At 39.2% G+C, this 144,179-nt stretch overlaps 1 protein-coding gene across 1 annotated transcript; it reads right to left on the minus strand.

Moving 5' to 3' along the window:
* Positions 1 to 8,391: 8,391 nt before the first annotated feature.
* Positions 8,392 to 116,528, minus strand: LOC124802320 (cullin-4A). The gene is made up of 14 exons (XM_047263142.1): positions 115,999 to 116,528; positions 85,661 to 85,834; positions 85,376 to 85,565; positions 75,741 to 75,929; positions 75,423 to 75,569; positions 75,093 to 75,279; positions 67,099 to 67,291; positions 46,254 to 46,390; positions 44,715 to 44,879; positions 42,524 to 42,751; positions 42,336 to 42,443; positions 34,650 to 34,820; positions 11,455 to 11,607; positions 8,392 to 9,146 (listed from the first exon to the last, which is right to left on the minus strand). Exons 1-14 carry the CDS (start codon positions 116,276 to 116,278, stop codon positions 9,051 to 9,053), a joined length of 2,418 nt encoding a protein of 805 aa, XP_047119098.1. The 5' UTR covers positions 116,279 to 116,528; the 3' UTR covers positions 8,392 to 9,050.
* Between the last annotated feature and the right edge of the window lie 27,651 nt (positions 116,529 to 144,179).

The following is a 144,179-nucleotide window of genomic DNA, read 5'->3' on the forward strand; positions in this document are numbered from 1 at the left end:
GAAAAATTACACAAGACATGTAAGCTAAGGAGAAACAACAAAATACTGTAAGAAATGTCAAATAATTTCCTTTGCAGGGTAAATAATCATAAAGGATAACAGAATAAACTAATGTCTATGAATTTAAACAAAGTATGGAAATATCTGCGGACAGATTGTAATGACCAAATATATCAGTGGCCACCAAGCTACGTAATGTGATTGGTTTAAAGTTTTTTTCTTTCAGTGACCGGTGCATCATCACAGTGCAGAGGAAAAGAATTATGTCAGGAGTAGCAGGTACCAAATGAAGAAACGGACCGCTCCTTGAGTAAACAATTTAGTCATAAGGATATTTATACAAAGGTCATAAGGCAATGAGAAATAAAAATATGCATTGTTGCAATATATCTTCGTGACATTTACCGGTACCTATTGGCTACAGAGTACACGTAAACATTTAAGCATGTGATTTTACAAAAATCAATTGATTTTTATCATGTCACATGAAAACTTAAATAATGACATTTCCAGATATTCAAGAAAGATGAGTCTACGACGGTTAAAACATCATATTTCACACTAAGCTACACCTGAATTGAAGTAAACAGCACTAGCACAGGAAGAAACAGCACGATATTACATGAATGATTAGTCAGTACACATTATTTCCATGAAATAAAAGTTCCTTGGCAACTAGTCCATGACTGTACGAGTATCATTTCCTCATAAATCCTTGAACCAGTAGATGAGTATTGCCTTTCTTCCCTCCCAAACGAAGGGGGTGGTGCCAAGCGTAGTTAGGCCAGCAATGCGTACTGTTTTAGTCCTATTTCCAATGGTATTCTCCCTCCTCTACCTAAGGAAGAAATGGGCTCCCATATGCGATAAAAGCCTATTTATAAAATGAAGCATCATATGCTTGCATTGTATCATAATAACGTGTATGTAATTAATTTGTATATGTGATGTGAACGAGGATAAGTTAGAACAAACAAACAAACAAACTGTATTAACAGAACCCAGTTATTGAAAATTTTATGACATTTTGAAACTTAAGAAATTTATGTTCATTGTATAAGCAATGGATGGAATGTCAGCCATAGGTAGAAGCTGTATTGATGTAACTCAATCCTTGTATGAATTTGCATTGGAAACCAAAATCCATGTGGAGAAATGAACTTTAAAGACAAGCAATTCATACAATGTTTTGGATGGCTATATGTGTCTTTCAACAAGTGGATGATCAAGTGTGGTGACATTAACATGCGTGTACAGCGAAATAATTTCTGAATATCATGGCTCACAACGCTTGATACATTAATAAGTGAACTATAGTTGTTTGACCCAGTACTTACCTCGTCGATGGATGCCGTTGGCCAGGGTTCTCTCTGCTGAAAATGCGAGTATGATGGTTAATGATGATGCCCGGGCCATAAAAAGGGAGATCTTCTGCCACAGCATCGGATTTTGAACAATAAGCACACACCCACTGCACCCTGAATGAAGACATATGCCACGGCAATTCTTTAATATGTGGTACTCAGGTGAAATATGAAATCAACACTAAGAAAAGGAGTGCATGCACGTGTGATGGTAGGAACTAACATGTTGACCTTTAGCGACTGGTTCTTAGCCGCCAAATCTGCCAGAGCGCAAGTGCGAAACCCTGCAGCGAGGCCGAAGCAAACTGAGCATTATTGTCCATGTGCTATATTCAAATATGTAATGGACTATCATATTATGTATATGATCTTTTAATTTCTTGTAGAACTCTAACATACAAGGGTTAGGTGACATATCCATTCCATTAACACTTTCGCTGTGGCATCGGTGCAGGCGCGCAATTCTCCAGTGCGGGCCGGGAACACTCTGAAATGGCAGGTACTGCTCGGAGCCAACGCTCCTAAGCACACCTGAGCTACAGGCTGAATGTCAGGACCCTGTGAGATCTCTAGGATCATGTTCTATACTAACTTAATGATGACACCTTAGATGTTTTACTTAAAATAAGCTTCGACTGAATTGTGGTCATGTTTTAAAGTCTGTTTGCTGTCTTACACCTATAGAGGTCACAGGTGTCATTCAAATGTTCGTGATTTGTTGATAATGCAACAAAAAATACAATTCAAACAAGCAACAAATCCACCGTATTCAGGAAAAATTTGGATTCCAAAACGCAAATTCTAATGAAGGAAAAAAAGGAAAATGGATTCATTTGAAATAATATCTACTTCAAATGCACATTTTTAAGACTGACTGATAGAGGTCGTCAATTTAGTAGTGGAACTGTCACGAAACAGAATCGAAAGCTGTGCTTCCAAGCTATCATCACTCTGCAATTCTTCTGCAGCCTCTAAACGACAATCTCCTTGGTATGCCTCATCCTCACTACACAGGAAATCACTGTCGTTTAGTACACTAAGTAACTGTTCTTCTGTCAATTTAACACTTTTCCTGCTCCTTTTCACATTGGAAGGACCAGGTGTCGGTTCACTAGCCGACATTACGAACAATATATGCTTGATAACTGACCACACAAAACAAAAGTTTACGCGCTTTGATGGTAGCTTAGACACTGCAACTAGACTGAGTAATCCGACAATGAGCACGGACGCTTATAAGCGTCAGCCGCACTGGCTCGTGGCTTGTTGTGACGCTCATAAGCGTCAGCCGCAGTGAAAGTGTTAAATAAAAGAGAAGTCATCAAATAAAGTGCATCGACCCCTATCAGCAAATGTAAACATGTACAATCAAAGAACACTGTATGTCTCCATACCATGTCAACGTACAGTGTGGGGGCAATTGTGTAGGTACACAGTGAAAAACCCTCCAGATACAGTAAAGTTAAAATTTATTAGAAACAAAAATGTAACACCGATCGATCAAAAGTATTGGCAAAGACGTTAATTATTAATGCACAGACAAACGAAAAAAAGAAACCCCCTTTAGGAGATAATTTTACTCAGGCCACTGTAAATTGTCACATATCCAATGTGTAACCTACCAAGCTGTTAACAGTTTAGTTTTTTGCATGTTCTGTGGATACTTTTAGCTACAACTCACCATGATGTCTCAGTAGATTTACAAGAAAGATGCACTTTTGCTGTGAGAACAGGTGCTTGCTGGCCGTTTACACAACTGATTTTTTTTATCTTACACTACATCATAGTTTCATTAAGGTAAGCGACCCTCAGAGGTACTATTTTCTAAGAAATTCTGCTATGTAGTAACAGTCATCAATTAGAAATTATTTCAGCTTTTAAAAAAACTATTTGCCGGCATCTTTAGTTCACACGGAAGGTGCTCAAATAATTTCATGACTGCATACTTTTCTCCTTTCTTTGCAACAGCTGAGTTGTGGCTAGCAAAGGTGATTTTTATTCCTAGTGTTATATTTATGAATGCTGTGTTATTTTCAGGTTTGCCTCATTCTTCACAAATAAGTTCATAATACAGCACATGTATTGTGAGGCTGTTATTATGCCCAATTTTTTAAACAGTTGCATGCAAGACATTTCGTGATGCACACTGTATATTCATGCAACATGATCATGAGCAATGAATACTTTGTGTCTATAGCTGCAATAGCCTTGGAGAAAAAATCCATACAACATCAGTGCCTAAGTGCTCAAAGTAAGCTAATTTTCTAATGCTTTCATCAACAAAATCAGCTATTACACATACAAGAAATATTGCTGAACTCTAGTGTTTGAGAATCTATAATACGTGATATCCAATTCAAGTTTTGATCAATTTGCACACCAAGGAACTTTGAAAAATCCGTATTGGGTAGGGGGGATGCAAATGAAAATGAAACAGATGGTAAACGTAAACTATTACTTTTCTTAAAAAGAGAGAGAGGTCTCCATTGTTGTTAATACATTTATCCCAAGGTGAGACAAGGCTGCCAACATTATCCCAAGGTGAGACAAGGCTGCCAACACATTCATGAAGAAATGCTGGTGGTTGCCTACAGAGCTGTAATCAAAGGCAAATTCTTCATCCGAAGCAAACTGAGGCATGAATGTCTTTCTTCAGGGCTTCAAAAATATGTGGAGAGATCAGGACCATATGGAGGGTGAGTAAGGGCCTTCCAGTTACATTTCTGTATAATACTCTAAACAACCTTGGCACATGTGGGCAGGCGAAGGTTGTTTTGACTCTGATGCAAAAGTTTTGTTGGGAACCCCTTACAAATTTTCCATGCAGCCCCAATCTCCCCTAATACGATGTCTGTAGTTTTGGTGCCCTGAGGAAAGGTATTCATGGCTGTCCATTTGCTTCAAATAAAGAGGTGCATGCCTGGGTACAATCATGGTTCTGTAGGCAACACAAAATTTTTCCACGAAGGCACTGATTGTCTTGTCTCACAGTGGAATAAATGTATTAACAGTTTTGGTGATTAGTTTTGAAATAATCAGCAGTTTACTAACTTTTTCCACCTGTCTTGTTTTCATTTGACTCTCATTTATGTATTTCCTTTCCCCCTTGTTGTATTGTTATTGATGATATATCTCACCTTGTACAAAACTGAATGAACTCTTTTCTAAGTTAATTGACTGACCAGTTACAGAGAATCAATGAATATTTGCATGCCCTGAAATTGGTGAAGGTCCTATACCTACTGGAGACCAAGTTCTTTGCGAGGCGGACATGTATAGTGCACAAAATGTATTTTACTATTTGTGTAGGTACAAATTTTTCAAGGCAATAGAGAGTTAAGGATGGGTGCGAGAGCTAGTAATTCCCATTATGAAGGAGATAGGCAGAACCTTAAGTGAGACAAAGTGGTCTTGAATACTGTGAATATTACAAGTGAGATAAATGTTGATGTGAGAGAAAAACTGGAGATCTGTAAGTGCAACGTGCAGACTACTAATTAAGGAATTCAAGGGAAAGACAGAAATAAGAAGTCATCAGAGAAGCTGCATTGGATTTAAATTACTCAAGTGTTCAAGATTGCAATGGCATGCAAGTGATATATTAATTAATGGCGTTGGGTAGACCGCTCGTCTGGTGCAAGTCTTTCGATTTGACGCCACTTCGGTGACTTGCGTGTCTATGGGGATGAAATAATGATGATAATGACGACGACGATGATGATGATGATTAGGACAACACAACACCCAGTCCCTGAGCGGAGAAAATCTCCGACCCAGCTGGGAATCGAACCCGGGCGCTTAGGATTGACACTGTCGCGCTGACCACTCAGCTACCGTAGGCGGACATGCAAGTGATGAGAAACAGTAACTGACCTACAAAGTGTCGTATAAATATTAGTAATTTTCAGCATGAGATCTCTGGAATTGCACGAACACAAGTGAAATAGTAATGCAAAGTAGCGACTAGTGCAAGTGCTACCTGCAGCATTATTAGTTTTTAGCTGTTGTCTTAATAAAGAGTGATCACAACTACAAGTGTCATCATCAAAAAATACAAACCATGTGCATCCAACCAACCGTGAAATTAAATTTTAATCAGGCTGTGTTAAAACTGAAACACAGACATAGGGTTGGTACAAGACATATGACCACAGCACTTAACCTTCCCTTGTCCATCTGCAACTATTTCACTCCCAACCAAATTGAATTTGGACTGCTACTCATGGTCAAAATATCATGAGAGGTGGTGGAAACTTTACAAGTGCAGCTCATCTGAACAAGTTACCACTGGGAATACAGAACATCAGTCAATATAACGCACTTAGACTTTATCACAGCAAAATCCATTCAGCTCTCAAAAGTCTGGAACCAAGTCTACAGTACATTAGTTATATTCTATAGGACACCATGGACAGGAATCTCTGGGATGTAAAAAGAAGTCGAAGTTGTATACCTTATTGAATAGCAATACACTGTAAGAACTTAGTTATGAAAAATATAATCATCAGCCAGTTTGTATGCACTGACAGACTTCTTTATATTCTACATTTATATGCACCCAAATCTTTTCTTATCTCTTGGAATCAATCACAGAACTTGGCCCATCTATGCCGCCTTTCATTTCAATCTGTCAATCATTACATCTGCCATTACAGTTCATTCCCTGATGCATATGTTTGTTTTCCTGTCTCTGTTAGTAATTCCAAACTTCTCCCTCAACTGCTCATTCAGCATTCCTCAGTTTTTAAACAGTTCCCACAGTAAAAGTCCAAATCACATATCATATATAAAAACTGGCAGTACATACAGATTGTAAACTTTTATTTTGCATCCAAAGCTTAGTTTTGTAAACTCTCTTTACTTTCACTATAATGAAAATCAATTGTAGTTGGGCACAACATTTAGCCAAGTGAACTGATGGTAGATCTACATCTACATCTAGATGGATACTCTGCAAGCCACCTTAAAGTACATAGTGGTGGGTTCCCTGTATCACTACTTGTCACTTCCTTTCCTGCTCCACTCGTAAATAGAGCGAGGAAAAAACAACTGTCAGAATGCTTCCATATGAGCCCTAATTTCTCATACCTTACCTTTGTGGTCCTTATGCATGACATATGTTGACGGCAACAGAATCATTTGGCATTCAGTTTCAAGTGCCGGTTCTCTAAATTTTCACAATAGTGTTTCCCAAAAAGAATGCCACCTTCCCTCCAGGCATTCCCATTTGAGTTCCCCAAGCACCTCTGTAACACTTATGTTTTGTTCGAACCTACCAGTAACAAATCTAGTAGCCCTCCTCTGAACTGCTTTGATGTCTTGCTTCAATCTGACCTGGTATGGATCTCAAACACTCGAGGAGTACTCCAGAATAAGTCACACCAGCGGCCTTCGTGCGGTCTCCTTTACAGGTGAACCACTCTTTCCTAAAATTCCCCCAATAAACTGAAGTCAACCATTTGACTTCCCTACCACAGTTTTCACATGATGTTCCACCTCTTATCGCTTAGCGACGATATGCTCAGATATTTAAATGACTTGACTGTGTCAAGCTGGAAACTAGTAATACTGTACTCAAACATTTAATCATCCACATTGACTTACATTTTTCCACATTTACGGCTAGCTGCCATTCATCACACCAAATGGAAATTTTGTCCAAGTCGTCTTGAATCTTCCTACAGTCACTCAACTTTGACAACTTACAGTACACCACAGCATCATCAACAAACAACTACAGACTGCCGCCCATCCTGCCTGCCAAATCATTTATGTATATAGAGAACAGTGGTACTATCACAGTTCCCTGAGGCACTCCTGATATTACTCTTGTCTCTGATGAACACTCACTATTGAGGACAACATACTGGGTTCCATTATTTAAGAAGTCTTCGAACCACTCACATATCTGCCTGAACTTATTCCATATGCTCATACCTTCATTGACAGCCTGCAATGGGGGTACCATGACAAATGCTTTCCAGAAATATAGAAATATGGAATCTGCCTTTTGCCCAACATCTACAGTTCTCAGTATATAATGTGAGAAAAGGGCAAGCCAAGTTTCGAATGAGCGATGCTTTCTAAAACCACATTGATTCGTGCATATAAGCTTCTTAGCCTCAAGAAAGTTTACTGTACTCAAACTAAGAATGTGTTCAAGGATTCTGCAGCAAACAGGAGTTCGGGATATTTGTCTGTAATTTTGCGGGTCCATTCTTTTACCTGCACTTTTTTCCAGTTGCATGAGACTTTGTGCTGGGTGAGAGATTTATGATAAATGCAAGCTAGGTAAGGTGCCAATACTATAGAGAAGTCTTTGTAAAAAAAATCAAACTGGGATTCCATCCGGACCTGGTTATTTATTTGTTAATTTCAATGTCGTCCATAAGAGTGTCTGTCCTCTGGTCAAATGACTGCGTGTTTGTATGTGGTTCTCTTGCATGAACCAATGAAGAACTTTGCTGGCTCCCATCATGTAAAGACCCAAGGTGGCAACCTAACTGAAAGCAAGCAGATGACAGAAAATTTGCAGGAACAAGACTGTAACATTGTAAGTGGTCTGCAAGATGTTATGTCAAGAACGTGTGTGTACATAAATGTATACAATAGAACTTTCGCAAATACCCAATATGGCCAAAGCTGTTTACCTTTTTTCCTTCCATTAATTGATGGCTTGACTCTAGTTCATTGATCAGGAGTTATGTTAATTATCTGACCATCCCGATTTGTGATAGCAAAATGTTAATAAATGTTTACATGTGCTGAATTATTGTACACTAAATTATAATTCAGTTTCAATAAGTCTTCCATCTGAGAAAAAATTTTTTTGAAGTTCTTTTTCTTCTTCTAATTTCAATGGGAGTTTTAGAAATATAGCAGAAAAAATAGATAAAATTGTGCACACCCATATCTGTATCTTTTTTGTGTAATATATTATAAAGATTAATATTTCTCTAATGTTTTTGCAAATTATCTTTGTGTCTGAGATCAAGACGGACCATGTATGTATGTGACAAAATCTCACTTACAGTTATATATTTTACAAGACTTTATTTTGTTTTGGAAAGGTGAAAATTATATTATTACATTCCTAGGTATCTATCAGCTACAGTCATTTGAATGTAAAATATGTGTCAGTGTATGGGAATTTTACATTATCTACAAATATATACTCCATCAGCACACAGAATTACTCATCTGTGAAACATTCTTTCCTTCCTCTACATAGTATGGACGAGTTTCAGTTCAATGTACAATCAATTAACAAAAGGTAACTCTCATATTATAGAATACCGTGATACAGTGTTATTGTATAAATAATAACAAAGTTTTAAAAACAGCTTCTTCAGTGGTTTTTATTCAAATCTTATGCATTATGACTTCACTTCATTTAAAGTCTCACATGTGTGTGTACACACACACACACACACACACACACACACACACACACACACACACACACGCCACAAGTGTGGCCTTCTAAAATAAAAAGTAAATACATTTAAATCTTCACATTTTTACACACACAACCACATTCGTGTTTCCTGCAAATGTACAGTTTTGTAAACCTGAATTACTTCCATTGCAATCATAATTTATTTTACACAAACTGCATCTAAGAGTTAGTTTTCAGGTTTTTGAGAATCCACTTGCAAGTTACTGTTTCAAACAGTCTTTTGTATTTTATGCAACATAATTGTACTGATTAGGATTGTCCTTATCACGCTCCATGTAGTCTCTGTCAATTAAAGATTCAATACGTTTCTTCAGATCAGCAGGCTGAAAAGAAACAACAAGATGTGAGATCTTTGTTTACCACAGTATACTTACAGGAAAGAAAGAAAAATTTAATTAAACAGATCCATGAATGTGTATTGATAATGGCCTCTTGACAAGAAGTATTGTTTTTCAATTACTCTGATTACAAGGCATTTCTAAAGATAATACTTCTATAAATCAATTTACTTTGTACAAAAACATTGCAACAAAAAAATGATTTGAAGCTGTTTCTGAACAAGACATTAACAATCTTGCAGTTCCTGAGTGATAGCTGATAAAAGAACCTTGTTCCTAAAAGTACATATTTTCCTACAAGTACATATCTGATAGAATGAAAATTATGTTCATATTCTTTATCAGGTATCACTAAACAGGTTTCTGTTGGTTGCTATAAAAATCCTTGAGTGTAAATATTCACAAGTGGTCATCCAAGAAAGAAGTAGCTAATAAAATCTGCACTTGGGCAATTCTTGAGCATTGCTCATAGTCTGAGGCCCTTAGCAGGTGGATTAACACACAACATTCAATTACAAGCTGCATGTGTTGTTACAGATTTGTTTAGCAAGTGTGAGAGAATCGCAGAGATGCTCATCAAAATCCGGAGAGAAATGCTACAAGAGAAGTTTCATTCTAAGCACATACGTTCCAAAAACAATAGGACTACCTATTTCATCCCACATAAAACTTACGACATGAACCATGGAGAGAGAGAGAGAGAGAGAAATTTGAGGTCATACAGAGTTACCAACTGTATTTCCACACACCATTCATAACCGAACAGGAAATTAAAGAAATTATAATGGTTTCCAAAGTAACCAAACACTGTAAAATGGCTTGTAGAGGTTATGATAAATATTTGTGTAAAATGTCCTTTCATTAACCATGCAAAACATTCCCACTGTCTGCTTTTGTCCTATTAAAAAACTTTTCTATTCTCTGAGTTTCCAGAGATTATTAATTCACTATACGGAAGGAAAGCAAATTCCTGCTTGATCTAAATTTCCTTAATTTGCTATTTTTGTGTACTAATTTTGTTAATTCATATAAGACCCATTTAATTTGTGTTTTGTTCTTAAATTAAAAAGACCTTAAAACACTGAATAGCACAAAATACTCTAATACTTAATGCCTGAACAATGTGTGCAAAATATTAGGATCTCTGTGTAATTTGTGCAGTTGTTTGAACTAAGTCTGTAACTGAGGCACTTCCTTTTAGATTTTGTAATATCCAGAGAATATTTTAATAAATGGAGCTTATCCACACAAATTCCCAATGCTTTCTACTCTCTACGTGTGGAAGTTTAAGTATCCTCCTCTTTATTCTAAAAGCCTGCCCATATTCTGGTGAAACATTCAAGACATATTTATGTTTGATATATCTTTCATATCTTGGCTTGCCGCATACTTTCAGTAATAATGATGGTGTTTGGCAACTGTCTCTTCTTCACCCTAAATAATCTGGTCATAGGAAAATATAGCATTTGGAACAATACTGCGTAGTTTACGTGTCATTTGTGTGCCATATTTTCATTACAAACTGGGATACCTGTGCTTTTTTTTCCTATAGTGGTCAGACAGAAGACCTAGTGTCAACAACGTTTCATATTTAGAAGAAATGCGTTGATACTTGAGTGGCTAACTTAAACGCATTACCTTATTAAAAATTCAAAAAGAACTCAATCCCGCAAAAAGAACAGCAAGCCCAATTACTTAAAAACTTCATATTTTTGTGTGATGTTTTCTGAAAGAGGATGGATCAAATATAAATAAACCTTTGTAAATTCTGTGTCTTTTCATCATGTCCAAGTTGTAGGCAAGGAGGTTACATAAGGAGGGATACACAGCAGGGCACGTGGAACAGCCATTCTACAACCAGCATCTACTATTACGAAGAGAGAGGACAGCAACTCATTAAAATAAATTCTCTCATGAACAAGAATATTAGTACAATTGAAAATCATAGTCATGCTCACAGTTTGAAGAAACCACTCTTTATGAGATTGGGCAAAGTATAACAAGCTGATCAATTTTTCTAAAGTTATCTGAACAATGTAGCAGTGGCACATTTGTGAAATGGTTACTCAGTAAAAACACACTTTAAAATTGCAATTATTTCCCAAAACACATTATGTACTACATAATTTAGATAAATAAACATTGCGAGCCTGCAGCAATTTTTTTATACTTACAATGATCTCAGCATAATTAGACTTCTAGTTTTTTAAGCTGGGAGCAATTACAAAACTGATGTGTAAACAGTCAACTAAAATTTAGAAAATACATATGTAATTTATTTGGCAGCATTTACCTTCACTGGGAACTTTAGCTGATTGTATAACTCACTGATGAGCAAATTATGGCTGAGTGTTTTTCGCATCTTCATTATCCTAACAATAGCAGCATCAATCTGATATTGTCTGTCCTGGAAAACACGTTCTTCTGTGGCCTTCTGTTCTTCAGTCTGCAAAAGGTAACATTTAAGATCAGTCCCTTCTTACCAAACAGTAAATATTACACACAAGCTACATTTATTATATTATTCACCATTTATTTACAGCAAATTCTAACATTAGTACTAAAACAGAAATGCCAATTTCCATCATCACAGTTTTATCTTTCTCATGCAAATTACCCACATTCTATTTTATTACAGGAATTACAAGTAAAATCAATTACAGAGATGTGAAGAAAGTCTTTTTGAGGACAGCTAGTTGGTGGCAACACACAGGTCAGGCCGGTATTACACTATCAAATTTCTTTGTCAAAGATTTTATCAAAGATGTGATCAAATATTCGTCAAATATATTTGACAAAGATCCTTGACGTAGCGCTAAAAAGGGGTATTACACTGTGATCATATTTTTCGTCAAAGTTCAAGATAGCTGACAACAACAACAACAACTTGTCATTGACCACAGCAGTTGCATGTATCACAATTGCACTGTGTGCACGTGCGGAAGAGAAACTGGGGGAAAAAAGGAAACGCCTGGGTTAAGCCGCAGGTTTTACAACAACATGATAAAATCATTCAACAAAACTTGTTACATGGGCTTATAGTGGAGGATGTCAAGTCGTACATCAATTATTTAAGAATGGATGAGCACAGATTTCTGGATGCGCTCAGTGAAGTGTATCCTCATATCACAAAGCACAATACTCATTTAAGAACTGCTATATCTGCAGAAGACAGGCTCACTGTAACACTCCGATTCCTTGCTACAGGAGAGAGTTAGGTTAAGGTAGGCTAGGTCAGGTCAGGTCAGATCTCCAATCATTAATTTCGTATTCAGGGCGCCTCACGTTGTAATGCGCCTCATCAGTTTCGTACATCACTATTAATTTTGTAGTTGAGGTACACACCAATTGTATTTACTGGCAATGTTTCTAAAAACACTACAGATGACAGAACGCTGCAGTGATGCTAGCGCTCCACGTGGTAATATGTCACACTGCAGTGAACAGAAGACAAGCGACTTCTTTGAACAAATCTACAGCGACGCCCTAGATTTGATAAAATATTTGATGTCATTTGACAAAGTTCCCTATTACACCATCAAATTTCTTTGATAATGATATTGGACAAAGAAATTTGATAGTGTAATACTGGCCTCACCACTGCAGGCTTCTGGCCTGGAGGAGGAAATGTGACTTTTCAGGGTCAAGGCAGGGAAATCAATGTAAGTCTTAGCTCTCTTTTTCCTTATCTCAATAAATGCCTATTGCTCTCAAGAAGCCTTCACCAAAAATTTGGAAGCAAGTTTCAGCCAGTCACCCTCCAACTTCCACCACCACCTTTATTCAAACCTTTATCATTAAATCACTAGTAATGGCACTAAGATGGCTACCCTCTCAAAAAATTCCAGTAAACAATTTCAGAATATTTGAGCGGATATTAGAATTATTTGTGAATAGTGCCAATCTTAGAATATATACTGAAACAAACTGGTGATGATACCTTTTTTCCTGTAGGATGTACAAATAACTCAACCATGTTACTGTTGTCACAATGTTTTTAGTGAGGGAAGGAGATGAAAGTAAGGTTGAAGGAAGTGATGCTGTTCAGGGTACAAACATAAAAGTCACCCAGATTCCATTGTCAGAAAGAGACAACAGGACAAGATCTGAGAAAAATTACTAATGAAAATATCAGCAAATATTTTACTTGCACATTCTACTGTCTTCCATGACTCTGTGTCAAGAGCAATCTTACTATTTTTTCCTGAGTAGTTCCTTTTCTATCAATATCATTATAACCAATACACAGAGTTAAAGAGGCTGATAAATGACAGCAAGTTCCAACACAAAATAATATGGTAGATTTTAATACTAAAGTAACACAAAAACTACAAATTATTATGTAGTGAGGAACCAGATTTTACACTAGAAATGACAGCAATCTTAAGTCAGTAATTTTCGCCAAGAAGGACAATATATTCTATAAACATTATCCAGAAGAAACCAAAGAGAGAATGGACACGGAAATGATCTCACTAGACAAGAAGTACAAATTGTACATTATGAGAATTTGTACATGCTGGTGAGCAAAAAACAACCACCAGCTTAACAACATGTTGGCCCACCTCTGAAACACAATACAGCAACGATTCTATGTGACATGTATCTGATTAGTTAGTGGTAGGTTTCTGGAGATATGTGGCACTACATCTCTACAACATGTCATACAATTTCTGTAAATTACAGGCCAGTAGTTTGCAGCAATGGAACTGGCACTCAACAGCATGCCAGATGCACTACACTGGATTCAGATTAAGCAAATCTGGTGGCTAAGACATCAGCACCAGTTCACTATCAAGTTCCTCAAACAAATGTAGGAAGTCTTTCGTCTTGTGACAAGGACATTTATCCTACAGGAATATGCCATTTGCCTTTATGGAAGTCATTAGTTTGAAGGGAGGCAGGTATTCTGCAGTAATGTTCACATAGTCCACAGATGTTGTGGTGCCTTCAGTTACTATCCCAGCTCAAGTGGAGGTCCAGGTGAAAGTCACACTTATTATAATACTGCATCTAAAAACAAAGATGATGTGACTTACCAAACGAAAGCGCTGGCATGTCGATAGACACACAAACAAACACAAACATACACACAAAATTCAAGCTTTCGCAACAAACTGTTGCCTCATCAGGAAAGAGGGAAGGAGAGGGAAAGACTAAAGGATTTGGGTTTTAAGGGAGAGGGTAAGGAGTCATTCCAATCCTGGGAGCGGAAAGACTTACACACACACACACACACACACACACACACACACACACACACACACACATATACAGACACAAGCAGACATATACAGAGGCAAAGAGTTTCATCTTTGTTTTTAGATATATTTCTCCCATGTGGAATGTTTCCCTCTATTAATTATTTAATTATTATAATACTGCTCGCACTGGCCTGAACCTGGCACCTTAGAGTTGAGAAAGCAAGAAGTGCAAGCTCATCACTTCAACAGAGTGTTTATTTATATAACTATAAAATCAGACAGTCAACAGTATTATAAAAACATAGGTACGAAAATAAGTGCTCAGGACACCAATGTACAATATGCTGATCTTCCACATAGTGTATGTTTTGAGCGACCATTTGCTTGTATGGTGGCATATCTAGGAGCAACCATCAAGCTAACATAACAATAAACATTGTTTACTTGACCAGAAGATGTCTTTTCACTGATACACAACCAAATTTGATGATCCTGTGCCCACTGCAATCATAACTGACGATGTCATCAGATGAACATAAAAACATGTATGGGTTGTCAGCTGAGGAGCCCCACATTCAATAACGTGTGCTGACCAATATGCTCCGCAACACTTGTGCCAACACCAGCAATGTACTATGTTGTCAGATGCGCCCTGATTGCTGCCTATCTTGCTTTACAGAGTGGACACACCTCTGACATCCACATCTTGTGATGACTCATGGATGTCCAACACCTTGCTGTCTATTTGTGGTTTCATCATCTTTCAACCACAGTCTGAGCTGCTGCTTCACAGCCTGTGCCATATTGATCCTTCCCACCAACACCAGCTTTTCTGAATTGCAGAGATGGGAACTTTCCCTGCAATATATCCTACTTTCCTGTAACCCTCCTAGCCTTAACCTTCGTTAGTCATTGTCCTCTCCCATCCAGCCCCTTCCCTGTTCCCATTCCAGCACTACACAGCCCTCATCCTCCATTGCACACAGTCTTTTTACTTCTCTCCTATTCTGCTATTCCCCCCCCCCCTCCCTCCCCACCTCGCTGCTCCCTCCGTCTAACCTCCAGACTGCACACAGCTGCCCTGCCATCTTTCCACCTCATCCTTCCACCCTCCCCAACAGAATGACACTGTCTGCCACACCTACCCTACTATCCCTCCCCCTGCCCACCCCTGCATTCTCCTTACCCCCACCAAGTCACCATTCCCATCATGCACTGGTACTGTGCTCGCAGTGTTGCCTCAGTTGCCTGAGACCACTGTCGTGAGTGTGAGTTGCATTTACGTGAGTGTGTATGCGTGTGTTTGCCGTCTAATTATAACGAAGGCCTTATGGGCTGAAATCTATATTTGTGACAGTCTTTTTGTTGTGTCTATCTGCGACTCAGCATCTCCGCTATATGGTGAGTAGCAACTTTCCTTTTCACAATATTGTTACATTCCATCCTGGATTTTCCACTGTTTGATTTCAACCACATTCCATAGGTGCTCACAACATTAGCTCTGGAACAACCTACTAGCTTTGCTGTTTCCGAGAAATATCATTACCAGGACTGAGCTATAAAAATTTGTCCTCTGTCCAAGTCTCTTGTATGTCAGTGGACTTTCCCATTTGCAACCCATAATATCACTGGAATGATTTCCCATTTGTCTCTGCTCAACTTACATACTTTCCTTTCCATGTCACATGTTTGCAATGTCACCAAGTGGTACTAATTCTAGTGGTAGATAGTGGTCACAATTTTTGGCTTATTACTGTATACAAAGAGGAGGATATACCAGATTAAATTAAGGAAAAAAGCTTAGCATCTTAGAAAATGAATTTTATGTATAAAAAAGGTAGCAATTAAGAGAGGTACTTATATAATGCCCCCCACAAACCATGGGCCTTGCAGTCGGCGGGGAGGCTTGCATGCCTCTTCAATATGTACCGTAGATGCAACCACAAGCTGAAAGCAAGGGAGGAACTACAGCCATAATTTTTCCTGAGGGCATGCAGCACTACTGTACGGTCAAATGACAATGGCATCCTCTTGGGTAAAATAATCCTGAGGTAAAATAGTTCCCCGAGCAGAGACTACCCAGGAGGATGATGTTGTTGTTGTTATGAGAAACAAAAGTAGCATTCTATGGATCAGAGCATGGAATGTCAGAGCTCTTTATCAAGCAGGTAGATTTGAAAATTTAAAAATGGAGATGGATAGGTTAAAGTTAGATACAGTGGGAGTTAATGAGGTTCAATGGTAGGAGGAACAGGACCTCAGGTCAGCTCAATAAAGGGTAATAAATACTAAATCATACAGGGGTAATGCAGGAGTATGTTTAATAATGAATAAGAAAATAGGAATGTGAAGAATCTACAATGAACAGCATACTGAATGTATTACTGTAACCAAGACAGACATAAAGCCCACACTCGCCACAGTAACAGCAGGAAAAAGGACAGAAGGAAAAATAGTAGGTGAATATGGACTGGGGGAAAGGAATGAAAGATGAAGCCACCTGGTAGAATTTTGAACAGAGCATAATTTAATCATCACTAACACTTGGTTTAAGAGTAACGAAAGAAGGTTGTACATGTGGCAGAGACCTGGAAACACTAGCAGGTTTCAGACTGATTATATAATGGTAAGACAGAGATTTTGGAACCAGATTTTAAACTTGAAGACATTTCCAGGGGCAGATGTGGACTCTGACCAGTTTACTGGTTATGAGCTGTAGATTAAAACTGAAGAATTTGCAAAATGGTAGGAATTTAAGGAGACGGGACCCGAATAAACTGAAAGAACAGAGAGTTGTAGAGTGTTTCAGGAGCAGCATTACAGAATGATTGACAAGAACAGGGGAAAGGAATATGGTAGAAGGAGAATGGGTAGCTTTGAGAGATGAAATAGTGAAGGCAGCAGAGGATCAAGTAGATAAAAAGACGAGGACTATTAGAAATCTTTGGGTAACACAGAGATACTGAATTTAATTGATGAAAGGAGAAAATATAAAACTGCGGTGAATGAAGCAGGTGAAAGAGAATATAAACGTTTAAAAAATGAGAGTGACAGGAAGAGCAAAATGGCTAATCAGGGATGGCTAGTGGACAAATGTAGGGATTTCGAAGCACATATCACTAGGGGAAAGAAAGATACTGCCTACAGGCGTGTTTAAGAGGCTTCTGGAGATAAGAGAACCATCTGTATGAATATCAAGAGCTCAGATGGAGAACCAGTACTATGCAAAGAAGGGAAAGCTGAAAGGTGGAAGGAGTATATAGAGGATCTATACAGGGGAAATTTACTTGAAGGCAATATTATAGCAATGAAAGAGGACACAGATGAAGGTAAGATGGGACATATGATACTGCATGAAGAATTTGACAAAGCATTGAAAGACCTAAGTCAAAACAAGGTCCTAGGATTATACAGCATTCCATCAGAACTACTGTATTGATAGCCTTTGGAGAACCAGCCATGACAATACTCTTCTATTTGCTAAATAACATGTATGAGACAGGCGAAATTCCTCCAGATTTCAAGAAGATCCCTATTCCAAAGAAAGTAGTTGCTGACAAGCGTGAAATTTACTGTACTGCCAGTTTAATGAATCACGGTTGCAAAATACTATCATAAATTCTTCACAGAAGAATGGAAAAACTGTTAGAAGCCGACCTTGGGGAATATCAGTTTGGATTCCGGAGAAATGCAGGAACATGCAAGGCAATACTGACTCTCCGACTTCTCATACAGAAGATAGCTTAAGGAAAGGCAAACCTACGTTTATAGCATTTTTAGACCCAGCGAAAGCCTTTGACAATGTTGACTGGAATACTTTCTTTGAAATTCTGAAGGTAGCAGGGGTAAAATAAAGCGAGCAGAAGGCTATTTACAACTTGTACAGAAACCAGATGGCATATATAAGAGACGAGGGGTGTGAAAAGAGAGGCAGTGGTTGAGAAGTGAATGAGAGAGGGGTGAAGACTATCCCTGATTTTATACAATCAGTACATTGAACAAGCAGTAAAGGGAACCAAGGAAAAATTTGCAGTAGTAATTAAAGATCAGGGAGAAGAAATAAAGACTGAGGTTTACTGACATTGTAATTATGTTGGGGACAGCAGAGTACGTGGAAGGGCAATTGAATGAAATGGGCAGTGTCTTGGAAGGAGGATATAAGATGAGCATCACAAAAGCAAAAGAGGATAATGGAAAGTAGTTGAATCAAATCATGGTGATGCCAAAAGAATTAGATTAGGAAATGAGATACTTAAAGTAGCAGATGAGTTTTGCCATTTGGTCTGCAAAATAACTGATGATGGCCAAACAAAAGAGTATATAAAATGTAGACTGGCAATGGCAAGAAAAGCATTTTTAAAGAAGAGAAATTTGTTAACATCGAGTATAGGTTTAAGTGTCATTTCTGAGAGTATTTGTATGGAGTGTAGACATGCATGAAAGTGGAACTTGGATGATAACTAGTTTAGAGAAGAATAAAATAGAAGCTTTTGAAATGTGGTGCTACACTAGAATGCTGAAGATTAGATGGGCTGATCACGTAACTAATGAGGGGATATTGTGCAGAATACGGCAGAAAGGCAACCTGTGGCACAACCTGACTAGAAGAAGGGATCGGCTGGTAGGACACATTTCGTGGCGTCAAGGGATTACCAGTTTAGTGCTGGAGGGAAGTGTGGGGGATAACAATCACAGAGGGAGACCAAAAGACTAATTCAGTAAGAAGTTGTAGTATTTACTCAGGGATGAAGAGGCTTGCACATGATAGAGTAGTATGGACAGCTGCATCAAACCAGTCTTCAGTCTAAAGACCACAACAACACAACTTTTAGAAACAGCTAAAGATGTTATAGCAATGGAAAACCCAGGGTGGAATGTAACAATAATATTGCTAAATATGATGTAGGTATGAAGTGAACAAAAGAACATCTAACAGACTGGAGCGGAAGATATAATTATGAAGATAATGAATATGAAATGGAGTTAGGTGGGATGTGCACCAAACAAATGGATTGGCAACATACTAATGAAGTTTTTTTGGTTTCCAACAGATAATAAACCACAATTAATTTGAAAAGATATACTTTCATGTCATTGCAACACAACTGATTTCATCCCCAATGATCCATTTATTTTGTTTTGGTGTATTTAATTCATTTTATATACACCACCTGTGGCAGGGTAGGATACTGTCCTCCATCTATTCTGTACCCCAGTGGTACTATTGTCACATACTTTGTAGGAAACCTCCGGTAGTTGGGTTCAGAAATCATAAGTAGAAATATCAGTAATAAAGAAAGTTAGCATCAGGCTTGGAGGAAGGCACTGATAGCGCAATGGTTAAATCTACTGCTTGCGGAAAGTAGACTGTGGGGTTTGAGTCCCAGTCTGGCACAGATTTTAAGTTCTCATATACTTTACACTGCAGGTTCAGCATATCTGAATGGTTAGCACTGATGCTGTTTCATGTCACTGTATATTTCGATGATCTGACTACAATCGATTCAGTCATTTCAATTCCGTCTATTTAATTCATTTAACATTTATCATTTTCTTGAAATTTTTCCCTATTCTTTAACAGTTGTCTCAGTCTGTTTCATATGTTCATTTACTTTTCTCTTTTCACACCTGCAATTATTGGTGTTTGCCTAATAATCTTTCTTAAATAACTGCCCTTTTCCATATGGCCACATCATCTTCATTTTCTAAAATGCTGAGGATTTTGTTTAATTTCATCCCATGTATATCCCAATTCTTCAATAAGTGCTCATAATCTAGATTTCTCACTTACTTCCTGTATAATAAGACTTTGTTTTAAGGTTAGTACCCACTTTTACTATCCATGTTACAAGTCTACGATCACTTGGAGTTTGAAAAAGGCTTACGATCATCATTTCCTGTGCAATTACATTGCTGTCTGATAAAATATAAATTTTAGTCTATTTCCTCCTAGACAAAAGTAGTTTCTATTTCGTTCCAGAATAAAGTGTTACAGATAAGTATCATGTCTCAGCAATTCCACTAATGTAAAAAAAAAGTGCTAGGCTGAAACAGCACACTGGTGACTTTGTAGTGGTGTAGACTGTGTAGAAGTGGAGGCAATCGAATGACACTCTCACTTACCTTAGTCACAGGACTGGTGAGTTATGTGTGAGTCAGTTGGGTGGATAGAATTAGTGCAGTATAGTGGGTCAACATAGAGTCAAAACGGAATGGCAGAAAGGTGGTGGTGTATTTGGATGTGCCCATGATCAGATCATGAATGAAGCTGCCCAATTTGTTTGTGTACCATTCACTCACAAGCCATGTAACAAAGTCGTTAAAAGATCCTAACTGACTGGGGATGGCAAAGTTTCACACCTTTTCTATTACAGTTTCAGACCCAACAGCAATTGGTTCTGTCAGTGGAAAGTGGAAAGCTGGTCCACCTCAAGCAGATTCTGAGATAACAGTGTGAATGGAACTGCCTGCAATGGACATTTGGAGACTGGCATCTTACAAATGGCCATTACTCACAGTGGTTAATAAAACTGCACATCATCAACAGGCCAAACAACATAAAAAATGGACAATAGCAGTCTGGAGATGTGTAGTTTGGGCTGATGAGCCACAATTTTTCCTCTTTACAAATGATGCAAGGCAATGACTGCACCAATGGTTCAATGAGACATTTAATCTGCTGTGCATGGACGTTATACTGCAGGCCAATGATGGTTCTGTGATGTTTTGTGGGACATGTATCATACCTGTACTGTGTCCCAATCATTCAGGTTACCATAAACATGAAGTTAGAAGTTTATTTTAACATTCTTTGTCACAAAGTGTTGAACTTTCTCCTACATCCTCATCATGAGTATGCTGTGCACACTCTTATCTTTATCCTACTGCACTTTCACTGGCCCACTAAATCACCAAATCTCAGTATCAGTCTGTGCATGACAGTACATGGTACCACTAAAAATTACCATTTTTTCAGGGCTTATATCATGGGTTCTACTGATCACAGAGATAAAGGGTCAAGTGTTTTGGACAGTTTTTGACCTGGCGATACCTTATGTACCTATCAGAAGAATGAGCTTACTGTAGGTACCGTACAGTATACGGTCAACATTTAACTATTACAAACTTCCTCCATCACAGGCATGTTGAGCAAATCGGATGGATATTTTGCACTAGACGTGGTCTACAGTAGACCTCAAGTGGTTTATAAAAGAACCAACTGTTCTTGGGCAGTTCCTTCGAAAACCCCAAAAAACTGAAGTAAATAAATTAACTGTCAAAACTTTACTGATGAATAAAATTCGTTACATACAAGCAGCACACACTGCTGTAACTTGGAAAAGAAGGGAACCAGCCAAAATATGCTCCTGTCGGAGCACCAAACAGGCAAATGTGTTCCTCTTTAAAACACTGATCGAAAAAAGTGAGGAACTAGTTGTCTAAATCTTCATGTTGTGCTGAAAGAGAGTAGCAGTGAGACAGTGACAGGAGAGGAAGAGAGCTGGCCCAAGAAAATGAGAAAATGGCAGTGGGAAATAAAGAGAGAGGAGATACTGATGGTCAGTGAGAGAGAGTGACATGAAAAAAGAGGGATGGATAGAGGTAGAAGCAGCAGAAGCAAAAGAAAGAGAAAACTGTGAAAATGAAAGAGATGAGTCGAGACTATATATAGGTTTGGGGGTGGGGGGTGGGGGAGGTCTCTATAATTAAGCCTATACCTGATTTTCCTCTTTAGTCTGTAATGAAATGTATGTCCTTATTTTAATTCCATTTGGACTTCATTTTTCCACTGTCTCTCTGATTACCTTACTACGTCCTTTTTCATATTATTTGACTATTATTGAACGCCTGTACACATTTAACTAGTTCCTGAACTTTTAGTGCTACTATGACATATGCTAATTATTTTTTGAATGATGCTGCCGCCATTTGACTGTAATAATTTTTATTTTATTCTTATATGATCTGGATTTTCAAGTATAAAAACTTATTTGTATGTCATAAAACATCAGACTGGTATGGGGTACAAGTCCTTGTCAAAACAGCATATCTGGTCATATGGGCCAGATTTGCCATTATTAGAAGTGAGATCATCACTAAAATGCATAAATATATTGAAGACTTTCCTTTCTGGACCCCATAGCACATCTGTTACATGAAACTGCTAACCAATAATACTTGTTTAGCATTCTCAAATCACATCTGAGCTATAGATAGCAGAAATGAGAATCTGCAATATTTTTAGGTGTTTTAGAGACAATCCCACTTTACTAATGACAGATCTGGCCTGTATGACCAAATATGCTTTTTCAACAAGGACTTATTTCATACCAGTTTGACGTCTTTTGACATATTAATAAGCTTTTATACTTGAAAATGGCCTAAGGGTGAAATCTTGATCATATAACAATAAAATAATAGTTATTAATCAAATGGCAGCAGCACCATTAAAAAAAATTTACCATGACTGTGGTTCCAGTATATATATATATATATATATATATATATATGGCAGGTCGATAGACACACAAACAAACACAAACATACACACAAAATTCTAGCTTTCGCAACCAATGGTTGCCTCGTCAGGAAAGAGGGAAGGAGAAGGAAAGACAAAAGGATATGGGTTTTAAGGGAGAGGGTAAGGAGTCATTCCAATCCCGGGAGCGGAAAGACTTACCTTAGGGGGAAAAAAGGACAGGTATACACTCGCACACACACACATATCCATCCACACATACACAGACACAAGCAGACATTTCAAAGTTGAAAGACAGGTGAGGTATGAGCGGCGGCAAATTGAAATTAGAAATTAGCGGAGATTGAGGCCTGGCGGATAGCGAGAAGAAAGGATATGCTGAAGGGCAAGTTCCCATCTCCGGAGTTCTGACAGGTTGGTGTTAGTGGGAAGTATCCAGATAACCCGGACAGTGTAACACTGTGCCAAGATGTGCTGGCCGTGCACCAAGGCATGTTTAGCCACAGGGTGATCCTCATTACCAACAAACACTGTCTGCCTGTGTCCATTCATGCGAATGGACAGTCTGTTGCTGGTCATTCCCACATAGAACGCTTCACAGTGTAGGCAGGTCAGTTGGTAAATCACGTGGGTGCTTTCACACGTGGCTCTGCCTTTGATCGTGTACACCTTCCGGGTTACAGGACTGGAATAGGTGGTGGTGGGAGGGTGCATGGGACAGGTTTTACACCGGGGGCGGTTACAGGGGTAGGAGCCAGAGGGTAGGGAAGGTGGTTTGGGGATTTCATAGGGATGAACTAAGAGGTTGCGAAGGTTAGGTGGACGGCGGAAAGACACTCTTGGTGGAGTGGGGAGGATTTCATGCAGGATGGATCTCATTTCAGGGCAGGATTTGAGGAAGTCGTATCCCTGCTGGAGAGCCACATTCAGAATCTGATCCAGTCCCGGAAAGTATCCTGTCACAAGTGGGGCACTTTTGGGGTTCTTCTGTGGAAGGTTCCGGGTTTGAGGAGATGAGGATGTGGCTCTGGTTATTTGCTTCTGTACCAGGTCGGGAGGGTAGTTACGGGATGCAAAAGCTGTTTTTAGGTTGTTGGTGTAATGGTTCAAGGATTCCGGACTGGAGCAGATTCGTTTGCCACGAAGACCTAGGCTGTAGGGAAGGGACCGTTTGATGTGGAATGGGTGGCAGCTGTCATAATGGAGGTACTGTTGCTTGTTGGTGGGTTTAATGTGGACGGACGTGTGAAGCTGGCCATTGGACAGGTGGAGGTCAACGTCAAGGAAAGTGGCATGGGATTTGGAGTAGGACCAGGTGAATCTGATGGAACCAAAGGAGTTGAGGTTGGAGAGGAAATTCTGGAGTTCTTCTTCACTGTGAGTCCAGATCACGAAAATGTCATCAATAAATCTGTACCAAACTTCAGGTTGGCAGGCCTGGGTAACCAGGAAGGCTTCCTCTAAGCGACCCATGAATAGGTTGGCATACGAGGGGGCCATCCTGGTACCCATGGCTGTTCCCTTTAATTGTTGGTATGTCTGGCCTTCAAAAGTGAAGAAGTTGTGGGTCAGGATGAAGCTGGCTAAGGTAATGAGGAAAGAGGTTTTAGGTAGGGCGGCAGGTGATCGGCGTGAAAGGAAGTGCTCCATCGCAGCGAGGCCCTGGACATGCGGAATATTTGTGTATAAGGAAGTGGCATCAATGGTTACAAGGATGGTTTCCGGGGGTAACAGACTGGGTAGGGATTCCAGGCGTTTGAGAAAGTGGTTGGTGTCTTTGATGAAGGATGGGAGACTGCATGTAATGGGTTGAAGGTGTTGATCTACGTAGGCAGAGATGCGTTCGGTGGGGGCTTGGTAACCAGCTACAATGGGACGGCCGGGATGATTGGGTTTGTGAATTTTGGGAAGAAGGTAGAAGGTAGGGGTGCGGGGTGTTGGTGGGGTCAGGAGGTTGATGGAGTCGGGTGAAAGGTTTTGTAGGGGGCCTAAGGTTCTGAGGATTCCTTGAAGCTCCGCCTGGACATCAGGAATGGGATTGCCTTGGCAAACTTTGTAAGTAGTGTTGTCTGAAAGCTGACGCAGTCCCTCAGCCACATACTCCCGACGATCAAGTACCACAGTTGTGGAACCCTTGTCCGCCGGAAGAATGACGATGGATCGGTCAGCCTTCAGATCACGGATAGCATGGGCTTCAGCAGTGGTGATGTTGGGAGTAGGATTAAGGTTTTTTAAGAAGGATTGAGAGGCAAGGCTGGAAGTCAGAAATTCCTGGAAGGTTAGGAGAGGGTGATTTTGAGGAAGAGGAGGTGGGTCCCGCTGTGATGGAGGACGGAACTGTTCCAGGCATGGTTCAATTTGGATAGTGTCTTGGGGAGTTGGATCATTAGGAGTAGGATTAGGATCATTTTTCTTCGTGGCAAAGTGATATTTCCAGCAGAGAGTACGGGTGTAGGACAGTAAATCTTTGACGAGGGCTGTTTGGTTAAATCTGGGAGTGGGGCTGAAGGTGAGGCCTTTGGATAGGACAGAGGTTTCGGATTGGGAGAGAGGTTTGGAGGAAAGGTTAACTACTGAATTGGGGTGTTGTGGTTCCAGATTGCGTTGATTGGAATTTTGAGGTTTTGGAGGGAGTGGAGCTGGAAGTGGGAGATTGAGTAGATGGGAGAGACTGGGTTTGTGTGCAATGAGAGGAGGTTGAGGTTTGCTGGAAAGGTTGTGAAGGGTGAGTGAGTTGCCTTTCCGGAGGTGGGAAACCAGGAGATTGGATAGTTTTTTAAGGTGGAGGGTGGCATGCTGCTCTAATTTGCGGTTGGCCTGTAGGAGGATGCTCTGAACAACAGGTGTGAATGTGGGAGAGGAAAGATTGAGGATTTTTATAAAGGATAGGAGTTGATGGGTGTGTTGATTGGCTGAGTGGATGTGTAGGTGAAGGGTTAGGTGGGTGAGGGCAATGGATTGTTTGGTTTGGAACTGGTATAGGGACTGATGGAAAGAAGGGTTGCAGCCAGAGATGGGAACTTTAAGTGTGAGGCCTTTGGGGGTGATGCCAAATGTCAGACAAGCCTGAGAAAATAAAATATGGGAGTGTAATCTGGCTAGGGTGAAGGCATGTTTGCGGAGGGAATGTAAATAAAACTTAATGGGGTCGTTGTGAAGGTGTTGTGAGGGTGACATGGTACTAGAAGGTGGAAAGTGGAACACGAGGCTGAAATGAAAATGAAAATAAATATGAAAAAATATATGGGGAGAGATAAAGGTAAAATTAGAAAGCAAATGGAGATCTGGTGTGAAAAAAGGCAAAAAAGGGTTGGTTAGGGCTGGGCTATGTTGATCCTGTGGTGAACTTGTGTAGGTAGATAATGATGTGCATAAAGGTTAGGTGGTTGTGTTGCCGCCAAAACACGTTAAAGGGTGGAGAAATTCGGGAAAATTTCGAAAAAACTACGTGAGGATGTATTAAAAGGAGTGGTTTGGTGGTGGCAGATTATAGAAATGAAGCTAACAATTGTTTGATGAAGAAATAATGACGTTAAAACCTGTGGGAAGCGGCTAAAAATGATCGGTGATGTGAGAAAAACGGAAATGGAAATAAAGCAAAAGTTATTAAAACTGCCGAAAGGGTTGTTTAATAGCTAAAGGGAACTGTTTGTGGACTGGAAACGGTGGATTTTATAGCAGCAAAGCGGAAAAAAAAAAAAATTTTTTTGGTTATGGTTTCGAAGTGATTTACGTATTATTACGTATTATTGAGTGTATATCGACGGGATAAAATTGTATACTGGATTACGGTAAAAAAGGAGAAGGTGAATAGAAAGTGAAACTGCTGGCAAAAACAGAAGGAGGAAATAAGACGACAGAAAAGACTTCGAAATGTAACAGTGACAATAACAATAACGATAACAATAACAAACGTGATTGTTGGCTTCAAATTAATGATATGAATATAATAGAGGGAAACATTCCACGTGGGAAAAATATATCTAAAAAGAAAGATGATGAAACTTACCAAACAAAAGCGCTGGCAGGTCGATAGACACACAAACAAACACAAACATACACACAAAATTCTAGCTTTCGCAACCAATGGTTGCCTCGTCAGGAAAGAGGGAAGGAGAAGGAAAGACAAAAGGATATGGGTTTTAAGGGAGAGGGTAAGGAGTCATTCCAATCCCGGGAGCGGAAAGACTTACCTTAGGGGGAAAAAAGGACAGGTATACACTCGTAGGTTGACGTTGACCTCCACCTGTCCAATGGCCAGCTTCACACGTCCGTCCACATTAAACCCACCAACAAGCAACAGTACCTCCATTATGACAGCTGCCACCCATTCCACATCAAACGGTCCCTTCCCTACAGCCTAGGTCTTCGTGGCAAACGAATCTGCTCCAGTCCGGAATCCTTGAACCATTACACCAACAACCTGAAAACAGCTTTTGCATCCCGTAACTACCCTCCCGACCTGGTACAGAAGCAAATAACCAGAGCCACATCCTCACTCCTCAAACCCGGAACCTTCCACAGAAGAACCCCAAAAGTGCCCCACTTGTGACAGGATACTTTCCGGGACTGGATCAGATTCTGAATGTGGCTCTCCAGCAGGGATACGACTTCCTCAAATCCTGCCCTGAAATGAGATCCATCCTTCATGAAATCCTCCCCACTCCACCAAGAGTGTCTTTCCGCCGTCCACCTAACCTTCGCAACCTCTTAGTTCATCCCTATGAAATCCCCAAACCACCTTCCCTACCCTCTGGCTCCTACCCCTGTAACTGCCCCCGGTGTAAAACCTGTCCCATGCACCCTCCCACCACCACCTATTCCAGTCCTGTAACCCGGAAAGTGTACACAATCAAAGGCAGAGCCACGTGTGAAAGCACCCACGTGATTTACCAACTGACCTGCCTACACTGTGAAGCGTTCTATGTGGGAATGACCAGCAACAAACTGTCCATTCGCATGAATGGACACAGGCAGACAGTGTTTGTTGGTAATGAGGATCACCCTGTGGCTAAACATGCCTTGGTGCACGGCCAGCACATCTTGGCACAGTGTTACACTGTCCGGGTTATCTGGATACTTCCCACTAACACCAACCTGTCAGAACTCCGGAGATGGGAACTTGCCCTTCAGCATATCCTTTCTTCTCGCTATCCGCCAGGCCTCAATCTCCGCTAATTTCTAATTTCAATTTGCCGCCGCTCATACCTCACCTGTCTTTCAACTTCATCTTTGCCTCTGTACATCCGCCCCGACTGACATCTCTGCCCAAACTCTTTGCCTTTACAAATGTCTGCTTGTGTCTGTGTATGTGTGGATGGATGTGTGTGTGTGTACGAGTGTATACCTGTCCTTTTTTCCCCCTAAGGTAAGTCTTTCCGCTCCCGGGATTGGAATGACTCCTTACCCTCTCCCTTAAAACCCATATCCTTTTGTCTTTCCTTCTCCTTCCCTCTTTCCTGACGAGGCAACCATTGGTTGCGAAAGCTAGAATTTTGTGTGTATGTTTGTGTGTCTATCGACCTGCCAGCGCTTTTGTTTGGTAAGTTTCATCATCTTTCTTTTTATATATATATATATATATATATATATATATATATATATATATATATATATATATATATTGGTCAGACTCATGGGGCCGCATGAGTCAATGATTAAGGTTCTCCACCCCAGTTAATTTCCTGCAATCCTCTTCCAGTTGTCACAGAATTCAGCAGTTGAAAGGCCTTTTTCACTATCCTCTCTTCCTAAATCTTCATATACGTCTTATGACATCTGGTCCACATCCAGGGAAAACTTTGACCATTAGTTTTTTTCATTCTAGCCATTTGGTCAACCCAGCTCTATGGTACTGCTTTAACCATCTCTACTATGTTGGGCTGCTTCATGGTGGAAAACTGTCCACCCTTCAGATCCACTGTTGCTAATAAGACCAAAGGTTTTCTTGAGGATCCACCTCTCAAAAGTAAAGAGCTGTTTTCGTTCTTATGTTTCTCAAGTGTGACATTGATACAGAACAACAGAGAGTCTTCTAGATCCTCAACTTGAGTCCTGTTGACACACTCCAGAAGAGTTCAGTAGTTAGCCAAGAAAACACATGCATCTATTATCAAGCAGGATTCTAATTTTAATCTCTGCTTCACTTGATCTGTTTCTGACAGTATGGTTCCTTATATTTGAAATTATTGGCCCATTTATATTTATCGTCACGTATTTTTTGCCATTGCATTCTTCATAAATTTCTTCCCATCTGTTAGCAGATTAATTTGCTGGCACTATCTGACGAACGATACGATTTGTTACACGCATATTTACAAGCTAAAAACTGTTACACAAACTTTTGCGCAATACAATTTTACAGAATAAAAACACACATCTTCCTTGGTTATCGACAGCAGTGCAAAAGATTATTTAAGGAGTGAGGCATAGTTTCTAAGTTCTCACTCTATCACCATGTACTGTGATTTTAAAGTATTAACTTTTAACTCAGTCTTGCTGCTGCTGTTGATAGATCAGTGTACAATATCACTAAAATATCATCAGCATAAGCTAATGAGTGTGCAAAAACTTTGAAGCCAGAAACAACGTAATTACTTACAAGGGGACTTACAGATTGACAATCTGCTATTTTCTTTATACTCATAGCATTTAAAGCGCAGTGTTCAGACATTAATTTTCAAAAAAGAACCCTCACAAAAATTCAGGAAAAAAAGAAAAAATGTAAGGTAACTGGTTCAAATCTCACTAGTAGCAACTATTTTTACTCTATTTAAATTTTATATATATTAACAAGTGGAAATATTTAATCACAGTTCTTTAATAAAGATAATATCTTTTTATTTTTAATTATTAATCGCATGAAAAATGTGTGTGTTCACAATTAATTCAAATTTTGTATAAGAATGAGGAACATTGAACAGAAAGTGAAATAAGGTTTTATTTGTAGATACTGAACAGTATTATTACTGTACAAAATCTTTTTCGTCTAACAATATGGCACTTTGCATGTCTGTACCAAATTTTAATTAATTTTCATACAATCAGTAATTAAAAATAAAAGATGTTTTATTAAAAATTACAATTTAATATCTATTGATTAACATTTCCATTTTATAATTGATATATAATTTAAATAACAGTAACAAAGAAGTTGTTAATAAGAAGAACCTGACTGATTTCACGATTACCAGACCCGTACGTTATGCATTCAGTAAGCTACTGGCAATTATGTCAATGAGGTCAAAATTTTCTCTGCTTAGAAAGTATTCCAAAATATTCATGTATGTTCCATTTTTTAGAAATACGTTGTACTATTTTAGGAAATTCACATATGGGCACTGACCTCCAAATCATGTAAGAATGTAGGGAATGGAAAGGGGCAGAAAAGCCCGCAAGGTTCCCTTGTTGGTTTAATCTTCACTTCTGTATCTGACACACAGAGAAACTCTGGAATATCTTGGTATTAGTCTGTGGGTATTTTAGGCAAGAGGTCTATCCGGGGCCTTTAGATGTTCAGATAATTTTTCATCCTCTATAGACCTTCTTTAGCTGTCATATTGGTAAGAGTGGGAAGGAGATGCACAGGCTCATGAAAGTCCTCTTGTCCTCCTTCAACTAGAGCTTTAACAAACCTCATTTTTCTCTTCTCAAAGTAGCTAGAGCTCTTCTCACTGCAACTGTATTTCTGTCCTTTTGCCTTACACCTTCTGCGTTTCCTTTTTTATCTTTACCTTACTTTACTGAACCACATTCGATTTAGGTTTACTTGTTTTAATGTAATTTTTGTAATATATCTTCGTAAGAGTCCAGATATTTTTTAAATCAAACAATGGAAAATCCAGGATGGAATGTAATATTATGAAAAGGAAGTTGCTACTTGCCATACAGCAGAAATGCTGAATCGCAGACAGGCACAACAAAAAGACTGTCACAAATATAGCTTTCGGCCAGTAAGGCATTCGTCAAAATTAGACGATAGACACATACACTACACAAACGCAACTCATACACATGACTGCAGTCTCGGGCAACTGAGGCCACATTGGGAGTAGCAGCACCAGTGCATAATGCTGCTCGCAGTGTGGCCTCAGTTGCCTGAGACTGCAGTCGTGTGTATGTATTGTGTTTGTGTAGTGTGTATGTGTGCGTCTGTCGTATAATTTTGACAAAGGCCTTTCTGGCCAAAAGCTACATCTGTGACAGTCTTTTTATTGTGCCTATCTGTGACTCAGAATCTCCGCTATTTGGTGAATAGCAACTTTCCAGATATTTTTAGTTTTTCATAATTTGTACTGTAGCTCATTTAGGTATCAAAATGATTTGCCTAATTTATTCTAAATGTGCCTTATATCTTCTTGTACAATAACTTATCACAGTTAAATTCGTAACTTCTGAACCACCTTCAGTTCCCACTGAACACTCGAATATATGGTGACTAGAAAATCAGAGCTACATTCCACACCTCTCTGATGCTGACTTTACATTTAGTAACCAGTTTTTGTTTTGTTATTCAATATCAATGTGATCAATCTGATTAATTGTTCTCCCATCTAGAGAGATTCATGTTTCTTTGCAGAATATTGTCCTATTACAACTATACTGTACCAATGATAACATACTTTTTGAGGTGCCAAAATAGATTTAACTTATACCACTCTCATTAGTTTCATCTTTCCTTCTTTTCTGACCATACCTACGAAAATAGGTCCTCACCACCGATTTTTGCACACACATCTCCTGTTATTATTATTATTATTATTATTATTATTATTATTATTATTACTACTACTACTACCTTGTAATAAAAACTGTCTTTAATAATGCCGTTGCTTTCTTGAGTAGAAACATAACAATTTTTGTTTACCCAGATTAAAAAAAACAAAACCCACGTCATTCTAGTATTTACAGATCTAAAATCCAACATTTATTTCCCACATGCGATTTTCTGATGATGATCCATGAAACAAAACAGAGTTTTCTATTTCTACTAAATCCATTTGAGATCACCTTATCACTATAGTAGTGTGCATGTATGAAGGTGGCTATGTGATGCATTCTGTGCAGAGACAGATGGCATGCTCTCTCTCTCTCTCTCTCTCTCTCTCTCTCTCTCTCTCTCTCTCTCCCATACCCCGCAGTCCAGCGCCATTGCCTACCCTGATAAATGGAAACACTAGGGCGACTGCTACACTGGGACACTGTTTCTACTTCTGACTCTTTCATGTAGAATTTATATGCTCGGAATACTGTAGATGACCCTTCTTAACATAATACTTCTTGTGTTTATTTTATGCCCCCATAATAAACACTACAGTGGTTAAGCAACCTCAGCATGCCTAAACTAATATGAAAATTCAATGCTAAATGTTGTACATGCAACCCAAAGTGCTCGCTATGGGAGGATGTGGCAGAGTGATGCTACTGACCAGAGCATCACGTGGTACACAGTGCACACAACTATAGATCTAGCACATATTTATCAACTTCTCTTGTCAAACTCACTAATGCTCTGATCTATCAACAAAGATATTCAATTCAAGAAAATAAAACAACTGGATTGATGAAAAAAAATCTACTCATCAAATGGTGGGGAAAAAAAACGCATCTTTATGAGGATATTTATTGTTAAGAGTCAGAATTTGGTGACAATATACATCAACATGTCTTGTCCATGTCCTATTTTTCTATGTAGTCCCCATCATGTTCTATGGCCATATGTCACCGTCGTGGAAAAGCACGTATTCCCTGCTGGTAAAAGCTCATCATTTAGGTGTAGCAATGTTTTCACTGCATGACTGACACCCTCTTCAAAGTGTGTTACCCGTAGAGAATCTTTAAGCAGCCCAAAGAGATGGATGTCTGAGGGTGCCAGGTCTGGGCAGTAGAGGGGATGAGGCAATGATGTCCAACCCAATTTGGCAATGTGTTCCCGGGTTCTCAGACTTGTGTGTGGGCATGCATTATCATATTGGAGCAAGATTTCTGCTCGATTCTTATCCTATCGAACACATTGGAAATGGTTCTTGAGTTTATTTAGAGTCTGCATGTACGCCTCTGAATTGATGGTTGACTCTCATGGCATCACATCAATGAGAATGACAACATCACAATCCCAGGAGACTGTCACCACGACTTTTTTGGCAGAAGGGGTTGTCTTGAATTTCTTCTTTTGTGGTAAATGAGGACGATGCCACTCCATGGACTGCCTTTTTGTTTCCAGCGCAAAGTGGTGCACTCAGTTTTCATCCCCTGTAATGATCCATGACAGAAAGGAGTCTCCATCGGTCTCAAACTGTTCCAACAATTCAGATGAAAAGTCCTTTTTTTTTTTAAATCTTGTGGTTTGCTGTGAGCATTCGTGAAACCCACTGTGAGCACCTCTTTGAATATCCGAAAGTCTTGGTCATTGCAGACACACTTCCAACGCTGACTGACAACTGTAGAGCCAATTGTTGGGTTGTGATGTGCCGGTCGGAATGAATAATGGCGCTTCTTCTTCTTCTTCTTCTTCTTTTTTAAGTAAGTGGCAATACTTATTGAACAACCCTCGTAAGTTATGGAAATATGCAAGCTTCCAGAGGCAATTCTTCCTCCTCCTGGCAGTAGGGGAAGGAAAAGAGATGAAGGAAAAGGACTGGAGAGGTATTTTCCATAATTTGCCCCATTTCATAAACCTCATCAGGCGTTTTTCTTCATCTCTCTTCCTTCCGCTTCAACCCCTCTGTCAGAAGAAGGAGCCACTGGCTCTGGAAGCTTGCACATTTTCTTAACTTTGGATGTCCTGTTGTCACTATAGAGTAGATTTTTTATATATCATGCTATATCAGAAAAGCTCTGATTGGTGGAAGTTTCTTAGCTTTAGGTTTCTGACTACAGCCTAGATGGCTGTCCATCACATTACTTGTGTTGGTATCCTACATTACATTCTAAACTCATAGGTCCTAGTATAAAATTGGTATCATCATGGAGGGCATATATTTGTGCTCAAGAGTTTTAATCTCCTGTATCAGTTGCTCTCAACAGGCTGGGAGCCTGACCTACCACTTGTTTATTCTTCGAGTTCCTTCTCCTCCCCTGTGAGCAGGTAACTGTCTATACAAGGCAGTATGGGACAGCACTTTGATAGTATCACTTATTCAACATGTCACAACATTGTCACTGGACTTTGTGGTATTTGTTAGAAGTTACCTTGGCTCAAATGACTATCCCAACACACTCATATTGGTGCTGCCTCAGTTCTGGGCTGCCTATTAGGGTTCCCCTTGTTCCTAACTAACCACAATATCTGTCTTACACTTAATTTTTGAATAGATTACTGCAGTAAGTTCTATAGGTTCTGATGTTCTATGAGAAGTGTACCAACTGTGTTAAGATTTTCATCACAATCCATTATTCAATACTTTCAAATATTTGACAATGAGCACTGCACTTTTACTATTTTTTCCTATACTGGCTCATCTGAAACCAAATTTGCATATTGTGACAAGGCAAATAAAACATTAATAACGAATACTAGAAGAAAAAAAGGGTGTAACAGATAAAACTTTGGTGTACCATACCCAACTGCTTCAAATTCAAGAGTGCGTATCATTAAGTGATGGTGTCGCATTATGTTGGCGAGATAAGAACTTTAATAGTTGAAGTAGTAATACTGTAAAAAATTGATCAAACTACTACACATTCTTCTGTGGTTCCTCTTTAAGGCCTCTCCCACACTACAAGCATTATCATCAAGATTTGTATACACATAGTTATAATCAGACTACATATAACGATTTAATGAATACAATATGATTCACTTACAGTTTCCTTCATCTGAATCTGATTGATTTTTATTCGGAAAAGTTTGTTGGAGAAATCTTTGTTAAACTGGAACTTATCAGTGTCTTCCACATCTCGTCCTCTTGGTTGTTTCTGCAGTACTCGCGCTTTACCACATGCCAGGGACTGCAACGTCCGACGCAGCTCAATATCCTGAACAAACAAATTGAAGTCGGGACATTTTAAACATCACATTTATCTGCCAAATAAATGCAATAGTGAATTAAACTAATTTTAATTTTATCATTATCCATATTCAGTAAACTGAGAGAAAGAGACAGCTATGCATAATTAAGAAAATAAAAGTTACTCTGAATTATAGAATACAGAACAGAGCCTTGATGCTAAACCATAACACTGAAATAATGCAAAAGTGATATTTGTTAGTAACTTTTATGTTCACCTCGTGTCAAATTAATAAAAACCTGGACTTTCTTTCCATTGTTTGAGGTCAACTTAAGCAGGCATTAGTCTGAGAGAAATAAATTTGTTTCACATTATCTGCAGCTAGTCAGTATGAGTTGTTCCAGATAGTCTAGTTAGTCTAGGAAAGAAAATATTGTGAGGAAAATAAAAAAGTAAATCAAAGATTTGAAGAATAATAAAAATTTCTACATTCCTGAACACTTACTTTTATATATCTTTCAGTTGTCCACACCAGTTCATTCTCTCAAACAATTTAGTGAGGACTGCATTACAAACTTTACTTAGATACCGTCTCCTTCAATGACCCAAACCAATGAATTGTTGTTTTGTTGTGGTAGGACAAGACACCACACTCACCTTACTTCAAATGTTGAATGTCTCATTCCCAGTTTAGAGAGTATGGTGTACCTGAACTGCAAAACTTTCCCACTTGTGTAAGATACACTGTTTGACATGGGTTCTATTTCTGATATTAAAGTATGTGCTTCTAGACCATTTTACCGTGGGAAATTCAAATATGTAAACAGAATATCGTGGTCAGGGATACTTTTTATGTAATCTGTATATATATATATATATATATATATATATATATATATATATATATATATATATATATATATATATATTCACAATTCATGGCAAACACAGAGACGTTATAGAGAAATATGGGTATGTTGCCACAACCAGTAGTGATATAACGTGATAATTTCTTGTGCAACAGCAGGTGGGAAGAATCAGACATCATTAGGTTATCCACCGCCACACCTATGTCATTAAGACCACCTGAAACATCTCATTAACTCGAACGGCGACAGCCGGTCGCTGCCTCGGCAGTAAAGCTTCACGCCTCCTAGGGGCAGGTGCATCGAGTTTACAACAGTGGTGTTAGCCGCAATTGTGTCAGTATTAACGAGTGGGTGTTTTGGCTGACAAGTAACTGTCTGTTATACTTCCGAGCACGGTTGAATTTTTTAGTTCCTGTGTGTAAACTGATTGAGCCTGGTGCTGAAGGTAAAACGACTACTTGTTTTTACACATCAGTGTTCCTCTAGTTCCCTACTATTAATTTAATACAGGTGTATTACCAAAGTGGTATTTTTAAATTTGCAGAAATGCCACGTCGTCGTGGATGTCTATATAAGCCGGACAACTTCTGCTACATCTGTGGGAAGTTCACTTTTGCCAGAAATAAGAAGAAAATTTCTTCAGTCATGAAGAAAGCATACAAACATTACTTTGGAGTAGAGGTAGGAGACCAAGATAAAGAATAGGCACCACATTTATGTTGTGCTACATGTTACTGCAAACTAATTCAGTGGTGGAAAAATAAAGAGAATGAGAATGTGGCGTTGTTTGCTGTTCCCATGGTGTGGAGAGAGCCTAAGGACCATGTTACTGATTGTTATTTCTGTCTAACAAAAATTCAGGGTTTTACAAACAAAGAGTCGAAGAGGCACATTGTTTACCCAGATCTGCCTTCAGCGAGAATGCCAGTGCAGCATTCCGACAACCTTCCAGTACCTTCAAGAGCTCGAGGTCAAATTCCGAGTGACAGTGAAATAAGCAGTACTGAAGAAATCACAGATGATGATTCTTTATATCACTGCACAAGTGAGTCATCGCCACATTTGTTAACACAGGCAGATTTGAATGATTTAGTACGTGATCTAGGACTAAGTAAACAAATGGCGCAGCTGCTTGGTTCAAGATTATAAGAGTGTAATCTACTGCACCGAAGTACTAAAATCAGTGTGTTCAGGCCCAGAGAACATGCCTTTATTTCTTATTTTTCAACTGACGAAGCACTGACATTTTGCAATGACGTTGCTGGCCTGATGAAAGTGCTGAACTTCCCTTATATTTCACAGGAGTGGAGACTTTTTATAGATGTATCGAAAACAAGTCTGAAGGGTGTTTTGCTCCATAACGGAAATAAAATACCCTCTGTTCCAGTAGCTTACGCTAGTTTGACAAAAGAGAATTACGAATTCATACAAAGGATGCTAAATTCATTAAAATACAATAAACATAAATGGAAAATATGTGCAGATTTCAAGGTAATTGCTATGGTACTGGGAATGCAACAAGGCTACACAAAGTTTGCCTGTTTCCGTTGCGAGTGGGATAGTCGAGACCGAAATTCTCACTACGTGTAAAAGAAATGGCCTAGGCGAAGATGGGAAGTTGGCGAAAAGAATGTACAACGTGAAAGTCTGGTAGCTCCTGAATATATACTAGTTCCACCGCTTCACATCAAACTTGGCCTGACGAAACAATTCGTGAAGGCCATGGATCCAACAGGCTGTGGTTTTGCATATCTAGCTACCAAATTCCCCCGTCTTTCAGCTGCAAAAATAAAGGAAGGTGTTTTTGTGGGCCCACAAATCAGGGAGCTGCAGAAAGATGCAAATTTTGAAGCATATTTAACTGATAAAGAATAAACCGCATGGGACTGTTTCAACACGGTGTCGGAAAACTTCCTCGGAAGAAGAAGAGCTACTAACTACAAAGCAATGGTGAAGGATATGATCAAAGCATATCAGGATTTGGGGTGCAATATGTCTTTGAAGGTACATATGATGGACTCTCATCTGGACTACTTCACAGAGAGTTGTAGTGACGTATCCGATGAACATGGGGAAAGATTCCATAAAGACATTTCTACCATAGAAAGGCGCTATGAAAGGAAGTGGGTACCTTCTATGTTAGCAGTTTATTGCTGGAATATCATTCGAGAGAAGGAAGATTCACAATACAAGAGAAAAAAGTGATGTGCATTACAAGGCAGTGGCTCATTGTTTGTCAATTTTCTGTAATTTCTCATGTCAAATAAATGCTTCAAAGTGTATACACAAAGGTTACTGTGTTATATGTTAGATCCCACCCTCCATTAATGTGATGAACTTATAACATCATAAAGATGTGCATTTGTTTGTCGAATTTCACCTCACGTTTGCTGCACTATATCAGAAACTGAAAAGAGAAATAAAATTGCGATTACTCATAAACTATCCCTGACAGAAGAAAACCAAAAACAGTTTTCAATTCAGCACTCAAAATACAACTAGGATCACAATATTTTTTATCAGAATATAGTGAAGAGAGTGTCCCCAGTTTGAAATTGGCAAAACAATCATCACATGGAAATTTTTAGGTTACACTTCTATAGGCCGACAGCAACTGAATTCTATGTACATCACAACAATGGAGGCCTATCCACTACCTCAAATAGCTAAAACATCAAAAAATAGATAAAAATATGGCAGATTGAAAGTACTGGTTGGGAGCGTAAGGTCAATTCTGCAACTGGTCATGTTCTTTTGTTTTAAACTGCCATTTAGAAGCCTTTTGTTCCATCTTCGATTGTAAAAACATGCTGCTACCACAGAATCACTTCCACTATGGCCAACACCAAAGTAACATTATATCAAAACAAAGACCCTGTCACTATTCAACACTGCTGTACGGTATCAGCACAGTGTTTGTTTGTAGAGAGGGCTTCCATTTTCCTTGGGTATATTCCTGTTCTTTTTTAAGACTCACAACAGAACCGTCACGTTGAAATATGCTGTGTTTTTTCCACTGTTACCAAACTGCAAAAATGTCTGTATGCAAAATTTTAGCTGTCACATGACCTGGAAGTTACTCAAAAAATTAGAAATATGACATTTTTTGCATGGTTTCTGCAGCTGAAACTGTCTGGCACCCAGGCCTGAAATCTCACATTGCACTACACGATACTCTCTTATCACTGTTTCCAATGGCTTATGAGGTGAGTGTTGAATCCCTGACTAATAGCTATTGAAATTAACTATGTATTCATAAAGAGAAAAACTTATATTTTATTCATAGTGTTCCTTCTCAATTTGTAAGGGAGAAATATAAATAAACACAAGGTTTCCGACATGTCAAAATTAATTGTATTCCATGTAACTATTGTAAAAATGTGTAATATTTCAAACACAATTATTTGTACATCACGAACACATACTAGTGTTTGCAAATTGAGAATATGGTCACAGTGGAAGACAGGAAACTGCAGTGAGTTGTCGATGAAAATTTTCTTTGTGATTGATAATGATATAGAATCTTTTTGATCTAATGAAGAGTCTACATGGAGAAGGAATTTGTTTCCACAAAGTGAAAGAAAAGTCTGATACACGAAAAATGTAATGTTTCCATTTCCCAGACTACGATGAGTTTACCACAAGTTCATCTGTTCAGAACATTGCTCTTTCCATACATGCCTGAAACTTCCAATCACTTCTTGAAGATAAACATATAACACAGGTAACAACTAACCATACAGACAGATTATGGGCATTATCAGAAACTGCAGACGTGATGGACTGCTGGATGTGTCCTTTTAGTACCACTTCTTTTTCAAAATCAGACTGATCTAAAACTATATACAAAAGATTCACTACAACTAGTGATCTCATGCTTTGCATTTCCAACAAAATCTTCGAAGTTCAGCCACTCTGTTAGTTCCCCTTCTTTGTAAGGAGCAGAATATGAAAATCAGGTGGATGTCGAAACAACTCCCTTACACTCTGCATTTAGTCATCTGGAAGCCCATAAAGAGCTGTACTCCACAGGAGCCATAACCCCAACCTCTACTGCATAGAGTTAACTAGCATTACAAACCATAGCCCTAAGTCTACTACCTGTTTAAAAACTTCTTGTCTGAACTGGTCATCATCCATGTTTTGCTTCCATGCATGGCTACACTCCATACAAATACTTTCAGAAAAAGACTTCCTGACACTTAAATCTATATTTGATGTTAACACATTTTTCTTCTTCAGAAATACTTTTCTGGTCACTGCCAGTCTACATTTTATATGCTCTTTATTTCAGCCACCATCAGTTATTTTGCTGCCCAAATAGCAAAACTCTTCTACTACTTTAAGTGTTTTGCTTTCTAATCAAATTCTCTCAGCATCATCTGATTTAATTCAACTAATTTCATTATCCTTGTTTTGCTTTTGTTTATGTTCATCTTATATCCTCCTTTCAAGACACTATCCATTCCGTTCAACTGTTCTCTTCCATGTCCTTTGCTGTCTCCAACAGAATAAAAACATCAGCAGCAAATCTGAAGTTTTTATTTCTTCTCCCTGAACTTTAACCCTTTTGCACTGCTAAGGCTGAGCGTCCAGCCTGCCCTACCAGCTGAGGGAGGCGATGTACTGTGCACTTTGCCAGCGGACCACTGACTCAGCCTTACGACTGTTGCAGGTTTCAGCCACTGTCAGCTAATCACTCTTTCCAGTGCGCATAGAACCACTCTTCGATAATATTCTTTATAAAAATGGTATCACACTGTAGAGTCACAGTGATTGCTGTATTTTATAACCACGAAAGAGAACTTCAAATCAAACTGATCTTTCTCTTAGAAGTTTATCCCAGTCTGAGAAAAAGTTAGTTTGGAAAAACGATAAGAACTCTTTTTTTACTTGTGATTAAAAAATTCTGTACTGTGAGATTTGCACTAGAAATATAAGTGCTGGTAACCTATAAAAACTCATTAATATTGGACCAATAATTTTCTAGATATAAAGTTTTAAAATGAATAATTACAAGCAAAGATACCCAAAATTCAGATAGTTAGCTGTTCCACATGGCAGCGAGTTGCTGAGAAACTGCACGTATTTTTCTGCAATGCTTGCCTTCTGTGTCATTTGAGAGGTGATTCTGTAGGATAATTCATCCGCTTTCACATTATATTTGTTTGTGTCAAATGTACTTTAGATTAGGAAGTCAAATTAGAGTTACTTAACAGGGTGTGCTGTCTTCTGTTCAGTGTAGTCATGACAGTTGCTGAGAAACTGCAACTGTTTTGACATACTGTTCATCTTTTGAAAGCTCTGATACATCAGTTCTGTAGGATAATTCATGCCCTTTCACATTATAAATAATTATATCATGTGTATTTTGTACATCAGGAAATCAAATTACTGTTACTTGACCATTCGTGCCATTTTCTGTTCGGCTCAGTCATTTGTTGAGAAACTGCAAGTATTCTGCTACACTTTCATCTTTGAAACTTCTGATACTGTAGTTCTGTAGGGTTATTCAGACCCTTTCACATTATGTACTCACATGTTTGTATCATGTGTACTATGAGATTAAAAAGTCAATTTACATATACTTGGCTGTGCGAGAGTTACTGAGAAACTACAATTATTCTGCTACATTTTTCGCTTTTTGAAAGATTGATATGTAAGTTCTGTAGAATAATTCATGGCCTGCAGATTATACATGTTTCTATCATTTGTCTTGTGTACTTTAGGAAATCAAATTGTATCTATTCAATTGACTCATAAGCAGAAAGGAACCAGGAGCAAATGAAAGCTGTAGCACTTTCCGGCATTACAAAGAAGAGCAGGTAACAATGGCATCGGCAGGAATGTTGAAATGTGGACGTCAGCAAGTCGTCGTTCTATTGTGCATGTTTACCTGCCTCCGTGTCAAACCATTAGGCCTTCCTGCATACCACATTTAAATGAGTGCCCTTGGCCATCTGGCCATTATACATGCTGGACATACATGTACACTGTAGCTGTCTAGCACTCAACCTACTGGGCATATATGTATGCCCGCAGCTGTGAAATTTTAATTTTGTTTCCTTTACTGATTGCTCAGTGACAGATTGAATGACATTGGCAATAGGATGCAACCCTGTCTCACTCCCTTCTCAACCACTGCTTCCCTTTCATGCTCCTTAACTCGTACAACTGCTGTCTGGGTGTAGTAAATATCCTTTCATTTCCTGTATTTTACCCATTTCAGAATTTCAAAGAGAATATTCGAGCCAACATTGTCTAAAGCTATCTTCAAGTTTACAAAAGCTATAAACATACATTTGCTTTTCCTTACCCTATATTCTAAGATAAGTCATAGGGTTAGTATTGTCTCTTGGGTTCCTACATTTCTCCAGAATCTACACTAATCTTCCCCGAGCTTAGCTTCTACCAGTTTCTCCATTCTTCTATAAAGTATCTGTGTTTGTATTTGCAGACCATGACTTATTCTTTTGGACAGCTCCATACTCATAGCCTATATCTACAAACTGTGCTCAGAGTATACTAACTTTCAAGTAATATTACTTATGTTAATGTAAAGCACTTTTCTTCCAAGGACATTTTTTCTCACGGTGTACAGTAGTGTGTAATATAGAATACAAATTTGATTTTTTTCATAGTAGAGTTTCAAAATTTAAATGGAACATCTCACCTCGATACCTGTTGCCACTTTCAGTTCATCAAATGAAAGCTCATCTGATTCATTGAAGAGAAGTAAGACTAAGGCTTGGAAAAGTGATACCATCAGTTCTTTCTTGCCCTGGAAAAAAAGTATTTATAAGAGAACGAGCTCATAAATTGTTCTGGGACAGTTAAAATGCTGAAGATAAATATACAAACCTGTGTGAATGAAGCTTTCAGAACACAGTGTCCTAAAGTAGGCTGCCACTGTAGCTTGCGCCCACTGTGCTTACCGAGATAAAATTTGTTAAAAATATTCTGATATTGTATCATCTCTACCGGCAAGTTCACATCCAACACGGGGTATGTTGGCCAATAACCCATAGTCAGAATATTCACAGTCAAATCAATATTGGCTAGTTGAGGATAACGTAAATTCCCCATATGCTGAAAATGATATGCACATCATTACAGATCTATTTTTTAAACACTACAAGATCTGTTAGAAAAGTAGCTGACCTTATTTTTTTGCGATACACTTGAATATGGTGTGCTTGCATGTGCTGTCTTGAACCTTCATGCACATAAGTGAATTTTTTTCCCACCTGTCAATACGATCAGTTGCTAGCAAGCAGAGATTGAGTGAGGTGGTATGTTGTGCTTTCGTCGGTGTTTTTCACTGCAAGGGAAATGACAGAACGACTAGAGCAGCGCTACTGCATAAAATTTTTCTAGAAACTGGGCAACAGCCGGGTGGAAACCATTCCGAAGATTGAGATGGCTTTCCGGCGACAGTGCTATGAGCATTACACAGATTAAAGAGTGGTACAACTGGTTTAAAGACGACTGCACATTGGTGGAGAGTGAGCCACGCTCCAGTCAGCCACAAATGTGCCAAAATGACTGGGTCACTGCCAAAATGAACATTGTGGTGGTGTGGGACTTTCATGTGACTATAAGAGAAGTTGAGGAAGAGATGGGTATCTGCACATTCCATTGCTATCGAATATTTGGCTATGAAGAGATTGTCAGTGAAATTCTTGCCAAAGCTGCTGATGACGGAGCAAAAGCAACTCCGTGTTAAAGTCTCACAGGACATGCTGGTCTCCACAAACAGTGACCCTGACTTTGTTAACACCATGACCACTGGCGACTAGTCCTGGAGTAGGGGTATAACCCGGAAACTAAATCCCAGTCATCACAGTGGAAGCATTCCTCGTCACCAAGACCAAAGAGAGCCTGCCAAGCACGCAATGATGCCAGAGTGATGCTGACTGCTTTCTCTAACTCCTGTGGTGTCGTACACAATGAGTGTGCACCACAGGATCACACAATCACCAAAGAGTACTACAAAACCAGACTCATGTACTTCAACAGGCTTCTAACTCTCCTGATTTGGCTGCCTTGACTTCTGGCTGTTCACAAAACACAAGATGCCACTGAAAGGAACATGATTTCAGACAAGAGAGGACATCATGGCAGCAACGACAGCTGAGCTAAACTCCATTCCAATAGAGGCTTTTTTTGGCATGCTTCCAACAATGGCGGCACCGCTGAGAAAAGTGTATGGAGTCCCAAGGGAACTTCTATGAGGATGATTAGGTGTCCAACACTCCAGCTAAGCCAGCCCCCCCCCCCCCCCTCCGCCAAAGGTGGGATATTTTTCTAACAGACCTTGTATATTTGTATCTAGACTGTGTCCATAACACATGTACATAATGATCCATATTTATTTACAATACACAATATACTAAAACTCTCTGATGAATGGTGGTTGATTAACCAATCCCTAATTTTCAGATTAGCTATAGCCACCAAGAATATGTTTTGATGTTTTGAACGGCCTCAAAGTGAGCCTGCTCCCTCTCCTCAGAGAAAATCATATTTTGGGTTTCTGCTGTTGAACTGGTGCCTGTGCGGGAGTATATCTTCCCATATCCTCGGTACAGCCTGAGTAGTTAATTTGTTATTAATTTAGTATTAATACCTATTAAAGGTTCTCTATACAGGACGCTGGCATTCTAAATATTTGCTCAATAGTACTGTCTTAGAATAGTATTTAGTAAACAATGTAAATGAAATTCTTGCAATTCTAATAAAAAAATCCCATATATTACAGAACATAATTTGGTTTTTGACAGCCGAACAGTCATCACTCACCATATATTCACAATACGCTATACAATAAACTGATGTATTTAATAATTATACATAACAACAAAATTTATCTCCTTTTCTGCTCACTGAGATGAAACTTACAAGTTTAATGATGCCAATATAAATTGAGCTGTCATGCACTGGTGTGCAGAAAATTTTTGATTGCTTTATATCAAGCAAATAAGAGCACATTTAGGCACATCATTAATGTGAGAGAGTAATTCAAAAAGACAAACCTTCCAAAGAAGCATACCTGCTTGAAAGCAACATTGATATCCTTACTGAGCTCCATGTCTTTGAACATGCCTTCCAGTTTAGAAGTAAAACCACCACCACATTCCTGTTTCAGTTTAGAAAGCATGCTCTTCTCCGCATCCACACTAGCTGACTTCCCAACTAGTAATCGTTTAGCTAAATCCTGCAGAGCAAAACACTTTTATTTATACCATATATCATAACTGTAATATAAAGCTATTTGTCATATTATGTAACTAAAGTAAAAAATATGTGTTGTTTCACCATGAAGGTAACTAGACACATTCTATAAAATATTTTAACATTCTTCTACCATGCCTATTGAACCAATTATTCCATATTTCCTCAGGGGGTCTCTGAATTCATAATCAAATGCATTTATCTAACCTGTTTTAGAAAACTAGACCTCATGTATGCCAACAGCATATAATCATATGGTGTGCAGTCTGTAGAAAGGGGTACTTGGTACATAATTCAAGCTGGATTACTTGAGAACCGTGGGTCATGGGAGACTTACAGTACAGAATGAGAAGGAAAGAGTCTTTCCTTCTCATCCTGTAAGGTAAGTCTCCACTGACCCGCAATTCTGAATGATTTTCCCAAAATCTACCCCTTTTCCTAGATCTCTCCAGTCCTTTTCCTCCACCCTTCTTCCCTCCCCTTCAACCCTTCTGCCTGAAGAAAAAGCCACTGGCTCCGAAAGCTTGCTTATCACAACAGTCTTATGTGTGTGTTCTGTCACCGCTTGGTGAGTAGATTTTCTATCTATCCAATTAAATAATTTTATCAATAATTGATTGTTTTCATTGTTGGACCACTTGAGAGATGCACGGGAACACAGTGGTGGAGGAACAGCTACAAATTTACCTTTCAAACTTGGTAAACATTTTTGACAGCCCCAACAAATGAGTGGTTATACAGGTACCATCTAACAGTATGTCAATTTTTCAGTATAACACACTTCAAAACTCTCATTGGTCCTGAAGAAAATTGTGACAATTCTCTGTGACGATTTTAACCTTCAAACTCTTCACCTTTCTTCTAGACTGTAATGGGTGTGAGAATAGCTGTTGACTTAAAAGTTTCATACTTAAAACAATGATACTTTTTTCTATAGCTGAGACACCTCAGATTTGTGAAATGTGTCTCTTTGGATTAAATTTATCTCTGTGGTTTCCGACAACATTTGAATAACATGGCCTGATGAGAACAACCATAAACCAACATGCAAACAATTTCTAGTAAAAACTCTCAATTAGATGTAAAGGCCAATTTATCTCCACATGAAAGAATGTCTCACAATGCACAGAAATTGCACTGCACTGTAAAGGTTACCTAGTACCATTTTGTTTTAAAATTTTTGTCCTCCAGTCGTTTCACAAAATTGAAGACATGTTAAACATCTAAATAAATTCTGTTCTATTCTATTCAACATTATTACTTGGAGGTGCAAGACTATAATTGATTTTAACAGGGAAAAAAAATATATAAAGCTGGATTATCTTGCTAAATCCGGGAATCAGACAAGTACACTCACCTTTTTATAAAAGGCTTCAAACACATCTTTTCCATGAATGAAACGAAACAACACCATGATTTTATCCAACAGTCTTTCCAGCTCTTCTTCAGTTGATTCTTTGTTGCCAGCACGAAGCTTTGAATCCACAAATTTGGCTAAAACATGTAAGATGGAACTGTAGCAATAATTTTTTTGAGACATATACGTAATTAGCACAAAAGTAACTTTTTATTATCTGAGTTAACCTAATACTAGGAGCTTCAAATGCCACAGTTTGGCCAGTTAAAACAATGTGACTGATTTTAAGAGTTTCCAATGGACAAAGAACATATTCAGTGTAAGGTATGAGATTTGGAGTACTGTTGTGATAAGGATTGAAATCCTTGCATGTTTATCAGTGCATTGAGGATGCAATGTTCATGGACCTATGGCAATACCAGCTGAATCTGCAGCAACAGCAGCACAATCAGGAGAAACACTAGTTTTCTGACCTGCAGAAAAAGCCAATGAAGTACAGAGGTAAATGGGACAATGTACGGGCTGGAACAGTGACATCACCAGTTGCTACACTTGTATTGACATCATCAATGTTTCTAGCTTTCGATGAGAGGAAGACTGGGATACCTATCTGGAACAGTTTTTGCTGTTTACCCATGCCAGTAAGTGTTCCAATGCTAGTAATCAACAAGCATTGCAGTTTTCTTCTGATAAACATATTTATAAAATATAAATTATGGCCACTCTTTGTTCAGCAGCTTGTTACTTGATGACTTGTGCAGTTTGTTGTCTTCAAATTTTAAGATGCAACCACATGTACTGGCTGCTAGTGAGAGTGTAATGGACATATTGGGGATGGGTGTGCTGTGGTGTGGGGTGGGGTGGGGGAGGGGAGGGTGGAAAAGGAGAAGGGGGTAGGAGGTGGGGGAAAAAGGGAAGGAGACACATGAATAATTAGTTTGGGTACGATGTGCATGTGAACTGGTAAAATTTTGGGTCACACTCTTAATATTTTGAGGAACAGAAAGACAGAGCAAGTGAGAAAGTCTTTACTTGACAAGAATATTCAGAAATTATCAGTCAACTGAACAAGGCGATCTAAACAACCAGAATGTCACGGTAAGTGATGATTTCAGTATAGAGGTATGTAGTTTGTCTTGATCATTATATGAAGTTAAAAAAGGTGGAAGAAGAAGACGAAGATCAAAAGCTTCTGAAGTTGCCAGTGCATAAAATGAATGAGTCCAAGTTACTATAATTGAGAAGCAGATATTTGATATGTTAATATAAGGACTACAGTTTCATGTAGTAGCAGTTGTCCCATGTTTATATAAAAGTGTGACACTAACGAAGTAAGGATTGATTGATAATCAATGTAGCAACATTATCTCTCAGGTTTTCTCGGCATTGTTCTCACTAACACACATTTGGATGTGGATACAGGGATGATCCTTGATGAAGAGCTAAACGTCATGCCAACTCCAAAAATGTTGCAAATAGTAGATTACATCAGCTATGTCGAGTATGTCACATCATCTTTCCTGCCAGAAGCAGCAGATGAGGTTTGTCATGAAAACAGTAGAGCACTTACCTAGGTGCTAATACTGACGTCCAACCTCTCCAAGCAAGAACAAGTAACACTGAGAACTCTGTAGGAGGACAAGGAACCCAATTCTGCCAGCCTACAACACTATGGTCTAATGTCGTTTGTGGACTGCAATAAGATTTTCAATATTTTGAATGACACTGCGCACAGATAGGTAGATGTTGATCCTACGAGTCTTAGAATAGCAATGCCACCACAACTATATGGTCTTCCTAAGGTACATTATGGTTTCCTCTCATCACGAGAATTTCACTTTCTGATTTCTTGGAACTATTTGGAGAAAAGTTTAATGATTATTTCACAGAATTTTTGAGACCTGTTCTGATGTCAACCCATTTCCTGTTCAACATAAAATATTATGAATAAACCGATGGCATGAAAATAGTCTGTTATCGGCTGTTGTGGAGAATCTGTATTTGAATAACTTTGCTTCGAAGGCACTAGAATCAGTCAAATTGAAACCAACAAGTTTCTAGTGGCACATGGCCATTTGTTTGCCATGTGGCCACGTGGATCATAAAAACTTGAATGCAAATGTAGCATGTATTACTTGGGTCAGACTATCACAACAGTCGAAGAAAGGGGCAAGCAACATACTGTCTGAAATAACCAAGCAACCTGGTTGCCACAGAGCGCTGCATTGAATATCATCATGAAATGAAATACGACAAGACCAGTATCATGTTCCACACGGCAAATTTCTGGGGCAGTGTAATTAATGATTCTAATGAAATAAAGATGTCAGAAAGTCTAATGAAGAGGGACAGAGGTTTCATTTTAAACAAAGCTTCAGACCAGGTGCTCCATTTATTAAGATCACACCAGCCGTTACCATGCAAGAGAATATGCAGTTAACGGAATGCCAATGTAGGCTCTGAAAAACAAGAGTACCAAATGGCATAGTGGTCGCCGAGACTCAAACTCGGCTATAAATAGTGGTGCAAGACCAACAATAGCCCACAGTCTGATTGGAGTTCGGGCAGTGACTACAAATAACAGCAAAACATGCTGCACAGCTGGGTTGATCATTGAAATACTGTGCATAAAAGTGAAACAACTCAGCAGAACACCTGGAAGCACACAATTAATTCAGCAATAACTGGTTTTGAAGGTGCCCTGCAAGAGCAAAGGGAGGATGGAATGAGAATATGAAGAGGGGGAGGAAGATGTGCACAGAATGCAGAAGCAAAAAAGATTCAACAAGATACAAAGTTGACACACTCAGGGACATTAATGCTACAGAAAAATGAGACTAAAGGAAATATTTAGCTTGAGAGCAGCGAGTTAAGTACCATTAAACAAAAAAATGTCAATAACACCCTGCCATCATATATGGGGGTAAAGTTATAAATTCAAAGTGTTCCATTTTCCTTCAAAACACATGTGACAATTTTAGGTAAATGCTGACATATTATTGAGAGAAAGTACAGAAGAATATTATCTTCTATGTCGTTGATATTTTGATGGCTGCTAAGAGATTGAAAGAGAACAGCAGTATTTTGACCAAAGATTTACAAACATGTACTACCACTAACAGTTAGAAAAGTCTGAAATGCGATACAAGGAGAGGTAATTTTGGATTCATAACAACAGTGGATGGGATTGTACACAGAAAATTAAATGCTATAAAGATATTTCCGAAGCCAGCATACAAAAAGTCAGGTAAATACTTCCTTTCTCTGGCTTGTGTAGTTTTTATTGCAAAATTGTGACAACTCAGGTAATTGATGGACCAGCCATGAATAACAGAACAAAGAAATATACTGCATGGTTATGGAGTGCAAACTTTCAGAACTTTCTGAAGTAATATATGCAGATTGGAAAAGGGAGATGCACATCAACAGTTTTGCAAGCAGTTTATTGTCAAAGATTGGGGAGGGCATGGGGGCACATTCAATAGCTCAGAAAGCAGCATTGTCAATGTACGTGCCCTTCCGTGTTTGCAGTGCTATGCTTGCCAGGAAAGAAAGTGAATGTGTATGTACCAATGGCTACATAATGTATTACCAATTATTTGTTGACACTAGTCTTACAGAAATTTAATCTTAAAGTACATTATTGATGAGCAGATAAGTATTGAAGACATTATCATGACTACTTGTAGCACTGGATAAGATGGTACCCACTGAAATACACACACAAGAAATGAAAGGTGTAAGAAAGTGTGTACAAAAAGTGAAAGACAATACTTCTACATGTGTGCTGTAAGCAAGGACTACGATTTATTTCATGTAATGTCTGTGTGTTACTTACATTTACAGACATACTCTGAAAACCACTGGGAAGTGTATAACAGAGGGTGTTTAGCATGGTAGCACATAGTAGGGTTACTACTAATTCCAATCGCATATGGATTGATGGACAAAAGGCTGCTTAAATGTCTCTGTGAGTGCTGAAATTAGTCTAGTTTTTCTCTTCACGGTCCATACAAGAGTGGAAGTAGTGGGCCGAATACTACCCCTAGATTCTCCCTTAATAGTGGATCTTGAAATTTGGTACACAGGCTTCAGAGAACAATTTGTCTCTCTCTTCAACAATCTGCCAATTTACGTAAAATAAGGGAAAGGCAATTACTCACCTATAGTGGACCACATGCTTGGTGCACAGAAACATGTAACAGGAAACAATACTCAAACTAGCTTTCAAGCTCTTGCTCTTTCCACTGTAAAGTACACACACTCATACATACGGCCACACAGACGTCCTAAATGTAGTTCCACAAAATTTCGGGAGAACTGCTGGATATCTGTAACTTCATGCCACAATATTTTGGTGCAGTCTTCTGGCCATCTTCAATTGATACTGGCGAAAACTCACGGAGCTCTGGTATTCTAGGCCCTGCTGGCACATGTGTGGTGGATACACTGCTGTGTCGCACACCCTCCGTGGTGAAAACTCACCGGATCAATGTCAATTCGACTGTCTTTCCGCGGTTCCATCACAGAACTACACTGGCAAGAGAGGACGAAGTTTTTCAATGACTGGATTCCATGTCGAATTCAACTGAAAACTGCCATCAGAGTTAATAAGAGACTCACTGTCAGACAGTGGTATTTCCACGGATTCATTAATAACAGAGCTCCAAAAGTTAGACGTGTGGGCCACAATTTTTGTCTCACTGTAATTCATTACATGACCTGTGGAAATACAATGTTCGCCGATGGCAGACTTACAAGGCTGAGGGAGGCTAGTATAACGCTGATGTTCTACAATGCGATCCTGCACAGTACACGTCGTTTCCCCTATATAATATTTGCCGCATTTGCACGGAATCCTGTAAACACCTGCCTTGTGCAGCTCTAGATCGACTTGGACAGATCTCAACAGCAACAAAATTTTTGCAGGAGGGTGAAAGATTGCTTCTAATTTATATATATTTTTTTAAATTCTGCCTATTTGCGCTGAAATACTACCAATATATGGTAAATAGGCAGTCGTTTTAAAGGCCTCTTCCTTTTATTTGCTCTGTCACTTATAGGTCTGAAGCACTCTCTCCACTTGCTGGGACGAATACCTATTCTACAGAAATACAGTTTGCAGGCACTGCAGTTCCGTTTGCAAACTATCAGCATCAGAGATAATATGAGCTCAGTGAATCAAGATCTTCAGAACACCCATTGTTTGTGCTGGATGGCAACAACTAGCAGCTTGCAAGTAAAGGTCTATATGAGTGGGCTTTCTATATACTGAATGACCAAGTGTGACATTGCTCTTACATTGCACTAAGATGTCTAAAAACAACAAGCAACCCTCCTTCTCCAACTCCATAGTAAATTTCATGTTTTCATGTATGGAGTTCAGATGTTGTAGGAACTCTTGGAGACAATCCAAACCATGAGGCCAAACAATACAAGTATCGTCAACATATTGCCAAAATACAGTTGGTTTAAGGGGACCACACCGTGGGTCAGGTCCTAAAAATTCATCAGTTTTCATCATATTTCAATAGACTAAGGATTTATTTAAGTACTCTGAAAAGGATTTTGCTGAAAATTTTTTTTCACGCATTTAAAGAGCATTTTCCTGCCATATGTGTTTATGTGCCACACCCACTTTTCTGCATATATTTTAGATCTTTATATCCCCTACATTGCATGTTAGGGATTTTTTTTTATTTATTTATTTTTATTTTTTTTATTTTTTTTTTTTACTCCCGAGTGTGCTGGCTATCCTTGGAATGCAATGGTTGGTATTCTTTTGTTTCTGCTGTTTATAAAAACAACACGCTTTCAAACACACGGTTAGTTTTGTTCAAGTGTGATTGCAAGCAGTTTTTATACTTACGTTTGCAGTGCTTGTTTATGTGTGTTTCATTGTATTTATTGAAGATGATGAAACGTAAAGGCATTCTGAAGACAATTTAGAGGAAACAAGTTTAGAAAGCTTTCTGTACAAGAGGTTATGTCACCTGGCAATGATGTTTCTAATTGTAATTCTTCAACAAGTGCATCATCAAATAAGCTCTCACCATTTCAAGAGAGTTACAATGAATATACTGTAGGTGACAAGGAGTGCAGTAACATTATTATAAATTTGAAAATATTATCAGATGTAATTTCTAAATTTGTACCATGTAGACAGTGTGGTGAGTCACAGAGTGTGAAAATTTGTGAGAGTGCCAGTGGGAGAAAAGGCCCAGCAATTGCTTTGGATTTAATTTCCACTAAATGCTAGGCTGTGATTTCATTTATGAGTTCTTCAAAACCAGATGCAAGTGGCCCTTATGAAATCAATACTAGATTAGTTTATGCCTTACGATCCACTGGCAAGGGCATGGCTGCAAGGAGAACATTTTGTTCAGTGATGATCTTACATCAACCACCAAATAAATTTGAAAAACTGACTGCAATATTAGAGAAAGCTGTATGTGAGGTCAGTGAGGAAAGCTTGAAACTGGCTGCTAGGGAAGCAGTGGAAGAAAATAATGGATGTTCGGATATTGCTGTTTCACTTGATGGAAGTTGGCAGAAAAGAGGACATACTTCTCTGAATCAAGTAGTGACTGCCATGAGTGTAGACACCGGTAAAGTGTTAGCTGTGGAGATAATGTCAGAATATTGCAAATGTTGTAAAGTCAATGAACTTAATGAACACAGCTATGTGGCTAATTTTAGAGGAACAAGTGGTGGTATGGAAGTTCATGGAGTACAACAAATATTTCATCGCTCTGTAGGAACAAGAGTCATACGGCACACCGAATATTTGGACGATGGTGACAGTAAGGCATACAACAATGTGGTGAACTCTAAGCCATATGGAGATGCCATTATTACCAAAATAGAATGTGTAGGCCATGTTCAAAAATGTTTGGGAACAAGGCTGAGAAAACTAACTGTTGATATGAGAGGAAAAATAATAGAAGATGGAAAATTATTGACCGGACAGGGTCGGTTAACTAAAACTGAAATACAAAACTTGCAGATATACCATGGGAAGGCAATTAGGAGAAACAAAGAAAATCTGGAGACAATGAAGAGAGATGTTTGGGCCATATTCTTCCATAAGCCCTCTACTGATAAGCCAGGAGAAATTTCGTGGCTGGCCGGAGTGGCCATGCGGTTCTAGGTGCTACAGTCTGGAGCCGAGCGACCGCTACGGTCGCAGGTTCAAATCCTGCCTCGGGCATGGATGTGTGTGATGTCCTTAGGTTAGTTAGGTTTAATTAGTTCTGTTCTAGGCGACTGAAGACCTCAGAAGTTAAGTCGCATAGTGCTCAGAGCCATTTGAACCAAAATTCGTGATGCAAATACAATAGGGCTCAGCCAACTGGAGAATCTTATTCTCACCAGCATTATCTTCCTGCTGCTGTTATTACAGCAATTAAACCTATTTTCAGAGACTTGGCTCATCCTGACCTTCTAAGGAAATGTCTGCATGGGCAGACACAGAACCCAAATGAATGTCTCAACAGCATAATTTGGAACCGCCTGTCTAAAAGTGTATTTGTAGGCATGCATACAATGAAAGTAGGAGTTCATGATGCTGTTATTATATTCAATTGTGGTAATATTGGAAAGTGTTGGGTACTGAAAAAGCTGGGAATTAATCCTGGTGAAAATATGATAACTGGGCTGCAACACTGCGATAAAATGAGGATAACCGATGCAGACAGGTCTGCATCTAATATGGCCAAGAAAGCAAGACAAACATCCAGGAAGGTGAAAAAGAAGCTGGAAGACCTGCTAGAGGCCAAAGAAGGGCCATCATATGCAGCAGGACAGTTTTAATTAACTGTAAGTAACAAATTTCAACAGTTTTTTCTTTAAAGTCAATTTCCCGCAGACTAAAATTTTCGGTACATTGCCCCATTATATCAGAAACTATCATAGATAAATGAACGAAATATTCAGAGACTCTGCATAACATAAAAAGCCACCTCTGGTGCTACATTCATTAATATTCCCCCATTAGGAAGGTCACAAAAAATATTTTCTGTAGAAAAAACTTAATATTTTTTGTTAATAAATTTAAAAAAGTATTTCTTAAAAACTATAAAATGGATAAAGTAGATTTTAGTACAGTTGACTCTATTAGCATCATGTAACACACAGTAAAAATATTAAGGTCCTGCATCAAATAGTGTTTTTCAGAAATGGGTCAAATACTTGCCTAAATTAACATGGGTTAGATAGGCAGGGTGTGGTTCCCTTAAAAGCGGCTGAAGTGAGTGCTAACTTACATTATTAACCAAATAAATTCAATTAGAAATGGGGACAGTCAATAAGGCAACATGGTTCCTCAGAAGGAGACCACACACTGACTTCAGAGGGAGTGAAGATCACAGTTACTTGTGTGAGTTGCAATGTACACAGTACAGAATGGATGGAGAACTAACACTGTGAAACATCTATGGACTTAGGGCAATCCAAAATTAACAATAAATTGTTACATAGAGCTTGCGATGTGAATGATAACTCAATGCCTGAGTGAGAACAGCAATGTGCTGTGTAATGAGCATTTTCAGTTAATATTTTTGTATTGTTTCTCTGAACAATCGAGCAATGGAAAAATAAAGCCAAACAATGGAAAATACGGGATAGAATCTGATAATATGAAACAGATAGTTGCTACTCACCATATAGTGGAGATGCACAGATAGGCACAACAAAAACACCGTCACAAAATAAGCTTTCAGCCAACAAGCCGTTTGTCAGAAACAGAAGACACACGCACGCGTGCACACACACAAGCACAGTCTCTGGCCACTGAAGCCAAACTATGAGCAGCAGCAGCAGCAGCGCATGATGGGTGAGCAACTGGGAGGGGGTAAGGAGGTGGCTGCAGGGGGGAGAGGGAGGGACAGCAGGGTAGGGGTGGGAGATGGTAAAGTGCTGCTGGAGAACGTGCAGGGATGAGGTGGAGCTAGGGCAGCTAGGTGGAGTTGGGAGGTTAGATGGAGGACAGGGGAGAAAGGAGGGGTTACAGAAAAGGAGAGAAGTAAAAAGACTGGGTGCATTGGTGGAATAAGATGCTGTGTAGTGCTGGAATGGGAACAGGCCAGATGAGTGACGACAATGACTAATAAAAGTTGAGGCCAGGAGGGTTACAGTAAAGTATGGTATATTGCAGGGAGAGCTCCCACCTGTGCAATTCAGGAAAGCTGGCGTTGGTAGGAAGGATCCATGTGCCACAGGCTGTGAAGCAGTCATTGAAATGAAGAATGTCGTGTTGGGTGGCATGCTCAGCAACATGGTGGTCCATGTGGCCATTCATGTGGGTAGACAGCTTGTAGGTTGTCATGCCCTCATAGAATGCAGCACAGTGGTTGCAGCTTAGCTCATAGATCACATGACTTGTTTCACAGGTATAATTCAGATCGGACTGGAGCAGCTGGTGGTGGGATGATGTATGGGATAGGTTTTGCATTTAAGTCTATTACAGGGATATGAACCATGAGGTAAGGGGTTGAGAGCAGAAATTGTGTAGGTTCAGTGGACAGCAGACAGCGGAATATCACTGTGGGAGGTGTGGGAGGGATAGTGGGCTAGACACTTCTCACATTGGGGCACGCCAAGAGATAGTCAAAACCTTGTGGAGAATGTAATTCAGTTGCTCCAGTCCTGGGTGGTATTGAGTTATGTGGCAAATGCTGCTGTGTTGCTGGACAGTGAGACTTTGGGTGGTGGTGGTTGGTGACTGGAAAGATAAGGCATGATAGATTTGTTTCGTACAATGTTGAGAGGATAATTATGGTCTGTAAATGCCTCAGCGAGACCCTCAGTATATTTTGAGAGGGACTGCTTGTCACCGCAGATGCGACAGTCATTGGTGGGTAGGTTATATGGAAGGGACCTCATGGTATGGAACGGGCAGCAGCTGTCGAAGTGAAAGTATTGCTGATGGTTAGTAGGTTTGATATGGAAAGAGGTACTGATGTAGCCATCTTTGATGTGGAGGTCTAGGAAGGTGGTTTGTTGGGTTGAGTAGGACTGATGTCACACAATCTTGTATCTCATCATATGAACCTACAAATTTCACCTAATCCAGTCACATCTACCATCCCCCTTCTTCATACTTATCCACCCTCAGGCCTGCAAACCAGAGAAACATATTTTTCTATTTACATCTTTTCTTTGATCTCATTGAGACTTAATGCCAATTTTAGTGGTTTTACGCCTTTGTACTCCCTGTGATTTCATCTTGTTTCCCCTCATTTCAACCATTTCAAACTTTTCATGATTTTGATCATATATTTTGATGTATTTTTGCGAATTTTTTTGGATGTAATTTATGTTATTTACGTATTTTTTACGCGTTTTTTCCGCTAAAATGGATCCTTGCTCCTTCCATCTGCATCAATACAGGAAGGTTTCCTTATCCCAAGCCAGAATCCAGTCTCTCATACTTTTCCTGCATTGTTGCTTGGCTCAAGGAATTCCCTCCCAACTCCCCAAATGGTCTTACCATCAAATTAACTGTCTCCGGGTGCCACCCTTACTTCCACAATGACCTCTATCTGTTCAGATTCTGCCAATCCTTAGCCCTTGCCAACACAGTCCTGCAAAACCAAATCAATCAAGTCCAAACCTCCATCCATAAGATTCTCCTGCTATGCAATCCCAAATCCCTGGACCCATAACATACATTGAAACACTTTCCCTCCATGAACTAGAGCAACACGCACAACGCCAACTCAATAAACTCTTCACCCTGCTTACTTCCTATTCTTGCCTTGGAGTACCATTGTCCAACACCTCTATGACAAACTCCAAACCTCCCACCACATACCCTCGCAGCTGCCAAGCCCCGTCTCGCAAACCTACTACATTTACTCCACCCCACAAAACTCCCATCACCACACAGCATCCAGAAACTAAACAGACCTCGCTGGGGAACAGTACCTTGACAAAGCACTGTCCGTGCAGTTGGAGAGGCTTGCATATCCGCATGAAGCTGAGGGCTATGCCGAAGGTAGAGGACCTACTGCTGGAAAGGCCTCAGCCAATGGATCAAACTATGAGAGTCACACAATGTCCCATCTTCCCTATCCACTCCTAGTCCTACCCAACTCCCTGACCCAACCCAAGGTGTGGTGCGATCCATGCCGAGGGGTGCGTGGCACATGGGCAGATGTGTTGGAAACGGAGCCTCAGGGATACCAAGTGACCTCCCTGAGTAAGTAGCCTTATACAGCGTGGGGTATTCGTGGTGTGGACCTTGTAGACTCCCAAATCTCGTGGGACCAATATGGACTAAAGAAAACATAGAAAAACAAAATGATGGGTAAATTGAGACCTCAGATATCCAAACATTGGGGTCAGTACCGATAGAACGCATTTCCACTACTGAATCAGGGTCTAGACCTGAGCCAGAAGTAGGACCTGTAACAGAGAAGCTAGACCAGATTAAGATCAAAGGCTTGTCTGGGGACCAGAGGAGGAAACTACTCGGGGAACAGAGGAAAAAGGAAGGGAAAAAATGGCATCCTAAAGACAAGTGGAGGGAATTAAAGGGACTTGAACCTAAGACCCCCAAGAAGAAACTGTCTCAGGTTGAACGGGATACACAGACCTCCACAACATCAAAGACAGGTAGCAAGCGGATAAGGGAGGAATCAAAGACTCCCTCCTCCCTGGATAAGCGAGTCCAGAAAAAACTGAGGCAAGAAATAGGGAAACAGACCTATAGCACTGCAGTCTCTATTTCTAGGATAGCAGCTAACCAGGAAGGCTGGTCCTGAATAGGGGCAATGAACCTACATTCAGGTATAGCAGAACGGAAGAAGTAATTGACATAACCTCTAGTTCCATGATGACAGGCAGCTATGTCAAACAATGGCATGTGGTGTTAGAGCCATCCTCATCAGACCACATGTACATTAAATTCAAGGTTGAAATGGGAATCAGACAGACCATGACCTATAGGAATCCCAAGAAAACATACTGGGAGACATATCGGAGGGACCTTGATTTAGGCTTATCAGAAATTAAAACCTCGATAAGGAATCCAGTAGAATTTGAAGAAATAGCAGAGGCTTTTACCTCTTCCATAGCGACCTCATATCAAGACAACTGCACAATCACCAAGAAGTGCACAAATAGGAGTGTGCCTTGGTGGAATAACAACTTGGAAATGCCAAGAAAACAGGTACGGAAACTGTTTAATATTGCGAGACCTAAAGGACAATGGGCAAAATATCGTGAGGCCCTTGTCAACTACAACCTTGCAATCAGACAAGCAAAATAGGGTTCCTGGAAGGCACTCTGTGAAGAAGTGATGAGCACAGCTGCTCAAGCCAGACTTCATAGAATCCTCATTAGAGTACCAACCAATCCAGGAGGTATGTTGAGGAAGGAGGATGGGGAATATACAAAGATAGCACATGATACACTGGAACTGCTCCTCAAAATTCGTTTTCCTCAACATGCTCTGCCGGACAACACAGACCAGAATGTGATCCCAGAGAGACAATGGTTCTCAGGCACCTGAAGAGAGGAATGGAAATGCGCCAAGGAGTGTGTGAACTTTAATAAAATCCAATGGGCAGTGGGAACATCTAACTGTTCAAGTCACCTGACCCAGATGGAATTTTTCCAGCTCTCCTGCAACAGGCCGGAGAGAATCTCATAAGAGTCCTATGCAGGTTACTCAGGGTTAGCCTAGCAGTAGGAATCATTTCCAATGCTTGGAGGGCAGTGAAGGTTGCTTTCATTCAAAAGCCAGGGAGAATTGATCATACCAAGGCTAAGGATATGAAACCCATCAGTCTGCTCTCCATTTTCAAAGCAATGGAAAAAGAGGTTAATGTATATTTTGGGGAGAGGAGGCTAAGAAGGGCCCCTCTACATTCAAACCAACATGCATATCAACCAGGTAAATCATGTGAGACAGCTCTCCGCCAACTCGTCGGGAAGGTGGAGAAAGCACTTCACTACCAAGAAATGTTGTTTTTGTTGTTGTGGTCTTCAGTCCTGAGACTGGTTTGATGCAGCTCTCCATGCTACTCTATCCTGTGCAAGCTGCTTCATCTCCCAGTACCTACCGCAACCTACATCCTTCTGAATCTGCTTAGTGTATTCATCTCTTGGTCTCCCTCTACGATTTTTACCCTCCCCTCTGAAATCTTCCTGGATATTGAGGGGGCCTTCAGTAACACGACCTTCCATTCCATGGTAAGGGCAGCAGAGGTGCATGACCTGGGGACCACTATATGCAGGTGGACCAGGGCCATGCTTAGTGGAAGGAAGGTAGAGCTACCATGATGAACGAAAAGATGGTAATTAACACCACTAGAGGCTGCCCACAAGGAGTTTTGTCCCCTCTATTGTGGAATCTACTGGTGAACGAGCTCATTGAGGAATTAAATTCCAGACAATGCTTCTGCCAAGGATATGCAGATGACCTTGTCATAGTAATACTTGGCAAATTTACTGACAGTTAGAAATATGGCACAAGGAGGTTTGGACATTGTGCAAAATTTGTGCATTGGACAGGATCTGAGGGTTAATCCTAAGAAGACTGCTATGGTGCCATTTACGAAGAGACATATTCAACACTCAAGTTGGAATCTAAAGCTCTCCGATGAAATTCTACCTGTGAAGGGGATAGTGAAATATCTAGGGGTAACCTTAGATCAGAAGCTAGCGTGGACCACTCACATTAAGAGTATCTGCTCCAAAGGAAAAAGTACTTTAGTGAGTATTAGAAGTGCTTGTGGCAAAAACTGGGTTCTAAGCCCCAGAGGTATGCACTGGACATACACCACAGTGGTCAGGCCTAGGATTTCCTACGGGGCCGTAGTGTGGTGGAAGAAGGTAGAATAGCAGGTTGCAGCTAAGGAGTTTGCTAAGGTGCAGAGATTGGCCTCCTCAGCCATAACAGGCGGAATTAGCAGCACACCAACTGCTGGAATGGAAGCCAGGCTGGGCATGCTCCACTACGCCTTTGGGTCAAGGTGGAGGCAGCAGCTTGGGCACACAGACTTAAAACTGGGTTTCATTCGGATATCCAGAATCACACACTAAGATAGTGAGTGAGGTAAATATAGGAATGGCTGGGGAAACGCCTGACGACTACATAATAGCTCCAAACTGCTTCGACAAGCCTTACAATATAAGAATTGGAAGCAGGGAGCAGTGGGAAAAAACAGTTCGACACCGTACACGGGACATCATTTGGTTCACTGATGGGTCGAAAATAGACCAAGGCGTTGGAGCAGCGGTGTACGGTGTTCAGCCAAGACTGGAGGGCATCATCTCTCTAGGAAAACTGGCCTCCGTATTCCAAGCCGAAATTACTGCAATCAAGGCATGTGTGGAGAAGAATATGCATAGGTGCTACAAGGATCATAGCATCTACATCTATTCAGACAGCCAGGCAGCCCTGAAATCATTGGCAGCTCCTGCAACAAGATCTAAGATTGTTGTAGAATGCGACATGGCTCTGGTGGACCTAGAGGGAAGCAATAGGGTAAACCTAGTGTGGATCCCTGGCCAATCAGGGATCTGTAGCAATGAACAAGCCGACAGATTGGCTAGGATGGGGGCAACAAATCCAATTATTGGACTGGAACCTGTTCTGACAATCACCAAGGCTGTAATCAAACTAGAACTACAGAACTGGCTTACCAAACAGCAAATAGGATATTGGAATAAGGTCCATAAACAAAAACATGATAAGGTAAAGATGCCCAAGCCATGTTTTAAAAGAAGCTCTGTAATCCTGGGATTGAACAGGAAAGAGACCAAACTCATGATTGGACTGACGAACGGCCATGGAAATTTAAAAAAAAACACCTACACACAATGGGTATAACGGAAGAGGACCCTAAGTGTAGGATCTGTGATGAGGGTGAAGAAACTGCATCATACCTAATCTTCGAATGCACGGCATTGGAGAGCAAAAGATACAGAATCTTCAGGACAATTAGACCTGAAGAAATTGTGTCTAACAGAAAATGGTAGAGGGACTCTATGCATTATTTAAGGGCACTGGTTGGCTTTACTAGATATACAGGGAGCGATACCGCACAATAAACTTAGTTTCGGTGTGGGCAATAGTGGGTTAGACCTATGCTGTTTTAGCTCCCCTGTTAAAACCAAATCAAATCAACTAAACGGACCTGGAACACAGTCATGAACCTTTCCTTCAAAAGCCATAGCCCCACAGAAAAATCAGTCCTTTCCAAAGGCCTCACCTTTTGTCCTACTCCCAAATTCAGTGACGCAGGTCTTCTCTCCTTCTGCCGGCCTCTGCAGTGGAAACACTTTTTAGCCACCAACCCTACCAAAGAGACTCAAGTACAGATCCATTTTGAACCCTGCCTGACTCAGTTCACTCTTCCATTCAACTGTAACCACCCCCACTGACCCCAAATCACCCCGTTAACTTTCCAGAATTTCATAACCATGATCCTAGCCTCACAATCATTCCCCAGATCCACCAACACACAAACTAACCTTACATCTGCAGTACCCAGCCACCCAGGATGCTCAATTGTGGCTGGTTACTGTATCCCCACTGAGATAATCTCTGCTCTCGTAGACAAACACCTTCAGTCTATTACTCGGAATCTACCTTCCTGCATAAAAGATACCAATCATTTCCTCCATCGACTCTCCAAATTTTTGTTCCTTTAACAGCTGGTGCCCTACTCATCACTATTGATGTCACCTCCCTTTACACTAACATCCCTAATGCCCATGCCCTTATCGCTACTGAACACTCCCTTTTCCAATGCCTGATGGATTCCAAAACAACAACCTCCTTCCTAGTCGCCATGACCTACTAAATCCTCACCCGCAATTACTTCTCCTTTGAAGGCACCTATAAACAAATCCAAGGTACGGCTATGGGCACCTGCATGACACCATCCTATGCCAATCTATTTATGGGTCATCTAGAAGAATCCTTCCTAAATGCCCAGAATCCTAAACCCCTCACCTGGTTCACATTCATTGAGGACATCTTTGTGATATGGATCGACGGTGTGGACACCCTATCCATGTTCCTCCAGAACCTCAACACCTTCTCCCCAATTCGCTTCATCTGGTCCTACTCAAACCATTATGCTACCTTCCTAGATGTTGACCTCCACCTCAAAGATGGCAATATCAGTACCTCTGTCCATATCCAATCTCAGGGTGTATACGTGAACAAGGAAAAAAATTCCCGGATTTTTCCCAGATCTCCCGGTTAAAAATATACTTTCTCCCAGGTGAAAATACACTTTTTTGTGTTAAGTGACTGTATATTTTCCCTCAGAACTGTAAAAATTGTCAGTCATTTAAATGGTTTTGGTTTTATACAGCGGCTTATAATTTCCTGGAACTTTAGAAAACGAAACACAGGGGGGGGGGACATGTTTTGGAATGTTCTTTGATGTGCAGGAACATGTATGCTGCGAAAGTATTGTGAAAGTATAAATTCGTGTTCCACCGAACACTGCATGTTACTTTCCAAAGCACTGAAATCAAGATTGCGATGCGCATTTGTGAGCCAGTCATAGCTCATGTCATGTGATCTCGCCAGCCGATGACAGCGGATATTCAGAGCATAGGACACTTGATGTAGTCAGCCAATAGCAACATCACTGTTAAGTAGCACAAACACACAATCAGGAAAAGTTTATCGTTTAAATTAATATACATAGTGTTGCTACAAGAAAACAAAGCTTTCATGTGTAATATTTCTCTCTAAGATTAATAAGCTACAAGAGAAGCTAAGCTTTCACATAAAATGTTGATCTTTTTTGCGCCTTTTACACTTTAAGATACATCACACAAATGTGCCAGTAAAATTAAAATGTTGAATACTGCCATAAATTTCTGATCTTCTGGGCTCGAAATTCTTCTGAATGGCTTGTCATCAAAGAGTTGACTTTTAAATGAGAGTCAAACGCTCTGTGATTTAAGAACTTCATCGTACATTCTCACACATAGTTCATCTTGCGTAAAAGGAAATTTACTTCGAAAATAACGCTTTTCAAACCACAATCTGCAATATTTTCTCGCGATCTGTTAGAAATAGGTTTGTTCCAGCAGTTGCCAGAGAGCGAGATAAGAGGTGTCACCGCACTTGCACAGCTACGATGACGTAGGAAGCCCGTATGTTCCTATGTGTAAAACATTAAAAGATCTAAAATTATGTCATAAAAGAAACAAGACATCAGAGGATACTCCAAGAGCGTCAGAATTTCGTTAACCATACTGAAATGAATAATTTGCCTTAAAGTGCACATTCCTATATCCAGATTCCCAAAGAAGTAGACCTTGATCTGATATCAAGCTTTTCAGTGTAGTTTTTGGGATGTAAATTTTCTTGGCATACCAGCACTATATTATCTCATGTTTGGTTCTTTATTATGGCATAATGCGATACATGCTAGAAGATGAAAACATGCACTTGAAAAGGAACGAACAGTTGAAACTAGCCAATAGTGTGGAATTAAACACTTTGTTTCAAATAAATTGTTTGCCTCAGCAGAGATGATACATAAAAGTCGAATTTATTTAGCAAAGCGACAAAAATAACTTCATTGTTCTGCAAGGCAATTAATGCTTGACTGTCAGAAGGGTGGAAATAAAATAAAATCTGAAACTAATAACATAATTTTGTGAATGTATGTATTCACTTGATAGCTCCCAGCCACAGAAATCACTAAATGTAAACACGGATCACGTGGAGACTGCCTCCTAACCCCCCCCCCCCCCCCCCCCCAAATCAGATTGCTCTACGCAACAGCCCTGGATCTACAATATAGGATTTTCTAAAAAAAACTTTTCAAAAATATGTTCACTTTGCAGTGCACATCTTTCTGAAGAGTCTGATGCATAAAACACATAACATCGAGGAAATGTAAGAAGTGTTAATTGGTCTTAAGTGTGCCAAAGTGCAGTGCCACGCCTCTTGACACAGCATTCTTCTACGCACGTCACTGTATTTCGCAATGTAGAACTCAAATGTGTACATTTTGCCAGAAGAACAATAATTCTTCAGAAAATTTGGACTCTTTATTGCCTATTAGCTAATAACTTACTGTTCTCTGTGACATAAAATTAAATATAGGATACATAAAACCAGTACAGACAAGAGACAAGCAAAACAGTACGCATATATTCAGTCCCTAGCTCCTAGCTTTTTTTTTTTTTTTTTTTTTATTTAAATGTTGCTGCAGGTTTACATGGCGTGCTTTCCTTTCTGCGAAAGAATCTATTACCCCATCAAAATTCGTCTAACATTTTGCTACATGAAAAATCAAAATATTGTTGTCAGATACTGAAAAACCCGTTAAACAAATAGTACCCAAGACTGGTGTGGTTTCTCGATCTGATTATGCCTATTTTGTCACTGTCTACTAGATAAAAGAAAATAGGCCTTTCTAATATTGCAGCAATTGTAACACAAGCCAAATAAGTGAGACTATTTGCGTAATAATGGTCACTTTCATAATATGACAGAATATAATTTGCGAAGTATCAATATGAAGTGCCTATTTAGCCTACTACAAGCAAAAAGGTTTATGTTAGGAAATAGTTTCACATTTCATTCATATGCTCCAGTTTCTCAAGCATGAGATCGAAAAGTAGTAGTACGAAATTTTTGTATAAATTTGGAATCGTCATATTCTTCCATAATTTGTATGGTGTCCCCGTTTCTTCTCCTTCCTCATTCTAACAAACAATCTTCTCATCACTAATTCTGTAACTATTCCTACCACTGACAAAACTCATTCTCCGGTTAACTCTACTAACCCTGACAGAATTACCGATTTAGTTATCCAGTGCGATTATTCTCCGGTTAGGCGTTATTACATGTTCATACTAAGCGTTTTCCATGCTACTCCCAGAATAGAACTAAGGCGGCTGCTACCGGGGTCTGTACAACTGGCCGTTATTAGTGTAGTGGTCTGGCCAAAAATTTTCTATAATAATTTCATTTTCTTGGATGCACATAATCTTTCGTACCTGTTATTCCTGTTAGGAGTTTATTTCCACTCTGGTAGTCTGAATCCTGGATTTCACTGGTAATTGTAACAACGCTCATCATTCGCAAACCCAGTCAATCACATAAACAAACAGCGATTGACATTCACCCGTTCGGCTTTATTCCGGTTCGCTCATATAACCCCGTCCCCTTCTGTCTGCAAGAAAGTTTATTACTAGATGGATTCCCTGGCAGAGACTTCACGTACACTATGCACGCATTCAAATATCAACTTCTAATTCATTCAGAAATCAACTTGGAATGTGTTCGAAAACCAATAGGGATGCATTTCGAAATCATCTAAACTATTGATAGACCAATGTGCGCTAGATGCTAGGCACTTTGTGAAACAAGGTTTTTCTCCTCAAGAAAAGCCCTTCACGGACGTTTTCGTTGCATTGCAGGAAGGAATTTGTTCTTCAAAACATTTTCGTAGGATGTACCTGTTACTGTAGTGCCCTTTGGAACGCAGTGGGTAAGGATTACGCCCTCGCTGTCCCAAAACATGGACACCATCATTTTTTCAGCACTGGCGGTTACCCGAAATTGTTTTGGTGGTGGTGAATCTGTGTGCTTCCATTGAGCTGACTGGCACTTTGTTTCTGGATTGAAAAATGGCATCCATGTCTCATCCATTGTCACAACCGACGAAAAGAAAGTCCCATTCATGCTGTCGTTGCGCGTCAACATTGCTTGGCAACATGCCACACGGGCAGCCATGTGGTCGTCCGTCAGCATTCGTGGCACCCACCTGGATGACACTTTTCGCATTTTCAGGTCGTCATGCAGGATTGTGTGCACAGAACCCACAGAAATGCCAACTCTGGAGGCGATATGTTCAACAGTCATTCGGCGATCCCCCAAAACAATTCTCTCCACTTTCTCGATCATGTCGTCAGACCGGCTTGTGCGGGCCCGAGGTTGTTTCGGTTTGTTGTTACACGATGTTCTGCCTTCATTAAACTGTCGCACCCACGAATGCACTTTCGACACATCCATAACTCCATCATCACATGTCTCCTTCAACTGCCGATGAATTTCGATTGGTTTCACACCACGCAAATTCAGAAAACGAATGATTGCACGCTGTTCAAGTAAGGTAAACGTCGCCATTTTAAGTATTTAAAACAGTTCTCATTCTCGCCGCTGGCAGTAAAATTCCATCTGCCGTACGGCGCTGCCGTCTCTGGGACGTTTTGACAATGAACGCAGCCTCATTTTAAAACAATGCGCATGTTTCTATCTCTTTCCAGTCTGGAGAAAAAAAATCTGAGGCCTTAGAACTTGAATGCACCTCGTATACCCTATGTTCCTGTAACCCTCCTGGCCTCAACTTTTATTAGTCATTGTCTTCACCCATCTAGCCCATTCACAGTTCTCATTCCAGCACTACATAGCCCTTTGTTCCACTAACACATCCAGTCTTTTAACTTCTTTCCTTTTCCGCTAACCCCCCCTCCCTGCAACCTGATGTGTTTTGTTTCAATATCTCCTTCCGTGCATAACATAGACATGACTCCCAATCCTAGCACATCTTGACCTACACCATGTATCCCAATCCTAGCACTTACTGATGAACACCATGTTTCAACGCAATAAGTTCACAACAGTGTCCTGACAGCTGAATGACCTGTTCTGAAAATTATTGCTGGACAATTAAGTTTGCTTGGAGAAGCAGAGCAATTGATCAAAAATAACAATAAATACTAAGAAATTATAACTATTAACAGATTGCTACAACTAGCTGATCACAAAAAAAGAAGCTTCCTCATGGACTGTTTATCAATACATGAATAATTGACAGACAAACCATTAAGTAATTCATGATGTAAATACCTATAAGTTCTGCAGGTTTATTTGCTCGTTGATTAATGAAGTGTTCAAATGCTTCCTTAAGACTGTTGGCAAACTTTTCATTTTTCTGGAAGCAATAATTCACAATGTTGTCCATTTTATCCTTAAAATCGAGTAGTTCTTGCACCATTGTTTTGTCCTTCTCTGGATCAATGACAATTGTTCTTCCCTTTTTCTGCAACAAAATTTTCACATTTAATCCAAAAAATTATCAAACACACATGTTGAAAGTATGAGTAACAAAAAATAAAGATTCCGTGCTGAGGACAAGCAACAAATGTCATGACAAATTCAATAGCTACACTTGGAAATGAAAATCATTTTTGAGCTTACAGTGAAAGCATGGGGAGGTGATTAACATTAGGGTAGGCCATCAAGAAGTATTGGACCACAAAGCCCTCTTCTCTTTCTCCACTGCTGATAATGCGTCTCTCTTGATCCACTGCTGGCTTTCCAGTATTATCTACACCATCTCTTCCAGTCTTTTACTTTTTTTAAAGAGATATTTATAAACATTAGCAAAGGCTACTCATTCTCAAACTATTTCATCTATATAATACATATTGTTTAATTTACAAGACCAGTGGGTTTATTTATTCACTTTACCTTATTTGAGAAGTTGGTGTACAATACTGGGAAGTCCTAATAGAAGGAATTTAAATAATGGAAGGCGGAAAGGTTATTACACTCTGTATAACTGTGCTGAGCGGTTGACAGGCATAAAAACAAAACTGGTATGGTCACTATGCTTTCAATGTCTTTGCATTGTCCCAATGCTGCTCTCCAATTCTAAACATATCTGTGAAGTATCTAAAAAGCCCTCTGCAACTGGTAATGCACTCACACAAGAACCGAGCGAGGTAGTGCAGTGATTAGCACACTGGTCTCGCATTCGGGAGGACGACGGTTCAATCCTGTCTCCGGCCATCCTGATTTAGGTTTTCCGTGATTTCCCTAAATCGTTTCAGGCAAATGCCGGGATGGTTCCTTTGAAAGGGCACGGCCGATTTCCTTCCCCATCCTTCCCTAACCCCGAGCTTGCGCTCCATCTCTAATGACCTCGTTGTTGACGGGACGTTAAAAAACACTAACCTAAGCTAACTCACAGAAGGCCATCTGTGTTCTTCCACATTTAACTTCAATCATAATAGAAGAAAAGAGAAAGAGAGAGAGAGAGAGAGAGAGAGAGAGAGAGAGAGAGAGAGAGAGAGAGAGAGAGAGCTTTCTTCACCACATTTCACTATGCTTATAACCTCACATGATTCTGATTATATTTGCTATCATTACGGAAATCACTTTTCCATCCTGGATTTACCACTGAGACATCAACATGAATATTAGGACACAATGAAGAAAGTAGGAAATTGTGCATGCAATTGAGTGGTCACCAAAAAATCTTGAAAAATATTATGTAAACATGGCATCAGACTTCAAGAAAAATGTAATAATTCAAATTCCACAAAAGGCAGGTGCTGAACAATGTGAATATTGGTAAACTGTCAGTTTAGAATGTGAGGATTGCAAAATACTGATATTAATTGTTTACAGAAGAATGGAAAACTGCTAGAAACCAACCTCAGAGAAGATCAGTTTGGGTTTGAGAGAAATGTAGGAACATTCAAGGCAATACTGACCCATTGACTTGTCTTAGAACATACGTTAAAGAAAGTCTAATCTACACCCATAGGCTTTGTAGATTTAGAGAAAACTTCTGACAATGCTGACCACAATACACTCAGATTCTGAAGGGATCATGGAAAGGATGCTTTGGTTGAGAAGAGAGTAAGATAGTGACATATCCCTTGTGTTATTCAGTCTGTACATCAAGCAATAAAGGAAATCAATCAGAAATTTAAAAAGCAAATTTGAGTTTAGGCATATCCTGTGAGGTTTGCCAATGCTATTGCAATTCTGTCAGAGACAGCAAAGGACTTGGAAGATCGGTTGAATGCAAAGATAGCAAAAAAAGAGTGATTGTCAGATGAACATCAACAAAAGCAAAACAAAGGTATTGGAATGTATTCTAATAAAATGAGGCCACGATGAGAGAATTAAGATCCACAAATGACACTAAAAGTAGACAATGAGTTTTGCTGTTTGGGCAGCAAAATAACTAATGACAGCAAAAGTAGAGAGGCTGGCAACGGGAAGAATTGTGTTTCTGAAAAAGATGAATTTGATAATATCTAAAAGAAATTTAACTGCAAGGAAGTCTTTTCCTGAAGACATTTGTCTCACGTATAGTCTTGTTTGGAAGTGAAATGTGGACAATAAGCAGTTCAAGAGAATAAAAGCTTTTAAAATGTGGTGGCAGATAAGAATGCTTAAGGTTAGGTACGTAGATCAATAAAAGAGGAGGAGGTGGTACTGAATTAAACTGGGGGGGGGGGGGGGGGGGGGGAGGATTATTGCACAACTTGTCCAAAAGAAATGAATGTAGGTTGCTGTAGTTATTTACAGATGAAGAGTCTTGCACAGGATAAACCTGTGTGCTGAGCTGATCAAACCAGTCTTCACCACCAAAAACGTTGCATTTTGGAAAACCTTTCAATAGTTCAACATTTAGCTAATTAAACGATTCTAAAAGAAAATCAAGAGTTAAAATCAACTTTTGGCTCTGAAACACATCAGGTTTTCTTTGTACACTCCTTCCTATAAGTTCCTTTTTTCTTTCTTGTGTATGTATTGGGTGGGTGGGGGAGGGGGGGGGGAGGAAGGGGGGGGGGGGGCACGAGGGGTGTGTTTCGATTCACAGATTAACAGAAGCTTTTAAGCACAAGGAGCTGGTGGAAAAATGCTCTTTATTTTGTGGAATGAACAATATGATGCGAATTTACCCAATCCTGCTCCTGCATTCAACAGTGTATTGAGACAAAAAATTTATTTATTTTAATGGCCACCATGATACAAGAATACATTGAAAGGACAAAAATGTGGTAACATAGGACGGATTAACCAAATTAAAAGCATGTTAACAGCTGAAACTAAGTGGGAAGCTAATTTCAGTGAGATGTTTATATTTCAGTGTCTCGTAAATTTGTCAGTAATCATCACCTGTAATTTGTTACACAGCAAGACCACAGCCCGATGTCACTTGAACAAAAAATTGAGACGAATTGTAAATAAAACCACAAAAGAAAAAATGCATTAATTCCTAGCAAACTGTAGCTGCCAGATGAGATGGTTCCTTGTTCACCAACATGTAAGAATTTTGAATTGTCAAAAAATCCTTACCCTATCTCAGAAAACTTAACATTAACAGAGGCTTTTCAAAAACCTTTATTTACTGGTACAATCACAAGATAGGTCAGAGAATTAGCTACTTTTAGCCAACTTTGGTCATATTCATATCCATAAAACAAAATAAAATAAGAGTGTTGCTCTATTTTCCGAAATCAATAAAAAAAGACACACCATGAAGGAATTATCTGAATAGGATGGAAATCTGTAGATGTGATGTACATATGTAGACAAGCAAACGATTACAATTTCAGAAAAAATTGACGCTTTATTCAAGAGAAAGAGCTTCACAAACTGAGCAAGTCAATAATGTGTTGGTGTCCCCCTCTTGCCCTTATGCAAGCAATTATTGGGCTTGGCATTGATTGATAGAGTTGTTGGATGTTCTCCTGGGGCACATCTTGTAAAATTCTATCCAACTGGCACATCAGATCATCAGAATCCTGAAATGGATGGGGGTCTTGCTCATAATGCTCCCAATGTTCTCAACTGGGGAGAGGCCCAGCAACCTAACCTGACTGTGTATGGACAGGCATTATCTTGCTGAAGTGTAAGCGTAGGATGGCTTGCCATGACGGGACTTACTGCTGTGCCATAAGGGTGCTGCAGATGACAACCAAAAGGGTCCTGCTATGAAAATAAGTGGCATCCCAGACCATCCCTCTAGCTGGCGAGCCGTATGGCAGGCGACAAGTCAGGTTGGTATCCCACCACTATCTGTGCACCTCCAGACACATCTTTGCAAGTCATCGGGGCTTAATTCAAAGCTGGACTCATCAACTGAAGTCAATTCTACTCCAGTCAATGAGATTGCAGGCTGAAGATGTGCAGACAGCAGTGGGATACCAACCTGACTGTCACTCGCAATACGGCCCGACAACCACAAGTGATGGTTGGAATGCCATTTCATTCAATAGCAGGACCCATTGGTTGTCATCCCTACCTTAGTCAGCAATGTCATCAAATTTCTCCCCAACTGGGAACATTTGGAACATTATGAACAAGGCCCTCCTACCAGCTCGGGATTTTGACAACCTTAACGCACCAACTGAACAGAATGTGACATGGTATCCCTCATGAAACATGCAAAAACTGTTAGTCATTACCAAGCCTAATAAATGCTTGTGTAAAGGCCAGAAGTGGACCAACATGTTACTGGCAGGCTCAATTTGTGAAGCTCTTTCCCTTGAACAAATTATCGAATTTTTCTGCAACTGTAATCATTTGTTTGTCTGTACACGTACATCACATCTACTGATTTTCATCCCATTCCAATGATTCCTTTGTGGTGTGTCTTAGAGGGTACATAAATGTGGAATATTATTTACACTTAACGTGCAGCTGAAGTAATGTTATAGTGACTGTGGGAAACGAGGATGTGCAGTAGACGTACTATGTCATGCTGTTTACAATGTTTTTTTTCTTTTTTTTTTATCGAATATATATATATTTACGATTCATACAAAGATGTATAAAGTCAGCAGACTTTGTAGTTTCTACTATGACCACTAGGTGGCAGTAGCAGAAACACAGCAAAAATTGTTTTATGAAACCTTCGTTACTGTCGCTTGCTTCATAGGCGTTAACTGATGTCTGATTTTTCTCCTTTTCATGTGTTTTGTGTGCTTTTGTGTTGATTTCATGTTCAAAATGTGCAATGAATGGGAGAAATGTTTGGAGCAAATGATTTACAAAGTCCTTGGTGAGTCTACAGATGGTGAAAGCGTAGTATTTGATGACAATTCAGATTACACATAATCTGAAAGTAGTACTAATTATAGATGTTTGCATGCGTGATTTTGAGTTTATACGTACATTCAGAAAAACTTAATCTTCACACTATCGGTAGTAGTGAAGCAGTTGTGCACAGATTCCAAATACGTAGATTTTTATTGAACGACTGAAGTGACACTGATTTATCCAAGATAATGGTGGTTTAACTTCATGACTATAGATTAAATTACTTGAAGAAATAAAGCAACTAGCCACTTTTTATTTAGCTTAATTTATGCCAAGACATTCCAGACTTTTACTTACCTTCATCTGGCTTAATACAAATATCTTTATCAAGACAACATTTTTGTTGACTGCATTTTGAATGCTGCAGCTGCCCCACAAAAATTAAAATTCGTTTACCCACTATGTTTCTCTGGTTGTACACTTATGTTTAGTTAATAGTTAGGTGCACATAACTTTTATTCTGTCACTTTTAACTCCTTTTTCCCACTTTTATATGCATAATGCGCTTACTTTTAGCTCCACTGATGCCGTGCACCATTCCCCATGCAGTTGATATATGCATTTGTTTACATCAGAAATTATACCTAAAACCAAGTTACAACCTTCTCATACACTGTGAAACTACATTTGAATTCAATTGTATTTACATACTTAACACTGCTAACCTTAATACGTGATACATGTCCCTGTATGGCCAAAAAGTGAATGGACTCAAACCTTGCTCACTAAACATACTGGAAGGAGTCTTGTAAGGTTATTTTACACACAGTGTTTTTCCTCCTCAGTTAATGTTATAGAAGAAAATATATTAGCATTTAACATGAATGGTTGTCTACTGAGCAGTGTAGTGACTTTGTAGTATTAACAAAATAGAAGTCATATAGCATGCTGCAATTCTGATGAATTAATTACTTTCAGTTCTCATGAATTAATTACTGTTATCAAGATTGGTCATGCTGGGAAGAATAGTGGGAGGAATATTTCACACATCAGCAAACACTACATAGGACGCACAGGTTTTGATATTTCATACCCACTGAGATTAATTTATAAATGGTGGAATGATATACCTCTCCCCTATTATTTTGTAGTGAATGAAACATTTTGTTTCTGTAACCATTCTCAAAAAAATCTGGGCAAAGTGAAAAGAATTTTTTATATGGCAGTTCAAGCAGAAAGAAGGGGAAAAAAATACTGAATACGTGTTTAGGAACTTTTCCAAGCTCACCAAAAATTTTTTGATTTAAAAAACCTATTCATTCACCATCACGAAGATCCACATGCTCTCTCAAACATTGCACATCCTCTCTCAAACCTGAGGAATTATAGTCTCAGAACTGAGGAACTACAGTTAGCAGTGACCAATACAGTGGGTCACCTGCAACTGCTTACTTATTAGTTTTTAATTTCATTCCACTGAACTTTGCAGGAAGAGACAACAATGCCTATTGGCAATTCACATCAAACTTGTTCACTGCGAGCAGATTTGTATGCACTTAATCTGAAATCAGTACCGCTATGTTCTAAAAAGCTGCATGTGACTTCACACAGTCATATCTCGGGTTCTATCGATCACAGAGATATGGGGTCAAGTGTTTTGGATACCCCTTGGTCTAGAGACTGTTTGAATATCTATCAGAAGAATGGGCATACTGTCGCTGTACTGCAGTACAGGGTCAAAATTAAAACTTAGGTACCTTATAAAAGCACCATTTTGTCATGAGTAGTTCCTGAGAAAATCCTGAAAAATCAAGATTTTTAGGCACAAAAAGTACAAATTGTGGGAATGGCCACTTCTATAATGTCTATTCATGACAGATTGTCGAAATTTTTACCATGTGTTCAAACGATGATGATCTCAGATAACCTTGTACATTTTTTGAGCTCAGTATCCATGACAGAGATCCATATGTTCAAAGTTACCATACTCATGGAAATAAATCATGCACCATACTCATGGAAATAAACCATGCACGTAATATCTGGCTTGAGGCATAAGTGTAGTTTTAACTGATATAATTAATACATGACAAGGGTTCTACTGTCAGTGCTATGGTTCTGAGATCACCAAGCTAAACAAAACACAGGTATACGAGAAGGCGCATTTTGGAGCAAAATTTTAAACGTTGTTATAGGAGAAACATAAGTTAGACCCCAGAATTTTTAAGCTACTGAGGCATAGTGGAGACAGTGACAGTGGGAACGGAAAAAAAAGAAGGGTGACAGTGGCAGTGGGATGTATTGTAAATCTAAAGCGGGCATGGGAGAGGATGGGGGAGGGGGGACAAGACAGTGTGGTAGACAATATACACAGACAGTAGCAGTGAGAAGCAGACACTGAGTATGAGGGCTGGACTACAAATACAGACTGGGGGGATTTAGAATTTTCTGCATTAAAAGAGCGTAGATATGTTCGCATAACAAAATTTTTGGTGAGGAAGGTGGAGTGAGGATTGGGTAGCTCGTCCCCCACTTTCCTGTCAGAATCATTTAAAGAGGAACATGTTCACCTTTTCTGTGCTCCGACCAGAGTATTTTTCCACTGGTTTTAAACAGGATAATGATGCATTCCAGTGGCGAAAACCTGAACCCCTTGGAGGAATAGAAAGTTCAGAATACTGATATCACAAGATTACAACATGGAATGATACACAATTTAAAAAGAATGAGCACGATCCTTAGAACAACTTTGTGCTATAACTGAGAGAATTTAGCTCTACATATTACATCAAACCTCAAGAGCAAACAATAAAAAAATGTTTTATCTCTCAATATGTTAAAAAATATGTATATCTCTCTTGTCTTTACATGGCATTGCCATTGTAACTGAACCAGCTGATTTAGATTGTGCAATGCAAATATGTCTGTACAAAGACAAGTTTATACTTTCTTTTAGTTTCATTAAATGATACATTAAAATATTACTTAACAACATGCGAAGCACACATGAAAGAGAGTGACAATATCTAGCAACTAAAATAAATATTAATACTAACCTTGATATATGTATTGAAATTCAGACATAGTTCCACTAAACCATTTTTCACTCTTGTAAACAAACTGTACAGCAATGTCAAATCAGAAACTCTGTTTTCTTCTAACAAGTTATCCAGTCCTTTGTGTAAAATACTGCTTAAGTGCTCCGATAATAACTGCTTTTCTACTGTATGTATAAGCTGCCACCTAAGGATTTGATAAATAAATTAAAAATGCTATTTCAAACACTTCTTATCTTCCTTATTAAATCATTAATGTATTCAAACAAACAACATGTGCAAGAAAAAACACACCAATTGAAGTACCACCCTGATATTTAATAAACTTACTTTGTTGATGGGTCCAGGTAGTGTATAAGTCTTTCCATCTCCTCCTTGAGTCTCTGATCAACATGAGCTAAGTATTCAGGAACATCATGCTCTTGCATTAATCTCTGCCCTTCAGCAGCATACAATCTGTCTGTCGCAGCTAGGAACCTATGAGTGTTTTATAAATTATTTCCTAATCCAGCAATCACTTTGGTACTTTCTTACTAATTCCACTGAACTTGCAACTTTTTTTTCCTTTTCTAAATACAACCCACATCAAGTAAAGAGTATTCTAGTAGGTACAAGAGATGCAAATGTTTTAGTAATTCAGAAACTTACTTGCTCTCAAAAGCATCTTGATATATCTGGAGATCTGATAGCATTCTTAGCAATGATTTTAATAGTGTTCTATCAACAGTATCTCCTTGCCTCTCCTTCTCAATTAACATAAGAAGGCCCTCCACAGTTCTTGTTTGCACAAGAGTGTTTAAGACTATGTGCTGACGGAACAAGTCTAGGCCCATATCCCTAGTAAAGAAACAAAAGGAGAATGTTATCAGTATTACGTACAGCAGCCATAGAAAGAATGTCAAACCATATGAAAACTGCTGGTAACTTGATGACAAGCACTGTAAATGATCAGCCAATCTGTTAGTATCTGAAACCACATGCAATTTTTACATACACAATTAGTTCAAAGTTTTCCCATCACACGTTATTTTTTATTAAACTGAGGACAGAAATAGAAGATAATTATTACAGACTATTAAAATAGGTCAGATCAGATACTCTTTTTGTGGATCCATAAGAAGTAGACTTTCAAAAATGAGGAACACGTCAGATAAAATTAAAATACATAATACATATTTACGAAAGAATTGATATGCTGATGTAAACTAGGCATATTGCCTTAGAGCTTCAGATGAAAAAAATACAATAAAACAATTTTACTGACCAAGTGGCCACAGGACAACACACACATCAAGGCATACAGATTATTTTCGAAAATAAAATAATTCTGATATGCAAATGGTATTCACACAGCTCCTAAGTCAGGAATTACACAGAAATTAAAAAAAATCTTCCCACAAACATTTAAATGTATTCACTCTAAGATACATAATAAGCATACCAGATAAACAATTCTCTCACAGAAGAAATCACGCTAACACCGTGTAACACTGCCTTTAGCCTTGGCACTTGTCTCAATTCAGCAAGAAAGAGTGCCTTCTAGTTTCTTCAGGTGTCCAGACTCACAAGGTCCACCCTCACAACTTTACTTCTGCCAGTACCTCTTCTCCTACCTTCCCAACTTTACAGGTGTTCTACTGCATACCTTGCAGGACTAGCACACTTGGAAAAAACAATCCTCTACGCTACAGTCAAGCCATTTCTCCAGAATCCTGTGAAGTTTGGAAGGTAGAAGAAGAGCCACTGGCAGACATTAAGCCGTGAGAGAAGATCACAAGTTGTGCTTGGACAGCTCAGTCAATACAAGCCTTCCCCAAGGAAGGCAAAGGTACCAGGTTCAAGCACCAACCCTGCAAACATTTTTTAACAGCCAGGAAGTTTCTTTTGGTATCCTGTATCCATCTGAAGTCACTCATTAATGGTTAGATTCTCTAAAGTTATTAAACCGTGGTGATGTTTATTTCTATGTTTCATCCGCTGCTTCAAATAGTCCCAGACATTCTATGTGGGATTAAGATCAAGCTGCTCGATATGCAATAGGGTGCCTAAGTATCTGTCAAACCAGGAACGTACAGTTGCAGCCCCATAAACAAGTCAGTTGTCATTTTGGAAAATGGGACAGTCCACAACAGACACATAATGAAGATGGAGAAGAAAGAAACATCCTGGTTTGTCTCGACGCTAACCTCAATGAGTGACACCAAGCCACAGTATGAAAAATATCCTCTAAATATCATGGACCTTGAATTAACAATATAATCTACATAATGCAAGTCAAAGATCTCATTTGGCTATACCTTTTATCATTTCAAAAGAGGCAAAAACAACTTAGTGGACCAAACTACATGCCTCAAGTCCACTATTGTCTAGTTTCTGTGCTGTTTGGCCTACTGAAGTGTTTGGCCTACTGAAGTGTTTGGCCTACTGAAGTGTTTGGCCTACTGAAGTGTTTGGCCTACTGAAGTGTTTGGCCTACTGAAGACTTGCAGCTTTATATGCCGCCGTGAGCAATGATATTTTGCGAGGTGCCCAACTCCAAATGTCCACTGCATGTGCTTAGCTTTGCAATGTTCACTGGGAAACAAGTTGTGATGGACCCACATGAACAGAAATTCCAGTGGGCCTGAAATCGCTTGTCACTGACAAGGCGTGATACTCTTTCTCCCACCCCAGCAAGGGGTGCACCATTTCTCGTGGATACGTTGCACAGTCTATTGATGCACCAACAAGTGGGGTAATTTCATTAACAGTGTAGCTACCAACATGTCTGAACACAGTACCTCTTTTCTGTCATTCTATCAAGGCTCCATGTCCACCCATCTTATGTGCCTATTGCGTACAACTTACTGGCACATACACACCACCTCACTGTCACAAATCACATTCATGGGGTAGGGTCACGTGACAGTCTGATATCTGTTATGCACCATCTGCACCATTCCAAAGCAACCAGTGTGCTCTTCTAAGAGGGTATCTAATATTTTGTATGGCGAGCTTTTAATTCCTAAGCTACAGTAACCAATTATCTTTAAAATGAAAACGGTTAACAAGGATTGGTAAAACAGATTGCTTTACTACATTAGGTATTATGTAGGACTCATTTTAAATTCGGCAATGGAGTAGATGTTGGTCACCATTTAATCCTTAACATCCTCTTAAGCTGGACATTATTACTAACAAAACTTTTTAAAGTTGCTGGTAAACTACTGAAAAACGTTTGTTCCTGAATGAGTGACTAAGTTTTTATGACGATTGTACTTATTCCTGGTTTTATTCTGTGAATTGAGCTACTAGTCTGAAAGAGAGCTATATCACTTATGGCTAATTTTATCAATTAACAAATATACTGAGAAGCAGCAGTGCATAACCTGTTCTTAAAGAGACTTCTACTATTAATTCTTGAATTTACACCAAAAATACTTTGTGTTACATTGTTTCAAGAACTGCAAAACTTCAGCTTCGTTTGATGATTGGCTTAAGATAGAGGTCTGCAAATGATTACGGCATTATAAAATACCACTAAGAGCTCTGTCATTCAATTACAATAAGACATATTATATCAAATTCTTGAAGTCATCTAGATTAGAACTGAGCTATCATTTGCATACAATGAACGAGATGTATTTCAAATACAGAACGGAGGAGAAAAGGAATATTAGATGACCCCAGCAGCAGCTGCTACCTTAAAATGAAGAGCATGTGTACAATCAACTCTGTAGAATGTTATGTATTTTATGACTGCTCTATTATGAGATATCTTACTTCAATCCCCAAGGATTTTTTTAGACATAACTACTTGCGTCATATGATTTCTTAAAAAAAAAAACCATGCATAGCGGTTCTGAGTTAAAACCTGCAGTATGCATAGGTTTCTTAGAAAGTGCATTAGAAATCTGCAGTATGCAAAGGTTTTCTTAGAAAGTGCATTCAATGTTTTAAGATCTTGTCAAAAGTGACAAAAGAGATTATTAAGTCTCTTCTTTTTTGTACATTTTAATGTCTACAAGTAATCCAGATTTATGTAGTTTACTTCTTTGCGTTTTTCATCAGTAAAACAATCAAGATAGGAGGAAAACACTGGAATTAGGGTCCAGCAGACCATTATACATTCCTTGATGTGACAACCATACTTGACTTTCTGTGATTTTTTTATGTTGTTCTGCTGAATTAGAATTGTTAAGAAATCTGTCATGTGCTTTGGAATGGTGTGGCCCAGATCACCAACAGAACGCCCTGTATTAACGATTCTTTAGTCCCCCAACATCACCTTGGACAAATGCTGAGACTGCAATTTCAACAGATCATGGTTGATTCCTGCCCTCACAACTGAGATAGCATTCTGTCTCAAATAGATTTGATGTGAATAAGAGGTCAAGCACTCAATTTTCTTTGTTTCTTATCAACTGCAACAGCCACCTATTTCTCCAGATGTCTACACAGCAATCTGTTATTTTCTTATTTCATTCTTTTTCCGTGTACCTGTATCATCCTCATTACAGTGCTGAACACAGAATATTAGTAAATTGTCATAAATACAAACTAAAATATTTTACTTACAGTCAGGATGTAGTTATAAGATTAGCTTATTGATACTTGCTAACTAATCATGTGCAAAACGTTTACAGACTGAAGCTAATAGTAAGTATGCAGACCACGTAATGAATATGAATGGTTAATATTATTTTATATAGCACCATGAGGTGAAAGCCACTGCATCACAGTGAATAGAAAACCATTACCACGGCTAGCCAAATTTAAGTACTTCGCCTGTCTTGAAATTTGAATGGAAAGATGGAAGAATAATCTTGGAAAGCCTCATCAGAATGTATAGAATCTGTTTAATGGAATTAGACAGAACACTTCCTTAACAGAAGAGAGTTGCTGAAGAAGAAAAAAAGCTCAATGTTGCTCCAAATGTAACAATGGAAAGTCCAACCTCCTACCTTCTACATGTTTCCTTAAGCTCACAAACCCAACTGCCCATGATGCCCCATTGTGGTGGTTACCCTGCTGCCAAAGAGAGAATCTATGCCCTTGTGGACCAACATCTTCAACCTGTAATCTGTAACCTATTATCCAATACAAAAGACGTCAATCGCTTCCTCCACCGACACTCTGCACTTCCTGTTTCTTCAATACCTGGTGCCCTGCTCATCACTTTCAATGCCACCTTCCTCTACGCTGACATCCTCAATGTCCAAGGTCTTGCTGCTATTGAACACTATCTTTCCCAATGTCCGCCTGACTCCAAACCTACAATCTCCTCCCTGGTCACCATGACTACCTACAGCCTCACCCACAATTACTTCTCCTTTGAAGGCATCACCAACAAACAAATCAGTGGTTGCAATGGGCACCGGCATGGCAACTCAAATGCTAAACCCCTTACATGGTTTACGAGGGCAGTTCAATAAGTAATGCAACACATTTTTTTTTTTTTTTTTTTTTGAAACAGGGGTTGTTTTATTCAGCATTGAAATACACCAGGTTATTCCCCAATCCTTTAGCTGAAATGGAAATGAAGTCCCATGCTTCTTTACAGAGCGTAGGGGAACGATGCGGGAGACCCGCACCGCCTTACTAGGCAAGGTCCTAATGGAGGTGGTTTGCCGTTGCCTTCCTCCGACCGTAATGGGGATGAATGATGATGATGAAGACGACACAACAACACCCAGTCATGTCGAGGCAGGAAAAATCCCTGACCCCGCCGGGAATCGAACCCGGGACCCCGTGCTCGGGAAGCGAGAACGCTACCGCGAGACCACGAGTGGCGGACCAATCCTTTAGCTACACAACACTATTTTTCAACGTAATCTCCATTCAATGCCTCGGCCTTACGCCACCTTGAAATGAGGGCCTGTATGCCTGCACGGTACCATTCCACTGGTCGATGTCGGAGCTAACGTCGTACTGCATCAATAACTTCTTCATCATCCGCGTAGTGCCTCCCACGGATTGCGTCCTTCATTGGGCCAAACATATGGAAATCCGACGGTGCGAGATCGGGGCTGTAGGGTGCATGAGGAAGAACAGTCCACTGAAGTTTTGTGAGCTCCTCTCGGGTGCGAAGACTTGTGTGAGGTCTTGGGTTGTCATGAAGAAGGAGAAGTTTGTTCAGATTTTTGTGCCTACGAACACGCTGAAGTCGTTTCTTCAATTTCTGAAGAGTAGCACAATACACTTCAGAGTTGATCGTTTGATCATGGGGAAGGACATCGAACAGAATAACCCCTTCAGCGTCCCAGAAGACTGTAACCATGACTTTACCGGCTGAGGGTATGGCTTTAAACTTTTTCTTGGTAGGGGAGTGGGTGTGGCGCCACTCCATTGATTGCCGTTTTGTTTCAGGTTCGAAGTGATGAACCCATGTTTCATCGCCTGTAACAATCTTTGACAAGAAATTGTCACCCTCAGCCACATGACGAGCAAGCAATTCCGCACAGATGGTTCTCCTTTGCTCTTTATGGTGTTCGGTTAGACAACGAGGGACCCAGCGGGAACAAACCTTTGAATATCCCAACTGGTGAACAATTGTGACAGCACTACCAACAGAGATGTCAAGTTGAGCACTGAGTTGTTTGATGGTGATCCGTCGATCATCTCGAACGAGTGTGTTCGCACGCTCCGCCATTGCAGGAGTCACAGCTGTGCACGGCCGGCCCGCACGCGGGAGATCAGACAGTCTTGCTTGACCTTGCGGCGATGATGACACACGCTTTGCCCAACGACTCACCGTGCTTTTGTCCACTGCCAGATCACCGTAGACATTCTGCAAGCGCCTATGAATATCTGAGATGCCCTGGTTTTCCGCCAAAAGGAACTCGATCACTGCCCGTTGTTTGCAACGCACATCCGTTACAGACGCCATTTTAACAGCTCCGTACAGCGCTGCTACCTGCCGGAAGTCAATGAAACTATACGAGACGAAGCGGGAATGTTTGAAAATATTCTACAAGAAAATTCCGGTTTTTTCAACCAAAATTGGCCGAGAAAAAAAATGTGTTGCATTACTTATTGAACTGCCCTCATAGATTCACTGACATCTTCATGATATGGAGTGAGGATGAGGACACCCTATTCGAATTCCTCCAGGTCTCGACACCTCCTTCCATTTTCACTTTGCTTGGTCTTCTTCAGCTCAACAAACCATCTACCACGATGTCAACCTGCACCTTAAGGAATGCTACATCAGTACCTCTGTCCACATCAGATCTACCAACCACTAACAACACATCTACTTCCACAGCTGCTACCCATTCCACATGAAGAAGTCCCTACTATACAGCATAGCCACCCCTGATTATCACATCTGTAGTGGCAAGCAGTTCTTCCCCAAATACTATGCCAAAAGGTCTCACTGACGCCTTCGCAGACTGAAATTACCTTCCCAACTTTGTTCAGACACAGATTTCCTGTTCCCTGTCTCATCAGTCACCTACCAATCTCCACATACCCACTGCCTGGCCGCAAAGCAGCACTTCTCTCTTAACTCAGTACTATCCAAGATTCTAGCAACAGATCACATTCTCCACCAGGGTTTCTTCTATCTTCCATCATGCCCTGAAATGAGAAATATCCTTTGCATTCTCGCACAGAGGTATTCCACCACCAACTTACACAATACTGTTGTCTGTCCCTACTCCATCCTTGCTCACACCTCTTGCCTCATGGTTCATATCCCTGCAATAGACCTAGACGCACAACATTTTCCCGCTACTCCAGTCCTGTCACTGGCATCTCATACTCCAAAGGCAGGGTTACCTGTGAAAGCAGCCATGTCATTTACCAACTCAGCTTCAACCACTGTGCCGCATTCTATGTGGACATGACTAGTAACAAGCTGTCTATCTACAGGAGTGGTGACTGGCCAACTGTGGCCATGAAACAGCTGGACCAGCCTGTTGCTGAACATGCTGGCAAACACTATGTGCTTCACTTTATCAAATGCTTCACAGAATGTGCCATCTGGATTCTTCCCACCGATAGCAGCTTCTAGACAGCCACTGGCAGCATTAGGATTTTACCCCCACCCCTGCCCTGCTATCCCCCCCCCCCCACCCCCTGCCGCCTCTTTACTCCCACTACCCATCCCAGCCAGAAAACTGAAATATTTCTAGAATTCTTTTTTTTTTGTGCCTCCATGTGTAAGTAGCAATCAAGTCTTTTCATACTGTTTTCATAGGTTGCTCTAAATCTGGGATTTTTTATTGTGAGTGAGAGCAATTATGTTGGAGTCCAGCTGTAAAGTTAATGTACATATATGGAACATAGAGGAACAGATAAAATCAAGCAATGGAAAATCCAGGATGGAAAGGAACAATATTATGAAAAGGAAAGTTGCTACATGCCATATAGCGGAGATGCTGAGTCGCAGATATGCACAACAAAACGACACTGGCAGCGTGGTTTCAGTTGTCTGAGACTGCAGTTGAGTGTTGAGTTGCATTTGTGTGTGTGTGTGTGTGTGTGTGTGTGTGTGTGTGTTTTTGACGAAGGCCTTACTGGCCGAAAGCTTTATTTGTGACAGTGTTTTTGTTGTGCCTGTCTGTGACTCAGCATCTCCGCTATACGATGAGAAGCAACTTTCCTTTTCATAATACTGTGAGAAACAGATAAAGTGAGACAGGGTGGGAAGCACAGTCACTCATGCAAACTGCAAAGCCAATTGAGAAGATTATCCAAAAGCAACACCTGAAGTGGATGAGACTTGGCCAGAGAGTGTCAAAGATCAGTTGCTGATACAAAAAAGCAGATACAGGTGAACAGTAACAAAGGATGACAAGCACCAAAAATGATATGGGAACACTGGTCAGCTGTCACTGGAAAAGGTAGCAGCTATGACTGCAGACATGAACGGATGGAGGTCTCTTGCAGTCTAAACCAGAAGGTAGATGAGGCAACTGACTGAGTAACTAAATAAAACACAGCATTAAGATAAAGGTGCACATCTTGACTTCCATTTTACCTAAATAAATATCTGTAATGGGGTATGTAACAGTGTCAGGAACAATTCATATTTTTAGCACAGTAACCAATTCGGTTTCATGTGGGTAACACAGAAAGTTTGCCACACCATAATTCCTATGGAATCAATATAAAAAAGAGCAATATTAATCAAAGAGAGAAATAAACATTGAAAATTAAAGCCAATCCATCACTGACTCAGTGGTGAATGTAAGGCATTTACCATGGATTGTGTGGGGTTCTTTCACCTGAAATACATTCTGTAAATCTTTCCTACTTTCTCCTGGCCTTGTCTCTTATCTTCATGGGGTCAGCATATTAATCTAGATTTGGCAATATCCGTGGTAGACAGTTGTTGAATGCCCTTCCTGTCACCGCCACAGAGATATATTTGCAAAAACCAGACTGCAATTTTAAGAATTGAAGGACATAAAAGGGAGACAGTAATTTAGAAAATAATGAGACACAGTTGCAGGCCGAGACACAGTTGCAGGCTATAACCTATGTTGTTTAGTACAATGTAATGCTGTCAAGAGAGAAAGGAACTAGGAAGATCTACGGAACAGGATGGACAGCATCTTCAAAAGGGGTTATAAGATAAATATGAATAAAATAATCAAAGTTTACAGAGTGTGACATAAATCAGGTGACGCTCAGGGAATTATGTTAAGAAATGATACACTAAAAGCACTCAATGAGTTTTACTATTTGGGCAGCCAAATGTCATGATGACAAAAGTAAAGAAGACAGAAAATTGCAAGAAAAGCTTTTCTGAAAATATCTGTGTGGTGTTCGGTATTACTTGGAAGTCAAATATGGATGATAAATAGTGCTGAAGAGAGAACAACAGAAGCTTTTGAAAAGTGGAGTTATGGAAGAATGTTGAAGATCAAGTAGAAAGATTGAGATAATAATAATAATAATAATAATAATAATGAGACTAAATTGAACTGGGAGAAAAAAAAAGCGTTTTGCTACAATTTCACTAAAAGAAGTGATGAGTTGATAGGACATATCCTGCGGTATCGAGCAATAGTTCATTCAGTAATCAAGGGAAGTATGGGGATAAACACTATACAGGGTGATCAAGGCTCCACTAAAGTAATCAGCCTCAAGTGGGTGTAGGCTGCAGTAGTTATGTAGAGACACAAAGACTTGCACAGACAGACTAGCGTGGAGAGCTGCATCACTCTCTGCCCATGTTTCCTGAATTTTGGAAGTTTTATTCTATTTTAATTTGTAATTTAAGAGTGGGGTTCCGTAAGTCTAACTTTTAAGAAGCACTAAAAATCTAATTTGAATTTCTAAATTTCACTTACCATATAGAATGGATTGTGGGATTCTGTAAAACATAAGTCCTATCGAGGTATAAGAAGATACTTCTAACCATTATCATCTGCTGACAATGGGACTGCCAACATTCATTCATCTTCTTTAAAAATATTTGTCTGTCCATAGATTCTGCCATGAACTGTTCGATATTTGCCTTCACGTGCTGTTCTGTGAGAGCTGTTTGGTAAGAATAGTTTCCAACTTAACAATAAATTTACATGAATGTACAAGATTACACACACACATATATAGGTAGAAATCCAAGAACATACCTGTAAGATTAACATACAGAGTAGATGCCATTTTGTGATTGCACATGTTTTCAACTGCCTGATACAGCTCTTCAAGACTATAGCGTATGGATTTTGATGTTTGAATTGCTATAACAGCTTCTTTCAGTTTTTCCCATGTCCTTTCTTGATAATTATCTGGAAGTTTTGGTTTTTCTGAAAACAAATAACAATGAAATGAATGTCTAACATTATAGAATTTTATTTCGTCAAGTTTTCTCTGCTTCTACTGTTTTACAGAATGATCATAATAATTGAGAAAAAAGGTCTTATAAACAGAAAGTCTTTTACTAATAAAATATAAACAGAACAGTAAAATTTAATATCTTAATTGTCCCTGTTTCTTGCCAGTTTCTTTTTATTTGAGTTAATAACAAAATATAGTGTCTAGTTATTATAGGCATACATTTATACAACTGGCTACCATGACACAGGAATTGTCTAAGGAAAGTCCTGATAGTGAAGCATAAAAACATCTTCTCTACTTTAACATCACATTACGTGCGTTTCATAGACATGGCGGCTGGAATCTATTCCAGCATTACCTTCTGTCACTCTGATTATATCTGCTGTAAACCATATTAATCTAAGCCAGAGAATCTGAAATGCTCTGTATTTCCAATTTCACTTTTTTCAGATAAGAAACCTAGCAGTTCAACACACTGTAGGCCTACTATTCTGGGACACATTGCCAGAACTATCCCTTCGTCTTTTACCAAAATTCATGTATAATTGACTTCACAATTAGTGGACACAAGGACAGATTTGTTGATAAATTTTTGCCTCAGAGGTTACTTTGGTGGATACAATAATTATTAAGAGAGTCTTGGTATAATTAAGCATTAAATAACAAACAAAGCATATATTATTGCTATGCTTGTAGGCAGTACACCACAAACATTTCAGCCTTGTACTTCCAGTGAGACATCTACCATTTATCTTTGACTAGCAAACAATCACAACTGAATCAACTCAAGTGTCTCATATAAATTTATTTAACTGGATCATTAGTATACGGAGCAAGTGTTAACTGCCTCTTGTCTGCACACAAATGAAAGCTGTTTTGTACCAAACAACCTCTAAAAATTGATAGTAATTTGGATATCTCTCCACTGACTATTTTTCATTATTGACTTGCTGTTCTGATTCTATACATCAAGTTTCTCTGCTATCTTGCTGTATCCATAATTAAATCTGTCATTTGAAAAACAGCAAAAGAGTGTACATTCAATCACATAATGCTAACCAGACCTATAATGAAGCGTGCACCTTTTTCTAAATCCACATTTATACACTGCAGGCCTTATTCCATTCACAAAACATGGGCACGAAGAGTGACTGCTATTAAGCCTCTATATTGAGCTTTAATACGTCTGATTTTGCCATAGTCAATAATTCACAAGTTGTATGTTGAGGAGGCTGCCCTCCCCCTCTCCTCTTTCCTTTCCCCCCTGAATCAAGGACCTCGCTGAGAAAGGGTGTCTTGTGTGCCTCAAAAATAGAGATGAATAGACTGAAGTTAGATATAATGGGAATTAGTGAAGTTCAGTGGCAGGAGGAACAAGACTTATGGTTAGATGAATACAGGGTTATAAACAGAAAATCGAACAGTGGTAACGCAGGAGAATGTCATCAGCATAGTGAGCCCACTGTTGTAGCCAAGATACATGTGAAGCCAACACCCACCACAGTAGTACAAGTTTATATGCGAACTATCTCCCACAGATGATGAAGAGATTGGATAAATGAAAGATGAAACAAAAGAAATAATTCAGATAGTTAACAGAAAGGAAAATTTAATAGTGATGGGGGACTTTATGGGCTGGTGCAAAGCAATTAAACAGATACTCCACATGGTAGAATTTTGCATAGAGCATAAATTTAATCATGGCTAACACCTGGTTTATTAATCATGAAAGAAGTTTATATATGCGAAGGAGACGTGGAGGCACTGGACGGTTTAAGGCTAATATATAAAAGCAACACAAAGATTTTGGAACCAGATTTTAACCTGTAACACATTTCCGGGACAGATGTGAACTCTGACCATAATTTAATAGTTATGAACTGTAGATTAAAACTGAAGAATTTGCAAAAAGATAGGGAATTAAGCAGACAGGACCTGAATAAGTAGAAAGAACCAGCAGTTGTTGAGAGTTTCAAATGCGGCATTAAGGAACAACTGAAACAAGGGAAATAAATACAGTAGAAGATGAATCGTAAGCTCTGGGCGTGAACACAGCAGAGGAGCAAGTAAGTAAAAATACAAGGTCTAGTAGAAACCCTTGGATATCGTGGGATATATTAAACTTAACTAATAAAAAGAGAAAATATAAAAATGTAGCAAATGATGTACGCGAAAAAGAATACATCAATCCAAAAATTAGTGACAGATAGTGCAAACAAGCTAAGCAGGAATGGCCAGAAGACAAACGCAAAGCTACAGAAGCATGTATAGCTATGAGAAAGACAGATCTACATCTACATCATTGCTCTGCAATCCACAATTAAGTGCCTGGCAGAGGGTTCATCAAAGCACCTCCAGGTTTTTCCTCTACCATTTCACTCTCAAACAGCACAAGAGAAAAACAAACACTTATATCTTTCCATGCGATCTCTGATACTTCTTTTTTTATTACGATGATCATTCCGTCCTATGAAGGTGGGTGCCAACAAAATATTTTTACACTCTTAGAACAAATTTGGTGACTGGAATTTCATGAGAAGATCCTGCCATGACGAAAATCATCTTTGTTTTAATGACTGATATCCCAATTTGTGTATCATATCCACAGCACTCTCCCCCCTATTTTGCAATAATACAAAACAAGGAACTTTTTCAGTGTCCTCTATCAATTCTATCTGATGCGGGTCCCACATTGCACAGCAATACTTCACTGCATTTTCTACATGTTCTGTTAATAAATTGCAGCCTTTGGTTTGCTTTCCCCATAACATTATCTGTGAGATCATTTCAATTTAAGTTATTTGTAATTGTAATACTCAAGTATTTAGTTGAATTTACAGCCTTCAGATTTGTGTGTTTTATACTGTAACATAAATTTAGAGGAATCCTTTTAATATTCACATGGATGACAATCACACCTATTACTTACAATCATCATCTGCCCTTTTTGTACTATACACATATCTTGTCTAAATTGTTTTGCAATTTGTTCTGATCATAAGCAAACAATCTAAGAGGACTGTTCAGACTGTCTCCTAAATCGTTTATATATAGATTAGGAACAGCAAATGGCCTATAATACTTTTTTGGGGAACATCTGGCATTACTTCCATTTTACTCAATGACTTTCTGTCAATTACTACAAACTGTCACCCTCCCAACAGGAAACTACGAATCCAGTTGCACAACCGAGATGACACTCCATAGGCACGTAATTTAATCAGAAGCTGCTTGTGAGGAACAGTCTCAATAGCCTTCCGGAAACCTAAAAATATGGAATCAATTTGACATCCACTGTCAATAACACTCATATAGGTACTGTCAACCAGAAAATTAAAGAGGCTGTTGGAGAAAAGAGAACGAACTGTATGACTATCAAAAGCTCAGATGTAAAACCAGTACTATGCAAAGAAGGGGTAGCTGAAAAGTGGAAGAAATACACAGAGGTGCTATACAAGGGAGAGCAACCTGATGGCACTCTTATAGAAAGGAAGAGGGAGTAGATGGAAGACAAGGTGGGAGATATGGCACTGCAAGAAGAATTGGACAGAGCACTGAAAGCCCCCAGGTAAAAAAAATTGCCCCTGGACTAGACGACATTCCCTCAAAACAACTGATGTCCTTGGGAGAACCATCCTCAACAAGACTAATCTGCCTGTGTGCAAGATGTACGATACGCATGAAATACCCTCAGATTTCAAGAAGAATGTAACAACTCCAAGTCCAAAGAGAGCAGGTGCTGATAGGCATGAATATTACCGTACCATCAGTTTAATAAGTCATGTTTGCAAAATACTGAAATTATTTACAGAAAAACAAAACCCTCAAGGAAGATAAGTTTGGGTTCCAGAGAAACTTAGGAACATACAAAACAATACTGTCCTTACAATGCATCTTAGAAGATTAGTTAAGGAAAGGCGAACTTAAGTTAGTAACTTTTGTAGATTTAAAGAAAGCTTTGGACAGTGTTGACTGGAAAGCACTTTTTGAAATTCTAAAAGCAGCAAGGTTAAAATACAGGGTGCGAAAGGTTATGCACAACTTGAACAGAAACCAGACAGCAGTTATAAGAGTCAAAGGGCATGAAAGGAAACCAGTAGTTGAGAAGAGAGTGAGACACAGTTGTAATCTATTCATGATGTTATTCAGTCTCTACATTGAAGCAGCAGTGAAGAGAAACCAAGAAAAAATAGGAGAAGGAATTAAAGGTCTGGGAGACGAAATAAGAACTTCAATGTTTGCTGGTGACACTGTCATTCTGTTAAGAGACAGCAAAGGACTTGGAAGAACAGCTCAATGGAACAGACAGTGCCTTAAAAAGAGAATTAAGATAAATATGAACAACAGTGAAACAAGAGTAAAGGAATGAAGTCGAACTATATCAGGTGATGCTGAGGGGATTAGATTACGAAATGAGGCACTAACACTAAAAACAGTAGATGAGTTATTGTATTTGGGCAAAATGACGACCAAAGCAGAGATAATATAATCTGCAGACTGGCAAAGGCAAGAAACATGTTTCTGAAGAAGAAAATATAAATTTAAGAGTTATGACTCTTCTGAAAATATTTATCTGACGTATAGTGAAGTGAAAACGTGGAAGTTTAGCAGTTCATACAAGGCATAATCCTTATCATTTCAGGTAGTCTGGTTACCTTCATAGTCTCGGATGTTATTGAATTTAGCATATGTTAAAATTCAGGAGCAAATAAATAAATAAAAAAAAAATCCTGCCCCGAGATACAGACCTCACAAATGACACTGAACACCATTTTGAATATGCGAATTACGGAAAAAATTTCTAAAACATCTCTGGAACAGTTCTAGATATTTTGTTGGAGTATTTTTTTTTTTTTTTTTTTTTTTTTTAAATGATAATCGCTTCATGATTACATAGAAATCCTCCATTTGGACTTACATAATATTGTTTTTCTGTTGATTAGTATCATATAGTTCTACATTCCCTGAAAAGGAAAGCTCCCACTTTTAAGTTGAACAGGTTTTATTTTAAAAAATAATTTTTTTTAACTTTCAAGTGTAAGGTATGTCTACACTGAAGTTGTTTCTTACTAATTTCTCTGTTATAATGTTTATTTCTATTGTCTTTGTTGCATTTATTTCTTAAACTTTGTTGCAGTTTCTTGTCAGGTTTTTTTTTTTGTAGTGGTTGTTCATTGCAAGTGTCTGTGTTTTAGTTGTTCAGTGTTAATTTGTTTATTGAAGAGGCTTCTAAGAAATCTGAGACTATCCAGTGAGTTCTGTGTTATAGTGAGAAATTAGCCAGTTGACACAGTTGCAGTGTGTTTTGTGAAAAGAACTGTTTGAAATGTCTTCTGACTGAGCCCACAGGAGAGTGAAAAGTGGTGACTATTTGTGTATCCATAAAAGAATTATATATAAGAGAGAGAGAGAGAGAGAGAGAGAGAGAAAAAAAAAAAAAGACAGACTTTGTTCAGGTTTGGAATAGGTGTTCTCATTTGAAGACTCTGTTTCAAAGTGAAGATGTTTCCAGTGACGACTTTTTGTGTTCTACATGTTTCGACAGAATAACAACAATGATACTATCTGAACAAGGTGAGGCCTCTCATGGTGCAGATTTTGCATCAACAGAGGAAGAATTAAATACCGTGAATCACTCAACTAAAGAGGTACGTATTAGTGCTGTTAAGAAACTGTGGTCAGCAAAGTCGAGTCATAAGCTCTATGCATCAAGAAAGCGCACTGAAATTACCAACGCTATGGATGAATACACTACAGCAAAACTGACCACACTCTTCAAAGTAGGAACTCCCTCTTCAGAAGAAAATGAACCAAAGCACTCTTGAACCTCTTGCCAGGAATTTTTCACAAATATCAATTCAGCTGTTGAATATTGTGCACCCTACAGTGAAAAGGTGCAAGTTTTAACTATTATTCCAGAGACATTTTCAAAGAAAATAATTCTGAACCGCATTCAATCAGTATCAAAGTACATGGTAGACAAGTCAAGAAATGTGAGGTCTGTAAAAGGAGTCTTTGGACAACCACATCCCTATTATGGTCATCCTGTAACAGTTGAAGGTCAAAAAGTTGTGAAAGTAAAGAGGTACATGACTCGCAGTATTAAAGAAACTTTTGCAATTTATAAGAGCAACTATACAACTTCACATATTGGAAGATCACAATTTTATGCACTACAACCTAAGTGGGTAGTTCCACACCCACTTAGAGATGTCTGTCTATGTGTGTTACTGCGCGAATTTTGAACTTTTGAGTGGTAACTTTGAAGAACTTTGTGGAGCACGTGACATATGACACCTTGCTTGGACGTTTGAAGTCATTAGTAGTCTGTGCCTTAAAGTGAGAGACATGTTTGTTTCAAGATTGTGGTGACTGCCCTGGAATGGGAGGACTGTCTTTACAGACACTTGGCCTGGAATGTGTAACAGATAACTCTGCAGGAAATACATATGTGACATGGGAGGAAAATAAACTAATTAAGAAAACTGTTGCCTTTCACAGTTTCACTTATGAACTTGGTAAATGGTCAGCGAAAGCAGTAACACACCAGCATCTGAAGAAATTGCAACAACAACACATTGCAGAAGTGAAAGGGTGTGTACAGGCTGAAGAAGTATGTTTAGTGCTTCACTGCGATTTTGCTGAGAAATGGTCTGTAATTCTCCCACAAGGAGTACAAGAGCATAATTGGAGTAATGACCAAGTTTCAATTTTTATGGGATTGACATATTTTCAAAACAAAACCACAAGTGTTGCAGTTATAAGTGATGACACAGGACATGACTCAGTACATGCTTTGCTAGCAATGCACAAAATTCTTCCACAACAAACAGAGGCAGAGAAGGACATCTTCATTTCTGATGGTGCACCTAGTCATTTTAAAAATCGTTACCAGCTGTTTGAATTAAGTTGCTTGTGCCAACTGACTGGGTATACAGTGCTACTGGTCACAGGAAGGGCCTTGTGGTGGTGCAGGAGGCCTGCTAAAGCACTGTGCTACAAAACAATCTTTCCAGACTAAGTACAGCTGCAATTCAGAGCACTGAGGATTTTATGAGAGTTGTGGAATGTTTCACATCCACAGCCCTCATTATTTTGTCCAAAGAGGAAATTGAAGAATTCCATGAGCAGAAAAATGAAGAATGGTCCAAACAACTACTCCTGTGAAAGAAATTCAGAAGACACATTTCTGGACTCAAAGTGATGGGCGAATTCATACTGCACACACTTTAAAGAGCAAGAAAGAAGATATTTCGTTTGTTTGGCCAACACCTCAGAAACAGCAGGATAATATTCAGAGTCACAACCTGAGAAGGTGTGTGTGTGTGTGTGTGTGTGTGTGTGTGTGTGTGTGTGTGTGAGAGAGAGAGAGAGAGAGAGAGAGAGAGAGACTGGTGGATTGCAGAGATTATAGAGACCAGTTATGAGTTAAATGAAATTGTAGAGATCTTTATGCTACCACATGGACCAGCTGCTGAATATAGGTTTCCCGCTGAAGGACAGCAACAACGCCACCAGTGCTCACTTCCTGTTCACAGTGTTTTGAAGATTGTAAGTGCTCCAGTTCCTATTGCTTAAACAGGAAGGCATCACTCTATATCAAAGGAAGATGCTGAAGCAGCGGAATACTTTTAGTTCATTGACTGGCTAATTTCAGTACAAAAGAGAGTGCACAGAAGTTGTATAAATTGAAACCTTTAGGTCTTTGAACCTTTCACAAATATTTTGAAACAATTTAAAATGCTTGAAAAATGAGTCTCTCACTCCCCTTCCAAAACTAAAATTATGTTAAATAAGACTAGGTTTTGATTTTTATGAACCTGTAATGTGGCAATGTGGTCATAAAAAAGGTTTTACGTATGGCAAAAATTTCAATTGTTTATAAAACCTGTTCAATCTAAAAGTAAAAGCTCTCCTTCTCAGGGAATGTAGAACTATATGGTACTAATCAAGAGGAAAAAAAATCAAAATTTTCTGGCTTGGAATTTTTGAAAAAAAAAAAAAAAAAAAAAAAAAAAAAAAAAAAAAAAAAAAAAAAAAAAAAAGTAAATTATAAAATAGTTCAGAATGCTACAGTAAAAGAAATTTGACAGATAAGCCTAAATGGAGGATTTCTTTGTAATCATAGAACAATTATCTTTCCAATAATAATAATAAAAAAAAATCCAACAAAATATCTAGAACTGTTTCCTAAATTCGCATCTTCAAAGTGGTATGCACAGGGTTATCTTTGGACGGCTGTATCTTGGAGCAGAATTTTTTTTTTTGAGAAAACGGAAATATACGAGTTCCTTACTTAGTCCTTCATTTTAATATATGCTAACATCCGAACTATGAAGGTAAGAGTTTTTCCTAGCCTGTCTGAACTGATATGAACTATGCCACAAGAAAAAAATAATAAAGGTAGAATCTCTTTAAATGTAGTGCTACAGAAGAATGTTGAAAATCTGATGGGTAGGTAGAGTAACTTGTGAGGAGATACTGAATCAAATTGGGGGACAAAATAAATCTGTCGCAATACTTGACTAAAAGAAGGCATCAGTTGGTACGGTATATTCTGAGACATCAAGGAATCGTCATTTTAGTACTAGAACGAAGTGCAAAGGGTAAAAATTGTAGATGGAATAATACAGTAAGCAGGTTCAGATGGACTGTAGGCTACTGTAGTTATTTGGAGATGAAGATACTTGCATAGGATAGAGTAACATGGAGAGTTGCATCAAACCAGTCTTTACACTGAAGATCATCGACAACATCATGTGTACGAGGGATGAGTAAAAAGTTGCTCGACTCATTTTGGAAATCGAGTTCACGAAATTATATCTACATATCACACAGTGCCTATCCTACAGTCTACTACTAAAGTTAGTTTAGCATCTCCATAATGCTCTTATGCTTACTACACAAATCCGTTACAAAATTCTCTTCTTAGAGTTCTCTATGCTCTGTCTATAAATCCTACCTGGAGAATGTCCTATAGTAATGAACAGTATTCAAAAAATGGTCGCACAAGTTGTTATCTAAGCTATCTTCTCATGAATGAATAACAAATTCCCTTCTGATTTTCTGAATGAATCTCAGTACAATACCTAAATCTACATTTATACTCCACAAGCCACCTTGCGGTGTGTGGTGGAAATTACTTCATGTACCACTGTTAAGAACCCCTTTTCCTGTTCCAGTCGCGAATAGTTTGCGGGAAGAACGATTGCTTCCAAGCCTCCATGTGGGCTGGGCTCTTTCAAATTTTATCTTCAGGGTCTTCTCGCTGGATGCACAGAAAGCAATACATCTGTTGAGTCTTTAAATTTTAACAATATACCATGCCAGTGTACAGAATGCCTCTCTTGCAGCACCTGCCACTGGAATTGGTTGATAATCTCAGTGACTCTTTTGTGCTTACTAAATGAACGTGTAATGAAATACGCTGCTCTTCTTTGCATCTTCTATATTTCCTCTGTCAGTCTTATCTGGTACGAATCCCATAATATGAGCAATTTTCAATTACTGGTCAAATAAGTTTTGTAAGATGCTTCCACTGTTGATGGACTACATTTCCTATGATTCTTCCAATGAATCCCAATCTGGTATTTAATTTGTTTGAAATTCATTTTATGTGGTACCTCCACTTCCAGTGATTGTTCTGCAATTGTGTAATCATACAATAAAGGGTCTTTCTACTGATGTATTCACAATACATTACGTTTGTTTATTCTGAGGATCAACTGCCATTCTCTGCACCAAGCGTCAATCATCTGCAGGTGTTCCTGCATTTCACTACAATTTTCTAGGGAAATACGGAAGCGTCCGATCCCACCCGTCTGCTTTGACCCATGACGTCACAAATATGGCGGAAACAAAAACACACACACACACTTTCCACAAGAAGCCTAATGACACTAACGGGACAAGTGCGGGAAATGGGGTGTTTTGGGTGGGGGGGCAAACTAAATATAAACAAATTTAGATGCCTTGCGTAGCTACAACGTGTAAGTGAAGACAGCCATGCATGAATACCCACCCACCTCCCCAGGGGTCGTAACCCCTGCAACCCATAGAAGATAAAGATGCTTCAGTAGCTGATTAGTGTTTTTGTCTTTTTAAAAAAAAAAATCTCACGGGATAGAACGAACAGATCAGAAAGATAAATATAATAAACTAAAACAGAAATTCGAGGAAACAGATAATTAAAATAAGTAATAAGTGTTTTTAAATAAAAAAAAAAAAATCTCACAAGATAGAACGAACAGATCAGAAAGTAAATAAAATAAGATAAAACAGAACTGGAGACAGCCACACTCAAACCAAACTCCGCGCCGTCATGGCCGTCATGACGTCACACACAACACCCTTACGTCACGGGTCAAAGCCGACGCGTGGGATCGGACGCTTCTGTCGACCCTTTTCTAGTGTCTAAACTCCTCTACATACAACAGCAACATCTGTGAGAAGCCTTAAAGAACTTCAGGTGTTATCTACTAGGTCATTTATACACATTGTGAAAATAATGGTCCTATAATGTTCTCCTGGGGCACACATGAAGTTAGTTTTATGTCCGAAGACTTCTCTCTGTTCAGAATGACATGCTATGTACTGTTTGCCAGAAACTCTTCAATCCAATCACATAGTTGGTCTGCTATTCCATACACTCGTATTTTGTTAATAGATGGCAATGCGGAACTGTATTGAATACCTTCTGGAAGTCAAGGAACACAGAAGTTATCTGGGCACCTGTATCTATTGCTTTCTGGATTACATGGATGAATAGAGGGAGTTGGGTTTCACACAACTCTTTTTTTCAGAACCCATGTTGGTTCCTAGAAGGGAGATATGGCTTTCTTACAAGTTTTTTATGTAGTCATTTCACTTTAAATGACTCCACTTTGAATATTAATAGCATTAGCCCACCAAACATAAAAATAAAACGATAGCTATATATTCAGCCTACGTACGTAAAATAGGTTTCATTTGTGTATGTTGATGGTCACTTGTCACTTCCTGCATCATGTGTCCATTTTCTGCGTTATTTCCGCATTTCTATACGAGTGTCAAGTATGGTGATGTTTGGTTTGTGGGGCGCTCAATTGCGCGGTCGTTAGCACCCGTACTAAGTCCCAATTTTTACACAGTCCAATCTAGCAACCGTCAAGAATGATGATAATAAAATGATAAGGACAACACCCAGTCCCTGCAAAGAGAAAATCCGCAGCCCGGCCAGGAATCAAACCGGGAACCCGTAATGTCCAGTGTAGTGACAGGCCATTCAAAGGAATCATCTGTGAAAAATCTCAGGGATTTTGCAACATTATCCACCATTTTAATGAGAGATGTGAGCCAACTGCAACTTTCTTTAGCCAAATCTTATACTTCCGAGACAGAATTGCTGGTCAGGCGTTCAGGAGGCTAAATTCTCAGTACTGCTAACAGTCACAAATAATGGTATACGAAACTACCCTAGGTTTCATAATTATTAGCTGCCTCCTTGAAAAAGAAAAAGAAACAGTTTGAAGAAAGTTTAATATGCAAGGAAGATCACTCAGAATGTCTGCGACCAACTCATCCCCCCCCCTCCAAGGGGAAAAAGAAACACGGGTGGCTTTCTTTCAAGAAAACGAATTAAAAGTCAGCACCTACATCTACCTGTATGCTCTGCAAACCACCGTAAGTGCAAGGCAGAGGGCACATCCCATTGTACCAGTTATTAGGGTTTCTTTCTGTTCTGTTCACATGTGGAGTGTGGGAAGAAATTGAATGCCTCTGTGTGTCAAGCAATTATCCTTATCTTGTTCTCACGATCCCTATTTGAGCGATATGTAGGAGGTTATAGTAGATTCCTACAGTAATCATTTAAATCCAGTTGTTGAAACTTTGTTAATAGACTTTCCCAGGATATTTTATGTCTATCTTCAAGAGTCTTCCAATTCAGTTCCTTCAGTATCTCTCTGACACTCACCTATGGATCAAACAAACCTGTAACCATTCGTGCTGCCTTTCTCCGAATATGTTAAATATAATACCCTGTTAGGCCTGTCTGGTACGGGTTCCACACACTTAAACAATATTCTGGAACTGATTGCATGAGTGATTTGCAAGCAATCTCCATTGTAGATTGGTTGCACTTCCCCAGTATACTTCCAATAAACTGAAGTCTACAACCTCCTTTACTCTTGTCTGAAACTATTCGATCATTCCATTTCATATCCCTACAAAGTGTTACTCTCGCGTATTTGTTTGAGTTGGCCGACCCCAACAGTGACTCACTGATATTATAGTCATAGGACACTACATGTTTTCATTTTATGAAGTGTAAAATTTTACAAAGCTGCCAATTTCTGTACAACTTTGAAATCTTATCAAGATCTGACTAACATTTTATGCAGCTCTTTTCTGATAGTACTTCTTTACATGTACCTGTATCATTTGCAAAAAGCCTGATTTTACTATTAATATTGTCTGCAAGGTCATTAATATGCAGAATGTACAGCAAGGGTCTCCACATACTTCCCTGGGGCAGTACTGAAGTTGCTTCTACACCTGATGATCAGTCTCCATCCAAGATAACACACTGCTGCGTTCTCCCTAACAAATAGCCCTCAATCTGGTCAAAAATTGTACTTGATTTCCCATAAGATTGTACTTTTGACAATAAGAGTAGGTGTAGTATTGAGCCAAAAGCTTTTTGGAAATCAAAAACTACTGCATCTACCTGACTGCCTTGATCCAAAGCTTTCAGTATGTAAAAAACGGCCATTACAGAGGTCATCTTGGTCAAGATACCTCATTATGTTTGGGCTCATAATATGTTCTAAGATTCTACAACAAATCATTGTCAAGGATACTGGATGGTAGTTCTGTGGCTCACGTCTACTACCCTTCTTGTAGACACGTATAACCTGGGCCCTTTTCCAAGAACTGAGCACAGTTTTTGTTCAAGGAATCTACAAAATATTATAGTTAGATGAAGGGCTAACTCAGCAATAAATTCAGTATAGAAACTGACAGGGATTCCATCGGGCCCTGGAGCTTTGTTCAATTTTGAAGATTTCAGCTGTTTCTCAACACCTCGCCACCCTCAATTTCGTTTCCTGTCTCATTCATTACGGACTGTACGTTAACTTTGGTGCCACTAACAGCCTTTACATGTGACTAGAATTTCTTTCGGTTCTGTGAAAGATCACTTGACAATATTCTTGTTGGTGAAAGACTATCTTCCTTTTCCTGGTAGCCTTTACCCACTTTATCAAACATTCTTTCAGGATTATAGTTGTGACCATGAATACGGAAACTATCTACTGGCTAATTAAATTTTCCACTTTCTTGGTTTGTGTGCACATCATGACTGTATTTTTATTTTGACTGTTACAGGAGTTAGGAAAATGAATTTCATTTACACCATTTTCTGGCTCCTGGGGAAATCAATAGAGCAGAGGCTACTTGACTGCATCCTTTTTCTTCTTTGTTTCATGCCAAGTATAAAACGCAACCCTTTCGTTTGTCTGGGCTTGGGAATCGATCATTATGCACAAATTGTACAGACAAACCAATATGGAGAGCTTTGGTATTGGCCAATTCTCTTGTATATCAAAACTTATTTTAGCCCCATTTGGATTTTCTTCCTTTATTGTTGAATGCAACTTCTTTTGTGTGAAGTTTGTACAATCTGTGGTTGTATTAATTGATTCTTTTTCTCCACATCTTCCTTTTGAGAGTCTGTCTTTGGACACCTTGGATGTTGCTTGAAATGTTGCAGCACATACAGGTACTGTCTGGTCACCTTTTTTCCCTTATGCTGTATGTTACTGAAACATTATTCCTGCATTTTGTTTCTTTTTTGATGTTCCTTCTCCCTGACAAAGTTGGCTGAAACTGAGAAATAATCAGGAGTTAATGTTTTTGTGTAAACTACTAACTTATTTCTATTGTTGGTTCTGGTGGCAAGTGCTTTTGCAGAAAACCCTCTGACATTCTCACTGACAATGATGTCCTAAATTGCTAGTCTCCCTTCAGGTCTCTCAGAAGAAAAACACAGTTTGCATTTATTGACTTTTGCTTCAACTGGCTGAGAGCAAGTATCAAGTTTTGCAAAAACTCATAAGTCTCAACACCCTATACCAACAGCAAATATAATCTTTTGACAAATCTGTTTCAACAGGTCATGCCTGGCAACAAACTTGATTTGTAACTAAAGAAATCTAAATTTTGAGCAACTGAGAATTCACCAACTTTTGGAAAAAATGCTCATCGATTGTCACTGTCAAGACTAGCCTAATATGTTCACACTGTGTGCAGTATTTTATCCACTTGGTTGCTTCTAAAGCACTAAATGAATTTAAACAGAGGACGAACAGGCTATCAAAGTATCATCTCATCTATATGCCAGCCATCACCATTGCTTCTGTTTTTGCCTTTATAAACACAGATTCTGCTGATAAATAATCAAAACGCAATGCTGGAAAATAAAACTCAACAGTAACCCCTGCTTGGAGTCATCAGCACATTTATGCATGTGCTGTAACAAGAAAAGATAACCTGGAATAACTCAGCCCTAAGTTTTAGTAACAGTAGACATCAAATTAATATAAGTCATTTTGAAAGTTTTGAGAAAGCAAATGAAAACTGTGTTTGTCCCAAATGCACCTCATCGTCTCAGTGCACTAACTTCTGCATTGTGTGCAGCAGTAGGTTCTCTTGAAAGCATTTACTGGATGTATCATAAGGGGTCCTTCAGATAACTATTCAGGAACAAATCCCAAGGAGCCACAACAGTATGAAGGTACTCAAAATCATGCCATGTTTCATTTCATTGCTTTTAGAAGTAGAAATAAATCATATGGCACAAAGCCTGCACTTTATGAAGTGGCTGCAAAGGTGCTGGGATTCAGAACTCTGGGACGGACTAGTGTTTTAATAGCACTAGGAGAAGACATGCCGTGGTGGAACAAAAGATCCTACGTCGACCGACTTTTTTACTCTTTCTTTTGGACTTCCTTGAAATGATTATGAAAGGATACTCCAGCACACAAATCTTCATTTGCTGTGTCTTAGCTTCAAATGATATATCCACTTCCTGTGAAAAATATCCTCCTCATTCTTTTGCCCAAATGCAGAATATTAACTTTGACTTTGTGGCCTTGTGGAAGCAGGCACTTTGAGAACTGTGGTTTGTACTACAATTATATGATTACACATTAAACAGCAACCATCCACAAGTATGGTTTAAAAATTTATTGAAGTCAAATTATTAACTGCTCTGGATTTATTTCTAATCCACCGTCATATGGTTCTTACAGATTTCCTTGCTTTCCTGCTGGGGTCTCGTTTTGTACTTGTTGCTGATTTTGTGCACTTGTGTATACTTCTGTGCCATAAGTTTGCCACGTAACTGTGTTATGCATTTCAAAGTTAACACATTTTTGCACATTCTCTACACGAGTGCCATTAAATTCTCTACAAGCTGCTTTAACACAAACCACTCTACATTTAATGACAGCACACATGCTCAGCATTTACAAAATGTGTCCCAGCTTCTCATAAGTAGCAAAAATTATGGAAAGCAAGGAAGATTGATTTGTAATAAATCCAAAACCGATAATCATTTGATTTAAATAAACTTTTTTAAACCACACATGTGCGTAGTTGCTGTTTAAAATTATAAGCCATACAATAAGTGTAAGATGTTGCCATTCTACTTCTACAATGCCAGTTGACTGATTTGCTGACACTGAGTCCTCTGTATATGAGCTAAACAATGTGGCATATAACAAGTGCAAATTTTCTTTACATGATGTCGCAAAAGTCAGCAACTCGGTGAGAATGTTGCTGAATGTACTGATGGAATATTAATTTCACACATTCTTTTAAAAAATGAGCTTTTGGAATGGATGTTGCTGAATACTAAGGCAAACTATTATCTTCACAGGAATTTATTCCATATGCGTTACTTTGCTGAAATAATGACTAACAGAAGGATGAGAATCTTCAAACATTAAATGTAATTGTGTAGGGCACCTTTCCACTCTCATGCCCACACAGATATAAAACAAATCACCACAGAAAAAAAAATCTTTTCAACTGCATCATAGATCGTGACTAAAAACCAATGGAAGCTCTCCATACTACTTCCAATAGTCCAACAAATTTTATGCTATTACAGTACACAATGTACAGGGCAGCCTAAAGTAATAACCATAGCAGGACATGAATCACGCAGTGAGAATATAGACTCGTTCATTAACACAGTATCTGCTGGACATTACGTTTACTGAAGAAGCCACAATAATTGTCTGTGGGGTTTCAATATAAATTTTCTGAATGGAACTGCATCCAAGGATCAATTTCTGAATGTACTGCACAACATACTGCTCAGCACCAGAATGCTTTCTCTTATAAATAGAACCCCAAGAATAACAAAGAGACTTATTGACAATATATTTTCAAATGTGGATGCCACTGGGATAAAAATTATTAAAACTAATTTAGGGATATCTGATCACAGTGAGCTCCAACTATACCAGTGTTGGAAGGGGATGTGAATACCATCTATAGAAGAAATTTCCTGTGGAAAATTTTTCAAGTTTTATAAACAGCCTGAGTAATGAATTCTGGTTAAAAGTGTTTACACAAGCAGGTACTGTCAATGTCGACAATCGTTCCTTTTCTACATCTACACCAATACACTGCGAGTCACCTGATTGTGTGTGGCAGAGGGTACTTCTGATACCACTAATTGATACCCCTTCCCTGATCAACTCTCAAATAGCGCAGGGGAAGAATGACTTGTCTTTACACCACCTCTGTATTAGCTCTTAATTCCCGAAATTTCTCGTCATGTTCATTTCATGAAATGTATGCTGGAGGAAATATGTTATTGGACTCTTCCCAGAAAGTGCTCTCTTAAAATTTCAAAAGAAAACCTCTCTGCAATGCACAACACCTCTCCTGTAGCATCTGTCACTGGAGTTTGTTGAGCACCTCTGTAATGCTTTGGCACTGACCAAATGACACTGCTCTCTCTCTCTCTCTCTCTCTCTCTCTCTCTCTCTCTCTAACTGAAAGTTAGATAAGCCATGACAAAAAAAAAAAAAAAAAAAAAAAAAAAAAAAAAAATCACATTTCCTTGAATGTAAAGATTCCGCAGCTCGTATTATGGGCATTACTAGGAAGAAGAACAAAGGATTCAAACATTAGTTTCCTCTCGACAAGTGGTGAAGTGGACAGCTTTAATCTCAACATGTATGAGGCTTTCGCGTCTACTAATGTGCCATGGAACATGCTAAAGAACACTAATTTTAAGAGCTTCCTGGACAGTATCAGCAGTTTACCAGATGAGTCAACATTGCACAAAAATTATTTGTAACAGGTATATGAAAACACTACCACTGACACTAAAAGTGACATAGGTGACCATTGTGTTTGGTTTTCACTTGACGAGACCACTGACAGTTGTGACAGATTTATAACTAATGTCATGGGGAGGGAGGGAAATCACATTCCACAGCACCAGGAAAATCCCACCAACTCCTGTGTAAACAATTGGAGAAGGCAAAATCACAATACTGCAGCCCACTATGTCAGGGAATCCCTACACATACTACAGCCAGGAGAAGATACAGATGAGCAATTTCTGCTGTTGGTGACAGACTGTGCTGCCTAAACATTTAAAGAGTAAGTAACACTGAAAGAATTCTATCCCAATATGATCCAGTGCACCTCGTTTACACCCAAAGCTTACACTGTGTATCAGAGGTAGTCGCAAATCATTTTCCTGAAGCTAACAGTACCATTTCCTCTGTTAAGGAAGTATTTCGCAAAGCTCCTACCCACACTCAGCACTTCAAGGAAATAGCTCCAAATATTCCCCACAATTGGACTCATACTTACACGTTGAAGCACCTGACTATGGGTGGCTTTAATATTATGCCAAACGCTACCAAAAAGTCAAAGAGGTAGTACACACATTTAACTAGTGACTCAGCTTTTACTGAAAATGCCAAGATGGCCCTTAAGAATGACAAGTATGTTGCATCCTTGGCATTTTTATGAGCTCACTTCCAACATCTACTTGTTACAAGTCAATGTCAACAATCCACATCTCTACCACTGAAAGGTACTGTAGATGTTACCTCATAGGAGCATATACATCTGGAGGAAATACCTGGTTCAGTGGGTACAGGCATATATCACTAAATTAAGGAATATCTTTATAAGGAATTTCAGATATGAAGAAAGTGTCCGCTATTATTCAGGAGGATAAGTTTGGAGGTGGAATGGATTGGAGAGCCACAAGCAACTATGTCAATGAAGGACACACCACTGGCCTCTTGTGGTGTAGAGAGCTCTTTCTTTCTCAGCCAAAAAATATTTACTGAGAGATAACAGATAAAGTTACACTTTACAAAACTTTGAAATGTGGTTAACTGTGTACTGCAATACCAAAACTTAATATAAAATTGCTTGTTAGTTGTAGCTTTGGGCCACAGATTACGGTCACATATAGGTACACAAATCAATTGTGTTTTTTTATGTGAGTAATACCCCTTGCGGGGTTGCTAGTCCCCCATCGGGCACCTCCCTATGTGGCGGATCAGGGAAAGCCTCTTGGATATGGGTCACACTGGGGAATTTAAATATCAGAGGTGGACCATAAATAACAACATAAGAGGTGTCTGCACTCCAGAGGAGTCTGACTTCCACATCAGGGGTGGCCTGGAAAATTAGATTGCCATTCTGTTCTGAAGCAAACAAAGTGATTATGCTTCTTACCTTTGACTCATGATGTGTGGCAGTAAGACAAAATGATCTAGAATTAAACTAGCCCCAAATTCAGATACCACTTTCAAATCTGCACCTATAGTTGTCATCACTAGCAAATGAAAAGTTAACAGAAACAGATGAAAATTAACTGGAGCATTGTTGGCTTAACTGCATTCAAGTAATCTCTCAAATTACTGTGGTGTACCAAATGGAAAACCAGGTGGAGTCACGTTTTTATAAACAAAGCCATAGTACACAAGATAGCAGCATTAGAAGGAACTTGAAACAGAATTGCACATTTGGTCATCAAAATATCAGAAAGATATAACATCCAAATAGTTCAAGCACACGCACCTACCTCTAGTCAATCAAATGAGGAAACAGAATCCCTCTATGAGTGCCTGAAAGAAACATGTGATAAAGGGAGTGTGTGCTTTTATAAATTAGTAATTGGTGACTTTAGTGCTGAAGTTGGAATGTGAAAGGAAGGTGATCCACTCACTAGCAAATATGGAAGAGATGAAAGGAATGATGGAAGTGAGAGACTGGTTTAATTTGCAAACTATATGCAAACATCTCTTATGAATATGTTCTACATGAAACATCTTAGTCGCAAATGGACTTGGAGAGGTCCTAACTGTAAAGCAGAAAATTAAATAGACTTCAGTCTTACCAACAGGCCTCAGAAGTTTAAAGATGTCTCTGCACTGAACAATTTCTGATTATTATGAGCAAGATTTGAATTGAATACAAAATATAAAAGTTTGAAACTAATTAAAAGAAGAAGAAAAATTTTAAACTTCAAAGATTTTGAAGAACGGAATGAGGAATTTCAAGAAAGAATTAAAAAAAAAAAATGTAACGCTGAAGTAGTAACAAGGTGCTAATCACAAAAGCTGACGAAGTGGGACACTTATTCAGATCTCAAAACCAAAAAAAGAAGCTGACAAATAAAACAATAAGTTTGATGGCCAATAGAAAAAAAATAAAACAACCAAAGATGATAATAAGACAGAATATACAGAAGTGTGCAAGGCTCTGAGAAACAACATGAAAGAAGACATCGAAAAGTATGAAAAAGATACACTAAAAACCAGTCATGAAAAAAAAAAAAAAAATCTAGTTTAAATGTGGCCAAGCAGAAGATTATGATTGGAAAGAATCAGCTAATGGCATTAGACACAGATCGAGGTCAAATTACAGATAAAGAAATACTTGAATGTACTGAGAATTTTTAAAGTAGCCGATAATGTGAATGATGATACCTTAATCCTAGACGAACTGGATGGCCCTGCTTCCCAAATCCCAGAAATTCTCCCCTCAGAAGTCAAAAATGCTAGAGGAAAGATGAAAAAAGGAACTGTTCCAGGAACTGAAGGCCTCTCAGTCAATATTTTAAAGGTGATGGATGAGAAATCTATAAAGCAGCCAATTAAAATATTTTCGGGGCATTTGCACAGTGGAATATCACCAAGACATTGGATGATGATGATGATGATGATTAGTGTTTTAGGGCGCACTACAGCGAGGTTATCAGCACCCGTTCCCAAAAGTTCAATTCAGAGCCGAATCGTGAGAGAATTGGTATTGTTCAAATTGCAAGAATGGACACAGCACATCAAAACAGGGAGATAAAACAAAAAATAAAATCGCAGTACAAACAGGGAAAAATAAGTAACGGTGGCTAAGTGACCACTTACAAATAATGGGTGACCAAACCACTGGACAGCACATTAAGACTTCAATCCCAATATTTTGGGAAGAAGGCCAGACATCACACAAAAACGTAAAACTCTAGCGACACTCGCCTCATTATTAGTTAAAAGAGAGGGTAGGTCTGGTGGGAAACTGAAATCTTCCCTCAAACCCGCATATAAAACACACTCAGTTAAAATATGCCGTATCGACAAATGTGTCCCACATGTATGACAAGTTGGTGGCTCCTCACGACGTAACAGAAAACCATGTGTCAAAGGACAATGTCCTATTCTAAGCCGTGTAAGGGCTACTTCCTCAGCGCGTCGTTGTCGGAAGGAGGTGAGCCACGGTCGGACAGAATCCCTCACGTCCAGCCACTGAGCCTCCCACCAACGCATGACCTTCCGAGTCACGAAAGACGTAATGGCCTGCAGGGGGACGGAACAGCGAGCAGGAGGTGGGATGGAGCAAGCCTCCTTGGTAGCCGCATCTCCAAGTTCATTTCCAGGAATCCCTATGTGCCCTGGAACCCAGCAGAAAATCACATCCTTACCCTACTGTTGCAAGAGCAGGAGTGCGTCCTGCACCTCTTGCACCATCCAATCTGCTGGGTACATTTGTTCAAGAGCGTGTAGAGCACTTTGGGAATCGGAGCAGATGATGAATTTCGTGCCACGATGTCGGCGCATATGCTCTAATGCTTGCAGAATGGCAAACAGTTCTGCATAGTAAACTGAGAACTGCTCTGGGAGTCCTATCCGATGGACAGTATCAGGAAACACAGCAGAGCAGCCCATAAAATCCCCCTGTTTAGAACCATCCGTGTAAACAGTAATAAAATCGGAATGGCATTCTAAAATCTCAGTAAGTTTAATTTTAAAAAGGTGGTCCGGGGTACAATACCTCCTGTAAGCAGCCAGATCAAGAAGTAATCTTGGCCTTCGTAGTCGCCAGGGAGGTCCCCTACTCCATCCCTGGAGGAGGACCTTAATGCCCTCCAGGTGTACTGACTCGAGACTCTCCTTTGCACGGATGCCAAACGGCTTTGTTGCCGCCGGACGGTGGCGGAAGAGACGTGCCAGTGCCGGCTGGGAAAAAGTGTCGGATGCCAATGAAAGAGGAGTGGACTTGGTCCTGTACGCGTGCCGTACCACGAGGAGAAGACGCCGAATGGACAGCGGAGGCTCTCCCGCCTCGACACACAGACTAGCAACTGGACTCGTGCGATAAGCCCCCGCTGAAAGCCTAATACCCTCATGGTGAATCACATCCAACATTTTGAGGTAGGAAGGTCTTGCAGAGCCATAAGTTTGACATCCGTATCCCAGTCGAGGTCGCACAAAGGCCTTATAAAGTTGGAGCAGACGTGCCCTGTCAGTGCCCCAGGATCTATGACTGACGCATTTAAGGACGTTTAAAGCCTTGAAACAGCGGACCTTTAGATCCTTTAAGTGTGGCAACCATGTGAGCTTCTCATCAAAAATAAGCCCGAGATATTTCACTTTTTCCATAAAGGGGAGAACGGTGTCTCCTAGTTTTAAAACAGGGAGATTAGAAAGAGAACGGGAACGGTTAAAATCTACACAAACGGTCTTCTCCAAAGAGAATTAACCAAGACATTGGAATGAACCCAAAATAATCCTAACACACAAGAAAAGTAGTACTAAAGATATACAGATCTATTGCCCTGTCAGCCTCCTGCTCATACTGTACAAAGTTTGTACTAGAATTCTGACTACCAGACTGAGTGCTACACTTGACCTAGCAGGGTTTAGTACAACTGATCATATAATCATTCTACACAAAACAATTATTTGAACAAATGACTACCATCTACTTCTTTGCCTTGCCTTACAGATTTTGAAAATGCATTTAATCAGTCACAAAGCTGGGTTTGAGGCTCTAACAGAGCAAGTAATAGAACAAGCCTATATTAAAATCTTATACAACATACACAAAACCTCCGCAGCATTTGTGAATGTTGTTGAAGAAACCAATGAAGTTCCCATTTTATGGCTGTGAGACACATTCAGTAAATGAATTCATTGTTAGAAAACTAAGAGTAACCTAAAGAGTAAAGAAAAGATCATTGTTGGGCTACAGAAAAAGAGCAGTCGATATCAGACAGAAAACAAAGTTCAGTGCCATAATAGAGAGTGAATGCTTAGAAATGGCAGTGGACTGGAAGACCAGCAGACAGATAGGACAGAGGCTTCGGAAAGAACTGACTATGTGAAGAAAAAGATTGGCGGAAATGGAAGAACCTGCACAGATACTCGCATGCCGACCGAGTGAGGCCATATCATCAAGTGATTGAATTGGATGACGATGATAACAATACATGAAAAGAACTCTTCAGTAGAAGAGTTATCATTGAAATACTGTATTATAGAAAGAGAAAATAACTATTGCATGGGTTAAAACTTCAACAGTTTAGGCACTTTTTCAAATGCCAGTGTAAGAAATAGTTAAATGTTTATATTTCACAAAGACCTAGAACGACAGAATCTTAATTACAATATTCTCAATGTTAATACTGGTATTCATTGGCATAATCCATATCAATATAGACAGGCCAGGAAAAAATCTTACCTCCATTGTCTCAATGTTATTGAATATAGTGTATGTCAAAATGAAGAACTAAGTAAGGAACACATATTTCTTTGTTTTCTCCAGAAAATTTCTGCTACGAGATACAGCCGTCCAAAGATAACCCTGTGCATACCACTTTGAAATTGTGAATTTAGGAAAAAAAATTTAAAATTTTGTATCTCTGTAACAGTTCTAGATATTTTGTTGGTTTCTTTTTATTTTAAAGATAATTGCTTTATGATTACAAAGAAATCCTCCATCTGGGCTTATCTGTCAATGTTCTTTTACTATAGCATTTTCATCTTTTTTTATAAATTATGGAAATTTTTTTTTTTTTTCAAAATTGCCAAGCCATAAAATTTTTATTTTTTCTGTTGATTAGTACCATATAGCTCTACATTCCGTGAAAAGGAGAGCTTTTACTTTTAGTTGACAACATTGTCACATAACAGGCTCATAAAAATCAAAACCTAGTCTTATTTAACATAATTTTAGATTTGAAAGAGGAGTAAAAGAGGAGTAAGAGACTCGTTTTTCAAGCATTTTAAATGGTTCCAACATGTTTGTGAAAGGTCCAAAGACCTAAAGGTTTCAATTTATACAACTTCTGTGCACTCTGTTTTGTCATGAACTAAAAGTATTCCGCTGCTTCAGCATCTTCTTTTGATATAGAGTGATGCCTTCCTGTTGAAGCAATAGGAACTGGACACTTACAATCTTCAAAACACTGTGAACAGGAAGTGAGCACTGCTGGTGGTGTTGCTGTCCTTCAGCTGGAAACCTATATTCAGCAGCTGGTCCATGTGGTAGCATAAAGATCTCTACAATTTCATTTAACTCATAACTGGTCTCTATAATCTCTGCAATTCACCAGTCTCTCTCTCTCTCTCTCTCTCTCTCTCTCTCTCTCTCACTCTCTCTCTCACACACACACACACACACACACACACACACACACACACACACACACACACACACACACCTTCTCAGGTTGTGACTCTGAATATTATCCTGCTGTTTCTGAGGTGTTGGCCAAACAAACGAAATATCTTCTTTCTTGCTCTTTAAAGTGTGTGCAGTATGAATTCGCCCATCACTTTGAGTCCAGAAATGTGTCTTCTGAATTTCTTTCACAGGAGTAGTTGTTTGGACCATTCTTCATTTTTCTGCTCATGGAATTCTTCAATTTCCTCTTTGGACAAAATAATGAGGGCTGTGGATGTGAAACATTCCACAACTCTCATAAAATCCTCAGTGCTCTGAATTGCAGCTGTACTTAGTCTGGAAAGATTGTTTTGTAGCACAGTGCTTTAGCAGGCCTCCTACACCATCACAAGGCCCTTCCTGTGACCAGTAGCACTGTATACCCAGTCAGTTGGCACAAGCAACTTAATTCAAACAGCTGGTAACGATTTTTAAAATGACTAGGTGCACCATCAGAAATGAAGATGTCCTTCTCTGCCTCTGTTTGTTGTGGAAGAATTTTGTGCATTGCTAGCAAAGCATGTACTGAGTCATGTCCTGTGTCATCACTTATAACTGCAACACTTGTGGTTTTGTTTTGAAAATATGTCAATCCCATAAAAATTGAAACTTGGTCATTACTCCAATTATGCTCTTGTACTCCTTGTGGGAGAATTACAGACCATTTCTCAGCAAAATCGCAGTTAAGCACTAAACATACTTCTTCAGCCTGTACACACCCTTTCACTTCTGCAATGTGTTGTTGTTGCAATTTCTTCAGATGCTGGTGTGTTACTGCTTTCACTGACCATTTACCAAGTTCATAAGTGAAACTGTGAAAGGCAACAGTTTTCTTAATTAGTTTATTTTCCTCCCATGTCACATATGTATTTCCTGCAGAGTTATCTGTTACACGTTCCTGGCCAAGTGTCTGTAAAGACAGTCCTCCCATTCCAGGGTAGTCACCACAATCTTGAAACAAACATGTCTCTCACTTTAGGGCACAGACTACTAATGACTTCAAACGGCCAAGCAAGGTGTCATATGTCACGTGCTCCACAAAGTTCTTCAAAGTTACCACTCAAAAGTTCAAAATTCGCGCAGTAATACACATAGACAGACATCTCTAAGTGGGTGTGGAACTACCCACTTAGGTTGTAGTGCATAAAATTTTGATCTTCCAATATGTGAAGTTGTATAGTTGCTCTTATAAATTGCAAACGTTTCTTTAATACTGCGAGTCATGTACCTCTTTATTTTCACAACTTTTTGACCTTCCATTGTTACAGTTATAGTGTCTTTTTGTTGGCATTCAGGTGAGAACAGTCCCATTTATCTTCCAAATAAAATGACTGCACTATTTGAACCTGAGCTGCTTCTACAGAATGACCGTAATAGGGACCTGGTCTTCCAAAGACTCCTTTTACAGACCTCACATTTCTTTATTTGTCTACCATGTATTTTGATACTGATGGAATGTGGTTCACAATTATTTTCTTTGAAAATGTCTGGAATAATAGTTAAAACTTCCACCTTTTCACTGTAGGTTGCACAATATTCAACAGCTGAATTGATATTTGTGAAAAATTCCTGGCAAGATGTGCAAGTGTGCTTTGGTTAATTTTCTTCTTAAGAGGGAATTTCCACTTTGAAGAGAGTGGTCAGTTTTGCTGTAGTTGTTTCAACCATAGCTTTAGTAATTTCTCTGCATTTTCTTGATGGATAGAGCTTATGACTCGACTTCAGTGACCACAGTTTCTCGACAGCACTGATACCTACATATTTCGTTAAGTGATCCACTATATTTAATTATTCCTCTACTGATGCAAAATCTGCATCATTTGTACCACGGGAGGCCTCACTTTGTTCAGATCGTATCGTTGTTGTTATTCTGTCAAAACATGTAGAACACAAAAAGCCGTCACTGGAAATATCTTCACTTTGAAACAGATTCTTCAAGTGAGACCACTTATTCACAGCCTGAACAAGTCTGTTTCTTTTTTTTTCTTTTTTTTTTTTTTTTTTTTTTACGTTTGTCTTACACATCATTCTTTTATGGATATGCAAATAGTCAGCACATTTTCACTCTCCTATGGCTCCAGTCAGAAGACATTTCAAACAGTCCTTTCCACAAAACACACTGCAACTGTGTCAACTGGCAAATTCCTCACAAAAACACAGAACTCACTAGATGGTCTCAGATTTCTTACAAGCCTCTTCAGTAAACAAACTAGCATAGAACAACTACAATACAGCAAAGAACAACCACGACAAAGAAATTCACAAGAAACTACAAGAAAGAGTAAAAAATAACTGCAAAAATTGAAGTGAAAGAAATAACTGCAACAAAGACAATAGAAATAAACATTATAACAAAGAAATTAGTAAGAAACAACTTTAGTTAAGTAACAGATCACCCTTGAAAGTTAAAAAAATGTAATAATAAAACTTGTCCAACTTCAAAGTACTAAGCAACAGAAAAAACCTAACTTTTCTGAATCGGCATTTTTGAAAAAAAAAATTTCTATAAACTATAAAAAAAATCCAAAGGAGACAGTGAAAGAACTTTGACAGGTATGTGCAAACCGAGGATACCATTGTAATCATAAAACAATTATCTTTCAAGTAAAAAAACTCTAACAAAAGCTCTAGAACTTTTACAGAGATATGGCATTTTAAATTTTTTTGCAAAATTCGCATCTTCAAAATAGTGTTCGCAGTGTCATCTTTGGAGGCATGCATCTCAGGGAAGGAATTTATTTGGAGAAAACAAAAAAAAAAAAAATGTGTGTTTCTTGTTTCTTACTTACTCCTGAATTTTAACATATGCTAAATTCAGTAACATCCCAGATTATGAAGATAATCGACTGCCTGAAGTGATACATATTAGGCCAACAACTTCTCCTGGACATTGACAAAAGGTAAAATTCCAGCTGCAGAAACAAAACTACACTTCAACATCAAAACCTATAAAACACATACAATGAATGTGGTCCACTTGGATTTGTCATACTTTATCAGGTGGTGGTTAACGCTTCACGATGAAACACTTACTTTCATTTTATTAACCTGTCGAGAGATCCACTGGCAATTGCTGGATTCTTCCTCATCTGATCTACCATTTGCTCATCTATCCACACTGCTTTACTCAGCACACCCCTCACCAACTAATGGTAAATAACAATTAATGACACTAATTATCTTTCTGAGCAATTCAATGCAGTAAATGAATACTGTTTAGATGTGCAACAGCATGTGCCTAGTATACAAAGGGCGCAAAGACGCATTTGATTACTGTGGAGCTTATATTATTGTAAATGGAACCAAACATTATCGTCAAAATTTCAGAAACACTGGGTTCAAAGTGCAGTATTGCAGTTGTCATATTATTAGCAGGTAACTGTTTTATATTAAACAATGATGTTATACTGATAGTCTAGAAAGTTTAGGTGTCACAGATGAACAGAAGAGCAATTACTTAGAATTTTTCCTTGCTGTGTATCATGTTCTTATAGTCATAATAGCTCAAGGCAAGTTATTTAGTAAGACAACATTTATTCTCTGCAGCAACAATTCATAGTTTTTACAGTAATAGCTGGTAGCATTCAAACTTTCTGTCTTACTTATAATTTAAGAATGTGTTTCAATAGACTGGGTTCTCATTATAAGGTTGCAAAAAATTAATCATGAGATTAAAACACAAAAAAGTCTACCAACACAGTAGCTGCCCCAACTCCCATCACACACTACACCAACACATGTTCTACTGAGCTCTTGTGGTCATCAATTGTGTCAAGTTGACACACTTTGAGCCCACAGCACATCCGCAGGGCAAGGCCTGGTATAATGTGCAGTGTGAACAGCTACTGACAGGAGTCGATGTTTGCAATGTAAGAGGGGACCCACAGTCCAATTTGTCTTATTCTATTTTATTAGGAATGCCACAATTGTGCTGATAAAGTTCTTAGTGTTCTAATCTCACGAGTTCAAGCTTTTACAACCTGAATGAGAACACTGTCTGTCAAAATGTGTGGTTAAGCTGCATGTAGGATAGAAATATGATTGACTGCAACCAAAAGATAACTACCATTACCTCACACCCCTGATGGATGATATTAAATTTATAGTTGCTCGATACTTATCACCAGATGCTGTGTTGCTAAATATAACAAATGAACATGATAGCATTGTTATAAGCCATCATTTGTTCCTAATTAATAAGCCTTCGATTCCTCTCCCAACATGCTGTGATGCCACAAATGTAAAACCAAAAGAAAAAATCTGCAGGTATCAAACTACATCTTTATTCCACTTCATTTCATTTTTATTTTCACAGCAACACTAAAGGAAAACAGATGCTCCCCAAAAGCAAAGGAGTATCATCCCTTCCAGAGAGAGAGAGAGAGAGAGAGAGAGAGAGAGAGAGAGAGAGCAAACAACCTTCAGTAAACACTTACAAAATAGTAACCGTATTTTTTAATGACAACTTAATGCTTCCAACTGCTAAAGTTGGAGAATGGAAAAAATAGTGAATATCTGTTCAACTAATCTGTGCCTTTTACAGTGCACACCACCAGAAATGAAAAACAGTGAACAAAAAAAGTATTAGACATTATTTTTTTGCTTATTGTTCTTTTCCATACTCAACATGAAAAAAATTATCATTTGGGTAACAAATAAGATCATGACTTAAGGTAACTATAATTAAATAGATATGGACAACAAGCAGTTCAAAAGAAGAGAATCAAATCTTTTCAAATGTGGTACTGCAGAAAAGTGCTGAAGATTGTATGGATAGAGAAAATAGTAAATGAGGAGGAACTGAATCAAATTGCGTAAAAAAACATATGTATGGCACAAACTGACAATGAGAAAGGATTTGTTGGTACGACACAGCCTGAGGTGTCAAGAAAGTATCAACTGGGTAATGGAAGATGTGTGTGGGGGAGGGGGGGTGGGGTGAAAATCAGAGGGCAAGACCAAGCCTTGAATATAGTATGCAGGTTCAAATAGATGTATGTTGCAGTGTTGTGCAGGAATGAAAACTTGCAAAAGATAGACTTGAATGGAGAGTTGCACCAACCCAGTCTTTCAACTGAAGACCACACCAGCAACAAAAACATTGAAATAAGGGAACAGATCACTAATAACATCACAGTAACAAAATATGCAGTGTTCAATGCAAAGTATTTTTTGTTATATAAGTGGTACTGTTTTAAATGAATGAACACTAGAATTCAGAAGGAATGTAAATAACTCGTCAGCAGTGAAAGTAATTTTAGATTGGCAATCAATACGAATAAACCACTATTAACAAGACATATGTTCAACATATGGCATATTGTTCTCATCAGCAACCTGAAAACGTAAACTTTGTTTACACAAGTAATAACACTCGTGTGTTAACAATGTTCCTGCACAATAATATTAGTGCAGTATATCAAAGCAATGCGCCCTACGGTATTATTACCAATCTCTGACGACTGAGGTAGTGAGGGCAGAAAGAAAATAAGATATTCGGAAGCTATTCAACGACAGCATGTAACGGCCGCTAAAAACGGGATGTGCTCCAGCATGATTAAGCTGTTTATATTCCCTAAGCAAAAAATTGCGAACTTTCAGATCTAGTGGGTGATTTTATGACGTCCAACAACATTACAAGTACCGTATGAATTGCAGAACTCTTTGCCTCGTCAAGCGAAATTCTGGTATAGAACGTGATAAAAGACATGTCGCTTTACGAATTTATGATAATCCTTGGAGTGTTTCAACAAAATTAAAAGACCGTCAAGGTATGTGTCCTGAATGATTTGATCGTAATGCATTCAAACACAATCAGAAATCAAACATTAATATAGCGCATACTACTATCACATAGTTGCTAAACTCTCATTCTTCGTAAATCAGGAACGTCGATGTATATATAGTTTGTCATTAATATTTGATAATTTTTGCAAAAAAAGTTAAAAATCTTCCAAATTTGCCCCTGATACGTTCATGAAAGCATTGCCTCACGTACAGATCTTGTAACAAGCTACTGCTCAAGATCACAGACTTTTGAAGCTATAATACACTAGTTCTTTTCTAGACTATTCGCAACACATAACCTCAAAATTAATAGTGTTACCTTTAAAATTTTTAATCACTAGTTTCTTGGCAGCACCGGGCTTTGTTGTGACTAGCGACGCCTTGTTTACTCCATTCTGATTTGACAGAGCTGAGAAGTTAGCTCTCTTCTGATTATTCGTTGTTGTGTCATTCATAGTTCTTTCCTCCTCCTCCACCTCCTCCAGTTTCAATTTCTTACTTATGTTATCACTGTCAGTGGTTGTTTTTTTTCTTTTGGGGCTCACACGGTCCTCGGCCTGCTGGGCTTCATGAACATGAATCCTTGTGTAACTTGACATAGAAATGCATGACACGGCCGGAGCCTCGCAAGTAGTTCTTATTTCAAACTGTAACCTATTAACTTGACACAATCACAAACGCCATTCTTCTCAAAGACGAATCTGAATAACCCAATAACTGCATTAGATGGTAAAATCAATGATTATATAAATTTCTGTAGTCTTTGGGTCCACACAAACTTTGCACCTCACTATTTAGTTCACCTCACTCCAAGAAGGTGACACTAGTAATCAAAGAATTGTCTTGTACACACGAATACCAAAGACGCACCACGGTATTGTATGCCGATCGCACAGATGGCAAACTGCCGCAACTGCGTTATTTCAGAGATAATAGATGGCAAAATTAACTATCCGCAACTATACTCTGCAGATGACCGTGATCTACAACACAGAGTAAAATGATAACTATGCCCCCACTAACAGTTTTGTTCCAGCATCAGCCCCGACGGAGCATGGGAAGAATGACGATCACAAATTTCTGACTATACTGAAATCGTAGTCTGCATTCGCTCGGGTTCTATATAAAGAAATTCGTACGTGCGTGAAAGTCGTGTATTATGGAAGATCAACGTCAAAACTAATTTTACTTCTATTTTGTTGGTACTTCTCAACCATGAATGCCGGTTATTTAAATATCTGCTAAGTTCATTACCCACTGCAAATCGAATTTGTCCGAGAACGTGGTTGACTTAAATGGTTGCCGGCCGAAGTGGCCGTGCGGTTAAAGGCGCTGCAGTCTGGAACCGCAAGCCCGCTACGGTCGCAGGTTCGAATCCTGCCTCGGGCATGGATGTTTGTGATGTCCTTAGGTTAGTTAGGTTTAACTAGTTCTAAGTTCTAGGGGACTAATGACCTCAGCAGTTGAGTCCCATAGTGCTCAGAGCCATTTGAACCATTTTGAACTTAAATGGTTCAAATGGCTCTAAGCACTATGGGACTTAACATCTGAGGTCAGAGGTCCCCTAGACTTAAAAATAATTAAACTTAACTAAACTAAGGTCATCACACACATCCATACCGGAGGCAGGATTCGAACCTGCGACCGTAGCAGCAGCGCAGTTCCGGACTGAAGCACCTAGAACCACGTGGTCACAAAGGCCAGCGTGGATGACTTACCTGTGCATAGCTATAGTCTATTGAAATGCTACGGTATGGATCTGATATGTTCGATCAATAATTCATGTATTTCAATATTTGCATTACTGTTGGAAAACTGTCAGTATAGTTGTAAAAATGTAAAACAGTTGGAACCCCATGTTGTTGCGGTCTTCATTCCAGAGACTAGTTTGATGCAGCTCTCCATCCTACTCTATACTGTGCAAGTATCTACTGCAACCTACATCCTTCTGAATCTGCTTAGTATATTCATAGATTGGTCTCCCTCTACAATTTTTACCCTTCACACTGCCCTCCAATACTAAATTAGTGATTCCTTGATGCCTCACAGCATGTCCTACCAACCAGTCTCTTCTTCTAGTCAAGTTGTGCCACAAATTCCTCTTCCCGCGAATTCTATTCACTACCTCCTCATTAGTTACATGATCTACCCATCCAAACTTCAGCATTCTACTATAGCACCACATTTTGAAAGCCTCTATTCTCTTCTTGCCTAAACTATTTATCACCCAAATTTCACTTCCATACATGGCTACACTCCATACAAATACTTTTCAGAAAAAACTTCCTGACACTTAAATTTATACTCAATGTTAACAAATTTCTCTTCTTCAGAAGTCCCTCAACAAGCAGACTAATCTTACATCCACAGAAAGAACCACAATACACCATTTAAAAACTGATCCCAACCTCATAATCCCACCTCCTGACAAAGGCTCCACTACAGTTATTTTAAACTGCAAGGATTACCTGGCAGAAGGTTTCTGCCAGCTGACAGATTCATCCACCTATAAACCCTGCCACAGTGAACCGATTTCAGAATTCCAGCAGGACACATCTCAGAACCTCTCCCCAGAGTCTATCTCTCTCCTCAACTATACCACTCACTGCACCATTATCTTCTACTGTTGTTGTTGTGGTCCTCAGTCCTGAGACTGGCCTGATGCGGCTCTCCATGCTACTCTATCCTGTGCAAGCGTCTTCATCTCCCAGTACCTACCGCAACCTACATCCTTCTGAATCTGTAGTGTATTTATCTTTTGGTCTCCCTCTAAGATTTTTATCCTCCACACTGCCTTCCAATACTAAATTGGTGAGCCCTTGATGCCTCAGAACATCTCCTACCAACTGATCCCTTCTTCTAGTCAAGTTGTGCCACAAACTTCACTTCTCCCCAATCCTATTCAATACTTCCTCATTAGTTATGTGATCTGCCCATCTAATCTTCAGCATTCTTCTCAAGCACCATATTTCAAAAGCTTCTATTCTCTTCTTGTGCAATCTGTTTATCGTCCATGTTTCACTTCCATACATGGCTACAATCCATACAAATACTTTCAGAAATGACTTCCTGACACTTAAATCTATACTCGATATTAACAAATTTCTCTTTTTTCAGAAACGCTTTCCTTGCCATTGCCAGTATACATTTTATATCCTCTCTACTTCGACCATCATCAGTTATTTGGCTCCTCAAATAGCAAAACTCATCTACTACTCCAAAATTTTTGAGAAAGTAATGTATTCAAGAGTAGCTTCACATATCTGTAAAAATGAAGTACTAACAAAATGTCAGTTTGGTTTCCAGAAAGGTTTTTCAACAGAAAATGCCATATATGCTTTCACCAGTCAAATTTTGAATGATCTGAATAACCGAACACCACCCATTGGGATTTTTTGTGATCTCTCAAAGGCTTTTGATTGTGTAAATCATGAAATTCTGCTTGACAAGCTCAAGTATTGTGGTATGAGTGGGACAGTGCACAAATGGTTTAATTCGTACCTAACTGGAAGAGTGCAGAAAGTTGAAATAAGTAGTTCTCGTAACATGCAAAGATCAGCACATTCCTCAAACTGGGGAACTATCAAGAATGGGGTTCCACAAGGGTCAGTCTTGGGTCCTTTGTTGTTCTTATTATATATTAATGACTTTCCATTCTATATTCATGAAGAGGCAAAGTTAGTTCTCTTTGCTGATGATACAAGTATAGTAATCACACCTGACAAACAAGAATTAACTGATGAAATTGTCAATACTGTCTTTCAGAAAATTACTAAGTGGTTCCTTGTAAACGGATTCTCACTGAATTTTGATAAGACACAGTACATACAGTTCCGTACAGTGAATGGTATGACGCCATTAATAAATATGGAACTTAATCAGAAGCATATAGCTAAGGCAGAATATTCCAAATTTTTAGGTATGTCCATTGATGAGAGATTAAATTGGAAGAAACACATTGATGATCTGCTGAAACGTTTGAGTTCAGCTACTTATGCAATAAGGGTCATTGCAAATTTTGGTGATAAACATCTTAATAAATTAGCTTAGTACGCCTATTTTCACTCATTGCTTTCATATGGCATCATATTTTGGGGTAATTCATCACTGAGGAATAAAGTATTTATTGCACAAAAGCGTGTAATCAGAATAATAGCTGGAGTCCACCCAAGATCATCCTGCAGACATTTATTTAAGGATCTAGGGATATTCACAGTAGCTTCACAGTATATATACTCTCTTATGAAATTTGTTATTAACAACCAAACCCAATTCAAAAGTAATAGCAGTGTGCATAACTACAATACTAGGAGAAAGGACGATCTTCACTATTCAAGATTAAATCTAACTTTGGCACAGAAAGGGGTGAATTATACTGGCACTAAAGTCTTTGGTCACTTACCAAATAGTATCAAAAGTCTGACAGATAATCAACAAGTATTTAAGAAGAAATTAAAAGAATTTCTGAATGACAACTCCTTCTACTCCATAGAAGAATCTTTAGATATAAATTAAGAAAAAAAAGAAAAAAACAAAAATATAAAAAAAATAAAAAAAAATAAAAATAAAAAATAAAGAAAAAACACAAAAAAATAAAGTTGTTATATTAACTTAAGTAAGTTGTTAAATTAACCTAATTATGTCATGTATGGGAAAATTCGACTCGTTCCACATCATTACGAAATATCGTATTCATGATCCATGGAACTAGTATTAATCTAATCTAAAATCCTAATCAAATTCCATTGGCATCACCTGATTTAATTCGACGACATTCCATTATCCTCATTTTGCATTTGTTGATATTGATCTTATATCCTCTTTTCAAGACATTCCATTCAGCTGCTCTTCCAGGTCCTTTGTTGTCTCTGACAGAATTACAATGTCATCCACAAACTTCAATTATTTTATTTCTTCTCTTTTTAATTCCTACTTAAAATTTTTCATTAGTTTCCTTCACTGCTTGCTCAATATACAGATTGAATAACATCGGGGATAGGCTACAACCCTGTCTCACTCCCTTCCCCACCACTGTTTCCCTTTCATGCCACTCAACTACTATAACTGCCATCTGGTTTCTGTAGAAATTGTAAATTGCCTTTCGTTCCCTGTATTTTACCTCTGCCACCTTCAAAATTTGAAAGAGAATATTCCAACCAACATTGTCAAAAGCTTTCTCTATGTCTACAAATGCTAGAAACGTAGGTTTGTCTTTCCCTAAGCTGTCTTCTATGAAAAGTTTTAGGGTCAGTATTGCCTCATGTGATCCACCATTTATACGGAATCCAGACTGATCTTCCCCAAGATCAGCTTCTTACAGTTTTTCCATTTGTCTGTAAAGAATTCGTGTTAGTAATGTGCACCCGTGACTTATTGAACTAGTAGTTTGGTACTTTTCACACCTGTCAACACCTGCTTTCTTTGGGATTGGAATTACTATATTCTTCTTGAAGTCTGAGGGTATTTCGCCTGTCTCATACATCTTGCTTACCAGATGGTAGAGTTTTGTCATGGCTGGCTCTCCCAAGGCTATCAGTAGCTCTAATGGAATGTTGTCTACTTCTGGGGCCTTGTTTCGACATAGGGCTTTCATTGCTCTGTCAAACTCTTCCCGCAGTATCATATCTCCCATTTCATCTTCATCTACATCCTCTCCCATTTCCATAATATTGTCCTCCGGTACATCGCCCTTGTATAGACACTTTATATACTCCTTCAACCTTCCTGCTTTCCCTTCTTTGCTTAGACCTGGTTACCCATCTGAGCTCTTGATATTTGTACAAGTGGTTCTCTTTTCTCCAGAGGTCTCTTTAATTTTCTTGTAGGCAGTATCTATCTTACCCCTAGTAATATATGACTCTACATCCTTACATTTGTCCTCTAGCCATCCCTGCTTAGTCATTTTGCACTTCCTGCTGATCTCATTTTTTAGACGTTTGTGTTCCTTTTCACTCGCTTCATTTAAGGCATTTTTATATTTTCTCCTTTCATCAATTAAATTCAATATTTCTTCTGTTACCCAAGGATTTCTACTAGCCCTCGCCCTTTTACCTACTTGATCCTCCACTGCATTCACTATTTCATCTCTCAAAGCTACCCATTCTTCTTCTACTGTATTTCTTTGCCCCATTCTTGTCAATCATTCCCTGATGCTCTCTCTGAAACTCTCTACAACTTCTGGTTCTTTCAGTTTATCCAGGTCCCATCTCCTTAAATTCTCACCTTTTTGCAGTTTCTTCAGTTTTAGTCTGCAGTTCATAACCAATAGATTGTGGTCAGAGACCCCATCTGCTCCTGGAAATCACATACAATTTAAGGATATACAGAATGAGTTTTTCGATGAAAAAATCGATTTTTGGGTAAATGCATTTTCGAAAAATTTAGACACTCCCGTTTAATACCATGTATAAAATATTTGGATGACGTGAATAGAACTATTTTAAATAATTTTTTTAAAATAATTTCGACACACGATGTTCCGCACCTTGTATATGAGACGCGAAATATACCTGATATAGACAGCCTTGCCAGAGATAGAACTGAGCACAAGAGAGTTAGCTTTTCTGTTGGCTACACTGCTAGACAGTTGACAATAGATTCTGCACCATTTGTATTGTTTCCTTTGTGAGTACATCCACGTCATTGTTGTGAAAGTCGTATGTGGAGAAGTCATTCAGTTTTCTTTCCTTCAACATGCCAAGACCTAGTCTGAAGGTATTTAGAAAGCGTTTACATTGGCGCAAGAAAGTAAAGTGTACTAAAAATTCGTCTGATTCATCTTCAACAGTATCTGATGTCCCAGTAGCGACTAACCTCAACACTGGTAGTGATACATTGAGTGATGCTGCTGCCACTACACCGGAAAGTGCTTCAAGAAGAAAACTAGCTGGAATTGAAGAAGAATACAAGAAACTAAATGCTGGGACTACAAAATATGAGGTAATTAACGTCTCTTTATTATCAGACGTTTTGGAGAACAATGTGTGCTGCAAACAATGTGGAAAATGTGATGTTTCATTGAAAACAAACTTACATGTAAGACTTGCTTGTGAATTAGAGTTGATGTGCAGTTATTGCAAACACAGTGTTACTTTCTTCAATTCCTCACATGTTACTGCAGATACAGGTAAACTATACGATATAAACATTAGACTGGTATATGGATTATGGTGTATAGGAAAGAGCAGGGCTGCAGGTGCCATGTTGTGTGGAGTGATAAACCTCCCTCCTCCATTTTCAAAATTTAACAAACACATAATTGCAATAGGCTCTGCTGTAGAAGATGTGGCACAGGAAAACATGAAAGATGCTGTTGAGGAAGCAGTTATTGAAAATAATAATAGCAGAGACTTGCCCATAGCTTTTGATGGAAGCTGGTAGAAGAGAGGCCACACATCTCTGAATGGTGTAGTAACAGCTACAAGTGTGGACACTGGTAAGGTAATTGATGTGGCAATACTTTCCAAGCATTGCAGATGCAAGGAGAAAATGAAAAATAAACATGAAGAGGAGCGCATGGCAAATTACTATGGGTCAAGTGGTGGTATGGAAGTTGCTGGTGTAAGAAGTATTTATCAACGCTCAGTAAAATGGTACAACGTTAGATATATAAATTATCTTGGAGATGGTGACTCAAAGGCTTTCAAAGAAATTGAGGAACTGAGACTCTATGGTAACGATGCGAAAATTTCCAAACTGGAGTGTGTTGGCCATGTTCAGAAAAGGATGGGATCAAGACTTCGACGGCTCAAGGCTAGCATGAAAGGCAAGAAATTGAGCGATGGAAAAACTTTAGATGTGAAAAATAGACTGGCAGATGCTACAATAGATCATATTCAGAAGTGCTATGGTCTAGTAATAAGACAGAATACAGCATATGCAGAATTAATGAGAAGAGCAGTCTGGGCTCTGTTTTTTCATACAGCTTCAAACAATGAGAATCCCCAACATGGGCTATGTCCAAAAGGAGACGATAGTTGGTGCAACTACAACAGAGGCAAGGTAACTAAGAAACAATAAAATCACCCTCATCACTTGCCACTTGCCATAATGGATGAAATAAAACCAATATCCCGAGACCTCGCAGATATTAGTCTACTAAAGAAATGTCCTCATGGCGGACTCAGAATCCATATGAGTGTGTGAACCATGTGATATGGAATAGACTACCTAAAACTGTGTTTGTGGGTATAAACGCACTTCACTTTGGCGTTTATGATGCTGTTTCATCGTTCAATCAGGGCAATATAACAAAGTGCAAAGTTCTGCAGAAGTTGGGGCTCTGTGTAGGACTACGAACTGCCGCAGCTATGCTTTGTTTGGACAAGGAACGGCTCAGGTCTTCAGATCATGCCATAAAAGTATATTCAAAGATGGCTAGACAGCATAGCAGAGCCATCAAGAGGAAGCTGTTGGACGATTCTGATGATACAAGCTATGGAGCATGCTTGTACTGAAGTAAAAACTTTGATGCTAATTTCCCGTAACTTTAGTTTTTTTGTGTATAAGGTACATTTTCTCAGAGCCTATTTATGGTAGAAAGATGAAATTTTCTGTAGTTGTTCCTTAAGACCTTCTAATATATCTGAATTAAAAGATATGTGGAATTATTTTGTATTAATGGATGTAAATTTTAAAATTCTTGTTAAAATGTATAACGTTTTTAACATTTACAAAAAATAAAATATCTGAAAAACTATACATTATTTTTTCAAAATTAATAATTCAGCATAAAAGCAGAACATATCTCTGCGTTCTGTGAAAAAATCAAGAATATCGTCCAAATAACAATTGAGAAAATGTTCCTACCTTTTAGCTCAATTTAACATTGTAAGCATAGAGCGTTCCGTATACCCTTAAAACCTGGTTCATAAATCTATGCCTTACCATTATATAATGTATCTGAAACCTTCCAGTGTCTCCAGGCCTCTTCCATGTATACAGTGTTCTTTCATGGTTCCTAACCCAAGTCCTAGCGATGATTAAGTTGTGCTCTGTGCAAAATTCTCTTTCATTCCTTACCCCCATTCCATATTCACCTACTACTTTTCCTTCTCTTCCTTTTCCTACTATCGAATTCCAGTCACCCATGACTATTAAATTTTCGTCTCTTCTCATTATCTGAATTATTTCTTTTATCTCGTCATACATTTCTCCAATCTCTTCATCATATACAGAGCTAGTTGGCATATAAACTTGTACTACTGTGGTAGGCATGCGCTTCGTGTCTGCCTTGAGTGCAATAATGCATTCACTATGCTGTTTGTAGTATCTTACCCATGCTCCAAGTATTTTATTCATTATTAGGCCTACTCCTGCACTATCCCTATTTCATTTTGTATTTATAACCCTGTATTCACCTGACCAATCCTGTATTCACTACATATGACATCAGAAATAAGAGGTCATACAGTAGAGCTACTAGAATCTTCAGAGGATTGCATAATATGTTTGTCTTTAAGACGTTCTTCCAGATGAAAACCAATAGAAACGTGACTTAATAAGGATGGGAATTAAACATGAAAATTCTAATATTTTGTGAAATATCACTGAAATTGCATAGCATGTGGTCGTTCTAGAGCAGTCGAGAATTTCAAATGACCGTAGACTCAAAAGAAGCAGAGTAAAGATAATGGAAATGCAGAAGGAAACAGACTCATTATATAGAAAGTCAGATGACGTTTATGAAAGTTTATTTATGAATACGAAGTGATAACAGATGAAATTAAGCTTGGGGAAAATGAAATTTTATGCACATAGAAAAAAGCAGCATTTATATTAAAGACCTCAAAGATGTCACAGGTATAAATAAATGAAAAAAAATAAAAACGTAACTAAGCATCTGTTAAAGAGAACGAGATTCAGAAGAAAACTATAACAGGCATATGACAGAGTACACTGAATTAAACAATACCATTCAGGAATACCAGTAAGAGATGTGAGAAGCTACAATGGGATTTTTGTTATGGCAAACAAATTTAAACATCTAAATTGTGAAGATAAAGAAAAACAGAATATTAGGTTGGGAAGGCAATACATATCATCATTTAAGATGGTAGACGAAAAAGTAACTAACAACAGAGGGAAAGTGATAATGACATTCGAAAATTTCATTCAATATTTGTACAGTTGAGAAGATTATACGTAAACCATATTGTTAATAATGTAAAGAAACATGTGCTGGAAATTATGTCAGATGAGATATGTAAAATTGTTCAAGGTATAATGAAAGGAAAGGTGACTAGAGATGATGGTGCTTCAACAGAAATTATTAAACCTTAAAAGTAATGAGATAAAAGTAATTTTCAAAATTAATTACAGAATATCTTTCAGTCAAAGTACTTGTCATAACTATTTTAATATTGTACTGCTGTGTTGACACTGCTCCGACCAGTCACATGTGGTTTGCCATGTATGACTTTTTAGCTCAACTTTTGCATGCAGTTAGACATGACAAGAAAGCTCTTAGTTTAGAAATGGAGGTTGAAGAGGTAGCCACTCTGTTTTCCCATCATGCTCATTGTCATAAAAAGCAAAAAGCAAATTGACAGTACTGGATAACACTATGTTTTTGGAATGGACCACAAAAGGTTTGCACAAATACTTGTAATGCAAACACAATGGCAATGTGTTCTCTTGGACATGTTTGAAAGAACAGACACCTTGTTTAATGCAGTGGCCATAGGACGAAATGTTCGCCTCCTTTAAACATTTGGTCATATGGCCACTGGATCAAACAGGGTGACTGCTCTTTTGAACATGTGTGAAAGAACACACTATGCACACACCCACACCCACCCACACACACCCACACCCACACACACACACACACACACACACACACACACACACACACACACACACACACACACACACACACACATGCGCGCGCGTCCGCACGCACATACACACGCACACACACACACACACACACACATACACACACATACACATACACACACACACACACACACACACACACACAGATATATATATATATATATATATATATATATATATATATATATATATATATATATAACTACCATTTACTCTTCTCTTAGATCCTTAATCAGCCATTAATTGTGTCTACCTCCACTAGTGATTTTCGGGTTTTCATTGGTGTCATGTCCTTTCTAGCAGTGTAGTAAAGATCAATAAAGCACAACTGACAAATCCTTCCTTATTTCTCATTGTATGTGAGTGGACATCAGTATTTTTTCCAGTCCAATCAATAACAGTGTAAATAGCAATATGTATAGCGATTGCTGCATCGAAGTACGTCAATCACATCATGATGATGAGCAACGTGGGTTCATGCGTGCATCTAAGGACGTACAGTAACGATGTGTTCCGTTAATTTCAAGCTTCAATTTCGCTTTGCAATTCTCGGGATGTAACTGACATATTGTGAAGCAATCAACAAAATTCGTTTGGTCATTTAAAAAAAATCCATTTAAAAAAACATAAGATTGCTTTCAAAATAATATTTATTTACGTTCTAGACTGTCTCATAGCATTTACTTTCATGAGCTCCCTCACACACCCATGAAAGTCGTTTTTTAATATCTATTGCTGTTTCTAGAGATGTTTGCACTAAACCGTCTAAGTGACCTGCACTATACAGGTTGGTCCATTGACAGTCACTGGGCCAAATATCTCACGAAATAAGCATCAAACGAAAAAACTACAAAGAACGAAACTTGTCTACCTTGAAGGGGGAAACCAGATGGCGCTATGGTTGACCCACTAGATGGCGCTGCCATAGGTCAAACGGATATCAACTGAGTTTTTTAAATAGGAACCCCCATTTTTATTACATTTTATTACATTTTAGTTGGACTACTTTTTTCGCTTTGTGATAGATGGCGCTGTAATAGTCACAAACGTATAAGTACGTGGTATCACGTAAAATTCCCCCAGTGCGGACGATATTTGCTTCGTAATACATTACCCGTGTTAAAATGCTCCGTTTACCAATTGAGGAAAAGGTCGATATCGTGTTGATGTATGGCTATTGTGATCAAAATGCCCAACGGGCGTGTGCTATGTATGCTGCTCGGTATCCTGAACGACCGTTCGCCGGATAGTTGCGTTATTTAAGGAAACAGGAAGTGTTCAGCCACATGTGAAACGTCAATCACGACCCCTGCAACAAATGATGATGCCCAAGTAGGTGTTTTAGCTGCTGTCGCGGCTAATCCACACATCAGTAGCAGACAAATTGCGCGAGGATCGGGAATCTCAAGAACGTAGGTGTTGAGAATGCTACATCAACATGATTGCACCCGTACCATATTTCTATGCACCAGGAATTGCATGGCGACGACTTTGAACGTCGTGTACAGTTCTGCCATTGGGCACAAGAGAAATTACGGGACGATGACAGATTTTTTGCACGCATTCTATTTAGCGACGAAGCGTCATTCACCAACAGCGGTAACGTCAACCGGCATAATATGCACTATTGAACAACGGAAAATACACGATGGCTGCGACAAGTGGAACATCAGCGACGTTGGCGGGTTAATGTATGGTTCGGCATTATGGGAGGAAGGATCATTGGCCCCCATTTTATCGATGGCAATCTAAATGGTGCAAAGTACGCTGATTTCCTACATAATGTTCTACCGATGTTACTACAAGATGTTTCACTGCATGACAGAATGGTGACGTACTTACAACATGATGGATGTCCGGCACATAGCTCGTGTGCGGTTGAAGCGGTATTGAATAGCATATTTCATGTCAGGTGGATTGGTCGTCGGAGCACCATACCACGGCCCGCACGTTCACCGGATCTGACGTCCCCGGGTTTCTTTCTGTGGGGAACGTTGAAGGATATTTGCTATCGTGATCCACCGACAACGCCTGACAACATGAGTCAGCGCATTGTCAATGCATGTGCGAACATTACGGAAGGCGAACTACTCGCTGTTGAGAGGAATGTCGTTACACGTATTGCCAAATGCATTGAGGTTGACGGACATCATTTTGAGCTTTTATTGCATTAATGTGGTATTTGCAGGTAATCACGCTATAACAGCATGCGTTCTCAGAAATGAAACGTTCACAAAAGTACATATATCACATTGGAACAACCGAAATAAAATGTTCAAACGTACCTACATTCTGCATTTTAATTTAAAAAACCTACCTGTTACCAACTGTTCGTCTAAAATTGTGAGCCACATGTTTGTGTCTATTACAGCGCCATCTGCCACAAAGTGAAAAAAGTGGTCCAACTAAAACATTCATATTTCTTTACGTATTACACGAATATGTAATATAAATGGGGGTTCCTATTTAAAGAAACGCAGTTGATATCCGTTTGACCAATGGCAGCGCCATCTAGCAGGCCAACCATAGCGCCATCTGGTTTCCCCCTTCAAGCTAGGAAAGTTTCGTTCTTTGTAGTTTTTTCGTTTGACGCTTATTTCGTGAGATATTTGGCCCAGTCACGATCAATGGACCACCCTGTATACAGGGTGTTATAAAAAGGTACGGCCAAACTTTCAGGAAACATTCCTCACACACAAATAAAGAAAATATGTTATGTGGACATGTGTCCGGAAACGCTTAATTTCCATGTTAGAGCTCATTTTAGTTTCGTCAGTATGTACTGTACTTCCTTGATTCACCGCCAGTTGGCCCAATTGAAGGAAGGTAATGTTGACTTCGGTGCTTGTGTTGATATGCGACTCATTGCTCTACAGTACTTGCATAAAAGCACATCAGTACGTAGCATCAACAGCTTAGTGTTCATCACGAACGTCGTTTTGCAGTCAGTACAATGTTTACAAATGCGGAGTTGGCAGATGCCCATTTGATGTATGGATTAGCACGGGGCAATAGCCGTGGCGCGGTACGTTTGTATCGAGTCAGTTTTCCAGAACGAAGGTGTCCCGACAGGAAGACGTTCGAAGCAATTGATCGGCGTCTTAGGGAACACGGAACATTCCAGCCTATGACTCGCGACTGGGGAAGACCTAGAACGACGAGGACACCTGCAATGGACGAGGCAATTCTTCGTGCAGTTGACGATAACCCTAATGTCAGCGTCAGAGAAGTTGCTGCTGTACAAGGTAACGTTGACCACGTCACTGTATGGGGAGTACTACGGGAGAACCAGTTGTTTCCGTACCATGTACAGCGTGTGCAGGCACTATCAGCAGCTGATTGGCCTCCATGGGTACACTTCTGCGAATGGTTCTCTTTACGGATGAGGCTTCATTCCAACGTGATCAAATTGTAAATTTTCACTATCAACATGTGTGAGTTGACGAGAATCCGCACGCAATTGTGCAATCACGTCATCAACACAGATTTTCTGTGAACGTTTGGACAGGCATTGTTGGTGATGTCTTGATTGGGCCCCATGTTCTTCCACCTACGCTCAATGGAGCACGTTATCACGATTTCATACGGGTTACTCTACCTGTGCTGCTAGAACATGTGCCTTTACAAGTACGACACAACATGTGGTTCATGCACGATGGAGCTACTGCACATTTCAGTCGAAGTGTTCGTACGCTTCTCAACAACAGATTCGTTGACCGATGGATTGGTAGAGGCGGACCAATTCCATGGCCTCTACGCTCTCCTGACCTCAACCCTCATGACTTTCATTTATGGGGGCATTTGAAAGCTCTTGTCTACGCAACCCCGGTACTAAATGTAGGGACTCTTCGTGCTCGTATTGTGGATGGCTGTGATACAATACGCCATTCTCCAGGGCTGCATCAGCGCATCAGTAATTCCATACGATGGAGGGTGTATGCATGTATCCTCGCTAACGGAGGACATTTTGAACATTTCCTGTAACAAAGTGTTTGAAGTCACGCTGGTACGTTCCGGTGCTGTGTGTTTCCATTCCATGATTAATGTGATTTGAAGAGAAGTAATAAAATGAGCTCTAACATGGAAAGTAAACGTTTCTGGACACATGTCCACATAACATATTTTCTTTCTTTGTGTGTGAGGAATGTTTCTTGAAAGTTTGGCCATACCTTTTTGTAACACCCTGTACATTCGTCTGTCCACGTGTAAGTGATGTTATGTCAGTAATGTGTAACAGGCTGGGAATTTGTGTCGATTGGGAAGTGCGCTCAGATGGCCAAGGCAGTTAAGGCATCAGCTCGCATGAAGAGGGAAATCTAAGTTTGAGTCCTGGTCCAGCACTAATTTTCATCTATTACCATTGATATTTTTTAGTCCCCGGATGCAGCTAGCATCAACAAAACCTTTGAACAATAACAAGTCTTACAATTTCGTAAGAATGTCTGTGAAATCTATTCATCAACTGTACAACTTATAAACCATCAAATTGAAGAAATGGATACAAATTTTCACCAGAACATGTGCCCAGAAGAGAAACTCATGCTCACCTTAATCTATTTAGGTGCAATTGCTGTAATTATCTTTCTGTACCCACAGGAGAACATAGACTGAAGCGCCAAAGAAACTGGTACAAGCATATGTATTCAAATACATGTAAGTAAACAGACAGAATACGGCGCTGAGGTCGGCAACGCCTATGTAAGACAACAAGTATCTGGCGCAGCTGTTAGATCGATTACTGCTGCTACAACAGCAGGTTATGAAGATTTAAGTGAGTTTGAACGTAATGTTATAGTCGTCGCACGAGGGATGAGGGACAGCATCTCCGAGGTAGCAATGAAGAGGAGATTTTTATGTACAACCATTTCACGAGTATACCATGAATATCAGGAATCCAGTAAAACCAGTAAAACACCAAATCCCCGACATAGCTGCCACCGGAAAAGGATCCCACAAGAAAAGGACCAATGAATACTGAACAGAATCGTTCAACGTTACAGAACTGCAACCCTTCCGCAAACTGCTGCTCATTTCAATGCTGGGCCATAACCAAGAGTCAGTGTGCGAACCATTCAACGAAACATCATCGATATGGGCTTTCAGAGCCGAAGGCCCACTCGTGTAGCCTTGATGAGTGCACGGCACATAGGTTTACGCCTCGCCTGGGCTGCCATTGGGCTATTGATGACTGGAAACATGTTGCCTGGTCGGACGAGTCTCGTTTCAAATTGTATCGAGCGGATGGGCATGCGTGGGTGTGGAGACTACCTCATGAATCCATGGGTCCTGCGTGCCAGCAGGGGACTTTTCAAGTTGGTGGAGACTTGGTTGGTTTTGGGGGAAGGAGACCAGACAGCCAAGTCATCGGTCTCATCGGATTAGGGAAGGACGGGGAAGGAAGTCGGCCGTGCCCTTTGAAAGGAACCATCCCGGCATTTGCCTAGAGCGATTGAGGGAAATCACGGAAAACCTAAATCAGGATGGCCGGACGCGGGATTGAACCGTCGTCCTCCCGAATGCGAGTCCAGTGTCTAACCACTGCGCCACCTCGCTCGGTGGTGGAGACTCTGTAATGCTGTGGGGCACATGCAGTTGGAGTGATATGGGACCCCTGATACATATAGATACGACTCTAACAGATGACACATACATTAGCATTCTGTCTGATCACCCGTATCCATTCATGTCCATTGAGCATTCCGACAGACTTGGGCAATTCCAGCAGGACAGTGCGACACCCCACACGTCCAGAGTTGTTACAGAGTCTCTTCAGAAACACTCTTCTGAGTTTAAATAAGTCCGCTGGCCACCATACTCCCCGGACATGAACATTTTTGAGCATATCTAGGATCCCTTGCAGCATACTGTTCAGAAAAGATCTCCACTCCCTCGTACTCTTACGGATTTATGAACAGCCATGGGGGATTCCTGGTGTCAGTTCTCTCCAGCACTACTTCAGACATTAGTTGAGTGCATGCCACATCATGTTGCAGCACTTCTGTGGGCTTGCAGGGACCCTACACAATATTAGGCAGGTGTACCAGTTTCTTTGGCTCTTCAGTCTAGTAAAGAAATGTAATAATACCTTTTACATATTAGTATACATAATAGATTTCACTATTTTAATTACATTAATCAACAGAGAAAGTGCAAAACAATTCTTAGTCATATCTTTTTGTGAAGGCTCAGATTTTAAAAAAAACTCTCTACTTACATCGGCTTTTCCATACAACACAAAATAACAAAATCCACTTGTATGTTTACTTATATGTGTTAATGCAAAAAAAATAAATAATTCATTGCCCTTAGAATCTTGCAGAATAGTGTCTGGGGATACAGCAGAATGCTCAAAGGAGGGGTCGCTACTCAGTGCCCCACTGCATATAGTAATAACTACAATCTCGATGGTATGATCAACTCTTGGTAGCAGTATCACTATTTACACTCATCTGGGTACTGGGATGCAGCACATGTTGTTGATGGTAGTTGTGAAAATCTGTTTGAGACTTACAATGTTGAACCAGTTTTATCAATTCTTTTGATGCAATTATACATTGCAATGTCAAACATGATTAAGATGCAAAGTTTATATGCTCCACAACCTATCTGATGATACACGTTTATTCTTTGTTTTATATAATTATTCCTTGGCTTTGTCTTTCGATTTTTTTTGTGGTTTTTGTGTGTCCTTGTATGATACGTCATATTATTAAACGTTGCCAATAAAATGAACACTTTTAAACAGCAGCATTTTTTGGTTACCCCAACGTGATCTAAGGCCTTTAACCGACGTACAATGCTGCTCCAAACAGAAAACACCAAACACTATGCCAACTGCGCAGTTCACCTTCTGCATATTGAACCGTAATCCTGCAATGCAGGATCCCCCACCGAATGTAGGTGTGGCTACAAGTGTACTTATTTACCTTGTCAAGGTCAAACAACCGCCATTCTGTCAACAAAACCCAGTCTTCTGTTTTGCGCAATTGGAGAACCAATTTGTGCTATCTCACACGACTGCCGATGAAACAAAGCCCAATTACATTGTCACTGCATTGGATGAAGATGTGGGCTATGGAAGTACAGGACATTTTGGCTTCACCGCCAAGTATCGATCGTAATCAACCATTAAAAATGCCTTAATCAACTGTCGCAGTCCGAAAAAAAAAACACCTACAAAAGTTACTTCGTACCAGTGAGTTACTCTAGCAAATAACCCCATCAACAAAGATATTCCATGGAACATCTGACAGTTTCGCCGACCACCAGAAGATACTTAACAGTATACGCTGGCGATCTTGATGCACTTGCACAAAGTGCAGAAAGTATCACAGAGATATACCTGTCCACACGTGTGGCAGCCATTTGCCCACAGTCAGACAATACTCCCGCATCATTGCAAGGACGAATCACTGAACTTACTGCGCAAGTCGCTGCCCTGCAAACATAGTGTTCCATCCGCCAGTCACAGCGCCACTGCTCGCCAAGAACATGCCACCGATTGCCTTCAACCACAAAAGTTTGTTGGTACCACAGCGGTTTGGTTCTGGTGGGTGGAAATTCTGTCCCCCATGTAGGATGGGAATCGTGCACAGAAGTCAGAAATAATGGCGGCTTACTCTTTAAAAGGCAGCCATTGGCTGTTTGTCACAGAGGCCTACACAAAACTACAGTTGCTAATGGTTACAGGTGCCACAGTATCATTGACCTATCTTCCCATCTGCTTCGCCACAGAAGTGATGACTGTCTCCTCGTTGCTGCCAATGTCTCTACTATCCAGACATATGATTGTGCGAATAGAAACAAGTACTGTATCACTGTAAGAGACACAGAGGGGACTGAGTGTGCTGGGGCTTACCCCTCTTCAATACTGTCAGCACTACATCATCATAACATGACTGTGCTTAACATACAAAGGACTGTGCCATAATTTAAGAATGAAATTAAAAATTAAAATAACTTTTCCAAAATTTGTCAGTGTATGCTTAAGTGTGTTAATGTTAACATTGTAAAGTCTCAGAATGATGAAATGAATATGTCACACAACCTTAAGAGAAAAATAGGTGATGCTGAATAATAAAACTAGGAAGCTAAAAATTAGTCAGAATATGTAATAATTAAAAGTTACAACTCTCAACTCGATCAGAGCAATATTTGGGTTAAAACTGGCATTTTTACGAAAAACTGAAGCTGTAAATGTGTATGTAGCTTCAGTTTCATGTAAAAACATTAAAAATGTGACATCAAAAAGCTACCACTATTATTTTTCAAGTTATTTACTAAAAACCAAATTTGGAACGAAAGTGTCCTTATTCGTGGTAGATTAAATATCATTTGTGTTAATAATAGAAAGTACTAGTTAGAGCGCTCGATTACATTCATGAAATACTACAGCTGTATTATAAGTAACAATGGTTACAATGAATCTTAAAGAGGCAGTGGAGAAGTCATGTTCTACTTTTGGTTCAGTTCACAAAATTCTAGCTGGCAAAGTTTAAACGCAGTGGAGCTAAAATTTTTCAGTAACTTAGGCAAACTGAAGTCTTTACGCACAAAACTGAAGAAGATTGCAAATTGTTTAACGATAGAGCTGTTAGTGGTTATGTATCCAAGAAAGGGGCCATTTAAATACTGCTACCTGTGCCTAGGGTGGTTGACAGCAAGTGTTTCATTTTGTGGTCCTCTGTTTTCCTATATAAATACAGCCAGAGATGCAGTGGTATGACACACACTTTACATCAAGATGTCAAACTGTTCATGTCAGTCAAAAGCCCACGTGTGTTGTGCCTCGGATGATATCAGAGCTGGGCAGACTTGACTGTTTTCGGTAAAAATAGGAAGTTAACTCTCAAGGACTGTATGTCGCCCTGGACTGTATAGTTTTCTTGAAGGTAACTGTTTGTGTGCCACTTGTAGTATTGACAAAACAGCACAGCAAGTGGCGAAATTATTTTCCACTTTGAAGGCGAGCAATTACTTAGAGCTTCCCATAGAAGTTGCCTCGGAATTGTTAATAGTGCTGTTTCTGAAAGGGATATTAGTTACAATTTAAAACTTATATTTGATGCAAGTGAACTTTTACAGAACGTATCAATCAGTTAAAAGTCAAAACTTTTATTTATAGTCACAGTCCCTGATCCCACTAAGTGAATAGCAAGTAGGCACATTTTCTTTCAGTGAGCACAAAGGGTAATGTGGACTTGGAGACTGGAAATTATGGTCAGTATGTGCTCCATTGCTTTCTGGTTGACCGCAAAAATGGTTTTCAGGCTCTTGTAGACAATGAAGGTAGGTGGAAAGCAAGCTCAGACAATTTAAGAGCCTTTTCATAACGACATAACGAAGTAACGACCATCTGATCATTACCTGCCGCTTCACGATTTGACAGTGTTACTAAACTCAGGCCTCTGTCACAATTCTGACTGGAAGTTCCTTATGGCAGATGTGGTGCAGCCTATTCTCAGAGTAGTCTTTCTGTTATTTCACGGATTGCTACTGGTTCTTCATCAACGACACCTCTTCAACACTACCACTAACTTAGTCAGCCATGGACGTTTATGCTGTGTTGAAGACACTGCTGCAGGTGAGGCTCCATATTTAGAATTTTTCAAGCTGTTTCCAGGGACCGCTCGGCAGCTATCCACGCTAACCGCGGTATAGCACTCAACAGTGCATTACATACTAATTATTCCAATACCAGTGATTCACGCTCGATTTTGTCACTCAGCACCAGAGAAATTGAAACTAGCGAAGCAAGACTATTCCCTACATACTCGGTCATGGAATCTGCCGCCTGTTGATCGTTAAATGGGCTTTATCTCTGCACACAGTTGCTAATGGATGGCACCCATTTGGTGGTTATGGACAGCTTAACGCCAGAACTATGCCTGGCCATTATGTGGTCCACTTACATTGAAGATTTTGTATCTAACATCCACAGCAAACACATCTTTCCTATGTTAGTACATATGTTTTAATCAAATATCTGTAGTTCCAGAAGACATAATTAAAATCACTGTCTAACATTATTCAGTCTCTTCGAATTTACTAGGATGCCATTTAATTGATGCGATCCTGCGCAAACCTTCTAGCACTTTTTGGACGAAGTCATGCATGATGTTGACTTCTGCTATGTCTTTGCTGATGGTGGCTTGGTGATGTCGAGCTCTGAAGTCTAATATCTGGAATATTTACACCAAGTATTTCCTCTTCTCCGTATGCACTGATTACTCATACACCTTTGAAGTGCTTATTTGCATCTGCAGAAGTCCGTCCCCTGTGTTATACCATCAATGCCTAAGGAATATGGCCACCACAGGAGGAAGTAGAAGCCACAACCAACTCCCCCCAGCCTGTGACATTTCCTGAATTTTGACAAATCCTTGGCGTCTATTATTTCAATCTCTGTTTGGTGTGCAAACTTGCACTCTTGGCTGCTCCACTGAATGAACTCTTGTGAGGCTCACCAAAACCGAATGATAAAATGCTAGGGGCTACTGAAGCTGAGACACCTTTATAAAAGTGAAGATCACTATTGCTGAGGTTGCACTTTTAGCACACCCTGTCATGAAAGCATCAATCACTTTAATGGTTGATGTGTTTGCAACTGCAGTAGGTACTGTACTTCAGCAACTAGTAGACCAACACCGACAGCCCATGACGTTCTTCAGCAAGCAGTCGTTTTCATTGCAGCCAAGTTGGTCAACATACACTATTGGCCATTAAAATTGCTACACCACGAAGATGACGTGCTACAGACGCGAAATTTAACCGACAGGAAGAAGATGCTGTGATATGCAAATGATTAGCTTTTCAGAGCATTCGCACAAGGTTGCCGCCGGTGGCGACACCTATAATGTGCTGACATGAGGAAAGTTTCCAACCGATTTCTCATGCACAAACAGCAATTGACCGGCGTTGCCTGGTGAAACGTTGTTGTGATGCCTCGTGCAAGGAGAACAAATGTGTACCATCACGTTTCGGACTTTGATAAAGGTCGGATTGTAGCATATCGCGATTGCGGTTTATCGTATCGCGACATTGCTGCTCGCGTTGGTCGAGATCCAATGACTGCGAGCAGAATATGGAATCGGTGGGTTCAGGAGGGTAATACGGAACGCCGTGCTGGATCCCAACGGCCCCGTATCACTAGCAGTCGAGGTGACAGGCATCTTATCCACATGGCTGTAACGGATCGTGCAGCCACGCCTCGATCCCTGAGTCAACAGATGGGGACGTTTGAGAGACAACAACCATCTGCACGAACAGTTCAACGACGTTTGCAGCAGCATGGACTATCAGCTCGGAGACCATGGCTGCAGTTACCCTTGACGCTGCATCACTGACAGGAGCGCCTGCGATGGTGTACTCAACGACGAACCTGGGTGCACGAATGGCAAAACGTCATTTTTTCGGAATGAATCCAGGTTCTGTTTACAGCATCATGATGGTCGCATCCATGTTTGGCGACATCGCAGTGAACGCACATTGGAAGTGTGTATTCGTCATCGCCATACTGGCGTATCACCTGGCATGATGGTATGTGGTGCCACTGGTTACACGTCTCAGTCACCTCTTGTTCGCATTGACGGCACTTTGAACAGTGGACGTTACATTTCAGATGTGTTACGACCCGTGGATCTACCCTTCATTCTATCCCCGCGAAACCCTACATTTCAGCAGGATAATGCACGACTGCATGTTGCAGGTCCTGTATGGGCCTTTCTGGCTACAGAAAATGTTCGACTGCTGCCCTGGCCAGCACATTCTCCAGATCTCTCACCAACTCAAAACGTCTGGTCAATGGTGGCCGAGCAACTGGATCGTCACAATACGCCAGTCACTACTCTTGATGAACTGTGGTATCGTGTTGAAGCTGCATGGGCAGCTGTACTTGTACACGCCATCCAAGCTCTGTTTGACTCCATGCCCAGGCGTATCAAGGCCGTTATTATGGCCAGAGGTGATTGTTCTGGGTACTGTTTTCTCAGGATCTATGCCCCCAAATTGCGTGAAAATGTAATCACATGTCAATTCTAGTATAATATATTTGTCCAATGAATACCTGTTTATCATCTGCATTTCTTCTTGGTGTACCAATTGTAATGGCCAGTAGTGTATGATTGTGAGTTGTATGTTGAGTAAGCTTCCATCAACAATTCCGTCATTTGTTCGAAGGGCAACGCTATATGCTGGTAACTGACCACAAGACACTGATTTGTGCTTACTGTCAGATGTGTGCTTACTGATGAAGCTCGCCACATCAAATGCGCCACTTGGACTACATAGGGCAATTCACGGCTTACATATCCCATGTCGAGGGAGAAGTGAATTGTTCACAGCTGACGTAATTATGCTAATGCGCGTTTAACCACATCAGAAATTGTATGTTCAGAAATGCTCTTAGGTATGGATGTGTGTGGCTTAAGAAACGTTGTGTCAGTCCTGAAACATAGCTTGAAGATCAATTCCTTTGAGTTTTGGTGTACGGCTTGACGTTTTTCTTCTCTCTCCAACGGTGTACAACAATGCTGGGGTGGCTGCAGCAGCTATTCCCTCTTCATGTTGACACCTTCTTCGAAAAGGTCCTTTTAAATATGCATGTACTCATCACATCGAGAGGTGGAGATTAGGAAGTAGCTCGGTAGGAGAATCAAAAGCTGCAACTTCTGAATGTTATAACTTTTGATTAACATGATACTGGGAGATTGAAGTTACCTATACATATATCACAACAGCTCAAGATACCAAGATTGGTGGAAAAAAAGAAACACAATGAGGAACATAAAATAATTGATAGCTTAGCTTTTAATTTTCTGTCATTTTACCCAGATATGTTCGTACCTCCCCCCCCCCCCCCCACCCCCTACTGTATACTGACGTAATCCATATCACCGGACGTCAGCATACAATGGTGGTGCATTACACTATTTGCACCTTTTTTCTACTTTAAACTCTTGGTCTGTCAGTATACTGAGACCTTTACACGTGACCATGTTATCTCATTTACTACAGAACATGTCATTATGTAACATATATATCTAATTTCATTTAATGCACACTTTAAAAAATACAACTATTATTACTTACAAAAAGTTTAAGTGTTGTGTCAACAGGCGCATTTGAATTCGCAGTCTATAGTTTGATTATTGGAATCTAACTGCTGTCATTGCAGCATGGTCCAGTTCACGCACCTCATGGTACGTATACTGTATGCAGACTTGAGTTTGTTAATGCTGTAGTTAAGTTGTGCTCTCCATGTGTCTGCTAAAATTTCACTTATTTACTCGAAGTCAATAAAAGTGTTCAGCCCATTGCTGCAACGTGGTGTTCTGAGGCTTGTGCATAGTGGAACCCTCGATGATGTGGCGAGGATGTTCATCATTTATGGCCCAGACATTTGTTCCTGTCGTAATCCACAAGTTTCAGTGGTTGAACCAGGCTATCAGCATCCTGAAGACACTTTAATTGCTTCAAGGTAAGTCTCTAATATCTTAATTCATTTCTGTACCCTCTCTGTGGTAGAATGTCTTGTCAATACCTGAGTCCACTGAGGGTATAAATGTTGATTACAGCCCAACACTGGCACACATTTTTATGGGAACACATGGAATTACAAGCTTCAAACCTTCACAAAATGTTCGTAGCACATTCACAGTTATTAGTTCACATATCCAGTCCTGGAAAACATATTCAGCTTTCCATTATGTCTTAGTTTTTACATTTCATCATTGTCAGACTGATGTAAGAATCCACATTTCAAAATATCTTAACATGCTGGATTTGCACATTTCTTACTTCATATACATACATTTTCATAGTGCATTTGCATTTCTTTACATAAATATTGTACAAAAAGTTACATAAACTCTGTATTGAAATTAAATGTGCAAGATAGTTAATATTACACACATTTCTTGTGATTTTATGTTATGTAACATTTTTCAATTTTTGCATTATCATTTTTATCGCAATTTGCTCTTGGGCAGTACTCTTTTGAACATTCATTTACGAACAGTCTGTATTCATAATCTCATCTTACTTTAACATAACACATGTTGTCATTTTTTCAATCTCATTCTCCAGTATTGACAAAATATTTGCATACAACATTATCACATGATGTGCATGAGTTTTGTGTTCATATGTCGCACTTGACATGAATATCCATTGTTACAGATGCTGAGGAAAGAAAGCTCCATAACTTGTAATCGCGATAAACCTATATAACTTCGTTTATCTACATGTCTGACAAGTTTACTAGGATGTGTCTACTGGAGTCTACTGGTCTACAGGAAATGTTAGGGAAGAAAGAAGCATTCAGTTTTACTGTACTGCTGCAATCTCTTCATGAGAGAACTATTGATCACATCATTTTATGACTATCTACTGGTGTTAATCCACTTACCTCGTGTTTACTATCTACTGAGAGATCCTGACAGTACAATATTGGGTTACACAAGTGTCATCATCGACTGCAAACGATGTACTTCAATGTCAGTGACTTGTGCTTTCTTTTGCTACATGATAATACTCTTGTGTATTCTGTTGAGCATGCATATATCTCTATGAGAATTGTGCCAATGAACAAGCTTAAAAGAATGTTGAGTCACTTGTGTTCATGTGTAAACATACTTTAATAACTCTTGCTTGCAGCTCTTCTGAGTCACATGGACTTGTAATGCTTGGTCTGACCCAATTTCATTTGGTAGCACAAGACCTAAGTTCAACCTTTTTATACAACTGGAGTAATGTAGCATTTTCATACATACATTCACGCCATCACACTCACATATATTTTTATACATATAATTATTTATTTTCAGTATGGCCTTACGCTTTGGTACCAAACACTTAACTATTGTGTTTCCTATTTTAACCAGGATGTGAGTTCATTGTTCACTGGAAGAACCCTTAAATATTAACTTAAAACTAAGTGCATTGGGGCTTTCTGGCTACCAATGCATCACACTTTCAATACTCATATATTCAATTTCTATCAGTATGCTGTTCATTCATCATGAATTTTTTCATGAGTTCTAAGAGCATACATGTTCGTACTGCAACTGTCGTTTCGACTTACCTTTTTGCACCTAGAAAGAAAAGTAGATAGCTTGTACATAGTATCATAGCAAGTGTTCACTTCATGCTCTATACACATATATGTATATTTTTCTTGACTTAGTTCTTCCTAATTTCTTAACCTTAGTTTAGTTCTTCAGAGCAGACTTTTTAATATCTTCATAGTCAAGTCATATTATAAAGTTTTCTCTATGTGTAGATTGCTTGGCATTTCTTTGCTAAGCTGTGATTGTCATCTGGCAGCAATCCGTTGGATTATGCTGACTGTGTGCTTGCCAAGAGGCTGTCCACCTTAAAGGTAGCTACTGCACATGCACAGTTCTGTCCTCACTCCACTTCACTACTCACATGCACTGCATCTCATCACATGTCTATGGTGTGTTTAAACAATACAGCATCAAATTAAATAATTTCTCGTGCTCGACGAGGGTAACTTTTTATGACCTTCTCTGGCTAGTAAACATACAATGAAAATCTTACACAACTAAATCTCACATCCTAATAAGGCAAAACACACAAAGAGGCAAAATTAAATCTCTCCTTAATACTAAACTCCAGTCGTAATATGTATATTCATGTAGATAATATGTCATCTCCTATATAAACTTATATACATTGCTCCAATCCGTGCTTTATCAGTGTCAGATTCTGTTTAGTAAATATCTGTGTAGGTAGAGCCCTTTTTCCATACCACTATTTAAGTATACTGACTTATAGGCTCCTGGCTGATGAATATTTAATAAATAAATGGCCTTGTGTACAGCTGTTGCCACTTGTGATACAGTTTACCACAGTTGTCGATTTTCGACAAGTCCTGAGGTGTACTTGTTGTCAAAATCAGTTTGGCACTGCTTGGTCCATAATCAGCGGTGGTTCTTCCATAGAAGATACCATAGAGCATCACTATTTAAATACTGCTGCGGTATAAATTTTCTGAAGAGAGATGCTAATCCAAGATATTCCTGCAACTGTTTCTTATTTTGAGGTTCATGGCAGTGCTTGACAGATTCAACCTTCCTGGGGTCTGGAAGTATTCCTTGAGGCGATATTACATGTCCAACGAAACTAACCCTTTCTTACTGAAATGTGACTTCATTAGGTTGGCTGTGAAGCTGCATTCTGAAAACATGAGGCAGACACTACCGTCTGATTTGCTAACAGCCAAAAAGAGGTTACTGTATGCAGATAAAGATGGTTGTATTATTTCCCAGTTTAGTATTCTCTTGGCCTCTTTCCTCACAGCCTCGTTCTTTGCCCATGCAATGGGGTATAACGAAAAGCGGAAGGTTTCGTGTGAGTACACCTCCATTTTGTATTTGCATCCTTTGATTATGCCACAGTGTCGTTCGAAAACATGAGCATAATATTAAAAGCTCCTGCAATTCTTCCTTTTTGAAGCCAGCCATGGTGGCCGAGCGGTTCTAGGCGCTTCAGTCCGGAACCGCGCGGCTGCTACGGTCGAAAATTCGGATCCTGCCTTGGGCATGGATGTGTGTGGTGTCCTTAGGTTGGTTAGGTTTAATTAGTTCTAAGTTCTGGGGGACTGATGACCTCAGATGTTAAGTCCCATAGTGCTCAGAGCCATGTGTACCGTTTTTTTTCCTTTTGTTCATCCATAAGACACACTGAGTCACTTACCTTGGCATGCAAGGTCTCAGAGAATGTTTCCTTTTCCTGTGATTGCTCAATTCCCTGTGTGTTTACAAATATGATAGTAGGATAGAAAAATTGCATTCTAACTTCAGCAGTGTGTTTTGGTTCGCTTCAACTGGTTTTTGACTTGACTAGGTCTGCTGATTATTGTTGCTCGTTCACAATGAAATTACACTTCTCCTTACCAGTGTCAATTTGTGTTTGGCATTTCCTAAAGGTGACCATGCTGATAAAGCAGTTTCAACCTTCAAACCACAAGAAAAATGCATTGAAAAGAGAGGCTATAAATTTGACTAGGAATCTGTGTCTGTAATTTTATGACTTTAGACTTTCCTCCTACAGCTGTTTGGATTTTGCAGTTTTGGACTGAAAGTGTTGGTATATGTCCTCATCTTTGTAATTGGTCAAACAGATTCTTGAAATTGTATTTGTGGTAGCTTTAGTGTCCAGTACTATGAGTACCTTTGAACCAAGTATTTGTGCATTGATTACTGCCTGTACTGTGTCTTCATTTTCATGTGCACAGTTGGTAATATCTCCCTGACAAAGGTCATCTTTGATATCAGCACAGTTGTCACATCTAAGACAACAGCTTTTCACTAGTTGCATGCCCCAAACCTATCAGTGGTAATCGAATGGGGGCTTATCGAGACCAGTTACAGTTTTCTGGATTACCCTGAGCCCTGACCTCCTCATATTAAAAGTTGATGTTCACATTATGTGCCTGGTTTCGCCAGTTAGTATCTTGCAAAACGTGAAATTTGTTTTATTCATCTCATAACATAGAGAATTACAGAACATATGTCTGATGGACAGAAGACATGTCAAGGTTACAATTCGCTTATTTGAAATTATGTCACACTTACAACATTACTTTGTGAAGAATTTACTTACTTAAATTTTGTCATGCTTACAATATTTACATCC

Source organism: Schistocerca piceifrons, chromosome 1 (genome assembly GCF_021461385.2).
Source record: "Schistocerca piceifrons isolate TAMUIC-IGC-003096 chromosome 1, iqSchPice1.1, whole genome shotgun sequence".
Classification (NCBI taxonomy): domain Eukaryota; kingdom Metazoa; phylum Arthropoda; class Insecta; order Orthoptera; family Acrididae; genus Schistocerca; species Schistocerca piceifrons.

Coding starts and splice junctions, on each gene's coding strand:
- LOC124802320 (XM_047263142.1), bottom strand. CDS start 116,278: ATGTCAAGTTACACAAGGATTCATGTTCATGAAGCCCAGCAGGCCGAG. Junction 75,930..85,375: donor CCCACAATCCATTCTATATG/GTAAGTGAAATT, acceptor TTTCTTTACTAG/GGATATGGGCCTAGACTTGT. Junction 75,570..75,740: donor CAAGATGCTTTTGAGAGCAA/GTAAGTTTCTGA, acceptor AAACACTCATAG/GTTCCTAGCTGCGACAGACA.